Source organism: Eublepharis macularius, chromosome 1, assembly GCF_028583425.1.
Source record: "Eublepharis macularius isolate TG4126 chromosome 1, MPM_Emac_v1.0, whole genome shotgun sequence".
Lineage (NCBI taxonomy): Eukaryota > Metazoa > Chordata > Lepidosauria > Squamata > Eublepharidae > Eublepharis > Eublepharis macularius.
Window position 1 is genome coordinate 76,282,217 of NC_072790.1, and position 144,179 is coordinate 76,426,395.

General features: G+C 41.6%; 1 protein-coding gene across 1 annotated transcript; it reads left to right on the forward strand.

Moving 5' to 3' along the window:
• The first annotated feature begins 35,220 nt into the window (after positions 1 to 35,220).
• MEI4 (meiotic double-stranded break formation protein 4) lies at positions 35,221 to 117,350 on the forward strand. The gene is made up of 5 exons (XM_054971374.1): positions 35,221 to 35,311; positions 37,238 to 37,483; positions 39,784 to 40,340; positions 71,214 to 71,345; positions 117,072 to 117,350. Exons 1-5 carry the CDS (start codon positions 35,221 to 35,223, stop codon positions 117,348 to 117,350), a joined length of 1,305 nt encoding a protein of 434 aa, XP_054827349.1.
• The last annotated feature ends 26,829 nt before the right edge of the window (positions 117,351 to 144,179 follow it).

The following is a 144,179-nucleotide window of genomic DNA, read 5'->3' on the forward strand; positions in this document are numbered from 1 at the left end:
CTTTATAAAATAATAATAATGTAAAATTATTAATGATAAAAAATAAGTAATTTAAATTACAGAAATGACCATACCACAATGACAGGAAAGCAGCCTCAATCAGGAAATAAGGCAGAGTATCAGACAATATTTTTTAGAACATTTAACTTATATCTTAGTCTTGCTAGTCTTTTCTGCTAATTTTTTAAACAGAGTTATGCAAGTCAAACAACAGAGTTGATTAGGGTTGTCAACTCCAGGTTGGGAAATTCCTGAAAATTTGGGGGTGGAGCCTGGGGAAGGCAGGGTTTGGGGAAGGAAGGGACCTCAGCAAGGTATAATGCCATGCAGTCCACTCTCCAAAGCAACCATTTTCTCCAAGGGAACTAAACTCTGTAATGTGGAGATCAGTTTTAATTCTAGCAGATCTCCTGGCCCTGCCCAGAGGCTGACAATCTTAGAGCTGACAGGATAATGTTAACCTCAAAGGACACTTATACTTGAAATGAAATCTATTTGTCTTCATTATTATCTTTGCAATTAATTTGTTCTGTGCAAAGAATAAATGAAGCATTTTTTAAAACTTAGTTAAGTGTTCAGAATTTTTTATAATAAAGGCAATCATTCAAGTTCTGAAACCATTAGACTAAAAAATAAGCTAGAATAAATTGACAGACATTCATGCATTTGTTACTCACAGGGGTCTGCTAAGAGCACAAACTTTAGGTACAACCCAGACACAGTAAATTATTTTAATATCATGTTTATTCCAATAGGAGAGTCAATCAGACTGAAGAAATATTGAATTATGGCTAGGATGCTGCCAAGTGCCCTAATAGATCAGACCTGTGTTTTACCTAGTCTGTTATCTTGTTTCACACAGTAGCCAATCAGCTGCCACCAAGAGTCAATGCACAGGGCATATTTGCTAAAACCTTCCCTTGATATTGCTTCCCAGCAGTAGCATTCAGAAATAAACTACCTCTGGATGTAGGCATTCCCTTTAGTCCTCATGGCTAGTAGTCAAGTGTGGACCATCCATGCACCTGCCAGTAAAATAAAAATAGCAGAAATTGCTGTTCCCCCAAAAGAGACTCTCCACAGTCCAGTACTTGGTGGTGCAGCCCTATGCAGAGTCACTTCAGTCCACTGATTTCAACGAGCACAGATTGGAGTAACTCTGCATAGGATTGCAGTACTGGTATGCAGAAAATTAGGAACATATTCATTACATTTATTTCTAAGCGTACTGCTGGAAGCATAGTGCAAAAGCAAAAATAAAAAGTACTATTAAATATTAATAAGTCAGCATATTAAAAAGTTATATAGCATGGAGAGCTAATTAACTTCATTGCAAATTGATATGCCTGCAAGTCATTCAGTATGAAACATACGGTGTTTACATTTTCTATAAAGTTAATATGACAATATCAATCAAAACTGTTTGCCAAAGCTGATTCCTCATGGTTGCAACATCAAGAAAGAGCTAGAGCAATTACTGAAGGTAACAAGAAAAATCTTATGCTTTTGAAGTCAGACACTGCACAAATGTGCAATGAGTATAAGATTCTTTAATGACACTAACATCACAGTCTGATGGTTGAAACAAAAGATAGAAATGGTTGTGTGCCAAATCTATTGCAACAGTTTTACTATTGCATTTATTCAATAATGCAAGTGCCTAACTGCATAACCCAAATTGTATTCGCAGCCTATGAGCAGACAATGAGTTGACAAATCTGTATCGCATACTCAGTCAATAATGCACAGACAATTCAGTTCTTCTTTACCACCTCCCCCCTGCTCCTTTTACATTTCCATGAAGCCATCTGGAGATGTGAGGCTTAGTGCCACCTATATCAGATGACACGTTTCCTTAGGAACCAACCTCATTAGAAATGAGGTTGTTGGGGACCAAGGGTTGCAACTTGTCCCCAAACTCTGGAGCTTCTTCCCTTTGAGAGTTATGTCATCTTACAGTCTGAGTACCGGTATCTTTTCAGAGGGGCTCTCCCAAGTCCTGAAGGAGGAATCAACAGAAGTCAATGCAACCTTATCTAAGAATACCAGCCCTTTTTTAAAAAAACCAGAGAAGTACTGCCTGCCTACAGACCTTCTGGACTAAGTAGGGGAAAGGCTTCAAGCTAAACCAGTTGATTGTGATATGGTGCCTGTTGGCATTAATGAATATACCTGATGTTATTTTGTGTGAAAAGAATGAAACCGTTGTTGTTTTAATTTTATGACTGCATATTTGGTTTCAATTGTTAAAATACTTAAAGTCAGGGCTTTTTTTCAGCAGGAACGCGGTGGAACGGAGTTCCGGCACCGCTTCAAAATGGTCACATGGCCGGTGGACCTGCCCCTGATCTCCAGACAGAGGGGAGTTTAGCTTGCCCTCCACGCTGCTGAGTGGCTGAGAGACGCGGAGGGCAATCTAAACTCCCCTCTGTCTGGAGATCAGGGGGCGGGGCCACCGGCCATGTGACCATTTTCACCAAGGGCAATTTAAACTTTAAAAAACTACCCCCTTTTCCAGCCGACCCAAAGTGACATCATTGTGTGGTCTTGAGTTCCACCACCTCTTTTCCCAGAAAAAAGCCCTGCTTAAAGTATTTCAGATAAAGTATACTTTCTTTTACATAAAATACATCTTTATCTGAACCAATTCATGCCTTTGGGGTGAAGGATCAATCAGGGGGTTATAAGGCCAGATGGGGACATTGGTGAAGGGTCTCACAAAGTCAAGTTTGCGAGGGGAGGAAGAAATCCCTGAAATATGATTTTACAGGTTCTCTAGTTCTACTAGAATTAATAGTGCACAATTACAGAAATCACTATGGCTTAAAAGAACATAGTTTCTTGGGAATTTTAAAGGCAATTTCCAGGCTGTGTCACTGTACTGGTGAAAGTAGTAAGATATGCATTATCATCTGCTTCCAGGGAATAAATATTAATAAAATTCTAAATTAAAAAGTTTGCTAGTGTCATAAAGCTGCTGTTGTAGCACACTTGAAGGCTATATCCCTGAAACAGAACAGAGATGCAATGGGGCTTAGATCGGTTCTCTTCACAACTTTTGCTCTTATTAACCTCAAGAATATTTTCAGATTTGGTTATTTTAGTGATATAATTCATGTTTTACAACTTATGTTTTGTGTGTCTGTGTGTGATTATAATGGCCTTTGGCTATGTGGTAAAAGCTTTTGTGCCTTTGTACTAGTCCTCTTCATCTCAGCTGAAGTTATGCCTTGAAAAGAATCATCTGCTTCTAAGGCAAGTACACCAGGTGAAGCCTACAGCCAATACTACAAACTTATCATGCTAGTCGCTCTTGTTCCACTGTGGTCTCTTATGCTCTCTACTCTGCTTAAAACAAAAATCAGAGGCACCTCCAAACTACTCAATGGAATAACATAGGTGGAAAGCCACAAATGAAGGAAAAGACAAAAATAATCATTAACCAAATACCATCAATATAATAACCTGTGAGCATATAAATCAATTAACACAATAATAATCATGTAAACCACTGTCAAAAACCAATTAACAACCCTACAACCAAACAGACAATTCTAAGCCGTTATATGGTTAATGCTGCTCTTAAGAAAGTTCACCAGCATTTAAAGTCCAAAAGGTGCCAAAGAATCACAACGCAGGAAGACATCCAACAGGTAAGTTGTTCACAGTGAAAGGCAAGTAAATGTAAGTCCTCTATACTCAGTGATCTTTTATCCTCCTCGTTTCTCTTTTTCTTATAGGTGGCGGTACTAATGAAGCCGGGACACCCAAAGGACACTGTCTGCTCACCTGACATTCAGGGCTGGCAAGAAACCTGATGTTTTGTCAAAACCTCTTCAGGGGCAGTTAAAGAATCCACCAACAGTGTACATACATGCAGTACAAACTCATTCAGCACCAAAGAATCAATGAGTCAAGAATGGTGTTATCATGCTAGGCGCTCTTGTTCCACTGTGGTCTCCTATGCTCTATATACTCTCCTTAGGCAGTTCTTCCAAACTCTGTCTTCCTTGTTCCTTAAGTTTTGTAACTTCTTAATAAATTTCAGCTTAAGACACTACCTATACATACTTGTTTTATCTAGCTGCTAATAATATTTGTAGAGTAATACTTGTAGAGTATATTGTTGCCAACTTCCAGATCGCCCAGAATAACAGATCTCCAGACTACAGAGATCAATTCCTCTGGAGAAAATAGCTTCTTTAGAGGCTGGATTCTATGGCATTACACCCCCCTGAAGTCCCTCCCATGTCCACGCCGCACCTCCAAGCCTCCAGTAATCTCCCAATCCAAAACTGGGAACCCTAGTAAAATGCAACCCTATACATCTCAAATAGATAATCACTGGAAGTGGGGAGCAGCAAGGCACAATATGATTGTATGGAATGTCACCTGACAAAACTTTCTGGGAAAGTTCTTCAAGTAATTAAAAGACAGCAAGTATCTTATGCTAGGGAATCCAGTTATGTTATCTGAGTATCTAAAATGTAAAAACTCTTAACTGGAAAAACATGGAAAATAATATAGTTTCTGTAATAAACGGACATGTAAAAACAGAAAACTGAGTAACTGGAAACCTTTTCTGCATTTGTAAAGGAAGGGGAAATATAATTGGAAGCAGTAGAGTTTTCATCTCCATAGTAGAACAGTGTGTGTATATTCTTGTTGATGGACTGCATTGTGCATGTATTTAAAAAATAACAAAGCATAATTAAGTAAAAACCAAAGTTAAGCACTAAATCCCTGGATATCTGTTATATGGTATACTACTGAATCAGTGACAAAACATGTGTAACACAATTTAAGTTTTAAAAAATTACTTAGTAGCTCAATGAGTTGGATCCAATCAATTTTTCTACAGGTTAGAAAGAAAGGAGAGGTCTGTTATGATCCACCAACCCAAATGCTTTGCTGGGGATCATGGAATCTGCAAACACAAAAGCCACACAGGACGAAGGCTACAGTAGGGTCAGGAACTGAGTGAGACTGAATGAAAATTTGGCTGGATCCAACTCGAGTATCTATTGGAAATAATGCATGCTAAATCTTTAAAAGAAGCTGCACTGAATTAAAAAAAAACCCTTTGAACTAATCATATGTTTCAATCAAGTCCAATAACAATGAACATAATACAGATACCTAAAGTGAAAAGTATATTATCAAATCCTTAACATATCAAAATTTTAATAAAGACTGCAGGGAATGTTACACAAATGGATAACAGCTCAAGGAGCCTTGTTCAAACTGCTGTTAATGAAATAATCTCTCTACTGTGGAGTCTGCATAATTTAACTTTGAATTGCTTTAGCATCTGTATTATATCATGTTTGTGGCAGTAAAACCTCTGCTTGGCTGAAATGGAGTGATGACTTGGAATGTTCAAATGCTCTCTGCACAAAAAAGAGTTTGCAAACTATCTTTTCTGATGGAAGGGGAAGTAGCCAGCGTGTCAGTAATTAAAACGTTACATATGGGATGGCTGAGGACTAGAAAGAGGTCCTGATTAAGGAGCTAAAAAAAACAACAGCCAGAGAGATAAAGAAGTTGAAAGAAAGATGTGGAGCAAGGACTGAGAAAGAAGAACTTGACAGAAGAGAGTATGAGAATGAGAATTTCATCAACAGGAAAGCTATTGGAAATAGGAAAGAAGGTATTGCGAGACTGATGTAGTGTAGCAGCTAGGACTTTGGTGAGACTCAGATTCAAATCTCTGCTCAGCCACAAAGCTCACCCAGTGATCTTGGGTAGTTGTTTTCTCACAATCTAGTTTAACTAATTGGGTTATTGGGAGAATAAAACAGGGGTCCCCAATATCGTTCCCTGGTGCTGCCTACCAATACCTTTTTTGATGCCTACCAAGTGTCTTTAGAAAGTAGGTGTGACGGGGCCAGGTGGGGTTATTCCCAGCAAAGCTTCTGATTGATCACTGGAGATGTTATTGGTTGTGCAGTTTTTAAAAACAGCCATTTTGTGCCTACACCAACTACATTGTGTAGAGTTCCAAAGGTACCCCAAAAGGTGGGGGACCCCTGGAATACTGTAAGAGGGAACTCATACGTAAGCTGCTTTGAGCTATCTGGAAGAAGGGTAGAATACAAATATGTTACGGCAAATCTAAAATGAGCAGAAAGCATATGTTATTGTGCCCTGCTCAAGGCTGAGGAAGTAGTACCAGCAGTACTCCATCATAGATCTCAGAGAAAGAAGGTTAGCTCAGACTCTTAGGGATTCTCCTGCACACTAAGGAGGACTCCTTGATGTGTCTCAACTGCTTCTTTCTGATGTGGTGTTCCATGCTTTGCCTCATCTGAGTCTCTGGCTTCTTTGCCTGATAAGAAGTCTACTATGGTCCATAACATACTGAGGGCTTGAGAGGAGTATCGGGAAGTAACAGGAAGATTAATCAATACAAACAGCAGCTAAAGCAAGTGTAGCAAAAAGTCCTGAAAAGTAGAAAAGTAAGGAAATTGTGGGGGGTAGAAACATAGGATTGAAGAAATTAGAAACCAAGTACAACCAGTCAAAACAGGTGGCGATGTCAAGGCAAGAAGGTTTTGTTTACTAGGTACAGATCCTTACAAGTGAATGTGTTAATTATGGCTTGCAATTGAGAGAAACATATAAGAACAAAACTGATATAGTATTATAATTTTTTCTGTTTTTTCTTTAAAAAATCAATGTTTTTTTTCCTTTTAAACTTGAGGCTCAAATATGGAAATCTGCAAGTGTATTTAGTTCATTACTGTAATACCATGCATATTGTTCATGAGCCACTTCATACATTCATTTATGTGTTCATTTTCATGTGGTAATGGTGTTTGCATAAATGTGCTTCCATTTGTTGACTCTGCCATTAAGGTTGCATAGATCTCTTTAATCTGATGGAGAGAAGGAATGAAGAGTCAGGAGAGGATGAAGAGTTAAGACAGGCTGGAAATAAGAAGCAGCAATAGACAAGAGAAGTGGAGGAAACAGCATAATACAACCCATGGGAAAAGGGGGGGGCATTTAAACCAACCATTCAGAGAACTCGATTCATGTGGGACTCTAATCATGGTGTAACGTGAATGTGTAAAGAGACTCTAAGTTGCACTGAAACCAATGGGATTTACTTCTTAGTAGAATTTGTGGAAGAAGTGGTATGTCTCTGTTCTTTCCAACTAAAGAGAAAAAATGGAATACCATCCTTTTACATTCTTTTCTTATCATGACTACAAAAAATATTAGCAATCAGCAAGAAAAGGCTTATAAGGATTTGCTGGTCTTGAAGAGCCTGGAATTTTTGTGGTGACCTTCTTGCACTATGGAAAATATAAGCTATGTAATGCCAAACTTTGTTAGGAGGAAATTGGCAAGATCTGAAAATGTGTGTAGGTGGCTTATCAGCAGCTTAACTGAAATACTTTATCTCATTGTGAGGAATAATGGAGATTATTGTTTCAAGTTGCTAACTTGCTCATTATGCAAAGAGATTTTTTTTTAGCTTCTCTGAATTCATTTCTCATGAATCTCACTAAATGAGAGAATATGGGTAAAACGGTAGCCTTGAAATGTGACATATTGTATGCCTTTTTAAAAGAGCCAGATTGAACAGTCTCTTAGCCTGCAAGGAGGCATCTCATCAAATGAATTACTGTGGATATGATTATCATAGTTGCATTCTAATTAAATGAGCATTAATATCCAAGCGAGAAGACATTAGTTTTTTTTAAAAGTAAGTTTTCAGGTAAACTCCAGGGGCTAGTTATAGATTAGTTGTGGAAAAGTGTTATAATTACTTCACAGATCCAGAGGAGTTAGCCGTGTTAGTCTGTAGTAGCAAAATCAAAGAGTCCAGTAGCACCTTTAAGACTAACCAATTTTATTGTAGCATAAGCTTTCGAGAATCATGTTCTCTTCTGTATTTGACCAGTTCAGATCATGCATCTGATGAAGAGAACTTGATTCTCGAAAGCTTATGCTACAATAAAATTACTTTACAAAATTTCTTCACGAGTCAGACCTTAAGCGCTGTTCATCTACATGTCTCTTCCAACCTTCCTTGCGCTAGGTAACATTTTGTTCTAATTATTCTTTATTTAATTTTAAAGTTACAGAGGATCAAAAAAAAGTTCCAGTAACAAATTCGTGTACAAGACATCATATCATCAATGCATGAATATAGAAAGCCACTACACAGACATTTAATACCTCTTGTTCCTTCAATCTTCCCTTTTAAGCTCTGCAATCAGTTATTTTATTTCGGTGCTTTTTTATCCACATTCTATTTTTTATTTCATTTCTTATAATTCTTTCTTTTACATATATATTTTTTTTAATTGTATTTTATTCAACGTTTTCAATAATTTTTTTAAAACAACAAGAACCAGTTAACAACATAGTATATTACATACAACAATCAGAAAAGTACACCTCCTGTTACATGGTTCAATACTCAATATTCAATTATTTGAGTGGCTTTGTGTAACAAAAATATATAGGAAAAGCTGTTAAACAAATTTTTTCCAGGTTTGGTTACTGCTTAGTGGTGATCCTATTAATGTGCCAACTGGTATCATAAATATGCTAGGGAATAGTAGAGGTCATGTTTCTTGCTTACATTTGTCATATTTTCATCTTTTGTTAAGTAATCTAGAATTGGGGACCATTGCTCCAGAAGGTGGGATTTATAGTTTTGGTTTTCCCTTTGGGCAAGTTGATCCGAAAGTTTTTCCATTATAAAATGGTCCCAAATTCGGGCTTGCCAATTAGAAATTGTCGGTGTGGATTTTTGTTTCCAATTAGAAGCTATAATTAGTTTTGCAATCGCTAATAATGTGAGCATTAGATTTATTCTGCTTTTTGGAATCCTTGGATCTTTCCAGTGGCTCAATAAAATTACTTCATATGTTCTAGGTATTACATATCCAAAAATAAACTCTATTTCCTTAATTACTTTATCCCAGAATGCTTTTACAGATCTGCACTCCCACCAGCAGTGGAGAAAGGTCCCCAGCTCGCCACATTTCTTCCAACATTTAGGAGAAATAGCATGGTTTACATGATTGAGTTTGACTGGCGTCAGATACCAGTGAGAGTATATTTTTACAGTCTGCATCTTGATATTTATAATTCTAGAAGTATAGATGTGAGATTTCCAGATTTCCTTCCAGTTGTCATTGGAAGGATCTATGTTACATTCTTTTTGCCATATTCTTTGATAGGACAGCAATTTGTTTCCCTGCTTTACATTAATAAGGATATGGTAAATTTTAGAAATTAGCCCATTTTGTTTGTCTGTATCATTTCTTAACAATTGTTCAAATTCTGTGAGGGGTTTTTTTAGAGCTTTTTTAATGTCTTTATCTTCTGTGAGATGTTTGATTTGTAAATATTCAAACCATAGAATATGTGTTTGGGTGCCCAGCTCCAGTTTCGCTTTTTCCTGCATTAGGCCTTTTGATGTCACATCAATAAGTCTGGATTTGCCATTTTGCCTCCACCACTTAAAAGAGTTAGAACTTAATGCCGGACAAAACCAATTTTGCCCAGTGAAGGGAGAAATAATAGATATATCTGGTAAGAGTTTGCCTCTAAGCTTGTCCCATATTTTGATATCGCTATTTAAAAAATGATTTTGTGGTATGTTTGTAGTATTCCTAGTGTCTTTATTCCAAATGCTTTCTGGTACAGATATTCCCTCCTTGTTGTTTAGTTCAATATCTTTCCAGTCCATGACTACTGATTTATTCAATAGCAGTAATATGTTTCTAAGGTGAGCGGCCTCATAATAAGCTCTAAAGTCTGGTACATCAAGCCCTCCTCTCTTTGAGGTTCTTTTCATCGTTTCATAAGATATTCTTGGTTTTTTGTTATCCCAAATGAATTTGCTTATTTTAGCTTGCCACTCTTTAAATGCTCGCTCAGGGATTGTTAGTGGCAACGCTCTAAATAAGAATAGTAATTTGGGGAAAAGAAATGACCTAATTAAATTTATTCTTTCTATTAATGAAAGTTGTACTTTATTCCAATCAGAAAATAGTGCGGAAAGGGATTGAGTAATTTCTCTATATTTCTTTTACATATATTAAGTATAAATCACATTTCCAATCCCTTAAATTTTCACCAGAATAGTTAATCCCTTAATCAGTCCAGGAGTAGACGGTAAGATAGAAAAACAAAATAAAAAAGAGGAGACAGAAAATATAAACGGAAGAATTAATGCACCTTACTATATATCATTATAACAATACATTTTATACCAATCTACCCTCATTCTTTCATCAGTTTATACAAGCCATCTAATCTTATATACTGAAGTGAGGCTAGAAAAAGAAAACCAAATAAATATATAAAAAACTTTGGCTTAAACAGTAATTTATAGTCTAGAGAAGATAGCTAAAATCTAGGAATAGTAGAAGCACTCCAAAGATCCAGTTATCGCATTATCTCAAGTCTTTTAAAAGTAAATATACAGTATCTAACATGTTATAAAACATCTAGGTTTAAAATAAGTATGCATTTACATATCATTAAGCATAGGGAGGAGATTTAAATCATAATCTATATTACTCCTTCTTTCTCTCTTTCAAAAGACAATAATAAAACCAGAAGGCTCTAAGAATCTATCCATCCCCCTCCCTGTTATCCCTTCAGAGCACACAGTATAACATGTTAGAGAAAAAGATAGACATAAAAGATTAAGTCTATGCAATTGGACCATAATTTCAGTTTAATTCTGATTTCTTCTTCTTTCTTCCAGTAGAACGGTGGATCATTTTCTCTTTCACGCTAGCTAGCCAATAAGAGCTTTTCTTATTTTCTAGTCAGTTCTGGAGGGGGTCAGTAAAAATATTGCTGTTTCTCTGTTCACTTCTCTTCCTGAAGATACATTGCACAGTTTTTCCATCGTCCAGAAGCAGCACGCTAAGTTTTCTCATCATAGCTCTGGTTGGTTGGCCCTCCCCTCTCTTCTCTATGACTTGCATTTTCAGAAAGGGGTATTGGAATGTTCCTGCATCTTGCAAAGTAACTTTTTTTTCATTCCACTCTAATTTCCTTTCAACTAGCTCTGTCCCTTTAGAATTTTTTTTTGCATCATTATTTTTCACAATGCCTTTATTCACCTCCACTCCAAGGATCTGATCTGCTTTGCTTAACAATTTAGCCATCCAATAGACAATTACTTGTAAGCTGGACAATATTTCCTCCGAAAAAGCCATTTCAGAGTTGCTTGTAGATATTTTGGTAAAACTCTCTTCAAAGTGGTGAAAAGCTTCGCTTAAAGTATTTATGGTTTCGAAAATGTATTTGCTTTCCAGCCTTGCTGGGAGAATTTTCTTTACAATCACTCCTTCATCTGTTTCCCTCCTCCCAGAACTCGTAAGGGTGGCCGCTTTGCCAGAGGTTAATAAATCACCTCCCTCTAGGTAGCATTTTGAAGTGCAGAATGAAGAATTGGGTTAGGTAACACTGATGTTAATTTTTCATGAAGAACATACTGTAGTAACAGCAACACCAGAAAATCTCAGATGCCACAAGTAAAAAGGCCCTTCCATGTCACCTAGCTGATTATCACACACAGCCAGTCTAGTGGTTAGATTATTGGAACAGGATGTTGGAGATCCAGGTTCAAATCTCCACTCTGCCATGAAAACTCTCTGGAAGCCTTGGGCTCATCTCACTCTCACCATAGCCTACCTCACAGGGCTGATGTGAAGATAAATTGGAGAAGAAAATGATATAAGACACTTTTGATCCCAATTGTAGAGAAAGATAGGGTATAAATGAAGTAAGTAGATAAACAAAATAAAGCTGCAGTTTCCAATATTAAAAACAACACAAATATAACATTTTCTGTGCTACAGGAACTTCCAGAAACCTCGATCTGGCACTGAAATACAGGCAAGATCTTGCAATACTCTGTTAAAATCTTTATGAAAACTTTCCTCTTGGTTTACAAGAAGTGGTAGCTCATATGATTAATATTTTAGTGGACTACTGTTATTTGTGTAATATATATAATCTACCACTACTTAAGTAATAGGATAAGGCTTTAAACCATATATCTGGTGCTGCCATGGATCTTAAGTTGCAACTTATTCAGCAAAAAATTATGTTTAGGGTATAGAAACTACAGCGTCTTTTTAGTAAAGGTTTAAGCACAGTGTCTAACTGTTGGTGGTATAATTCACAAAATGCATCTCTTAAGCATATGCTTTGGATAACGTTTGGTCATTCAGCCCTTTTGGGAGAAAGTCATTAGTCATATTAATTTTGTGTTAGAAGATGCATTTATTTTTTAGGATGTTAATGTACTATTAAACTACTTGCTTGTCTCTTGAAATCTTACCAATGGTCAATAGAAATGGACCCTCTGTGCTGTTACAGCAGCTAAAAGACTTATAATTCAATACTGGAAAGACAAATGCTCACTTCTGGCAAATCATTAAATTGCAGACCTTATAAACTTATCAACATTTGAACTTATCACATATAGAAGGCAATTTCATATGGACTTATTTTTAAATATTTGGAAATATTTTATAACTACCTATGTATAGATTTGTCAATAGTGCTGGTTACAAAAACCCTGTTTTCTTTTTTTCTTCTGTTTGCTTAAAAAAATTTTTTTGTCTATTTTGCGCTAATAAAATAATATTTTTTTAAAAAAACAACAACAGTGTACATATGTTGAAAGTGGTTAAAAGTCACAGGATTGCCAAGTTGCTTGAGACTCAGACCTTAAAACTCATGGAGTAGAGTCTAGGTACTCAACGATGGAGCCTGTTAGACACAAGATGATTGGTTACGTTCCTTCAAATTGACCTGCAGTGTTATACTTTACAGAGTCCTGAAATGGGTCTGGAAAAAAAGCATAGGGTGTAAGTTAGGCCCAGCAAGGAAAAGCCATGAAACCATATCTGGCCACTTAAGGAATGCCAGTTGCCCACCCAACCCTAGTAACCAACCCAGAAGTTATATGAAGGTTAACAGCAACTAGGCCCCTGGGGCTGGCCTACAGTCCACTTTAGGAGTTGATGGCCCATAACCCTCCTTCCTTTCCTCAAAGAAGCTCTCACATAAATCTAGTTATCGACTAGGGATTTAAGGCCTATGGACACCAACTGTCCATCTAGTCCATACTCAAGAATGGCAAGTCTAACATTCATTTCAAAAGTACTTTTATGTTCCTACTAATGACTCCTGAACGGAAGGCACCATGGAAAGAAGCCTGGAATTCAAATATGCAAGATATGCACTATATTAATGACTTAAAGCACTGACCTTATTTAAGCTTGGCCTTTTGCTAAAACGGCAGGTGTCTTTAATTCCTCCACTAGGAACCGCTTCCCAGGAATGGCATCCCTTTGGGCATGCTACAACAAAGGTTAACAGAACTGAAACGTGAGACTAACACTATATAGCTTTTGCACTTGCATAATGGAGAATCTGAAGAAGCGGATATTAGGAAAATGTGAGTGGGTCCCAAACTATTTAAGTATATTAAACATATTTTAGCCCTGACACGGATAGCCCAGGAGAGCCTGATTCAGTCAGATCTCAGAAGCTAAACAGGGTCAGCCTTGGTTAATAATTGGATGGAAGACCTCCAGTGAAGACCGGGGTTGCAGAGGCAGGTAATGGCAAACCACCTCTGTTAGTCTCTTGCCATGAAAACCTCACCAGGGGTTGCCATAAGTCAGCTATGACTTGAGGGCAGGACTTCATTTTTCAATCATATTTTAGCCAATGAAAAAAACAATTTTCTCTCCCATACTTCTAAAAGTCACATCTTGGCAGATTAGATTTTTTTTCTATCCAACATTCTAGGAGTTGGTGGTGGGGCCTCTGGTAGCTGCCTCTGCCATCCCTACCTGGCCAGGGTGCCCCACAAGTTTGCCCTCACCACTGGGGTGCTGGTGCAGGCCCAGCATTGAGTGCCCTGGGCATATGCCACACCCAGGCTGAGCTGCTGTGTGTGCTCGGTCTGCTAGATGCTTTCCTGCTCAATGGAACAGAGGTCGTTTTTTTTTTAACTAAATGAGTCAGAGCTATCTTCTTAAGCTATATACAGGAGGTCAGTGGGCAAGGCTGCCATAATGGTTGCTGGCTCTTGAGAGCGCTCGCCCTCCCTTGCTATCCAGAGTGCAATTTTCTGTGAGTCAGACCCATTGTATATCCCTGTGTGGGCTTCCAAGTAGATGTGCTTTTTGTTGCTTCCTTTGTGTGTTTGACTCCGTTACTGTGTGCCTGTGCCCTTAAGAGGTGTTCCTACTAGGGAAGCTGGTTAGCTGTTCCATTGGCATTGTGCCCCACCTTAAACAACGGGTACTGACTCTCATATTTTCTCAGCTCTTTTTAACTGGAGATCAGATGAGTGGAGAAGTCTAGTCTTATCTGAATTATTCTGAAAAGTTGCCAGAAAAATATTTCATTATTCTCTTAGCATTCTGGATCAACATATCAATTTAGAATTGCAAACTGAGATCAAACGGGTGTTTGTGTGTTTGAACTGTATTTCTGTCACCATGATAAACATAATAAAGTGCTGGCAATTACAATTTCATTATAATCTGTTGAACAGTATTTAAAAGGCAGCAGTAATTTCAAAAAGCAAAATAATATATTGAGCGAGATAGCAGCAAGCCTGCCTTACTCCTTTTTAATGTAAAAATTATGGAATTAATCAACAGTGATGTAAGCGTATAGAACGGGCAGCCTACACTTACTCCCTGTTTGGAAATGTCCAGTTTCTTCCAGCTTGCTTCTCTAAATCCTCTACCTCCCCATCACCATGTCAACTAGAGAGAGCTCCATTAATTTGTGGGCTGTTGCTTGGTCATGAACGCCCCCCCCCCCCCGTACTTTTTCTACTGACTGCCCTGAAAAAAAGTATGTGTGTGTCTTGTCCTGTGATGCGTGGCTTTCCTCCAACACACCAAGGGAGAAGATGTTTCTTGCTATTAGAGTCCAGTGTGCATTCTTCATATGCTCTGCCAGTAGTCTGTGATAAAGGACAGCATCAGTCTTCATTACAGTCTATCCATGCAGTGCCTTGTTGCAAATCCTGCATATTAGTGAATTAACACGTCAGCTTGAGGAATAAAAAACAGCACATTGGAATTCCGCTTAATATTATCTGACTTTCCTTGTTATAAAAAACCCTACATATTATACATATATAATAAGCATATATATGCTTATTTAAATATGTGTAAGAACTTTTCAAAAGTTTTTGCTGGTTATTTGAATAATTTTTAAAAATCATCTCTACAGTGGAGTGACAATTTTGTGAAGCTGAATGGTTCGTTCTGGAACAATTACCTCCCCAAATGCCTCATCAGTCTATATCCAATCATGTTTCCCTCGGTTTTCAAAGTTAACTCACCTCTATCGCCTGCTTCCTGATTCATCATAGAACCAGTTCAGAGTGAAATGGAAAAGCAAAATAGTAAATTTTCCATTCTGTAACTCAAAAGCATCTATCATTTTGTAGCTAAAAGGTCCTCTTTGTCTCTTGAAGAATAAAATGCAAAGTGCTGGCATAAAAATGTGTTCCAAGTTGAGTGTCCTACCCTTTTATCCTCTGGTAAATTGCCCACAGAGAAAATGTTTAGTTTCCTTGCAGACACTCTGAGATAAGCCTTATCAGTATGAACTTAATTATATTAACCGATATTAATGACAAAACTCCAATTTGTTTTAATGCTATTGGATCATTGCCCACTATGACAAAGTGGTCTGTGAAACTGCAATAAAACACGGAAATAGCATAATCAGTTATTTTTCTAATGAAATGTTTAGTAACACATGATAGAAACTTAAGAGATTAAAGCATACATTGGTTAATAAGAACCTATTAATAGGTCAATTTGAGATTTTTTAAAAGGTTGCATATTGTAGTTACATGATACTATCTATTTGGTATCACATAAACCAGAGTTTAAACAATAATTGTGGGCTCTTCTGCCATTATAATCACTGAGTATGGGAACTATACATCATTACATATCTCTTGCTTGACTGGCAGGGGGCTTTGCCCATTCTTTGCTATTCCCTAAAATACTTCTGGGAAAATAATCAGAATGAAAAAAACCTTTCCAGAATCCGTTAAAGATCATACTAGACAAGCTGAAGATTTAGAACCCACGTACTCTAATTCTGAAGAAATCTTATTTTCCTGTGTGCGCTTTCCTATTCAATGCAAAGTAACTGAAAAAGGTAGTGAACATACTAATGAAAAAGTAAGCAGAAACAGGTAGTTCTATTGTCTTACCTCATATGCAAAAACATAGCTTTCCTTAATCTCTTGGCAGCCTACTGCAGTGTTACAATACACTTCTGTAAACAGAGCAGCACTCACGGAATAAACATAAACATTGTGTTGTTGCTTTTTAAAATGCAAATAGAATTTTGAAATACAGTACCAGAACTCAACTCTTCAAAGTTTTACAGAATTATCAATAAGGGTGGGGTACAACTTCTGAAAACCGCTTTTTAGTTATTCATTAGATTAAGACTTAAAAGAAGCAGTCTTACAAACCTGACTTGCTTGTATGCCCTTAACTCAGCCTTGTAACTTTTCTTTTACTCAATGAGGTCACAAGGTAAGAGTATTACAGTGCAATCCTATGGAGAGTTACTCCAGTCTAAGCCCATTGAAGTCAATGGGCTTAGACTGGAGTAACTCTCCATAGGATTGCACTGAAAGCTTCATACACCTTAGCCTCTTCTCTACTCCTCCTTTTCGTGCAGAGGGAAAAACTGCCTTCCTTCTCAGGTAGTTATGCTTAATTAACTGCTTTATTTAATAATCAGGAGTCAACCAGGAGGTATTACTCCTTCAACTGAAGAAAAGGGGGAAGCCGTCAGTACCATTTCTTCCAATAGAGAGGGGTGTGATGATAATTTGCAAAAATCAGCTGTTCCCCCCCTTTTTTTTCTTCATAGAGAAAATGCGTATCCTTACTAGAATTTTTCCAACTTCTTTATCGATTCCATAAAACATGAAAAGTAGGACCCCCTCCATTTTTTTTGTTTGGAAGAGGCAGTTTGGAATGAATAGTACCCAAATGAAATTGGGTTAAAGCCACGTTTGTATGGTGGCTTTATGTTTTTCTAACGCGTCCTTTAAATAAAATAAATAGCAAATACTGCAGTTAGAAAGGGGTCTGGTCAATTGTTCTAGTTTTCTACTTTTTTTTAAAAAAAAGTTTATTTCCCATCAGTAGTTAGAAGATCTAAAGTCCACTCTAATATATCAGGAATGCAATACCGTCGTCTAGTTACTCGTGAGTAAAGATGCTGGTGAACGCTTTCCCGCTTCCACCAACGTGGCATTTTCTCTTTTCCCATTCTCACCATCTTCATTTTAAGTTCCCTTCTTTGATCAGTTCCAAGTAACCCAGAGAAATTATAGGCTTTTTTAAAAAATTAACCCTTGCGATGTATTTTACTTTTGTGGGAGACAACACACATCGCATCTACGGTTTTAAGTGCCAGAATTTTGATTGGTGCAGTGCTGTAGCTAGTCAGTGACCCCAGCGGTCGCTGCCAGTTAAACCACTGGTTAAAACGATGAATTGTCAACTAGGATTTGCTTGTGCCACGCGGAGAATGACGGCGTTCTTAAATTAAACCGATGCCTGAGCTCTGGAAGGTGAGCAACCCCCTCGCATATATACGTCTTTGGTTTTGGACATGCCGTATAAAGAGCCCTTGGCGTCTCGTGGATTATTTAAGCCTGGCCGGCCCGGAAGCCATTTCATTGTCACTTCACCACCTGTGAGCTTTCTGAACTGTCTCTGGAGGCCCTGCAGAGGGCAGCGGTTACCTTACTAGGTTGCCCTGTATTAAGGCCGCCTCAGAATCCACCGTGGGTGGAGAATGGAATGGAGGGCGTCGAATCTCCCTTCTGTGGGCAGCTTGTAGGTAAGACTGTATGTTGAAGAGCGGTCAAAAGGCTCAAGAAATTCTGTTTCCGTCTTAATATGCCAGGTAGTATTTGGGAAACAGTCTGCAGGTGCCTAGCTTTCTATACCTATCCCATGAAGTTAGAGATCTGGGAAAGATATTTTCCTCAGATAAAGAACACTCAACAGAAACATTCTGCCTTCTGTGGGATGGCTGTATATTTAGAGATTACCATTTTGTATGAGTTTTCTTCTCTGGGTGATCTGCATATCAGTTGCTGGTGTTTTTTTTAAAACCCTCTGAATATAAATTATTGCAGCAACTTTGCTGAGCAGCATGTGGGAATGGGTGTTCTGTCCATTAAATAGCTGATGTTGAAGGAATAATATGTGACTACCTTTGTTTATTGAAGGTATAAACTTTTGAGTTACACCACAGTTACTAGGAAGATACTTGTTGACAATATGTAGACTAAGGGTAAGAAACTGGTGCCAAATCTGTAAGCATTTTGTGGAATATCTTTTAACAGGAAACATGTAACTCCATAGTGTACCCCTTGGTATTCAGCTGTTGTCAGGGGTGGGGGGGGGAGACACAGAACAGCTGTTACTGCAGAAAAAATACAGATACTGCAAGGTTCTGAAGATTATTATGGAATTAAATTTTTAGGTGTTTCTGGGCTCTTAATCAGGGACAAGGAATTTCCCCCCAGAGTTTCTTCTAACTGCAATTCCTGTTGCTCTCTCTGTTGATTTGTGCAGAGAAAATGGAGTGGCCTGTACGTATGAATAATCAGTGGGCATATGGTGTGTTTGTGACTTTTTGTCACACTTAAGACCTGTTGTCCAAATGGTCCAAATATGGACAAGTATGGTTTCCCTACTATGCTTTCCTCTAGCTTTGTTTCAGGTATCCTTAATTTCTCCTGCCACCTCTCTGCTTCCTTTCATTTTGTTCCATCTCATTTCCCACTTCTGCTTCTGTGCCTTGGTGACTGTACATAGCCATCATTTAGCATGTGTTTACCTTACATTCGCCAATAGAGACATGGGTTAATATTATGATTGATGATGAAACCAAGATGTGCAGAACATTGCCAGATATTTTTTTATACAGCCTTCTGTGCTATGCTCTGTGAAAAGCCATCAGGCAGATACTGATTCATATATTGCCTTTTAGACTTACACAATCTGAATTTTGAAAGGCTGATAATCAGGGCAGAGCCCTCATTCACATTACAGAAATTAAATGTGAATCTCTGGGCAAAGCCTTTGTAGAATTGATCACAGTTCAAATGAAGAACCACCCTAGTGTTGTGGCTAGAGTGTTGGACTAGGATCAGGGGAACCCAGTTTGAATCCCAACTCTACCATAGAACTTTAGGTGACTTTGGACCAGTCGCTGCCTCTCACCCTAATTTACCGCTCTGGATTGTGGCTATGAGGATAAAATAGAGGAGAGAGAATAATGTTTCAGGTTTGTGGAGAAAAATGGAGTATAAATATCTAAATAATCTAGATGCAGAGGAGTTAGCCGTGTTAGTCTGTGGTAGCAAAATCAAAAAGAGTCCAGTAGCACCTTTAAGACTAACCAATTTTATTGTAGCATAAGCTTTCGAGAATCAAGTTCTCTTCGTCAGATGCATGGTACAGAAACTGGTCAAATATAAAAGAGGAGGGGGGAGGGGGGAGGAGAGAGAAGATGCAATTAGGGGGGGGGAGAGGGAGGATGCATGCAGCTTGTCATTCCACTACACTGTATTTCTGGTTTAGAGTTTCCCACTATATGATGCTTCACATCAGCGTGGCTGTGAAGTTGTCTGTTTTGTCACTGTAAATTAGCGTGCTATCTTTTAGGATAATCTTTGTTTAATTTTTTTAACCTAATAATGATAATGTGTGCTACAGTAAGCCCACAGGAGAACATAGAAAAGGAAGTATCTGATGTAAAGAAAACAAGAGGGGAGCTGCTTGTTGGGAAAATACATATTCATAATTTAAAGTTTTTTTGTTTTAATGTTAAATTTATGTTTATATTGAGCTTCTTCTGATGGGAATCAAATTGGGGCTGGGGAGGATCCTTTTCTTTCTATAAGAGTCTGCTCTTTATGCCACTATCAGTTTTAAGCCAGTTTGGTGTAGTGGTTAAGAGTGGCAGAACGCAAATCTGGAGAACCAGATCTGATTCTCCGCTCCTGCACTTGAAGCCAGCCGGGTGGCTTTAGGTCAGTCACAGCTCTTTCAGAGCTCTCTCAGCCTCATTCACCTCACAGGATGATTGTCGTCAGGATAATAATAACACACTTTGTAAACCACTGTGAGTAGGCGTTAAGTTGTCCTGAAGGGTGGTATATAAATTGAATGTTGTTGTAATTAAATAGAAAAATTGTGTACTGTTCAGTGATTTTAGACAAATGAGAGATTTTCTAAGACCATGGTGACAAGCCTGGATTAGAATTGTATTTTTTATCTTTTGATTTTGTATTTTTGAAGTATTAGGTATACAGCCTTTTAGTGTCTTGTCTTGTCAATATTTAATGGTAATACTCTAATCCTGGCTGTTGCTTCTTTTAGACCTGGGGAACCTAAGGTAGTGCTGCTGCTGCCACCATATTAGGCAGAAAGGGATGGGGATGGCATGTGTGTTTTTGTGGCTTTGACATGCCACATGCTGCCTGGCTTCTTCCTCCTGTAACCTTAAAAAGCCTCTTTAGTGTCCTCACCAGACAGTTGGGGGGGGGGTGGCAGGCTGTCAGCTGTGTCTGTCTTTGTTTAACTCATCAGTGTAAGTCCCTCCCTACAAACACAAGAGGGCTCCACCCCTTAAGCTAGGCCCTTCATGCCAGTACATTTGTTCACTGGATAGGGACCTGTCCTGAGTCCCTTATTGGATACCAAAGATCCTATTGATGAGGACTGTCAATCTTTCTTCTTTGTGAGGGAGCAGGAAAGGGAAGAAGAAGCTGATTGATCAAAGTCTCACTCAGAGGTAAAATGTCACTATGTGACAAAGATTGACCAAGGTCCAATGGATGTGTGTAGTGTCTCTTTAAAGCCTCAATTTCTCCCAAATTCAGAATCAGCCCAGTATAATAAACTGAATACCGCTTTTTAATGTTTTTTAAAGACATGCTAATTTCCCTTGGAATATTTGACCCTGCCTTTTAAAGAGAAGAAGGAAGCCCTCCCCCCCTTTTTTTAGTAAGAAGGGAAACCCAGAAGAGGAGAATTCATACAGACTAGTGTGTCTCTCACAATAAAACTTTGCAGCAAAGGCAGTATGAAATAAAAAGCTTCTCTTTTAACGTGAAGGGGAAAATATTGTCTGATAGCCTTTTCCCTGGCTCTGAGAAATTGAGAAGAAAGGTTGCAGAGGGTAACTCCCTCATAATTGTTGTTGAAAATAGTATGTCCTTAAGGAAAAAGGCTTTAGCTGTACTTCCTTGTCCAAAGATAATTAGATCATCTTTAATCTGCAATGGTTTGTGCACTGGTTTGAGTGTGAATCTTATTGAAGATAGTAGGATTTACTTCTGATTAAATATCAATAGGATTATGCCAATAGTGGTAGCATGAAGGCAGTTTATACATGCTCTCAATTTTGTCACCAGAACTTCTGAAAAATATTGGCTCCTGAAAGTCTTTTTTCTGGAACCAACAAGTCTTAATCTGGTTTGGGCTGGTTATATGTATTTAATTGCTTGTTGAGAAGGGAAATTCCTTCAACTTCTACACATCAAAAGAGAGAGCCTTGCTTTTTGTTGTTGCATAACATTAAAAAATAAGTTAATAAGCTAGGGTCTTTGGTGACTTCTGGCTCAAACAGATCTGTGGTACTCTTGCCTTTCTTTGTCTCATAAACTTTACTCTTCAGATTAGTGGGTTTTAGGAAAGGTGGGGGGGGGCGGGGGGAGTGTTGTGTAGCAGGATTTCTCTCCTGAACTGGATATTCTTCTTGTTGCAAATGCAGTAAGAAGGCAAAGGAGAGGTTGTGTTAGGTTAGCACCTGCAGAGGGGTCAATTAGTTAAGTCTTAAGGAACTGTACTGCAGTGCTTAAATGTTTTTAGTATCTTTGCAGAGGAGGAGGATGGGGACAGAAACAGAATTAGTAGGATGTGGCTCCACCTAGCATTTCTTGCCCTGCCTTCTGTCTGCCAGCCCCAGTGCCAGGGTAGTTATTATGTCTGTGTTTAGATCCATAACACTTATATGGTGGAGGATTTGTTTAGATTTGTAGAGTGTGATTTGTGTGTTAGAAACTGAGGATCTTGTGTACTTTGAGCTTGCGGGTGTGTCTGTGCAACAAATCCATCCTGATTGTTGAGCTACCCTACTGATGTTGTCCTTTATTATACACATAGATTGGTTTTATGAAAGTGTTACTTAGCATTATAGTTACTGCATGGTTCCTTTCTCTGTTTGAAACATGTCCTATTACTGCTGTATGTTGTATGCTATTTTAATTATACGTGAAGGGTCAATCTTTTGGTAACTGTATAGGACCAGAAGATAGCACTAGATGTAAACAATTTGTTATCTTCATCTGCAGCTTTAATTTACAAGACAATTATGATGAAATAATTTTACAAAAGTAGATTAACAGTGCAATCCTAACCCCCCAGGCTGTGTTGCCAAGTAGGCCCCCTCCCCTGCTTTGAAGCCTGCTATGAACTGTGTTAAAGTTTCCTGCACTGCTGTTTTACTGCTACACCCAAAGACTGCTTTGCACGTGTGTGTTCTGATACACGTGTCAGTTTCCTGCCTGCGTGTCAATTACCCTGCTGCTGCAATAGACTGTGTAGTTTACTGACTCCATGTTTGGGTAACTGCACAAAAGGACTCTCTTTCTGGGCAGCCCTGCCCTGACCTGTATCTGGACTTCCCAGTGTGTGTTTGGACTCTGTTACAAGTGTTCCCCGTGCCTGCTTTGCCATCTGCCACGGACCGTGCCTGTTCCCTGCTTTGGACTGTGTTTTAAAGTGTTGTTCCCGCTGCCTCCATGGAAGCCTGCCTCACATGGGCCCAAGCCGCTGCTAGCAGCCGGGCGCCAGCCGGGGAAACCTCCAGCGAGCCTGGCTAGGCGCTCCCTGGTCAGTTCCCGCCTGGAGCCTCCCGCGGGCCGGTCGCCAAGCTTGCCCTCGCTACCGGGCAGCCTGCTATCCAGCCCCAGCTATGCCCAGCCGGCATCCATGTTCTCAGGCAGCCAGAAGACCCTGGGAAGAAGACTGCTTTGAGAAGCCATTTCGGCGAAGCGGGCACACCACGTCCGCAGCGAGAGCCCCTCGCCCCGCTCTGCATATCTTAGGAGCCGCCCCGGAGAAGGAACTAAGTGCCGACCATCCCAAGCACTTAGAGAATGCATCTCAAAGAAACCTCCGCATTCCAAAGCTGATGACATCAGGACAAGCCCTGTCCGCTGGAACATCCTTTCAGCCCACTTGGATTTCCCCCTCCCTCTTTTGTCCCCTCTTCCTGAGGTGTCACTTATCACAATCTGATTACCAAAGTGGCCCATCCAAGCCATTCAGTAGCCCATTAGACCCTTTGTTTTAATCTGTGAGAACCACCAAGTACAGCACCAGCCCCAGGGTACGTTTTGGGGTATTTAAGCTGGTCTCTCAGATCACTCGGTGCTCAGGCCATCCCTATCCAGACTTCCTTGCTGTCCATCTGTGGTCCCAGTGCTGGCATTGGGCCACCTCGCTGTTGTGTCTCTGCTTCGCTTCAGGATAAGTGAGTATTCCCCCTATCATCGTTGGGAACCAGCTAATGCGAACGTCTCTGTATTTCCTACTCTGTATTTCTTAGACCTTGTATGTTCTTTGTATGATTGTGCAAGCTAGGCTTACGCTACACTCAATACACGTGTTTGGACCCTACTCCTTGTCTGCCTCTTTTTCACTAGAGTGTCTGGGATCGGGACCTCCGTAAACATAGGTTATGATCCTCGCTTAATATTAATAGTTACAGACTGCTACAGCTAATTCCCCATTATAAATAAAGAGCAGTTCTGGTAACAGCTGTGCCGTCGCTCATGCGCCGGTGTAAATGGGGCAACGCTGGACGGCACCCTAATTACTTTCGCAGGATAGTCCCGCCAGCACCCGAGCGTGGCAAGGCAAAATGCAGCAGCCCCTGGGAGGTCCTGCCCACTGTTCCCCTGACAACTCCGCTCACACCAGCCAATGGCCACACCCCTCCCCTCACATCCAGGCAAGAGAACAGCAGCTGCGCAGCCAATGGGGAGGCCGTGATCCCCCCGCTGCTGCTGCTGCCACCAATAGGCCCCCGTCAGAGGCCAGGCATCCCTGCCAGGGAGGGGGCAGAGGTGACAGTGAAGGTCCAGATCGAACACCCCCCCTCGCCTGTCCAGCCCCCATTTCTGATGAGGGCCAGGCTGGTAGCCGCAGCTCAGTGCGCCTTCACATACCCACTTCCACTGCCACCACCAAAAGAAAATGTCCCCCCCCCTGAAAAGTAGGGCCAGACAGTAGGGAGCTGATCTCTGTTGCCTGGAGAGCAGTTGTACTTCTGGGAGATCTCCAGCTACCACCTGGAGACCCAGGAAAGAAACAGTAGCTGTGACCAACTAACTAAGGCAAATTGAAAAACAAATCCAAAGAAATAATGAAAAAGTTACTTTATAAGAAAGTTAATAGAATATAAAATAAACTCTAAGTGGTCAAAAGCTGGCACAAATTGCTAACAAGTGCCCTGTGGGAGTGAAATACAGCTGCAATATGCAAAATCAATACTTACGCACCCCACAAAGTCACCTTGAGTAACCACAGAGTAAATGGACAGAAATTTACTGTAGCTATACAAGCTTACAAATCAAAATACATATACAGCATTTTGCATGGCAAACACCAAGTGACTAACCAATAAATATTTGAACATACAATCAGGTTTGACCACAAATGTTCAGTAGCTATACAAGCTTATATATCAAAATTCATATACAGCATTTTGCATGGCAAAAAGCCAGTGACTGACCAATAAATAAATTTGAAAATACAATCAGGTGTAACCGCAGCGGGTTAGCTAGCAAGGAATCCCGTTTCAGGATTCTTCCTGGCAGTTACAGCTGTAATAAATAATACACATTTAGAACCTCAAGGAAAGTCACAGTCAAGATTCATGCATGCTGGCAGCTTGCTCAATGGCAAAGGTGGGGCCGCCAATGAGTGACAGTAATGCCCATTGGGAACCACGTGGGAGGCTGTTTGAAAACGAGGGGAATGATACGCGCGCTCAGACTTGCTGCCACGCAACGGGAACACAACACTGCATCTCTACAAAGCGAGAGCGGGAGCCGGACCTTGACAGCCATGTCCCAGTACTGGGGAGATGCCCCCCTAGAGTGAACTGAGAGACCCTCCCCATGCCAAGGGTCTCTCAAGGGTCCCTTCCTCCGCAAACACACACTCCCACTCCCTGGCAGCAGCTTTCCACTTGCACCCCGTCTTCCTGGCTTATCAGATGCCAGCCGCTCAGCCTATCAGAGAATGAAAGTCCTTGGTGCCTCTCCCCTCCCTGCAGACATTTATGGGCCACGGTTCAGTTCCCACCCCTCTGCCTGATGTTACATTGGGGGGAGGAAGGGGGCGGGGAGGCTGAACGGGGTCTGCTTGATACATTTGTGGGGATGTGCGAGTGGAAATGTGTGATGGGGGTGTTGGGGGAGGGGCTAAGGTCAAAGTCAGGCATTCAAACACAGAAGTTTGTTGTTTTTCAATTCATTTTATTAAACTGGAAAAAGCGTCCTTGTTTCTAGGCTGGAAAGGGAGCCAAGGTGATTCGCACAGCCCTCCTTCTTGCTCCCAGGGATGAGGCTGAGATACGGACTGCGGTGAGATATTGCTTCCTGGGCTGGATCCGCATGTCACTCGCAGAGGATTGGGAGAGCGGGACGGGGAGGAGCGGACATGCTCGGGACGTGCCTGCAAGAAAAAGACACATGTGGGCTTTGCCTTGGTCCACGGCTGAGGCAAACCCCACACTCCAACATCTGAGAAGATGCACATAGTAGAGAGCGGCAGCAGCAGCAACCAGCTGATGCGAGACCGTCTGGCGAGGATGCACTCTGCCTTGGGGTGCTTTTACCTTTAAGGGAGGAAACGAGCTGGTAGTTACAAACACCTGGTCAAGAGTAGTTTTCAGGGCAACTGCCTCTGGGGTGGGCAGGGGCGGCCACCATTGCCCCCTCCCCTGCCGAGCCTCACCTGAAGAGGCTAGTGGTCAGATGGGTTCAGGGGATGGGGCGGTTAGCACTAATCAGCGGGACGGGTTTGCCATTGCCCCATCTCCTCCTTACCTGTCAGCGCTCCCTCGCTCCTTACCGAGTTGGAACTTCAGAGTTCGGACACCTACAAGGAAACAGGAGTGGCTGTTGTTAGTTAGCCAGACATTCTGGACTTTGCCCTTCTTCCCTTCAGTGAGTGCACAGTTCTCCCACTTTTCTCACAAAGTCCCCAAAGTGTACTCAGTTCCTGCCACTGTGAGTACCCTCTCCCCTGCCTCGTGTTCAAAGTGGCCACGGCACACAGCAAACGGGCAGAGCTTCCCGCCAAGTGCTCACTTAGTGAAGAGTGTGGACGGCGCTGGCTCTATGCCGCTTCTCCACCTCCGCCTGGCTGCCTCTTGCTTGCGATGGCGCCAGCCCGCCAGCGGTGCAGCGCCTTGTACCACCGCCGATAGAAGGCCATTTACACGCACGTAAGAGCCAGTTGCGTCATCGCAAGCCTTAGTTCGGTTCCTATTCACTTTCCCCGCCCCCGTTAGGATTGCATGCCCATGTTGTTTGTCAGATTTTCCATTATTTGCCATCTAAACAGCCACACAAGAAATGGATTGTTTATTATTGTAGCCTTTATTATAGCTATTAGTGGCACTTTGGCTGTTGCAGAAGATTGCACCCCTGAATCTTCTCCTTCTTACTCCTTGATATTGTATTGTATATTAAACCGCATGACATAATTAATTGCCCCACGCCCACAATTGATATCCACTAGAGTAACATGAGGGAAACGGGAATTCAGAATGAATTTCTCTTGTTTGCTTTAGCCTGTAAGCTGTTACCAGGGGAGAAAAGAGGAGGCAGTACTGAACTTCTGGTTTTAGTGGTAGCCATGCATCAACTGTAATATGTTGTTTCAGCTTAAGTGTTTGCCAGTGGAGATATGTAGCCTTTGTATTTTGGCATAATTGTATTTTTCACACTAGTTTCTTTAGGAGTAAAATGGTCAAAAATCACATGATAAACTTGAAAGTCTGTTGTTTTCACTTGCAAGAAACTCAACCTTTTTGTGTGGACGAAATAACGTTTTATAATGCACTTAAAATACTGATGAGAAATTGGAGGTGACTGCCAAGTTCTCTTCTGAGAACTGACAAAGAGAACTGTGGTTCTCGAAAGCTTATGCTACAGTAAAGTTGGTTAGTCTTAAAGGTGCTACTGGACTCTTTACTATTTTGCTACTACAGACTAGCACAGCTAACTCCTCAAGTTCTTTTCAGTATGTGGTCATGTCTTGCTTGTTGACTAGCATGATCCCAATTCTTTAAACATGATTTAAAGAATATGATTTCCATATTTTAAATGGATAGAAAGCAATTAAGCTGATTATTTTGCAGTGTCCTCTTTTTGGGGTAGGTATTAGAAAAGAAAAAACAGATAAAGAAACAATTAGTTGATGCATTTCTGTTGTATCTACATATTACACACCAACCATTTCTTGTGGAAAATATCCATGGGGATCAAATTAGTGTTTACTCTGCTCTCCTGGGAGGAGCTCTTAAGGTAGTGTGGGAATATCTACTTATTTTACATGTTACTGGTAATCTGGCAGAGGGAGGTAGGGAAAATGAAGAATCCTGGCCCAAAAAGGGTTTCTTTCAGTAATCAGCCAAATTTGGAGTGAAGGGAGATAGATAGAAAGTGCTGTTTCACCTTGGAGACATGTTGGTTTGGTACATTTGATGAAATAGGTGTTGTTAAGCTTCTGTTTTAATTAAATTTACACCCCATCCCATAAAGTACAGAAATAATACATTTGAAATATTAAGTACTCCCCCACTTCCTCATTGTGAGAAGTTCCAGGGCTAGCTTCTTATTGGGTGGGAGGGCACTGGAGTGGTGTTGTCCTTGTAATAATATTTGTTTTATTTATAAATATACACACACAGGATGCTGGTGGAAAGCAAGTACAGGTAGCCCAATTGATAATTATGCACTAGGTTCCCAAATAGCACAAATGTACTACAATGCCTCATCTCGAAACTCTTGTTTCTGGTTGTCCCCAGAATGAAACTCTTGACTTATCTTGGAGTGCTACACACCCAATGGCAGAATGTGTCATTAAAAGAGCCTCGTAATTTAGTGTGCTAATGAGGTGTATAGCAGCTATCCTAGGTGATATCCTCTTCATTGGTAACACAGCCAAGCGGACAGCTATATAAGAATGAGCTTTTTAAAATACAAAATGGCAATATGTGTTGTCTTAATGTGAGTGTATCATATGATATATGTACACCTGACAGCTCCCATGCCATGGCTCATCTGGTCAGTGGGCAGAGACCTACTGCTGCTTTTGTTTTGACCGAAGTGCAGGCTCCCTTGACACGTAGCAGGGAGCTGTGCACCCAAGGCTGAAGTTGCATTCTGTTCAGTCACCTTATCTGTGTTTAGCCTGAACTGTCTAAGGAGGATGAGCCACAGAGTAGGGGCCTCGGGTAGCTATACAGTCCTGTGCCTTTATGTCATTTCTCCAATATGATTGGCTGATTAATCTGGCCTGGTTGCTGGGCAAAAGAGGAAATAAGCTGTACCGCAGCGAATGGTCTTTATTCTTCTGTTTCACCTGGATATGGGGTCTGCTTGATCCATCTGTGACTTGTGGTATGCCATCCTGGCTGCTGTGTTCTACAATTGGGAGTCAAGGGTCTGGAGGCGCAACTCTGGGTCTCAGTGCCTTGGATTTTATGGGTGCTTCTTACCTTCCTACAGATTCTTTGTGCCTGATATGTTAAAGATTAGGAGTTTTTAGCTTTCTTATTTTTCTGTATTCTTTATGCACACATTACTAGCTGTAATTTTGATCACTGCATAATAAAAGCTATTGTAATCTGTATTGTGATTCTCTGTTTCATGGCTTCAATCTGAAGACAGTACCTTGGCCAGTTTGCCTTCCACTACTATTTGACTGGAATTCAATTTAGGCTGTACCCAGGTAGACTCTGGATTAGCCTGAGAGCCAAGCTACAAGTGACGCCTTACACAGGTTGAACACTTGTCAGCTTCCCTCAAGTTTTGATGGGAAATGTAGGCATCCTGGTCTTGCAGCTGACATGATCTTTGATTCTTCAAGCAGGTAGGTGTCTTGACAGAGTCTAAACTCCAGACACTATTGCTCTCAGCTCCACTGATGCACTCAGACCCCTTCACCATGGTAACGTATGCATCCTAATTCTTCTGAATTCCAAACTTTCATTTTAAAAAAAAATAATTCTCTTATCCTCTTTGTTGCAGAGATACACCTTTCACCTTGTATCTCTGGAACATGTCGCTGCAGACTTAGTTTTTTAAAAAAAATAACATAATGCTATTTCAATATTTCAATATGTCAATTGCTGATTAAAAATGAAAAAAACCCTTTAATGTGGGGAGAGGAGATGACCACCACAGGAGACTGAGACAGAGAAAATACAGGAAACCCCACCACATGTAAGCCCCGTTGCTGCTGTGGTTGCTGATACAGCAAAGCTTCAAAGGTTCTTTCATTGGGGGTGGGTGGGTTTCCATGCATTTTCCCTGTCTCAGTCTCCTGAGAGCCAAGCTACAAGTGACGCCTTACACAGGTTGGACACTTGTCAGCTTACCTCAAGTTTTGATGGGAAATTTAGGCATCCTGGTTTTACAGCTTGGCTCTCCATTTTAGCTGCAAGAACAGGATGCCCACATTTCCCATCAAAACTTGAGGGAAGCTGACAAGTGTCCAACCTGTGTACGGCGTCACTTGTAGCTTGGCTCTGAGATTTTGTTCCCCAGAAACCTCTGCAACTAAACATTGCATTGTTCCAGAGACTTTAATACTTGTTACCTGGCAGCTTTCTGTTCATCTAGCATTTCGCCTTGTTCAAGTGAAATCACTCTTATAAATGCTGTGGTCTTTGAAATTCTGATCTTCATGGGGTTTGTTGATTTAAGGAAATGTCATTTACTCTGAACTAGTGTCCCAGTCTGTAAATAAAGGCTGTTAGCTTTTGATCTGTTTTCTGTATCTGATAAGATTTCTTGGGCAAATTACATTGTTTGGTTTAACCAGCCTTTTGTTTCAAGTGCAATTCTTCCCCCATTTACTCATCTCAACACTCTGCTTCAAATAATCTATCTACTTCAATTTACTTTTCAATTTACTTTAGATATACTTTATGTTTGTGGGCTAGTATAAAGCTCAGAGTTCTGTGTTCCAAGGTCTGTTGCATCCATGTATATAACATTTCATAGAAAAAATGAAGGCAAACATTTAACTCTCTCCTTTTGAAAATAAGATATCACAACTTGAAGTCCCCCCCTCCATTATTGCTCATTGCTGAGGGTTTGCTCTTTGTGATATTCATTTACTCTGTAAAGACAGTATGTGTTCTTATAAAGATACATTAGAAAAAAATCTGATTGCCTTACAATATTCTTGTGCACTTACTTTAAATACTTCTAAGCCACCATTCCACCCAATTCAGGCGATGATGTGGAAGCATGGCCTTGCAGCCGCAGAGCACTTCTGGGGAATGCCATTTTAAAGTCTGCGGAGAACCAATTTGGCTTGAGACCATAGTGTGTGTGTAGGGGGGGGCGCTAATCTCCCCCTCCCATACCAATTTCCTTAGCTGAAACAGTTGCAGGGGAAGTTATTTGCCCCATTTTGGAGCTGCACATGTACAGGCACAACTTGTTAAAATGTATTAAAGAATGGGCAATCACACTATTTGCATTCATCCATCTCAAAGCACCATCTCTCATGCAAACTGCCTCTTTCTTTTTCCTCAACTAATCTATACATAAGAGATTTTCCAGATTGCTGTGTGTTAGTGTAACGAATGTTGAGATCCTCTCTCAGGGTTGTGCTTCTGTTCGAAGGATGTTACATTTTTGCCATACTAGTTAGTGCAGGTTCCTGTGACTTGAATGCTGATGTAATTCAGATTTCTCCATATTCTTCCAATGCATGAGCCGTTCTGTGAATCTTGAATAAGCGGTACATTTAATAATGATTTGCAAGTTGTGTATTTAGATGCCCCCCAAGAAAGTGTAATTGTCCTGAGGTCGCTCAGCTAGATTGGTGATGTGAACCTGGTTTTAGCAATGTTATACCCTTTTGAACCATTGACCAAGGGCCAGATTAGATGATACATTTGTCATTTGAACCCCAAATGCAGCAATACATGCCATTGAGGAACTAACATTCTCAAGCATGCCAGAACCCGATTTGGTTTGGGAGCATAGCATGAAGAGAAGAGGAGCTTCAGCCTTCCATCCCTTTTTCTCAAGCCAAAAATGGCCAGCGAGGGGCAGTTTGCTGTGGGGTTGTGTACTAAATGCAGCATGTGGTGATCCACAGCAGGGTAAAAGACTTCACCAGCCCATTTTAGCATAGAAAACAGCACAGAAGGAAAGGGTGAAGCCCCCTCCCCATAGCGCACTTCCAAGCCAAATCAGGCCCCACTGTGTTTAATGTTATTTCCCTGACTGTATTTCTGACTGCAATTCATGTCAAGCATAGCATCTAGTTTGTCCCTTAAATGGACTTTAAGTGGTGTAACTCTGCCTAGGAGGGGACTACTTAGGAGTCTTCTATTTCAGCCATTATGCTACATTGGCTCTCTTTTAACTATTTATATGGAGTGTATACTGCATTGCTGTCTTTTCATTGGTACTTGCAAAAATGGTTTCTTACACATAAGCATGCACTCTCTAGTTGTCTAGATGAGCACTATGAACAAAGTTAGAAAGCCACAAGCTTTACATTCTTTTGAGCAGGCCAGTGAAGTTCTTTGATCCTAAGAGAGTACGTGTAGTTGCATAGAATTTCAATGCAATGTTTCCATGCAGGATTGGCATGTGATTGCTCTGTATGTTGCAACATTAAGTCTTTAACTGCTTGAATAGTGCGACAATAGACTGAAATATATTGCAGGAAGGCAGTAAATGAAAACTGACACCTATTTCATTTTCCTTCTAAACAACATTGAATGGTAGGGGAAACGAATGAATCTCATCTCTTGTTTTCTAAATTCCTTTTCTGAAATGCTACATGCATGAGAAGCTGTGTGTGGACTGTTTGCCACTGAGGGGTAGCAAAAATTCTGAACAGAAGTTTCAGAACAGCGGAAAAGCTGCAGAGTTGTCACTTCATAAAAATTCCCAAATATTTTTTCCAACAGGAATGCACAAATATATACTTGTCCTGTGTTGTTTTTTTCAGTATCCTTGGTGAGATGTGCCTTTGGCTTAAGTTTTAGAGCGCAATCTTAAGCAGTTCTACTCAGCATCCATCTACTCAACGGGGTTTACTCCTAGGAATGTGTTCTTAGGATTGCACTGTTAGTCTTCTGCAGAAACTAAGCTTAAGGAAATGTAACTTGCATTTATGGCTATTCTTTTCATGTCATCCTTGCTCTAGCATTTCTTCCCTTTCTTCTGTTGTTTTTTCCCTGTCAAAGTTTAGTTCATAAATTCATCAGTAACCTGTCTTTCCTTTTAGTCTTGTTACTTTCTGAAGTACCATGTATTTCAGTGATGCCCAAAAGGCTACTAGGACTCACTGATACTGTATTTTATTGTATGTAAGACCTGCAAAATTAAGGAGGGAAAGAAGTTCAGTCCTTGAGGAGAACCTGAGCAAGTCTGTGCTGCAGTTCAATACTACTGCCAACAAAACACAACATATAGCATCAGGCTGGCATATAACAGTTAAAAGCAAAGGGTTGGATCCCAATTATCAAAAGTGGACTGAAGCTCCTAGAATGGGATTTTCCTCTCTCCAGTCAGCCTTCTAAGTCCACTCTATTCTTCTTCTTTGAATCTGTTACCCCAAAAGCTGAGGGTACACATGCACACTCTTTTAGAAATGCACTTAACAATGTAGGTAGATTGAAAGAGCAATATAGAGTATTTGAGAAATGATCGAGCTACGAGTAATTAAGTGGCTTATAGAATCACATGAGCATCTGGGGAATAAACAACACCTAGTCAATCAGATGAGTCCTAGTGGAAGCTGTCCCAGGTATGCTAGATGCATCTTCTCTCAAGTTAGTCCAAAGATGGAACTCACTCCTGGTGGTGTTATTAGCATCCAGTTTACCCAGAAAAGGAGATGGAATAGGTAGGAGGGTGTTTGAGGTTTATCCGTGAGTGCAACTTCAAGAGCTTCTAGCCTATCCTAATTAAACATTTATTTAGGATAAATTTAGAGTTTAGCAGATAAAGCTTTTTTACCTTTTCTTTACACCATTGCTCAGCCTCATGCTTGTGCAGACCATGTTTACTCTTTTTTTTACTTTTGCTTGTTAAACATATCTTGAACACTGAAGCCTGATCCCTGTAAATACACCACTCCTATTTGATCTTGCTTTCCAAAGAGTGGTAAAGGGTGAGCTTACCATCCTTAAAGCGCAAATGTACAATAGATCATCTCTGTGTTAGCTAGAACAAGTGAAACTGGGAAGAGCTTTAAATGGCATTGCAGCGCAGAGTGCTAAATGTACAATTAGGTTTCCCAGTTGCCCACCAGTGGTAGGCAGTCTCATGGGGGTATACTCCAAGGTTGCAACCCCCCCCCCCCTCACGATTGATAAAATGCACACTGGGAGGGTGCATTGACATCACTTCCCGAACTGTTGGCACTGACTGTTGATGTGCTCTTGTGCTTTGCTAGGGCCAATTTTGGCCCCAAACGGGCTGAATTTACCCTGTATGAAATGCAGGAGCATGCCTGTGGCCGGCGTGATAGTATCATTTCCTGGAAGTGACATAATTGCACAAGAGCCAGGAGTGTGTGTAAGGAAAAGACTCCCCGAAGGCGCAAGGTAAGTGCCGGGTCCCCACCTCCCACCAGAGGAACCTGGCAACCCTATTTACAAATCTATCAAGCAGGAGGTACTCTTACTGATTTGTTGGTGGCAGTTGGTGGGAAAGAGTAATTGGTATCCCACCAACAAGAGTGTAAAGGAAAAGCTTAAATTTGCTAAATATCTTTAAAATATTATGCATTGATTGGAGATACATGCTTTCAAATCACATCTGATAGTGTGACTTGTTACATAGTCATTGCGAAGTACACGTGGATTAGGGAATATTACTACTACTGATTCAAATCTACTGAGAAGAAATGTAGTGCATTCTTACTGCACTATACTCCTTCGGTCAGCAGTATTGTATCTTATACTTTTTTTCTCATTATAAGTGGTTCTTCAGTTTGTCTGATGTGCCATGAACAATGACTTTATGGAATTGTATTTCAAGGAGAGTGTGGGTTGTGGCATAAGGGGCTGAGCTAAAAGTTAGCAGCACTTCAGAGTTATGAGCAGTTTCTATTCTTGAAGGTTCACAGTTCCTATTGTGTTCATCTTTAATGTGGAGAGAAATAAGACTTTAAGAGGAGTTTTTGGGAATATTATAGATGATGAGTAAGTTCTAAGTGAAGTTTCTATTCTTAGTCTTGTGTTTTGCAACATGCTTAGACAAAATATTATGTAGTAAATTGATATTCCATTTCTTGATACTTGATATCTACGTACTTGATACTTGATATCTACATACGTGAGAGCTGGAAAATATTTTTAAATGAAAATCTTGAATTGCCAGATTTCCAAAGCAGCCTGAAGGCTAATCAGATAAACATTAGGAAAATGTCCAAATCTGTGGATATATAAATATAGCAATTGGAGCCATGAACAGGCAACACAGATCTTTCTACACACCTAAGCCCCAGGTTTACAAAAAAGTCTGAAATCTAAAATAATTAATTAAAAATAAATGGGGAGGGGGGCTAAAACTCCCCAAAATAATAGCGGCAGCACCTGTACCTTTAAGAAATGGAGGCCCTCTGCTATCTTAGTGGCCATTGTGGGAGTCACTAGGCAACCACAATAATGTTATTAGCCTTGGTTTCTGTCAGTAAAAGATAGCAGGGAAGGCTATTTTGGTATCTCAGTCCACCCCTCCCCTCCCTTCTTCCTATCTTGCTCCCCTCCCTCCTACCCTGGAGGGAAGATTCCTCAGGGTCAGGCTCAGCAGCAATCACAGGCAACTTGATACCATGCAATATGGGCAACTCCTCCTGGTGTGGCAGTGACTACGACTTGATGCCACACAATTTATCTGTGACCAGTAGCAGCCTCCATGCAACTTGGCTGGGTAGAGCAGTGGCCACTACACTACTCTTCTGAGCAACTTGCTACTGCAAATCTTTTGCAACCTGGGGGGACCTGAGAGCCAGTGTGATGTAGTAGAGTATTAGCCTAAGATATGGGAGACCCAGATTCAAATCCCTACTCTGCCATTGAAGCTTAGTAGGTGATCTTGGACCAACCGCTTTCTCTCAACTAACCTATCTCACAGAGTTGTGGATGATAAAATGGAGGGGATAATGATGTAAACAGCTTTGGGTTCTCATTGGTAGGGAAAGGTTGGGTATAAAGGATGTCAATAAATGATACAGCTGAAGACTGGAGGAGGGCTGATTAAAGAAAGGTTGGTTGATGACTGGGAAGGAGAAAAGGAAGCAGGGGACGAGCATAGAATATAGGTGTTGACAGAGGGAGGGAAAGAGAGAATAGTGTGGGGAAGGGGATACAGGGAGAAATGAAAGTGACCCCCACATGTAGGATAGTTACCCTATTTGTCTTTAAGCAAAGGATTTGGGTTATTTGTTCATATAAAGCATTTTTCCCTAAAAGCTATTCTGTGAATTGAAATGTTTGATGCTAAAGCTACCCTATTTTAGTACAATTCAGAAGACTGCAAAATCTTTTCCATTGCTAATTTGAGTTGATGTGTGAGTTCAAGTTCATCATATGAACAGATCGAGGCTTTGACTTCAGAATCGAATGTTAAGTCTTCTTCCTCACTTTGGATGTTCCTCAGTCTGGATCTCAGAAAAGCTTTAGACGTATTCTTGCTGTCCCTCATCTCAATGGGTCCCCCCTTGTCATTCACCCAGGTGTTTTATCACAATTAGATGGGCATGATCCCAAAAAAATTAACAATCCAGCTGATCGTGGATCGGCACTGGCGACGATCCCGAATTAACGATCCACACCGATCATCTCCTGTTCCCGAACCGTGGATCGTGGATGCCACAGCGGGGCACGCTGGTATTCCCAGCTATGTGGGAAGGTGGGTTGTGGCGGCGGCCGACTCTCTCAGTCTCTTTCTCTCTCTCCAAAGGCTAGCAAGTAGCAAGCAAGAGCTTTGTCCCACTCCACTGCTCGCAGAAAGTGAAACCCAGCCTGGGAGCCCATGACATGGGTCCCATTCAGCAACACAGGAGGTCTGTGTTTGGCCGTCAGAGCTGCCTATCAGGGTTTGCAGGGATGAGATTGGAGTGCTCATGGCTACAGAACACCCCCTTCCCCCTCCCTCCCCTGGGTGTCTTCTCCCAACTGGTGGCTGTTTTGCTGCTCCGTGGTTGGAAGGAAGCCCTGCTGATCAAGGAAAGCTGGGCTTCCATTCAGGTTTCCAGGGCAACAGAAGGAGGGCAAACAGAGCTCAGGCATTCCCCTGGCTCCGTTGCCAGGAGAATAGATTGCTGGTGCCTGAGTGTCTAGATCCCCGATCTGAGCCTGATCGCCCCGATCCAGGCCCCTCCTGATCGCTGGGTCGTTGGCCGTGAATGATCACGATCCGCCGGTTCGCGATCGCCATTATCGTGGGTTTTTTCCGATCGTAATGCAGATTGTGCCCATCTCTAATCACAATGCTTTACTATCATGGCAGTGTTTCACTGAATTCAGTAGCACTTTAATTTTTGAAGACAAAAATATATATCCATAACTTTACAGCAGCTCAGCTCCTCTCTTCCTAGCATATGTTATTAGAGACTCCTACAATTCTTGCTGTGGCTTTCAAACTGTCAGGCTACATATTGTTTTTGACATGGTATTGGTATTACTGGTAAATATTTCATTCTCTTACTGTGGGGGGTTGTATCTTTTGATTGATCTAAGGCCTCAGCAGGGTTAGGAAAACTGATCTTCCTCTGGGAAAAAAATAAATAAAACTCACCAATACTTTTTATTAGGGAAAATATCTGTAATCTGATTTTTCTTTTGGTTCTGACAGAAATAAAAGAGAGAGAGGATGTGACATGGTACTTGAAAATCTCACAGTTGGCACTGGCTTTAGCTATTATCCGCTCAAAGCCTCCAGATAAAAGTAGCAAAGAATATACAGAGCACCTGGCCAAGATTGTATCTAGATCGGATTCCAAGTGGAAGTCAAAAGTTGAAGCACTGGAAGCTGAAGTTCTTCGTTTAAGACAGCAGCTCCATCTGAGCAAACTTTTTTCAGGATTTTGTTTAGAAAACAGTAAGTTTCCGAAACCTCATTTGAATGAACTCCAGATATTGTGTAATGTTTACACCTCTATTTAAAATAAATAGATTGAAGTCAGTCCTCCTGCGAACAGAGCAAACTCAGAGAAGCAATCTTTACTGCCTGCTGCTTCCTCCTGCAGATACTTGTACCTCTATTAAAGTCACTGCTGAGGAGCAGAGGACTGTCCAGAACAGCATGCTGTGCAACACAGCTGGACTCCACAACAATCTCTCCCCCCCCCCCCACCAGTGGCTCAGTAGGGTCCATTGATTCTCAGCAGCAGAAACTGAAGAGGGGAGACTAAGGCAGTAGAAATTGCTTTTTGCAAATGTCCCATTTACAGGAGCACAGGATCCAGTCTTTAAATACCAGCTGTCTATATATCGGTGTCTTATTACCCCCTGTTATATCTGCTGTTTAGAAACGTGTGTCAATTGATGAGGATATGTGCTTCACCAGCACAGAAAGATGCAGGATGAACTTTTCAAACCTGTCTGCCTCCCATTATCCTGAATGGAAGTGTGGTGGCATCCTGTATGTCTTTTCTCCAGAATGTCACACTTATTACTGGTTGAGCTAATCTGGACATTCCTTTTTTTAGGCACTAAACTTGTATCTTTGCTCAGTGCATCATAGTGAAGAAAATGTGAATATAAAGGTCATGTTCTAACACAATATGATGTTAAAAATCTTTACTTATATACAGTTGCATCATTTACTGAGATGTTTCTGAAACCATGAAGTAACTGAAGCACGCAGCCTGTAAAATCAATCACATCTGCTTTGAAATGTAATCTGATGCTGTCGCCTTCCATTATCTTTTCCATTGGACCCTGTTGCTTGAAAATTCCTTTTTGCGTGGCTGTTCAGTTATTAATTCAGTTACATCAAGGTAAAGAGAGGAAAGTCTTTTTTTTTATTGCCATTATTACTCTCATACTAAACATTGTTGCCAGGCTTATTTTTTGTACTTTTTAATGTTGAGAGATTTTTCTATGGTTATCTGATGAAATACCTACTCTCAAAAATATCCAGGCGTAATACTTAAATTCTTTTTATCAGATTTTTTACTGTGCATTTACATAAACCATTTTATGTAACTATTTTAAAATGGCAACTCTGTTATTTAGCAAACTTCATATTACAGCTCCATGTAACGAGTAGCATAAAAAGACACCATCCAAAATATTGACTCTTGTAAATGGATTCCTGTGCAAAGCAACACCTCCTTTGTGACAGTCACTCTTCCTGGTTCCATGGCAGCTCAAAGAAAACAGATCATTTGATATTTTCATTTCTACACTGCCTGATGCAAGAGGCTTCTCTAGCAAGGGTTCAGGGATAGAGTTCACAGTTCTCCAGTCATGCCCCAAGCCATGTGTTACCCAGTTCAGAGAAGCCTTAGTGCTACTCTCCCTCAAACTTTCCGAACAGTTGGCTTGCTCACAACTCAGCTTCTTCTGCTTACTTCTTCCTAACTAACTTGCTAGTGATACCTACATGTTTTAGGAGAATCTTTCATTTTGGTTGACTGGGAAGCATGTCTCTCTTTAATGAGTTGAAAGAAAGTCTAATTAAAAAGGAATAACATTCAGTGTATTAGTTTGATGGCCTGGTGTGATAGCCTATTCTCACTTAGACAGGAAAGAGAGATTTCTTCTAGTAAAACTTAACATACATGCCACTAGCATATATACTACTTGTTAGACTCGGGAAAGATCGTCAGGAAACCACCTAGGATGTGATACACAATGGAAATTCAGTATTCACATATTAGTAAACTGATTTCTGACAAACATAGCTTTTTGTGATTAGCTTTACCATGAAGTTTGAATACAAGCATCTTCCCGCCCCCCCCCCCCCACCGTTGCAACTTGCCCTGTGGGGCAGGGGGAATACACAGTTATCTCTATGTTTTCCCTAAAAAAAGCAGATAACAGTTTTATGTAGGAAGGAAGAGTCCATAGACTCCATAGCATGTTCCTTTTCCATCCGGAGCAAGGGCGTGTGCTCTTGTGAAGGAACAGAGGCAGATGGGAAAGGGTGATGGTGCTGTCAGTTTTCCTGTGCAGAGCGAAGGTCTGTGCATGTGCCACCACCTCTTTCACCGAAGAAAGAAAAGAGAGAAGCTGCTGCAGTGGCTTTAAAGGGGAGGATAAGAAAGTGATTACAGTAGCATTGGAGGAGGGTCAAAGAGCTACTTTTAATTTTTGACGAGTGGTCACTTCTGGTTGGCCTTCTGTCAACTCCTCTAATCAGTACACCACATTCAATTTGTTCTTGTGTTTCAGGGAATTCAGCTATCATAGCTGAGACTGCGCTGTCTACCAATACAGAAGATTGTGCAGACCATTGTGAAGATTCTGGATGTGATGTCTCAAGTAACTGTATTGCTGACACACAAGAGAACTGTCTTACGTCCACCCAAAGTGATTGCGGTAGCAACAGTTCTACATCTGTTATTCTGTCAAGTGCACATCCAATATTGACACCTTGTCATGCCTTTAAGACAGATTCTTTGGTTGCTCATATGCAGTTCCTACAACGTTTCATTGAACTAAGAAAACTGACAGAAGCTGGAGGCCCGAGAACAGATTTGAAAAAAATTGGAAGTGATTGCTCCAAAATATCAGATTCTCTCTCTCAATTAGTCGATGGCTTGGTTATTTCATATAGTCTTCCTGAACTCCCTTTTTCAATTTTTCTGAAGCAGACAATTTTGGTCATCACCAAGTTATTAAATGATGCTGATTTATCTAGTCAGATTCTGGGAAAGTGTTTCAGAAAGCTGGAAGACTCTATCAAAAGACTTGTAGCAATTGTTTTAAACAACAGTAATCTCAATCGAGTAAGTAAAATGCTATCTACAAACTCAGTATTGGTGAAATTGCAGTATGAAGTTGAGATTGCACAAATGATACTCATTTTGATTATATTTCAAAATGATCTTGATCGCATAAGAGTGAGCATTATACATCACTTGAAAATAACAAGAACTGCCTCCTAATCCTTTGCATGAAGGGCAAGATGTGGAGGCTTCTGATCAGGTAAGTGGGCTGTGTGCTATGCTACCAGAACCCATGCCCAGGCAGAATCTCTTCTTTTTTGTGTCATACCTAATTAGATGTGTGGTTGGGCCTCAGGCTATGGCACAGTATTTAAATTACTCCTCTTGTACTTATTAGCTGCCCAGGTGCAGAGGGGCCTCATGTACAGGAAGATTCTTCTTAGATTGTGCAGAAGTTCTGCCTGGAAGCTGGCTGCAGCTTGATAGGGAGGACCATTGCATGCTGTGTGCATGTATGTGGTGTCCATTATTGGGAGGAAAGTTTTCAGCTTGGAAAACTGCAGTTCTGGAGTTGGAACAAGGTTGGCTTTATAGGAACTTTGCATAAGAACTCTTGGTTCTTACGCATGTTGTAAACTGGCCTCTCTGTCTCCCATCATCTCCCTTCCTCTGCCATCTTCCACTCTCACACTTGGCCAAGACAGATTGCATTTCTTGCTGGGAGTTGGGGTGTGTGGTCTTGTTACTGGGCTGAGTCAAATGGGTCCAGCATGCAGTTCCTGATCTCATAGACATGATCATAATAGAGGAGTGTTAATTCCAGGGTGTAGTACTCTAGATGGCTTTGGCTTTCTTCTTACTCATGCAGTGAATTTCAAGAGACTTTAATATTTTGAAATACTTTCCTCATGTAAAAGACTAGAAGAATGTTGTGGCAATCTATAAGATGTTCCTGCATGGGGTACACTTACTTAATATGTTTTTTCCAAGCTTTCATTTCAGTAGAAAAAGACAAATTGTTTTAGAAGTGCCTGTTACTGTTTCTAATCTGTTTGTATTTCATCCCAGCACCTGTGTGCTTGGCATTAATAGAATATTTAAGTGTTTACTTAGTAGCTTTGCTTTCTGTAAAACCAGTTAAGTGGATATTCCTAAGGTTGTTTTTGGTAAAAACAGAGGAGGACACTATAGAGCATAACTGTTAGTGGTCAGATTTGCCCTCATGCTATTAAGAAGGTTTTTGAATATGACTATATTTGTATGTGTTTTAAACAGAGAAATGCTACCTAAGCCAGGCAGAAAAACAGAAGCCAGATCCCAGCTAGCAGATGGAAAATTGCTGGCATGTAAAGTGTCCGGCAAGACCAGCTCACGCCACGGGGATGTGCAAAGATCCTAAGACAATAGGAGTTCCTGAATTAATCACCTTAACACGCTCTACCAATCTTCCCTTATCCACTCTCTAATTCTCATGCAAGTCAGGACTCTTAATAGACTTACCACCCATCCATCATGGGTTGTCAGTCATCTCTGAGAATTTTAGTTTTGCCCAGGAAGACTTTATCAAACCTTCCCAGTTTATTATGTCACCCCGGAGACAGTTCACCAGTTTATTGTCTCACCTCAGAGGTAGCCTTCCCGTTCTTTGTCCAACTCCAGAAATACCCATTAAGTTATTGTTTGGGGAGCAGAATCTTGCCTCAGGGTACATTCCACAGTATAATTGGACTACCTCTCCGCCATAGTTGTGTGCATGCCCTCAGATCCAGCATCCATCCTCGGACCTCTGTTCAAGCTCTTCCTGATTGGAGATCTCACTAAGTTTCACTACCTCTCCTTGCACGCTATTTCCCCCAACTCGCAAGAAGACCTCCCCTTTGGGTATCATAACAACAACTCCTTCTCCCCAAAGGACATAAATGTACTACTTTATAGCTTATTTCTTGTTTCTCCCCTCATTCATGTGATCTCAAGATCATACTGAATATTCATAGAAGAAGCTGTTCTCCAGTGTGTGTGGAATTAAGGGTGTTATGGCATGATGCAGTTTTTCTTTGCTTCCAGTATTTTCTGTGGAGCAGAAATAAGAGAAGAAGCTATTCTCCTTTCCCGTCTCTTAACTCTCATTTGGCGACAGGTGTGTGTGTGTCACTTAATTCCTTAATAATATATCGGACATAATATTTTTGGCACGTCTTGATGAACTTCTGGCCTGCTGTTTCTTTGTGGCACAGCTCAGTCTGTTTTGTGTAGGTTGCTCTACAGGAGGGCCTTGTGATAGGATACCTAACTTTTTTTACTATACTCGGGACCAAATTATAAACCATGCTGTGTGTTTTGAAGGAAAAACTCTGTATAGAACAAGTTTTATTAATAAATTTTGTTCTGGGAAGCTTAGGAGAAGACAGAATCAAGCGCCAGTACTTATGGTATAGAAGAACACTTCTCAGTGCTAAAATGCTCTGAAATATAGGTGCCAAAATCATGCCAATTATTTGAAGATATTTCGTATGGGTACTATTCTCAACTAGATAGGGGCTGTGCTGATAAGACCAGTCTGTGTCACATTTAAACTCTTCAGAACTTCTTTATTTTCAGTAATCTTTTTATCACCTAATCTTAAGTTCAGAAAGTCACTAATGGCCACAGAAGTTGAGAGAAAAATGGTTTGCCTAAGGCCATCAGTTAATTTGTGACTGAGACTTGATTGGGGGCTTTTGAACTCACAGTCTCAACCAATGCCACCTTTATACAAATTCTTCAGCGTAACTGAAGGTGAGGGTAGTTAATTGTTAAGACAAACTTCCACTGGAGTCTTTTTTTGTTTTGTTTTGGTTAGTGGACTAGATTGGCAAATGTGAAGAGTAGTAATAATAACATACAATTTATATACCACTCTTTAGAAGAACTTAACACCCACTCAGAGCAGTTTACGAAGTGTGTTGTTATTATCCTCATGACAATCACCCTATGAGGTGGGTGGAGCTGAGCGAGCTCTGAGAAGCTGTGACTGATCCAAGGTCACCCAGCTGGGTTCAAGCAGACGAGTGGGGAAGCGGAGGAGTGGGGAATCAAATCCGGTTCTCCAGATTAGAGTCCTGCCGATCTTAACCACTACACTAACCATGATACAATCAGATGGAAGGGCAGTGGCTTGGTAGTGGAGGGGTTCCTTTTTTGCCTTTGAGAAGGCTGTTGAAAAAAATAATAATATTATTATTATATAATATATAATCATTGTCTTCATTTATATTCTCACGGAGATTCAAGACTAATCATAAGGTATAAAAAAACCAAATTCAGACAGCACAGATTTTAATAAACAAAACAATGCAGTGGGCTAGGGTTGAAGAGTTGGAAAACAATGCAAGCAAATAATAAAAAAAAACCAAGGGAACAAAATGGGCTGCAACAAGTGGAGTATTATTTGTAGTTAATGTGCAGCTCCTATTCATTTAAGTGGGGATGTTGTAGGAACACTGCTCCAGGAGTTGTTGTCTTGGTTTGTTTATTTGCACTAATAACTTCTAGCAGTATGAATGTGGAATTGATCCAAACTAATGTAATATTTCCTTGTGTTTTAAATAGTCCTGGTGATACTAACTTACACCTCAGCTGCTGCAAGAACTTCCCTGTACAGGGACAGATAGTATTTGAAATTAGATTAATGTGTCTGTCCTGTACTTTTCAAGTTTAAATATACTGAACTTCTATTACGTTAAATTAATTGAGTCCCATGAGGATTTATGACTGAAATCCAGGCAATTCTGATCAGCTTTAAGAGTATCACAGAAGATGACAGGGTAACAGTTGGATCTTTAAAACATCCAACATTTATTCATCCATTATCTAGAAATGCACAGAGGGAGAGGTTTCAATCAGACATTGCAAACACACCTTGGTTTATGGTTGTTGTGGATTTTCCGGGCTGTATAGCTGTGGTTATACAGCCTGGAAAACCCACAACAACCATTGTTCTCTGGCCGTGAAAGCCTTCGACAATATATCGAACACCTTGGTGTAGTTATTTAAATAAACATAAGTGTTAGTGGTCAAACCCTCCCTCACACTAAAGGGAAGTTTATGAATATGGCAATATTCATAATATATAAACCTCTTCATGTGCCTTGAGCACAAGACTTGCTGGTTCCCAACCTTGCTGGAATGGAAAATTACTGAAACATGAGTCATGAGGTGAGACTGATTAGCAGCCCCACACCCCGGAGATGTAAAAAAGTTTAAGAGAAAAGAGGTCTTCTGGGAGTTCCTGCGTTTATCTCATCCGCACCCTTCCAATCTTCCCCCTTCCTCCTCACTAATCAAGGCTTCTCAGGGATCTTATAGCTTTTCCTATCCAACAGTCTTGTGTCATCAATCATCATTTTCATCTATAGTTCTGCCTAAATATGTACACGAAAGCTTTTCCCAATTTATTGTCTCACCGTCAAAGTGCTATTGTTTTGGAGCAGAAGACACAATCCTGCCCCAGGGTACATTCCTAAGTATAATTGAACTGCCCTGCCATGTGCTCAGTGTGTGTTCTGGGGCTTCTTTCTCCCCCCTCCTTGAGACATTGGCCATCTTTGCTGCTGCTTCCACGGACTTTCTTCTCTCCCAGGACTGGTAAACATCGCCCTTCCTCAAATCTCTCTCACTCTTCCTCACTGATTTCCTAGTTAGCCTTGCCTGTGTGCTGTGTGTATTCTGTGTGCAATTCCTTTTACTGTTCCTTTAATAAAAACCATTCCTGTTGAACACCCACCTGTTTATTAGAGTTCTCTAAGGGAATGATCCTGGTATACATTGGTGGAGATGGTGCTAGTTACCCTCTCTTGCTGTGTCTCCTTGAAAGCTAATTCCCCCAACTCACAACTAGACCTGCCATTTAGAGTAACAAAGGTGGTCTTTGGGCTTACATACTTCTGCCCTGCATGGAGCATGGAAACTGAAGACATCTTTATTCAGAACAAAGTGGCATTTTGATGACATCCAAATTGGGCAAAACAAGAATTTTTGCTTTCTTCTTTTGTCTGCAAATCTGAATTCTAAATCTCAGAATTCTAAATCCCAGTTTAATCCTGATTTTTAAGACAGGCTTCACGACAAACTCTTATTTATTTACAACAAACTGCAGTTTGTACCCAACAAGGGCTCCTTCAGTCTTTATGCTGCAAGTGACAGGAGAAGGGAGGGGAGAGAAACTTCTTGGCTCATTTTTGTCATGAACTGATTGAGATTTGTTCATAATGCTCAAATGCTGCTGTTGTGCACATCCTACTGATTGTGTTAAATGAATGAGTTTTCTATCCTCCTGTCTACTGCTGGAGATAACACTACTGCTCAGTGATTTTTACCTTTATCTAAAAGGAGTTCCTGGCATATTAGAGAGCTTATAATATGCCTTGACTGATGACTAGTCTATTTTAATCTTTTACTTCCTTTCTATTTGAGTAGTTTTTCCAGTGCTCATCCTTGAAATTAAGGAAGTTAAATTGCTTATAGTGAAAGTCATGTTGCCCATGTAAAGTTGCATGTTCAGACTCGAGCCTCGTCCATTTGTTCCTAGGATGGACAGATGTAATAGACACTTGTTGGGAGTCTGAAGGGCTTTTTTGTTTGTTTTAAAAAAAATCTGTGTTGTGTACAATGGCGTAACTAGGATTTATTCTCTGTATCATAATGTGACAAGAGAAATCCAACAGTAATCAATAATTCCAAGAAAAATGGGATTGAAAATATTGTATAAGCTATCAGTTATGTGTAAACTACTGAGTACTAGACAGTTTTGGAACAAGTGTGCCAGTGGATACTACTGACATAAAATTTCTTGACTGGCATAATAAATTTCTTGGCCGGCATAAAATTTCTTGGCTAGCTATGCTCAATTAACGGTATGTACTCCAGTGTAGATATGAATCCAAATGCAACAACAAAGATTGTTACACATCTTAAATATATTTAATAACTTGTTTCAGAAGAGTAACATCAGAATATCCTATATGAGATACACAAATTAAAAAATCAAGTCTTTTCAGTGCCACAAATGTCCCACATAGACGAATCATTTCAAACATAAAGGTGGCATTGCAAGACCGACACTGTTGTTTAAAACACTCCTAAGTCGTGGTAATGTTTCCCCCCCCCTCATTTCTAGTTTTTAAAATTGGAGCTTTCTCCAAGGATTCTGTGAATTTTGTGATGAACGTGCTCAACATCCAAATATACGGTGTTCAGCTGAGCACAAGTGAGCCAGTCACCCAGTTTGTTCAGCTCCCAACAAACAATTCTAACAGCTGTAAATAAAAACTCCCAAACTTCTTGCTGAGTCTTTGCCTTCAGGGACCTAACAAGAAGTTTGGAGGTAGAGATCAAAAGCTGACAATCCGCTGATATCCTCTGAGCTTCTCTGCCTGTTCTCTGACCTAGCACCCATTCCATCAAGGGTGGAACATACGGGAACGCTTGAGGTGGGGAGAACTGGAACGATCAGCTTCTTTTCCCCTTCGCCCCAAATTGTTTGCTTTCAGTGATCTTGTTCTTGAAGCCCAAGCAGTTACAGGTGTGAGGAGAAGTGGGTTTGCTTCGCCCTTCCCCCATGCCAGCTGTTACCTTGAGCTACAAACAATAGGAGCCAAATACCCTTTCTGTCCATTTCTGGGTGAAGGGAAAAATACAATCACTTATTTTATCTCCAAACTGACAGAATGGCTGCAGAGAATATGAATTATCTAGTCCCATTCTATATTGCCCAAATACTCAATTTGGAATTGGGGAGTGGAAGGCAGATCACTCCTCCATCTTTCCACCTGTAATAGGGCTTAGGCTGCAGATAATAGAAGTAGATCACTTTGCATCGCCTAGCAGTTGAGTTCTGATGGCTGCAAGTAGCTTGTTCCTGCGGATAGACTCAAGCAGCTTGCAAGCAGCTTGTTGATCAGCTAGCCACCTGATTACAGCTGACAAACAGGGAGCTCCATTAGCAACCCCCTCAGCTGATTCCCACACCAATTTTGCTGGTGTGTGGTTGGAGGAATATGGAATACCCCATTGGGGTGGCAGTCCCTGACTTCAGAGACCTCATAGCTGAGTTATTTGTTTATGTATTTCCTTAATTTATAACCCACTATTATTTTGGGGCAGTGAGGTAGATCCAACCATCCTATAAGGAGCCTTACTCAAGCCTAAGGATTCTTCCCCAACTTAAGTGGCTTTTCTGTTGGAGCCTTTGCTTAGTGGAGTGATAGGAAAGGGGTAAGATCCACCTTGGTTTTTATGGGAATTGCCTTGAGTGATAGAAAAGTAGTCTCTTAATGAATGAAGCAAATAAGTAAAACAAACAATACATCTCAGAAGAAAAGTGAAGGATTAATGAACAGACAAGTCTGTTTTCATTGCTTCAGACCTCATAGTGCCTTAAGAATGATTCTGCCATGACTATCAAATCCTGGGTACTTTGTTGTTTCAGATAGATTGCCCAGGTGAAAATGGGGGGGGGGGAGGAATTGTGTTGGGGAACTATACAGAACTAAACAGGTCTTTCCAACAACTTCCTAATTACAGTTTCTACGAGATCTTCCAGGCATCATTATAAGCCATGGTTTAAATCTCGCAAGCCCTGGTGGGCACTATATTAGGCCATGTGTTGACTGTTTTTGTATTGAAACAGATTTTATGAATTGGAGCAGGGAATGGTTTTTAATAGATAAGTGACAGTCCCAAAACTGTTCAAAACCTTTTGAGAGTCAGAGAGCTTTAACTGATACAGCAACATGTAGCTGATGTGACTTATCTTGCTAGGGCTCATTACTGTGTGAGACCAAGCTCATTAGAGAACCACTTCTATGATCTTGCTCTTCTACAGTCCATGTTTTTCCTATTTGAAATGGGGATCTTAAAGGTTTTAATTGTAGGCTATGTCCCAGAAATTTTCTGTGAATAACAGTTAAAAACATGGTTCTAAAACAGCCAGTTAAAATTGAATTCAAACCGATGATGATGGAAAAGTGCTGAAAAAAATTCCCGTCTTGCTAATGCAATCCAGTCCATATGGAAAGCTCTTCCACTCTTTCTAGAAACTTATCGTCTGGTGGACCACTAGTGGAACAGACACTAGTGTCTTTGCCTTAGTTGCTGGATGCATTTCGTTGCTCTTTTTGCTTGATTTTAAAACAGCAATTGACCAAGGAAGGGATACTTATTTTGTTGCAAGCCTGCCCAACATAAGGCTTGCAAGCGAGTTTCATCTCTTTCTCCCTATGTTTTCTCCAGGGGAATTCTACAGCTTTTGTTTCTTGCCCTATCTTCAGTGCAAGTTGTACAGTCCTAGCAAAATACTTTGATTTTCTTCTCTACCCTGTTCTTCCTCTGAGATTCTCTGAGCGAGTGTCAGATGCCCAGAAATGGTAGAAAAAAATTCTAGGAACCTTACTGAGAACTGGAGTTGCATATACTAAACAGGGGACAGGGTAAGAGAGATGATGGAGCATATAGAAAAGGGTAGCATTTCTGACTTAATCTGACCCACTGGAGCTTTGTCTTTGAGAGCTGTTTGTATGCAGAGGTTAGAAGATGCTGCTGCTTATCTCCATGTGATGGAAAGGTTCACTGCCTCTTTCTGTAGATTAAGCTGCTATTTAAAAGGCTTAAATAGCGAGCCAGGCTTTTTTTCTGGTCGATTGGCAGACTTAAGAAAGAGGGTGAAGAAAGAGAAAACACATGCTGATAAGAATGTGGAGTAATGGAACAATTGATGTAGAAGAGATGTGGCTGGATAGAGAGCATGCACACACAGACTATGTCAAGAAAAAGATGAACAGGTAATATAGACAGGGAGTTAAAATATCTGTGGGTGGGGGGAAAGGGGAAATAACAGCATGGGAGTGCATTAAAAGAACACAAGGGAGTGTAATGGGATGAAGAAGGAAATGGGGGAAGAATAGCAGGGTGCAGAAAAGAATAACAGAGCTGGGAACTTGATGCTGGCGTAAAGAATGAAGAAAGGGCATGGAGGGCACAGGGAATAAAAGATGGGAAAATTTAAGAGGTAGTAGTGTCAAGAGACGCATGAGGTGAAGGGACTGCAGATGCAGTGAGAACAGAGCACGTACAATTTAATACAGACAAGAGGCTGTTTGGTGTAGTCGTAAAGAGCGTGGGACACAGATTTGATCAAAATCAGAAGATCAAATATGCAAGATAAAATCACAATCAATTAACCCAGCTTTTTAATAAAACACCTGCTCACCATATAAAAACCATATAACATCTGATGGAGGTGGAGGTGCAGCTTAACCATGCGTGGTTGCTCATATATGGGGGTAAATGATCAATACCCCCTGCAGACATAGAGGAGACAGGGAGAGAGGCTCATTTGGTAGAAACCCTGATGGCCTCAACCATACGCCTGGCGGAACATCTCCATCTTACAGGCCTGCCTGAAGGAGACCAGATCTTGGCAGGCCTGGGTGTCCTCAGACAGAGTTCCACCAGGTCAGGGCCAGGACCGAAAAGGCCCTGGCCCTGGTTGAGGCCAATCAAGCCTCCCTGGGGCCAGGGACCACCAGTAGGTGCTTTTCAGCTGATCTCAGCACCGGGGAGTATATGCGAAGAGATGGTCCCTCAGGTATGCTGGTCCCAGTCCGTTTAGGGCTTCATACCAAAACCTTGAACCTGATCCAGAACTCCACAGGAAGCCAGTGTAGCTGCTGCAGAACTGGAGTTACATGTGTCCTGCAAGGCACACCCATCAGGACACGGGCAGCAGCATTCTAGACCCGCTGTAATTTCTGAGTCAGACTCAAGGGAAGCCATGCATAGATCAAGTTACAGTAATCCCATCTGGAGATGACCGTTGCATGGATCACTGTTTCCAGGTCATGGGTCAAGAGTAGAGATGGGCACGAACAGGGAAAGAAATGAACACTATGTTCGTTGTTTGTTGCCATCCACGAACAGGGATTCACGAACATCGACGGACATGACATGTTCACGAACATGTTCATAGTTGGAGGTTCGTGGGAGCCAGAACAGCCCCCTTGGGACTTAGCTGAACTTGAGCCGGGGAAAGGAGGGTCCATGGGTCTCAATTAGCTCATGTTATTTTCTCTTCACAGTGGCAAAAACTGTCTAATTGAGCTAATTGAGGAGTTACAAACTGACCTTCCCAATGTCCAATACCCACCAAATTTGCAGGGGAAATAGTCCTCACTGTCCTCTGAAGACCCCCCAAGTTTCAGAGAGATTGCACTCCGAGAAAGTCATGATCCATGGGTCTCCCCCTTTCATGTCATTTTCTCTTCAGTGGCAAAAAGGGGGACTGTCTGCTGGAAGCTACTTTGAGGGGTTACAAACTGACCTTCCCAATGTCCAATACTCACCAAATTTGCAGGGGACATAGCCCTCACTGTCCTCTGAAGACCCCCCAAGTTTCAGAGAGATTGGACCCTGGGAACGCCATAAGCCATGTGTTCCTCCCTTTCCTGTCATTTTCTTTTCACAGTGGAAAAAATTGGACTGTCTGCTCAAAGCTACTTTGAGGGGTTACAAGCCAGAAGGAAAGCCAGAAGGAGTTCAGACAGAGTTCAGACAGTCCATGCCTATGTTGCCAGGGGAACTGATTGAAAGTCGCCAGACTGTCTGGCTTTACGAACGGCTGACAAACGCCACGAAGAGGGCTTGGAACAAACACGTTTGCTGGGAACAGGGCCTCACGTACAGCTTGCTTGCAAACAGCGGATTGGGCTGTTCGTGGCTTTTTTTTGTTGCTCTTATTGCTATTCGTGTCTATCTCTAGTCGAGAGATAAGGAGCAAGCTGCCTGGTCTGCCAAAGATGGAAAAAAGCAGACCAGGCAACTGCCGCGACCTGGTCCTCCATTGATAAAGAGAAGTCCAGCATCACGCCAAGACTTCTGACTGGCGAAACGGTCACAAGTGGTGCACCATCGAAGGCCGGAAGCTGGATCCCCCCCTTCCAACGTCCCATGACCTAAGTACAGGACCTCCGTCTTCATGGGATTTAACTTCAGTCTGCTCTGCTTCACCCAACCAGACATGGCATCCAAAGCTTTAATCAGGGCTTCTGGAGCCAAGCCAGGCCAGCCGTCCAACAACAGATACAACTGGCTGTCATCAGCATACTGGTGACAACCCAGTCCAAAACTCTGTGCCAGCTGGGCAAGGGGGCACATATGCAGATTGAAAAACAATGGGGAGAGAATCGCCCCCTGGGGTACGCCACATACCAATGGTTGGCGTGCAGACACCCTCTCCCCTAGCACCACCCTCTGTACCCAACCGTGGAGAAAAGAGACAAGCCACTTTAAGGCAGTCCCTTGTATCCCCACATCGGCAAGGCAGTGGGTCAACAATTCATAATCAACCGTGTTGAATGCTGTCGAAAGTTCCAATAACACCAGTAGCACCAACCTGCCTTGATCCAGATGTCTATGGAGATATTGTCGAAGGCTTTCACGGCCGGAGAACGATGGTTGTTGTGGGTTTTCCGGGCTGTATTGCCGTGGTCTTGGCATTGTAGTTCCTGACGTTTCGCCAGCAGCTGTGCCTGGCATCTTCAGAGGTGTAGCGCCAAAAGACAGAGATCTCTCAGTGTCACAGTGACACTGAGAGATCTCTGTCTGTTGGTGCTACACCTCTGCAGATGCCAGCCACAGCTGCTGGCGAAATGTCAGGAACTACAATGCCAAGACCACGGCAATACAGCCCGGAAAACCCACAACAACCATCTATGGAGATAATCTGTGAGGGCGACCAACACTGTCTCAGTCTTATGGCCCGGGTGGAATCCAGACTGGAATGGGTCCAGTACCGATGCATCTTCGAAGAAAGCCTGCAGCTGCTCCACTGCTGCCCATTTAATCACCTTACCCAGAAACAGGAGGTTCGAGACTGGGCTGTAACTGGATGGATCGGTGGAGTCCAAAGTTGGTTTTTTCAGCAGAGGCTTCATCACGGCTTCCTTTAACACCCCGGGAAAAATCCCAGAGCTCAAAGATAAGTTGATAATGGCCTCCAGTGAAACCGTCAGCCCATCCATGCTGGCTTTCACCAGCCACAAAAGGCAAGGGTCCAAGGAGCACGTAGTGGGCCTCACCTGCTGCAGGATCCTGTCAACATCCTTCTGGGAGACCAGACTGAATGGATCTAAGATTGGCCCAGAGGATGGCCAAGGGGTCTCCAGTTCCCTTACTGTATCAACCGTGGCAGGCAGGTCGCGGCAGAGAGACAAGACTTTATCTGCAAAAAAGCTCCCAAAAGCCTTACAGCTAATAACCAAATTATCAATTTGGCGGTCTCCCTCTGAGAGGGAGACCAGGACCAAACTACTTGAAACAGTTTTGCCAGGAATGAGCTTGCAGACGCTATGGAAGTGATGTAGTATTCCTTCTTTGCCACCTTCACAGCCACCTCATAGGCTTTCATAAACGCTGTATAAGAAAATCTTGTTTCTTCATCACGGCTTTGCCACCACCCTCACTCAAGCTGTCTCAGCTCCCGCTTCATCCATCATAGCTCCTCCATATACCAAGGAGCTAGTCTGGTGTGGGGGCAGAGAGGGTGACAAGGAATGATTGCGTCAATGGCTTCAGAGAAACGGCCATGCCAGTCCTCTACCAGCTCATCTAACGATCTGCCAGGGGACATTGGATCCGCAGAGCATTCTGGAACCCAGTTGGATCCATTAGTCTCCATGGGCGAGCATAAATTCACTCACCGCCTATGCAAGGGGGAGCTGGTATTCCCAGACGAGCCTTCAGGACAGAGTGATCTGACCACGGTGCTGCTTTTATAGCATCAAGGCCCACATGAATCCCCATTCCAAAGATCAAATCCAGCGTGTGGCCCGCATTATGCGTGGGGGAAAGTCCTAGGACTTGGGAAAGTCCTAGTGCTGTCATGGAAGACACTAGGTCTGCAGCTTGTGAGAAGGCAGCATCATCGACATGGAGGTTGAAGTCACCCAGGACCAACAACCTAGGGTGCTCCAAGGCCCATCCCACCACCGCCTCCAATAAGCTCGGCAGGGTAGCTGCTGGTGCGCTAGGTGGTGAGTACACCACACAAATAGCCAAACTTTCCTCAGCTTCCCATGTCAATCCAACACAATCAATGCCAGTGATCTTTGGTGCGGGGAGTGGCCTGAAGGAGAGAGACTCTTGAATGAGAATAGCCACCCCACCCCAAACATCTGTCTGGGACTGATGAAGGACTGAGAAACCTGGGGGGGGGGCAGCTCTTTCAAGGCAATTGTTTCAGCATCCCTCACCCAGGTCTCAGTTATGCACACCAGGTCCACATTTTTTACCGCAAAGAAATCCTACAGCATTTTGGTCTTGTTATTAATGGACCTGGCATTACACAACAGCAGTGCCGGAGGGAGGTGATTCATTTTCCTAGCCCCACAACCAGCATGCCTTGGAATGGGATGCAGGTTGGAAGGACATCGAGCCCTACCACATCTCCGTGGCCTTCCATTCCTGGCCTGCATCCCACCGCCATACCTTCCCCGCCCCCAGAGCACTGGGATCCCCAACTTCCCTCCGGTCTCCTCCCTCACAACCCCTTCACAACCTCCACCCCATATCATTCCCCACAATAATACAACACAACTGACCCAGCTGCCCTTAGTTAATCTCAATATAAAATTTCAATTCAATCATAACACAGCCCCCACTCCCTCAATAATCGGGAGCACCTCCGCTCATTTAAGGGGCCATACATTGGCCCAATTCCAGCCTCAAAAGGCTAGGTCTGCCCCAATATAATTCAGTTGACCCCAGAAAATCCCAAAGAGCTTCACCAGCTGCAGCCACCATACAACCTCGCAGCCCCTCCACCAATTCCAGGAGTAACCCCCTAAGTCCAGCTTTGGGCCACTTAACACAGCAAAGCAGTTCAATTCTGAGTTCAACTTAACAGCCCACTGAAGCCCAGCAATTTTGGTGGGCTTCAGACCACCCAGTTGCCTTCAGGTCACACGCGAGGTCATCCAACTTCCCAGGTAAGGGGTAGACCCAACAGCCTCACAGGGCTTCCAATAGTCTTTCAGGCCACCTTGCTGTTTCCAGGCCAGGCCAAGATCTTCCAGCATCCCAAGTAGGAAGCAGACAAGGTACGAGAAAAGCACCCTGCCCATCACATAAATCCAGCGCTGGCTCTGATTGTTTGCCCCAGCCCTTTCTCCTACCACCTTCAGCTCTGGTGGTTCGGATGACATAGTGCCTTCCGTTCCACTCCAGCTCTAACTCCTTGACTTGCTGGCTCCACTGCCCTCTTCATTTTTAGCCCAGCACTCAGCTCAGTTCAGCTGAGTGGCACAGCTTAACTTCAGAGCATTAATTACTCAGCGTTGGGCACGACTTGGTTGCTTGCGTTCAGGCTCGGCCACCTGGGCTCCGCCCAGCTCCACTCAGCCCCCCAGCTCCCCTCAACTGTTCAGTCGGCTCCGTTCATCTCAGCTTGGCCCCTCGCCACCCCTTCACTGTCGGGATCAGCTCTTCGGAGCTTGTTGGCTCCACTCGTACGGGGCTCGGCTCCCTCGCCGCCCACTCAGTCAGGCTCTGATTTTCAAGACTTGTCTTTCCGGGGCTCATCAGGCTCAGCTCCTCAGGGCTTGTTGGGGCTCAGCAGTCAGCCTGCCTTCAATTTAACACAGAGCAGATGTTGCCTTCTTATAGTCCTCACAGAGCAGATGTTGCCTTCTTATAGTCCTCACTTATAGTCCTCACACAGCATCCAAATAAAGTCTCCTCTGCTTTTGCTGCCTCGCTTGGTCTCGCCCAGCCACCAGCTGTTTCTCAAGTTAGTTTCTCCCTCCTCTCCAACTCTGGCGGTTCCACAAAGCAAACAAAGCAGAGGTAGTAAAAATGCAATGGTGCAGCTTACCAGGTTAAAATTTCTTAAGTTGCAGGCGACCAGTGGCAGGAAAAGGTTGTTTAAAAGTCGTTTTAAAGCTGGCTAAAAATAAAAATTCAAAGAGAGAGCAGCAAAGACTTGCAAGCCTGCTCCCGCTTGTGCCGCCATTCATCTCTGTCTCCACATGCAGAAATGATCTTCTACTACTGTGCACAGACAAAGAAAAGGGTGTTGTTAACAGAAAATGGTTTGCAAATTATTTTCCGTGGTTAATGTAAGGATATTTATTCATTTATAGCACAACTTTCCCCCTGAAATTGAAGGAAGGAAAGGAAGGAAGGAAGGAAGGAAGGAAGGAATACACACCAAAAACAATATAGGAAATAATACACACCAAAACAAAAATATTCTTCTGTATCAATAATAATGTTAAAGGGGCTTTCATAGTGATTTGAGTGACACATCCTGATTTTGTTACCTGAATGCTAATCTATTGGATGCTGTAGAGGTCAGACACAGCCCTGTGACTTGAACTTAGGAGGCAGTAGGGGGTCTAGGCGTTCCCTCGAATATTGGTGTAATGTACTCTTGCCGGTTTATCAGAAAGCAGAACAGTCTTGACTTGGAATAACTGAAGTATCCTAGGCCAAAAGCATGAATGAGCGGGTCCACATTGTAAAGACCTTGACAGGGAAAGTTGATTTAAAAAAAAATTATATGATGACAAATTTTTAAATTCCAGTCACAAAGGTGGATTCCAAGACTTCAAGCCTGAGTATCTAGGGGAAAATCTTTATTTCAATATTTTGTCCCCATCCCACCCCAAAACAACTTACAGTAAGAATATACCATAAGAGATACATAAAAACCATACTATATTAGACAGGAAGAACAGATCCAGTACAAAATATTACCATTTAGATACAAACACCAATCTCCAGAAAAATTCCATCTGTTATAATTAGCCTCTACTATAAAAAAATTCTTCTCACTAACATAGTAATACAGTAAAAACTGACAGAGACGATACCCTCCTCACTTCTTCCAGGACATCATTCTAGAGCAATGGGCTGCTACTGAGAAGTCTGTTGCTGGTCTTACTGTTCTCATCCCTTCAGTGACAGCTGCCATTTCTTCGGTTTGGCTGTGTTCAACTGCAATCAGATTGTCCACATCTAGATATAACTGGGCCAGTGACTTACCATAGAGGAAGGAATCAGTCAGAAGAATTGCATACTTTTGTCCTCCATGACATAGTTCAGTAATTTTGGGTACGTGTTAACCATAACTTAGGCTAACTAGGTTCCTTGTGTAACTATATTTTGTAACTAGCTTCAAAAATGGATTTCTTGGCTACAGTTTAAGTGAGAAGGGAGAACTGCCTCTGTGGAAGGGTAGATGGTAGTTCAGTGATCCTTACATTAACTGTGGTTAAGATACAGGGTTTTTTTTACATCTGATTAATTCCTCCTGGAAAAACTACCACAACTGCAAATAAATATGAGAGGTGTAGGTTGTCACAGCATTGTACTCGTCAGGGGCTGCTAAAAGAAATGGAGATTTGTATGGTCCATTCCATTAAAAGGTAACAAAGTGCTGCAGCTCAATTGTTATCAGGAGCAAGCAGGAACATGAACATCGCTCCCATCCTACAGTCACTCCACTGGCTACTCATCATTCACCATGCTCAGTTCACGGTATTAGTTATCACATACAAAGTTCTTCATGGCTTTGGTCTGGCATACCTATAGGACCGCCTCCCTCCCTATGTTCCTCCACAGCAGCTTTGCTCATCTGAGCAGGGTCTCCTGCAGGTACCAGGCTGCACACGGGTGAAATCAGCAGCAGCCCGTACAAGGGCTTTCTCTGTGGTGGCCCCTTTCCTGTGGAATGACCTGCCTGAGGAAGCCAGAAGAGCCCCCGCTCTCCTGGCTTTCCATAAACGATCCAAAACCAAACTATTCAAAAAGGCTTTTTACTCAAATGGGAGGGCTGTATTGTAGGGATGGGGTCTCGCATGCTTCACTAATAAGTTGGGGATCATAGACTTCATCACTATTTTGCCTTATATATTATCTGCTGCTTTAAATATGTACTCCTATGTACAACCAGCGCTCCATGTTGTCTAATGTTAGTCCTAGAATTGATTGTTTTGCTCCAGTATTTCTTCTACTCTGTCTTGGATCCTTGCTAATGCTATGTCTTTTAAACTTGTATCTGTTTACCTTATGGTATTGTATTGAAATGTACTTGATACTGATTGTATTAACCTCATACTGTGTAATCCGCCTTGAGTCTCAGTGAGAAAGGCGGACTATAAATGACGTAAATAAATAAATAAATTGGACACTACAAATAAAGTCCACAAAATTTTTAAGAGCATAATGGGGGGCTTCAGTTTTTCCTCAAACAAAGTTCTAATTGCATAAGTTTTAACTGAATTAAACATACTGTACTTCGGATTGTCAGATGGGGTCCAGACAAATACTGGACCCCAGGGAGAGGTGGGGGAGGGAACTTACTCTTGGAATGGCATGATGACATCACTGCAGGAAGTGACATCATGCTGTCCCCTACTTCTCGATGCTACTCCTGGGTAGAGCTGTGCAGCAACAGGAGGCTGCCTGAGCTACTCGCGGCTCTCCTGAACCGTGCCACACAGCTGCCGAGATCATCCAGTGACCAAACTGCTAGCTGCTCTCCTGGGCCATGCCACACAGTCAGAGAAGAGACAGGAGGGGGAAAGGTGAGGAGAGCCAGGTGTCCAGGCTGGGGAGAATGTTTCCCTGGACAGCTCCCCCAAATACTAGACTGTCCAGGTGAAAACCAGACATCTGGCAACCCTAACTGTACCAAGGAACTTGATGTACCCAGTCTGTGCAGAGACTGCACCAATATTTTTCTTCATAGCTGCCATCTTAAATAGTTTAGCAGTGATCAACACTAGTGACACAGCGGTGGGGTAATGACAGAAACAAATACCACACTCGCATGTTAATATGTATGAAGGCCCTGTGGCTCATCCTTTCTCTTGTGTGTCATGTTTTGGAGCTGGAGTCACTGGATTAATTTATCTACAGTTGTACACCAAGTGTGATGAAGAACAGGACTATGCATATTTTAATTTTAATGTAATTTAATGTAGCAAGGTACTGGCAGCTGGCAGCATTAATAAAAACAGTAAATAAGATTGGTTGTTGTGGGTTTTCCGGGCTGTATTGCCGTGGTCTTGGCATTGTAGTTCCTGACGTTTCGCCAGCAGCTGTGGCTGGCATCTTCAGAGGTGTAGCACCAAAAGACAGAGATCTCTCAGTGTCACAGTGTGGAAAAGATGTAGGTCATTTGTATCTACTCAGGAGGGGTGGGGTTGAGCTGAGTCATCCTATAAGAGTTTCCCAGGGTGTGGAATGCTAATGGCGGGAGGCTTCACTGTATCCTACAATGCCAAGACCACGGCAATACAGCCCGGAAAACCCACAACAACCATCGTTCTCCGGCCGTGAAAGCCTTCGACAATACAGTAAATAAGATTCTCTCGGCAATCATGAGTTGTAGATATGCAGTGTCATCTTAAGTAGAGTTACACTCTTCCAAGTCCATTGAAGACAATGGGCTTGGAAGAGTATAACTCTACTTAAGATGGCACTGATAGCCTTCTTGAGAGGGAAAACAGAATCTATGTCTGGGATTAAATGTATTATAAATATCTGATGAACAGGCATGATTCCTTTAAAAAAGAAAATAAAAGAAGAGTGCTGAAAAGTAGAAGATTCAAGAAGAAAATTAAAATAATTAGTATCAGTTGCCAAAGACAATTTAAAAAATAAAGGTTCCATGAGCACATAGAGTTGCACCTGTGAGTAGCAGAAATATGAGCTCTGTTGGCATTCTCTGCAGCTGCCTGCAAAAGAGTTGCTATTAGGTTAATACTTTTCAATTTCAGCGCACGCATATTAAGAGAAACCTCTTAATGCATTTACAGAAAACTAATTTTAAACTAAATTATTCATTGTAAAAAAAATACCCTATCCTATTCCAGTTGCAAATATGTACAGCAATCTAATAATCTATCTTTGCAGCTTTAAAAATTTTTATCTAACATTTGATTTATTAAACACGCATCATTATATCTACCCCAAGTGTTAACAGTTTGTTTCTTCTTTTTCTTAAACCTATTATTTTGATACTTTTATGCCCATATTGTAAGAGAAAAATTTCATTAAGTGTTGTGTTAAAAAGCTCATTAAATGAATATAAGCTTGCAAAAACAATGTATTTTAACATCCAAGAACACTGCCATCAAAAAAAATGTGGTAATTGATACATATTATTACCTTAGTGAAACAGGTTACCATTAGGTTATGTCCAGGCGGTCTGCCTCTGAAGGAGATAGATTATGTTACTCATTCTTCTCGGTTGGCTCTTTTTCTGTTAAATAATCATTTATATTCATTTTTGTTTAATTAAATGGAATGTGGAAAGATTCCTTTAACTTATACATTCTTTAGTTTCAGCAGTGGGAATGATTTACTTGCAAATGTTACTACGAGAGATGGGCACGGTCGGCATTACGATAGGAAAATACCCCCCGATAATGGCATTCGCGCCATCGGGACCCGGATGATCGGTGCCGTCCACAGCAACCGATCCAGGGGTCGGGGGGCGTGCTTGTTCGGGGATTGATTGGATTGATCGGTATCTGATGGTGATCCAGACACTCTGGCGCCAGGAATCAATTCCCCTGGCAATGGAGCCAGGGGAATGCCTGAGCTGTGTTTCCCCTCCTTCTGTTGCCCTGGAAACACGAATGGAGGCCCAGCTTTCCTTGATCAGCAGGGCTTCCTTCCACAGAGCAGCAGCGCACACACACCAGTTGGAAGAAGACAGCCAGGGGAGGGAGGGGGAAGGAGGTGTTCTGTAGCCATGGGCACTCCATTTTTTGCTTCTTAAAAAACGGGGCTTTGTAGGAGGGATGGCTGTTTTTCTGTCTGTCACTCTCTGTTTTTAACATGCTTTTAAAACACTGTATTTTGTGGGAAAACCTCATTCACAGTTCTGTGTGTGTGTTTAAAAGGGAGTGGGTAAAAGTTGGATCCAGATGATTTTAAACGGATCCACATGAATATGATTTTTATATTGAAACAAAACAAAAAGGCTGTCGTATTATAGATCATGTCCTAGTCTACAGACAGCAACAAAACAATCCACTAATCCGTGGCGGTGCCACAGCGCAAAAATACGGTTCAAAAGCACGGATCTGCATGGATCCTCTAGGTTTTTACATGGGACCACCCAAAATCCACCATACAATCCCAGACCATGCCCATTGCCACAAAAGGGGCAAAAAAAAAACCAGTTATCCACCGCTTCGTGGCACTCCCAGTGTGCAAAAACATGGTCTAAAAGCATGGCTCCTCATGGATCCTCGTAATTTTTATGTAGGGCCACCCAAAATCAACCATACAATACCAGATCATGTCCATTGCCGCAAATGGGACCAAAAAAAATCATTCATCCACCACTTTGTGGCAGCGCCACGGCGCAAAAACATGGTTCAAAACCATGGATCCTCTTGATTTTTACATGGGGGCCACCCAAAATCCACCATACAAAACCAGATCATGTCCATATCCACAAATGAGACCAAAAAAATAATTCACCCACCGTTTTGTGGCAGCGCCACGGCGCAAAAACATGATTCAAAAGCATGGATCCTCTTGATTTTTACATGGGGCCAGGGCTTTTTTTCAGGGGGAACACGGGGGAACGGAGTTCAGGAACCTCTTGAAAATGGTCACATGGCTGGTGGCCCCGCCCCCTGATTTCCAGATGGAGGGCAATCTAAACTCCCCTCTGTCTGGAGATCAGGGGGTGGGGCCACCAGCCATGTGACCATTTTCTCCAAGGGCAACCCACTGAGTTCCACCACCTCTTTTCCCAGAAAAAAAGCCATGCATGAGGCCACCCAAAATCCACCATACAAAACCAGATCATGTCCATATCCACAAATGGGACCAAAAAAATCATTCATCCACCACTTTGTGGCAGCACCACGGCACAAAAACATGGTTCAAAAGCATGGATCCTCATGGATCCTCTTGATTTTTACATGGGGCCACCCAATATCCAGTATACTGTCCCAGATCATGTCCAATGCCACAAACAGAACCAAAAGATATAAAATATGACAGCCTTTTTGTTTTGTTTCAATGTAAAAATCATATGAACTCATGAGGATCCATGTCTCAGATTCAAGTTTTTTCACCATGGCAGCGCCAAATATTTTTGGATCTGTGTTTTTTATATTTCAGTCTGTGGACCTAGCTGTGATATGTGATTTGATGTTTCTTTTGTGTTTTTCCTATTTAAAAAACCATAGGATCTGCGAGGATCTGTGTGGATCCTGGTTTTACTTTCTTCCTGTTTAAAATATGCTTTTGGAAGACTGGCTGCTTGCTTTTAAAATCAGGTGGGGAGGAATGGAGGATTCTGATTTTTTTAAAAGCTGGCTGAAACATGTTGATGGGGTGTCTCTCTCTCTATTTGGAGAGGCAGGGACGGGTTAAAAACTTTCCCCCCCTCTGCTCTAAGTGTGTGTGTGTGTGTGTGTGTGTGAAAACGTCCCCTCCCTGAGGGGAGGCGGCTCGTCACTGGGTTAAAAACTCCCCCCCCTCTGCTCTGTGTGTGTGTGAGAAAACGTCCCCTCCCTGAGGGGAGGCGCCTCGTTGCTGGGTTAAAAACTTCCCCCCTCTGCTCTAAGTGTGTGTGTGGGGGGCGCCCCTCCGCTTTGGCCTCCCCGATCCCGGATCGGAAACGGGACTTAATCGGTGTGGATCGGTGATCTGTGGTCGTCGCTGGCGCAGATCCACGATCAGCTTGATCGGTATTTTTTTTTGGATTGTGCCTACCTCTAGTTACTACATACTATACTGTCAAAGACAGAAGATAATTTAAGGAGAGAGACATTATTTATCATGTTTTTATTCTACTTAAATACTAACACAGTTTCAGCAGCTGGAGTTCTCTGTTGTCAGTGCAGGGCAAATAACTCCATTTGTAGCTATGATACAGAATCCTCAAATGGTGTGATGAATTCTTCTGTTTTTGCTGGTATTCAGTTGTAGGGCCCTTGGGAAACTTTGCTCAGCATTTTCTGTGAAGAGGCTGAACTTTGGGGGGAATTTTCTTAGCTCTTTCTAAAGCATTTGCGGCATCATAACATTTAGTTAAAAACTGAATGATCTCTCCCTTTTCTTAAGTCAGTTAGATCAGAAGATAACTTTCTCACAGTGTCATGAGTAGGTGATGTGGTTAGTGAAGATTCCTTTGCCACAGAACCGTGATGTCAGTTGGGGAAAAAATGGTTGGGTTTTTAGTTGATTGCCGGAGGCTGACTTGGACAAGCCAGGATTGGTTTTCAATTCTTTACTGACTTTAAGGAAAGGGATGTTAGAATTGTTATAGATACAGTGTTTATATTTTGTTATGTCCTTTTAATGACTACCTTAACTTGGTTGTTGGGGGTTTTCCGGGCTGTATTGCCGTGGTCTTGGCATTGTAGTTCCTGACGTTTCGCCAGCAGCTGTGGCTGGCATCTTCAGAGGTGTAGCACCAAGAGACAGAGATCTCTCAGTGAGATCTCTGTCTTTTGGTGCTACACCTCTGAAGATGCCAGCCACAGCTGCTGGCGAAACGTCAGGAACTACAATGCCAAGACCACGGCAATACAGCCCGGAAAACCCCCAACAACCATCGTTCTCCGGCCGTGAAAGCCTTCGACAATACCTTAACTTGCATTATATTAAATCCCTATATTCTTTTTTGTCCTCATTTCTGTGTGAGGTTTCTCTCACCTGGTTGTTCAGGTATGCCATGGGGTGCAACATTTATATAGAGAGGGAGAGCCTGGGGAAGTGGGGATTTTTCTGGTACAAATAACAGGGAGGAAGGAAATCTCAAACTTCCCCCATAAAGAAAAAACCTGAGTGGTGGCAGATAGCTTGTCTCCATCCCTGGAGCATGACAAAGTGGCAGGAGCAGGGCTGGTGCCAGAGGTTTTGGCGCCCGCGGCGGCGTGTATGTGCGCGCCCGCCACGGCCTGCGTGATGACGTCATCGCAGACGTCATCACGTGCCGCAGTGGGGCTGGGCGGCGCACGGAGGACTGCCGAGTGCAGAAGCTGCGAGCTGCTGGTGGAGCAGCGTGCGGAGGCTGCTCTGTGCGCCGCCCCAGCAGCAGCTCACGGCTTCTGCGCTCGGCTGGGGCGGAGGAGCGCGCAGCGGAGCTGGTGTGGCTGGCTGCAGCTGCTGCTGCAGCCATCCAGCCAGCTCCATGCCACCACCGCCGCCGTGCGCCCCAGCTGGGCGCAGAAGCCGCGAGCCGCTGCTCGAGCGGCGCACGGAGGCTGCGCCCAGCTGAGGTGAGTGGCGGCGGCAGCGGCAGCAACGGGCTGGCTGCAGCAGTAGCTGCAGCCCAGTCATGCCAGCTTTGCTGCGCGTGCCTCCGCCCCCAGCGCCCCTCCAGTGGCCGCGCGCCCGAGGCCGCCGCCTACCTGGCCTCCATGGGCGCGCCGGCCCTGGGCAGGAGGAGCATTAAAGGATGCAAGGACAGACCCTACCCCCACTAGGAGCAACTCCTCTGAGAGGCAGTGCCATGCGCCAGGCTACACACTCAGAGTAAGGTTGTTACAGGTGGAATGGATTGCTGTGTCCAGTCAGTAACCAGTTTGCATATTGTTTCGCATAAATGTAGCAAATACATTGATGATAGAACTTGCCCACCATCAACCAGCTATTTCACCAGCTAAGTCTTCTTGGATTGCTGTCCTGAAATACATAGCTCTGAATTCTCAAACTTGTTACTTTGTTTACCACTCTGAGTGGGGCACTAATCTGTCTAGTTGAGTGGTATTATAAACACACTGTTGCTATTATTCAATCCATTGAAATTATGTGATCAGCATATGAGATTCATTTCAAAACAAAAGAAAAGCATACCTGTAGGACTGCCTCTCCCATTATGTCCCCGCAGGGACTTGTGCTCTGTGGATAAGCAGCTACTGGTGATCCCCAGTCCGAGGGACATTCATTTGGCCTTGACAATGGCCAGAGTCTTTTCGTCTCTGTCTCTGTCTCTGTCCTGGTGGAACACATTCCCGATGGAAATTCAGGCCCTGCAGGATTTGTTGTGGTTCCTCAAGGCCTGTAAGACGGAGATGTTTCGCCAGGCTTTTGGTTGAGTGTCAGTGATCTGTCCTCCCTTCTGGCCGCCAAACCCCATCCCCTACTGTCTTGAGTACTGTATCATAGCTGTACCTGTAGCTTTTTACAATAGTCTTTGTATCTATTATTGGATTTTGGATTGTTGTGATTGTTCTTTTGTATTTTATCGTGTTTTAACTTTGTATTTTGTATTTATTGTTGTGAACTGCTGAGTCCGTTTGTGGGGAGGGCGGGATACAAATATGTGTACTGTTTTTAATTTGGATTTTATTTTATCTTGATAATATGAGGGTTTTAATTATTGTTACTGTGAGTTTAATACAGGCCTCTGAGGAAAGAAAGAGGGGGGCTGAATGGGTAAATGGAGTCTGTTATGATTGGTTGGTAGCTGTACCCCAGGAGGTAGGATGAACTGCAGTTTTTAGTCAGGTGAGAGAAGAGGTTTTCAGTCAGTCAGTCTTTGATTGTCTCAGAGAAAGGATTCTTGCTAAATCAGGCAATCTATGTGGAAGCCTGAAAGGAACTACTTTCTGTCAAATTCAGTGAATCTGTGCGGAGATCTGAGAAATTCTGTCTAAGTCATGCAAACTGTGTGCGCGTGCTTGGGTCAGTCTGTGTATATCCGAGAGAGAGATTAATATATCTAAGTCACACAAGCAGTGTGGAAAGACCTGAGTGAGTCTATGTCTGTGTGGGTGAGAAGAGAGTTTAGTCTGTTAGTGAAAACCTGTGAGGAAAAATTAGACTCTGTGACTGAGTCTGTGAATATTCCTTTAAGAAAATATAATTATTTTTAAAACTACCAAAGGCAAACATTATAAAAAAGAAAATCATTACAGAATGTCTCTGATTTTCGTCATGTTTGAGTCTTCTGAACATACATAATGAGGAAAATATTGATTGTGTTAGGAGCTAAGAGTTAAGAAAGGAGTATGGGGATAATATTTAATTTTTTAGGCACCAGCGTAATTGAACACCCTCCTCCCATCTATTTGAACAACTTGTTCAGTTGCAATTTTGTTTTCTGAAAGGTATGATTCCTAGGAATTTAGTACAAATAGTCTTCAGAACCACATATGCTACCCATGTCAAACTTTAAATACCTGTATTCTGTGATTGCGCGCACACACATTTTGTTTCTACACCTGGTTGGTTCATGTCTGTCTTTCTGTGCACCCTTGTCTGGTCTGTGTTTGGTTATTTCCTTCTTTGTATGAAAGGATAAAGGAGTGAAAGCTCTTCTCATTTGATTTCATTTGACTGATAACCTTTTTTAATTCCACAAGCTCATGTTTTAATATCTGTCTAGCATGGAACTGTTCCTTGTAATGATGAGTGACAGCATAAATAACTACATTTCTAAGAGGAAAAAATGCTCAGTAGAGTGAACAGGGAAATCTTTGTGTATAAGCCATCTAGGAAAATGGAAAGATTACAGAAATTATTTACTTATGTCTTTCAAACTTTCTTATATTAAACCCCCTGATATACATTTAATGGTTTTCTGCTGGCTCTGCTTATAAGTAGTTGCAGTACTAGACCAGGGAAACCTTGACTATATTTTTCACCCAGCCATGAAGCTTACTATGTGACCTTGGGTCAATCACACATCTCAACCTACCTTACTTCACAGAGTGGTGGTTCTGCTTCAGTGGGATAAACTTATGATTATCATCCTCATCTTCTTAGAGTATGGGTAGCCCATAAGCATCATAAGCAATTAATAGACTAGGGCAGAGATGTGTAACCCCCAGATTCCCGAGGACCAGGTTCAATTTCCAGGATAATGTTCAGAAATTCAAAATGTAAATCCAGTTTATTTAAATATAACAGAACACAACTGTGAAAACATTCCCAAAGCTATCAGTACTAGTTCACTAACCAGTGTCCCCAGGGCAGAGTTCTATTCACAATCCACTTTGTAGAGGGCAAAGACATTATTGTGGGTTTGGCCAGAGGCTATGCTTGGAAATATTCAAAAGGCAGCAGGAACTCTTTTTATGAAAATGCTGGATGATTCCTTGAGCTTGTTTGTTGCCCTCAAAGCAGTTCCCCTTTACTCCTGGCAAGACAAAGTGGGGCAGCTCTGTAGTAGGGTATTGATCTCAGACAGTCAGTGAAGAGTTCAGCTGTCAGAAATTCTTGTTCTTTCTACTTCCCAGCTTCTTCAGCTAACTCCTCAAGCATGGGGAGGCAGATGGACCATATGCTCCCTCCCACACTGACAGGAGACCGGCAGGGAGGCTAATTAGATGGATCCAGTGCTGGCCTTAACCATATGCCTGGCGGAACATCTCTGTCTTACAGGCCCGCCGAAAAGATACAAGATCTTGGTGGGCCTGAGTGTCTTCCAACAGAGAGTTCCACCAGGTTGGGGCCAGGATAGAAAATGCCCTGGCCCTGGTCAAGGCCAGCTGAGCCTCCCTGAGGCCAGGGACCACCAGTAGATGTTTACTTGCATATCTAAGAGCTCTCTGAGGTACATATGGGGAGAGGCAGTCGCTCAGGTATGCTGGTCCCAGTCCGTTTAGGGCTTTATAGGTCAGAACCAGAACCTTGATCCTGATCTGGAATTCCACAGGGAGCCAATGCAGCTGCTGCAGAGTTGGAGTCACATGTGCCCTGAAAGAAATTCCTGTCAGGACACAAGCAGCAGCATTTTGGACCCGCTGCAGTTTCCAGGTCAGGCCCAAGGGAAGCCCTGCATAGAGTAAATTACAGTAATCTAATCTGGAGGTGACTATTTCATGGATCACTGTTGTTAGGTCATGGGACAAACTTTGTCTCTCAGAGAGCGCTACCTTCAGCACTCCTCTCTCTACCTGCCAGTCTTTTCAGGTAGTCTAGTCCTGCTATATACCACCTGTCATATTCATGGTGGCCCTTTCAAACACATGTCCCATGAGCCTTTGCTAAACATGCAGGTTAATACAAACCTATGTACACATTAGTTATCTGCTAGTCTGGTCTGGCCTAAGGTCTGTTTAAGTATCTACAGTCCACTAATCAGACCTAGGCTCTATATCCCAAATGCTTCTTTCAGTCCAGGCTTAGAGCGGAACTACAAGTGACAAAAGGCACAGGTTGGACACTTGTCAGCTTCCCTCAAGTTTTGATGGGAAATGTAGGCAACTTGGTGGAATGTTGGACAAGTGACAGTTGAAAAGTCCATTGGACAGCAGTCAGAGAGCCAAGCTGCAAGACTAGGATGCCTACATTTCCCATCAAAACTTGAGGGAAGCTGACAAGTGTCCAACCTGTGCCTTTTGTCACTTGTAGTTCCGCTCTCAGAGATGTATAGTACTGTGGGTGTCTCTAGAAGATCATGAACTCTTATCAGTATGTTTTGACAGGAAACAAGATGATGTGGTCTTGGTAGCAAACTAAGATTTGTCACAAGCTGTATAGGCCTGTCATGAAAAGTGGCGTTAAAATGCGGGGGGCGGGGGGGAGACTACCAGGTTTCCATCAGTTTTTTAAAAATGTGTGCGTGCGCAGGGGAATACTGCACTCAAATTTACTCAGAATGCTTCATTTTAACTGCCATTTCTGCCATTTGATGTAATAGAATTAGTTTTGATCTAAGCACAGTCACTTCTTTGACCTTCCATACATTTTTAAAAGGTGCTCAATGGAGTGAATTTAAATCTCTTAACATAATGGGACTAGATTGGCTTTGTAGAATTAGGAATGTGCCATTCTGGATAGGAGAATATATTCAGTAGTCTGTTACTCTTTGCTATTTTAACTTACTGATGAAAAAAAGTGGTGAATCATTGACTGGGGGCTATTCTCAATCTTTTTGAACTGTCCTTAGATTTCTCTTCATGCTTCATTTCATCCTTTGGCTATGCTTTGATAGTCTTCCCACTCCACCACCTCCTTGCCCTCTTCCATCAGTGATTTTTTTCTTCTGTAACTTCATTTGCTTGTGAAAATTCTGCCCTGACTTACCATTAGAGAACTTTGCTTCTGCTATCTCTCTGGCATGTTGTCAAATAGTAGTCTTTGTGGAATTTATAATAATATCACTTGAAAAACTATAATATATAAAGGCTTGCTTTGATTTTATGCTTCAGTGATCTACAACACGTGGATGAAAACATCAAGTTATGCTTAAGTGCTGAAGATAATGAAAAATTTATAGGTGGGTTTGGGGGGCATGACTGTCTGGGCTGTTTACAGAATCCTAAGAAGGGGATTGAAAGTATGTGTGTGCATGCAACAAACTTGCCCACGACAGAACTGAAACTTCTATCCCTTGAGAAGGTGCATGATGGCTAGGGGACGGTTCAGGGCAGACCCAATCTTTTGCGCAAAATGACTGAAGCCAAGCAGTTTCATAGTTCTTGGTTCACTTCCGATTCTTTACTTCCTTGCAATAAAAAGAACAGCTGTACATGCTTCCTGCATCTGGTGTAATTCTCTCTTCCCGAAGTATACTTGGGAGAAAGATCCTGCCTCATGCTTTCAGTATCACTCTAGCCATCTAATCATAACCATGTTTACTTGGAGGCAATTTCAGTGGGACTGAGGATGAGCACTTTCCTATCCTCTAGCCTTATGATGCTTGCTTTAGGATTTTTTTGGCAACATTTTGCCTATAAATGAACATTTGAATATGTATTTTATTTTGCTGTTCAATGTTACATTCATATATTTTTGACAGAATGACTGCTACATTCATACAGTGTTTAAAAAAAATTGTATTTTTCCTTTTACCTGGCTTCTTCCCTGACAGCCAGGTGGAAAATAGGGACAGGCTCCTTCTGACATGGCAAGTAGGTCCCATTTCTGTGACACACAAACTGAAGATGAGCGATGTAAAGGGCACTGAGTAGGTGATGAACTCATAATTCAGAGGTCAGCTGCACAGATGAGATCCGGATTATGTCACAATACTGAATAGCTGTGATCATATGCTAGAACCTGAAGCTAATGTGGGTGGACATTTTGTGGCTATAGAATGGCAGAGCAACTCTGAGCAGGAGAGGCAAAAGTGGATTATTGCATTTTGTCACACAGCAGATATGGCTGGTCAGAGAAATTTTCAGCACATTAATATATGTTCCAAAATCATGAGGGAGCTTCAGTATTAGTTTTCTATTCTGTATTTATTATTTTGTTGTCAAGACACATATTTGTACACCAGAGGGTAATCAAACAAGACTGTATTACGTAATATATGCTAAGGATTTTGTGTAATGGAACTCTGAAATGTTGGCCTTATAAGATGCAGTTAATTAATGCAAAGTCTGTCTACCAACTGATTTGCAACACTTTAAAACTGTGGGACTTTGTCTCGTTGAGAAGCCATAAATTTGTTCCTCAAAATTAAGTAGCAGGTTTTAGCTATTACAGCAGACCTTAACTCAATTCTAAGTGTGCAGACTGTCCTCATCACCCACTAGAACCATGTAAGTTTCTGCCACAGCTATACTGGGAGGTGCAGGAAAGCAGCAGTCAGTATTGATACAGTTTATAAAGAGCAGCTCTGTAAGAATCAGTTTAGTAGTTAGAGGTTATCCATTTGAATGTTCAGAACTTACTCAAAGTATACTAAGCTTGTTTTTCTTAGCATCTTAGGAGTTAGTTCGTATAGTCTGAAAAAATATTTGAAAGTATAAAATTCATGGAGATCAGAAGAACCTGATGGTGCTACTAAAGTACTACTAACATAAAGCTTATTTTTTTAAAAAAATCATTGTTCAGCACAAACTGATATGTTCAACTGTAATTATGCATTCTTCTAGCATGGGAAGTATATGGTCATTCTGAGACTGAGTAAAGATTTCCAGGAAGTGATGTCATTGCACCAGCAGCAGGCATGGTCCGGTGCTTTGTGCAGGGCCAATTCAGCCCATTGGAGGCCATAATTGACCCCTGCGAAGCATGGGAGCATACCTGCTGCCGGGTGCGATAACATCACTTAAGGAAGTGACATAGTCGTGCCCAGTAGGAGCACTGTGTGCTTGCCCAGGAGGTTACTTGCTTCCTGGGCCTGTTCCCTGTGCCTTTTCTCCCTTATGGCCAGGTAAGTGGTGGTGGAGGTTGGGAGTGGGGGATCTACTGCCCCCAGCGGGGGAATGGGATCCCTAGTGAGACTTGAAACTCTACTAATGAATCCCATGATTACCACTCCAGAATACCTGCAGGGGGCAGCAGGTCTGACAGTTAGATAGCAGGATGGGATCCTTCTGTCCTTGGTATTCTTAAGCTACTTCCTGCTTCTTCCCTGAAGTCCCTCTCTCCCAGTTTAGTAAGGTAGTTAGTATCTATTCTGTTTTCTATCAAAGTTGTGGTTCCTGAATAAACTCTCTTCATTCACTCCTTAATCAGACTCAAGATCATTCCTAAAATAGATTTCAGTTCAACAGGACAAAATGTCTGCTCTTCGAGGGTGGACTCTATGGAATTATACCCCCTGAGGTCCCTCTGCTACCCAAACCCATCCCTTCCCAGTCCCCACCCTAAATTTCACAACCTGGAGTTGACAACATAGAAATGTCTTAAATAAGTAAATCAATAAAACAGTGAGTTGCCATAATGTCAAAACAGATTTTCATGTGCAGACTATTTTGTTGGATTGAATGGAATCGCACGCTGTGGTTTGCCATAAGATAAAGTAACTTGCTTGCAAACACTAAGCCTATTGATGTCTTACCAAACATGATTTGTTGTTACATCTGAATCTACTGTGTCCGAATGCCAAGAGACCGCTCTTGTTCAGCCTCTACTTGTGCATCTGCAGTGGGTGCTCCAAATATTTCAATAAATTTTTAGAGGTTTTTGTTCTGTTCAGACGTCAACAAGTTGAACCTTACGAATATTTTTATTCAGTTTCAGGTGCAAGATTCAATATCCCATGCCCTTGTGTCGCTAGGTAAATGCAGCACATTAAGGAACTCTACTATATCCTTGCTTTTCAGAGAAGTCAGTCGATTTGCTGAGGAGTTGCAGCATATGAACAAGGTAGTATTGTGTGAGAGATTTCATGCTGTCATGAAGTTTAAATGTTAAAGAATTCACCTTGACACCTGAAAACTATCATTGTTGAAGTATAACATTACTAAAACCTTCAGTGTATGTTGGCTTTCACTTGTAATTTCAAAGTGTGTTCAAATGTTCTATAGCCCTTGATGCTCCCTTCCTTCCCTCTTTTGTGCATGCTTGCCCACATGTGGGATTACCCTGTGTTACCAAACATGGTTGGCTGCCTTTACGGATGGTAGAATGCTGAACTTCACATTTGCACAAAGGCTGTATACTTACATTGCTGTGCATAGGACATAAACTGAGCCATGTGTTGTGTTCATTTAAAAAAATGGAAAACTGTGAATGTAGAATTCAAGAAACTGAAATCTTTTGTACTGGATTTTAGCTTGTTTTAAAATAGCCACTCATGTAGAAAACACCATATTGGTTTTTAAAGGTGGCAAGTTTTAGGGGAATGTCACTGAAAGTTTAGGAGCTTTGCTTCCACCATTAAATTTATCTATTTAAAAACATGTATTCAAGTAGTTCTCAGGGTTTTTCTAGGCATCTTATATACTAATAGCCAAGTGGCACAGATCTGAGGATACTTAAATCCAGAGGCTGGAGCCATGAATGGGCAAGACAGATCTTACTACACACCTGAAAAATGCCCCAGGTTTGCAGAAAAAAATCTGAAATCTTAAAAGGAAAACAATGTTTTTTTTAAAAAAGAAACCAAAATGATAAAAAGAGCTCCTATAGCTTTACCCAGATGCCCTCAGTGGCAGTTGCTAGGCTACCATTAGCCAGTATTCCAGGCTTAGTTTCTGTCAGGAAAAGACAGGGGGAGGGGGCAGAGTCCGGGGATGTTTGAGCCTCTGAGAGAGGACTCATTAGGGCTAGACCTATCATCCATTGGAGAGAAAGGCAGTATATAAATGAAGTAAATTAATAAATATAGATGAAGATAGGGGAGGCAAATAAAAGGTAAGTTATTTAGTGGGTTTGAAGGAGAGAAGGATGCAGGGAAAGGTGAGCTTATGGAGGAGGGAAAGAGAAAATAGTGTTTAGGGGAGGGGGGATACAGGGAAAAGTGAAGTACCTGTCCCCCATAAGTCCTTGTAGGTTTCCCACCATTCAACTGGACCATAGGGGAGAGGCTGCCGGGGGGAGGTGAAGAGGGAGGGTAGACAAAGGTAGGTGGGAAGGAGAGAAGGAAGCAGGAAAAGGAGGAGAGGCTGTGGAGGACAGGAAGAGAAAGAGGACATGGTGGGTGGAGGGAAAATGAGTCACCCTGCAAGTCCTTGGGGGTCCCCCACTTGTACCTTACAATTTGTATGTAATTTACTTCCATCATATTTGTGATTTAGGTGTAATAATTATAATAACATTATAATCATAATAACATTTATGCAGCAGATGTTCTTGTCTTGAAACTTCACTTTAAGCACTTGCAAGGGGAAGTGATTTTACAGTTTCTTAAATGTAGTCAAAATGTTTAAAATATTGGTTTTTAATCTCAATGGAGGGAAGATTAAAATTTGATATTACAAATTGGATCATGCAAAAAAGGAAACAGGTGGGAAGGTGTTTAACAGTGCAATCCTATACAGAATTACACCAGTATGAATCAACAGATTTCAGTGGGTTCAAGACTAGAGCAACACTTGCAAAAGAGTAAAAGCCTTCCTTTTACATTCATGTTGCAATACTTGAACCATATCTAAAAGCTAAAGTAAGTAAAATATGGATGACTGTTATGCTGCACAAAGAAATTTCTCCCGTGTAGATGTTGTTTTCACAATATTGTGAGAACTGCAATAAGTGCATTTTGTATTCTCTTGAATACTTTGTGTCCATGCCTTCTTGTTCTCTCAGTCTGCTTTGTGTACCTATTGCTCATAACTTGTAACAATGGGTAACCTTTTTCCACTTGTGCATTACAACTTTGTATTTATGTTTGTCTTTATCCCTGAATTGCATTTTATTGTATTGATGAAAAATAGAAATGAAGTGGAATCAATGTGTATTCTACCATAATAATACCTTGCCTGTTGAGGAATTTATATAGGTAGAATTTCATTTTGGTTTTTGGCTTTCACATAAAGCAAAGACAGAAACAAGTTTCTTATTTGAAATACTGTACAAGTCTCAGAAGTCATTTGAACCTTGCTGGCCAAAAACTAGTTTGTCTGCAGGTGACGTCTACAGATTGCAAGAAAAAACTACAAAATAATGTTACTTACTAGCTAGCATAGGAAGATGATAAATTGTTCTTACAGCTTCATTGTTCATATAAAGACATGGCTTCACACCACCCCAGGAAAAAAAAGAGGGATTAGAAACAGTCCTGTGCAGCCAGGAAATGGATGCTTTCTTTTATGCTTTCATAAACGGAAAAACTGAGGATAACACTCAGTCATAAAGCTCAGATACTTTCCTCTAACAACAAAAGAAGCAATGGGGGGTATTGAAGAAAAGATTGAAGAGAGTGGGATGAATAGAAGATTTATCTCTATTTATTAATAATTATAGAATGATATGTTGTAGGGATGTTACTTTCTGTTCCAGAGTGTAAAGGTTTTCCCACACGTCCATTGCATTTTATCTTATGTAGGGTACACCTTCAAGTCTCTTTCTAGCATGATATCCCATCGGCTGGCAGCATGCAAAGGGTAAAGAAAAGCTGTACTGTTCTTTAATACTTCTTGCATACAGACTGGTTAATCTTAGCAGTGTAGTATAGCAGAGGAAGAGCGAAGAAAAGCACCTTTTCAATTTTATCCCACTTTGGAGGACTTGCTGCTTAGCTGAAACTGATAGGGCATTTGAGTGTTTACCTCTCCTACTGAGCTCAGCCCCAGTTCTTTACACTTCTACTTGTTCATACCTTCTTGATAACTTCAGTGCAACACTGGGTGGGTTGTTCATTTTGAGTGTGTCCCCCCCACACACACACACCGTAGCATATACTAGCAAATTATCAGTTATTCAGTCCTCTGCTGATAATTCAACATGCCCAAGACTCCCCTTGCCATAATTTAGGAATGCAAGAAGCCCATTGTCTGATTTAGGTGCTATGAGTTAGTTAATGCATGTTTCATGTATTCATTCCCCAGCACTTCCAGAAGACAAGGACACTGTCCTCTTCTGCTGTTCAGTGTGGTGAGTGGCATTATCTCATTTTGTGAGCATGGTGCTATCAAAACAATGTTTCTCTAAGAAACTCTGTTTTTATCTATGGTTCAGCCGGATTAAAGAAATGCTCTTCACTGGAGAAGGCATGCCTCCGCCCTCCAATCTCGTTGACTCCTGCAACTCCTCCCTTTACTCTCTCAGCCACTCACAGGTTTGCTGCCTTGGTGGCAGAGTCACCAGATCTGGCCCTTTCCCCCTGCTCGCACTGCTTCAGCCTGTGCTTGGCTTGGCTAACTGTCCACACTTTGGCGCCTCAGTTGCAGGGTTGATGACAGTGTCCATTCCCAGCCTCCCAGTGGCCAGTGCTTTCCCGTCACTTTGGTAGCAGCAAGTCATTCACCTGCCTTGCCTGTCCCTCTGATCCATTGCCAGTACTGCAGAGATGAAGTGTGTGCTTCTGTCCTGATGGAGGAGGTAGGGATCACCCAAGGATCATGAAAAAAACTTACCTCCGTATAAATAGTTCCAATTTTCAGATATAAATATCTGCATAAAGAGACCAATTGCAAATTAGATATATAGTTAAATGCAGCTTGAAGAACTTTTGATGTGCTTCATGTTGAATTGACTAATTTGCAAACAGGAACTTTTAGGGAGGCTATCAATGCACATTGCCCATGTAGGAGTTTTGCACAGATAGAGCTGTCCAACGGAACAGAAGTTAGGGTGGTAAGGAACAGTGTTTACGGAGGCTGTTAGAAGTCCCCCACTTAAGAAATAATCTTTAGGTGAAGGACTTTTAGCCAACTATAGGCTTGCTTCAAATCTGCTATTTGTAGAGAAAGTAATTTGTTGTATGGTGGCAAAGCAACTTTTGGATGCCTCATTTCCCCTTAATACTTCTCCATAATTGGCCCTGGCTATGACACAGATATGGCTTGTGTTGCTCTGGTGCAGGATCTCAGATTGTTAACTGACAAGGATAATAACTCCCTTTTAATATCTATCAGCTGATTTTGACTCGGTGGATGACACGGTTCTGCTAAAAAGTCTCTATATGTTTAAAGTATGGAGTGGATATTAGGGCTTCAGTGGTTTAGGTCCTTTTCTATCAGATTGAGTTCAGAAAGTTATTATTGCAGTCCAAGTAAGGTTCCAGTGTGAGGTAGTTTGATATTTTATATAAGAGTATTAGATTGTTTGAAGCTCTGTGGTTGGGCAGCCATCAGTCTACTCATGGCACACAGCTGTATATCTTTTTTTAAATAAAAAGAACTGTCTCCCTATTAGGGCAGTGATTTGAAGCTGTGGTGTGGGAGAATACCTGATTGAGGGAGAAGAAGCATATTTATTTATTCATTTAAAACATTACTATACTGTTTTTTGACCCAACTCAGGGCCCCAAGGTGGAGAACATTAAAACATGTCAAAATTTAAAAAGAGCATTTAAAAAGATGAAGTCTTGGAGAGAATTGCACTGTCCACATTGGATGTAATAGGTCTTTCATTAACAGACTCATTTAACAGTTTAGGGGTCCTGTTAAATCCAGCCCTGCTATTAGGGAGTTGTGTGAAGGGATAACTACATATAGGGTACACATTAAAAAAAAGTATATTTCTGATTTGGGTATTAGACATCCTTTAAATATTAGTATTCCCAATATTTTGTTTAGTATTCTAAATTGTTTTTTTTTTTAAAGAAATCCAAGTATATTCAGCTTCGTTATTCCCTATGGGGGAATCTTTCTGGGAGCTGAAGGAGCTGTTTTTCTACACTAAATTTGTAGGGAACCTGCTTTTCTACTACAGACTGCCCCTCCCCAACTTTCTGATCAATGGGTCCAATTCTGTGGTTCCCTGAACATAGTGTCCAACTACTCTCCATTATATCTCATGGGGAGAAGGGAATGCAAGACCTTCTGCAGGGCACAGATGCCTTAGCCAAACACACCAGTGGCTACAAGCATCCTGGGAAACAGAGCCAACAAAGCCCAACAGAATCAGTGTCAAACAAGGAATCCCAAAAGAACCAATGCCAAAGAAGTTTCCCAGCAGAACCAACTGAAGCAAGGGAACAAGCCCAACCATTGTCACTCACAAAGCAAGGCAGAAACCAGGGCAAATGTTGTAACATAACAGAACCAACATCAAACCAGCTGAACCAACCCAGAACAAGTATAGTTGCCAGACTTGGCAATGGCAAGCAACGCACTCACACAGTAAGTTAGTATTATCAGTGTCCTTACAAGGAAGGCCTTGTATCAAGGACAGATATGTAGTAGCAGGCTGCAGACCCTTGTGTCTTGACTATGGAAAAGGGCTGTTCATCTAGAGCAATCATCTTGTCAGTGAGGTGAATGACCTATGTCTTCTGTAGTCCTCCCGCCACTCCCACGAAGCACCTCCATCAGACATGCTTGGCATCCCTTCCCTACTGGAGACCTGTGGAGGGCAGTGATGCGGGGTTGTGGAATGACGCCCTCTTGCTTTGCTGGTAGTAGTTGTGATGGTACTTCTTCAATGGTTCCTGAGGCTGGTAATCAAGAGATCAGCCAGGTCTTTCCCTCAGCTGATCCTGGCTTTACACAGTGACTGTGCATTGCAGCAATCATACATCCTCTGTGAATCCAGATGGCAGAGGTATAGGGGCACTCATGCTGACTATAACCTGCAGGCACCCCCAGCATGGTGCTTGGGTCAGACACACTGTCTCGGGGGCGGGGGGGGGGAGGAGAAAGAGATGTCAAAGGAGAAAGAGTTGAGATGGCAGCACCCTGTGTCTCACTTTCATCTCTTTCTCTTGCTCCACCTTCAACCTCTCCTTGGAAAGCCTGATATTGTATTCTGGAAGAACCAGAGAAAGGGGTTTGCCAAGTTTCTTCTCCAATTCCTCCAGCATCCTGTGGGTCTATTAGGTGAACTCAGGAGCAGAAAGACTTTCATCCCCCAGGCTCACCCCAAAAGACATCAGGCTGCTGCTTCTGCTGCTGCTGAGTGACTGCAGCTGGAGAAGGGGCAGCCTCAGCAGCAGATCCCTGCCCAGTGCCAGTACTTGCAGGCACCTCTGCACGCAGCACTCCAGCAGCGGCTTTAATGAAGGAGGAGGAGCCAGACATGTGGGACAGGCCTCTGCACAGGTGGAGGGAAAACCACAGTCCTCCTCTCTCCTCCACCCTGTTGCTCTTCTGCCTTGCCTTTCCCCTGGGTATTGCTGGATTCCTCTGCTATCACTTGTTCTGTTTTCCGAAAGTCTTACTACTTTAATACAGTAAGTTAGCTGAGCTGCACTACACTGGCTAACAACACTAGCAGTTTTTTCACCCTCTCCCCCATTACTTTGGTTTGTAAAAGAAACAACAACTGGCCTTGAAACAAAAGGTTTTTTTAAAACAGATTCTGTCTTTCTATTCTAAAAGCTGGTTAGTTGTTTTGTGGCTGCAGCCTGGAGATGGAAATATGAACTCATTTAAAAAGGCTTATTTAGTTAATATTATGATTTATGACTACACTAACAGCAAAACCCAGAAGATGAAAAGGTCAGCCTAAAACATTATTTTTCTGAACCAACTGACCTGAGTTCATTGAAGTCCAAAGTGAGGTCAGCACTGCAGCCTACTTAATTTTAAAACAACGATACTGGGCCTATTCTTAGTTACCTTACAAATGCCTATGGCAAAACTCTGTGTCCTAAGTTGAGAATTATTTTGCGATTTTTAAAATCCCTCATCTGTAGAGGTAGCCGCAGACTGGAAAAACCCCACGGACCATCGGACCATGGTCAGTCGCATTTCACAGACCACGGACCATGAACTTTTCACAGACCCACCCCATTCACGGACCGGTTCATTGATCCATGGTCCATCACTTCTGGGGGCCCTAGAACCATCCCTTTCATACTCAAAGATGCCAAACTCACGGGGAGGCTTCAGTGGGGTCTCCTCCAGCCACCCTCCAAGTTTGGCCAAGATTGCATTTCAGAGGTCCAAGTTACAGACCCCCAAAGTGGCTGCCTCCAGGAAACTTACAGTAGATACTAGTAGTCACAAATGCCAGCACCATTTGCAGCACCAAAAAGTTGCAGTGAAGCAAAATCAAACAGAAAAGGGTGGGGGAAGAGCCCCCTCACTCACCACACAGACACCTTCCCAGCCATTGCCTAGGGAATTAATTCTTGCTCCTTGCTCGCATAGAGAAGGATGGGAGCTCTCTGGTTGGCAGCCAGAACTGCATATCAAGTTTTTAAGGGCTAGGATTGGTGTGTTCCCAGGACTGCAGAAGGTCTGCAAACGTCCATTCAATTGCCTAGGGAATTGATAGATCAGCGCCAGGATGTCTAAACTCACGGACTGGCCCAAACGGACCAAAGTTCATGAAAAACGTGAGTCCCATGAGCTGCATGTTCGCAAACCACAAACCATGCTGGACCATGTCAAATGTTTTTAAACGTTGATTGTTTTTATATTGTATAAATTAAAATTTTAATGTGTTTTTAACTTGTTGTAATCTGCCCTGAGCTCTTCTTGGGGAGGGTGGAATAGAAATGCAAAGTAAATTTAAAAATAAAATAAAATTTAGGTGTGTTTTGCGGACTGTGCCCACCTCTACTCGTCTGTTTTAAACCTTATTGAAACCTAACAAGAAAGAACAATTCAATTTATTAGAACCAACAAGAGCATTACAAAACTCTTCTAAACCAACAAGCAAGCAACACAGCAAGCAAACACTCCCCCATTCAATAACTCTTTAAAAAGTAAAGTGCAGCAAATAATCCAATAGAAAACCACAAATCAAACCTTTCAAACTATTACAACAAAACCAAAGAAAATGTAATGAGAATAAATAAAACCAAAGACACTCACTTGCAAATACATACCAGGGCAACAAAAACTTAGAACATAGAAGAAAACCAAAACACCATAATACAAATAATAAACCAGTCTACCCATACTCCACAACAAAAGTTCATCTACGGTCTTCCTGTGCAGTCCCACATGGGACTGCGCACGCGCAGGCCTGCCGATACCGGAGATTTTTATAGCTCAAAACCACTAGGGGGCACTCCCGCCTCTCAGCGCGCATGCGCGGCCGCTTTCCCGCCGAAACGGCTCCTAAGAGGCGGAGCGCCCCACACATACCCTCAGTTTCTCTTTCGCCGCCGATCATTGAGGTTTATAGCTTTCTTCGTTCGCAATGTCTGAGATGGCCCTGTTCAAACGTTGTGAGACCTGCAATCGCAAGATGACAAGGTCGGATGGTCACTCTGTGTGTTTATACTGCCTTGGGGAAACGCACAACACTCAAGCGTGCAAACATTGCCGCGCGTTTACCTCTAAGGCCAGGGCGGAGCGGGCGGATCGATTGCATGCCTCCCTCTGGCAGCGCGCGATGTCTGTCGAAGATCCCCCACCGAAATCTTCATCTGCTCCGTCTGCACCGTCTCGTCCTCCTTCGGAGGCTCCGGGTTCCAGGACTCCTCGTTCTCAACCGTCCCCCAGCCGGTCGGAGTCGAGATCCGGGAGGGTCGCCCCGGTTCGGAGTTCGTCGGAACCGATCGTCTCGGTTCCGAGACCTTCTGGAAGTCGACCTCCTTCGACCTCTTCGGCTGCTCGGGCTTCCCCGGTTCATGGAGTCCGTAGAAGTTCGACCCCTTCGGTTCTGAGGTCTACCCCTCCGGCTCCTTCGGCCCCTTCAGATCCGGCTACTTCGGACCCGATTGTAAGATCGAAGGCGGGCTCCGGTCCTGAGAAGAAAAAGAAAAAGCATAAGCGCTCCGACAAACACGATAAGGCAGTTTTGGAGAGCCTGATTACTACTACCGCGTCGGTTCCGATCGACCCCACCACTGCCCAGATGGAGAAGGATGCTGCAGCGGCTGGTCGTCCGTTATCTAAGCCTCCTCCAGACCGGGAGACTCAGGAGGAGGATGTCATACTTCTTGAGAAACCCCCTACACCATCGGGTCGGCCTCGATCGGCTTCTTATGAATCGGGCTCGGTTCATTCGGTTAGGAGTCGGCGGAGTCGGTCTACCCGTCACTCTGACCATCGGGGCTCACCTCGGTCCTATCGGAGCCGATCTAGGGATAGTCGGTGTCGGGACGAACCTGTTCCTCACTATTTTAGTAGAGAGAGCTCGTACTGTTCTGACCGGCTTTACAGAGGTGCTTCCTTGTCTCCTTCATTTCGTGTCGGTTCCGATACTGGCTATGATCCGTCCCGTCACCCATCGGAGGTGATGTCTCCTCGGATCCGGGCCCGCTATACTGATTCTCCTTTGTCGGAGTCACCTGAAAGAGAGATTGGACCATCTGATGAGGCTTCGCCTACCGATGATTTTCGGGCCTATAATGAACTGCTCCAGAGAATGGCTAAAGCCTTGGACCTTGAAGTGACTTCCACTGAGTCTAAGTTCACCGATAAGATATTACAACATATCTATTCTGGATCGACACCTTCAATTGCCTTTCCCCTTATTGAAGGTTTTGCTGACCTTTGGAAGAAGCTGCAGTCTCGTCCTGCATCTGCTACGGCCACCAATCGTAAAGTTGAGAGCCTTTATAGGACCAAGGACGATGCTCATCCATTCCTAGCGGTCCATCCTCCTCCGTCTTCACTTGTCACGGAGGAGATGCAAGCTCGGCCTCGCCAAGGTTCTATGTCAACTCCGTCTGATAAGGACAGCAGAAAGATTGATGCCATCGGCAGGAAGTTGTACACTTCGGCGACGTTTGGCATCAAGGTGGCAAATTATACCGCGATGATGGCGGCATACCAACTCTTCTTATGGAAGAAAGTGGCATCTTTTCTTCCAAAGGTTCCCGAAGATCAACTCACCTTACTTCGGGTTATACAAGAGGAAGCTGTCCGCTTATCCCGCCACCAGATTAATGCTGGTAGGAGTATGGCGGATACTTCAGCCAGGTCGCTTCTGTCGTCTGTTGTTTTGCGCAGATATGCCTGGCTTCGCACAACTGCCCTTCTTGTGGAGACGAGAAACAGGGTTGAGGACTTACCTTTCGAGGGCACCACCCTGTTTTCGGAAAAGACTGACAAATTCCTCTCTAAGAAGAGGACCGACCGTCTGACAGCCCGTTCGTATGGGGTTCTGCACCAAACTTCGCAGCAGTCTTCTCGTCCCTACTATCGTTCCTTTCAGCGTGGCAGACAACACCGCTACCAGCCCTATCAAGGGTATGCTTATCAGCCTCGCAGGAGCTACCAGAGCCCGCAAACCGCCTTCCCTAGACGGAGGCAGGGCCAACGTCCCAAGCCTGGCTCTCAACAGCATCAGGCTAAGGACCAGGACCAATTGCATAAGCAATTCTGACTATCACAGGGACCTGACCCCACGTTTGGGGACAGGCTTAGTGCTTTCTTGAATGCATGGTCTTCAATTTGTTCTGACGTTTGGGTTTTGTCTATTATCCAGTTTGGTTATAAAGTTGAGTTTATTGGTTTACCATATTTACGTCTCCCTGTGTTTTCTTCTGACTCTCCTCGTTCTGAGATTTTGGGGGAGCTTACAGCCCTCCTGCAGAAAGGGGCTATAGAGAAGGTTCCAGTTGCCTCTGCTGGTTTGGGATTCTATTCCAACCTGATCCTCGTAGAAAAGAAGGATGGTGGGCTACGGCCTATCCTGGATCTCAGGGGCTTGAACAAATTTATACGAGTCCGTAAATTTAAGATGGTTACTTTACAACTGGTGTTGACCTTGTTGCCCCCGCAATCTTGGTTTGCGGTCCTGGATTTGAAGGACGCATACTTTCATATTTCTATTTTCCCTGAACACAGAAAATTTTTACGTTTTGTCTATGGCCACCGAGTCTTTCAGTACAATGTCTTGCCCTTTGGACTGGCCACTGCTCCTAGGGTATTTACTAAATGCATAGCAGTGGTGGTGGCCCACTTACGCCTCCAGGGCTGCCAAATTTTTCCGTATTTGGATGATTGGCTATTGGTTGGTGACTCTGCACAGGCCGTGTCTGACCAAGTGTCTCTCACGTTGGACTTATGTCTGCGTTTGGGGCTTTTTGTTAATCAGAAGAAATCGAAATTGACCCCTGTGCGCTCCATCCAGTTTATAGGTGTGGTTTTAGATGGTGTTAAGAACGCAGGTTTTTTGCCTGTGGATCGTGCGTCTAAGATCAAAAGGCTTATTTTGACCCTTAAGAGGTGTCGTTTTCAATCTGTTCGTTTTATTCAGACGCTGCTAGGTTGTATGGCCTCTACTACCGCGGTGGTTCCATTGGCCAGATTATTTATGCGGCCTCTTCAGTTATGGTTCACTTCGGTGTTTTCACCAGGCCGTGATTCTCAGAACATGAGACTATCAGTTCCCAGGGGGGTGGTGTCCTCTCTGGAATGGTGGTTGGATGATACTAATCTCTTTAAAGGGGTGGAGTTTGGTTTTCATCGAACTCATGTGTCGGTTACTTCGGATGCTTCCTTGTTCGGTTGGGGAGCACACTGTGCAGGGTCTTATGCCCATGGGTTATGGTCTGAGTCTGAATGTAATGAACATATTAATGTTCTTGAATTGAGGGCAGTTTTGTATGCGCTAATCTCCTTCTCAGATGTCGTGCGGAACAGGTCCGTCCAAGTCCTGACAGACAACACGACGGCGATGTTTTGTATCAACAAGCAAGGTGGCACGGCGTCTGTAGCCCTCTGCACAGAGGCGGTGAGGCTCTGGAAGTGGGCCATAGATCACGCAGTGTGGCTGCACGCAGTTCACATCCCGGGGGTGGAGAACACCATGGCGGACCACCTAAGCAGACTCCACAGAGAGAACCACGAATGGTCCCTCCGAGACGAATATCTCGCCCCTATCTTTTCGGAGTGGGGGAATCCGGAACTGGACCTGTTTGCGACAGTACAAAATCGCAAGTCTCTAGCTTACTGTTCCAGAGGAGGAGTAGGCCCAGGATCAAGTGGGGACGCGTTTCAGTTAAACTGGTCGGGTCCCCTGTGTTATGCCTTTCCTCCGTTCCCGCTTCTGGTACGGGTCCTCAGCAAGATCCGGAGGGACGGGGCGTCAGTCATCCTGGTGGCCCCTTATTGGCCGAGACAGCCCTGGTTCCACTCCCTCCTGAGTCTTCAGACTCAGTCAATTTGTCTCCCGGTGGTTCCCGACCTCCTGACCTGCGGGGGGGGGGGGGGTTCTTCACCACGACATCGGGAGACTCAGACTGACTGCTTGGTTGATCAAACCGGAAGTACCTTCTCCGAGGCTGTGACTAATGTTCTGTTAAATGCTAGACGCTTGTCTACCAGGCAGTCTTATGCCCTTAAGTGGGATAAATTCTCTGTGTGGTGTAGGCATAGGGAGTTGGACCCTTTTCAGTCATCCCTTTCTGACGTTTTGGAATTTTTGTGGGAGGTTAAACAGAAGGGTTTGGCCAACTCTTCGGTTAAGATTTATCTGGCAGCTGTTTCTGCCTTTCACCCTCCAATTGACAGGAAATCTGTTTTTTCCCACTATTCTGCTAAATTGTTTTTGCGAGGGTTGAATAATTTGTTTCCCCCTGTTCGGGCCCTGGTTCCACAGTGGTCGTTGCCCTTGGTCCTGACTCGTTTAATGTCCAAGCCGTTTGAACCCTTGGCTTCCTGTCCACTCCGCTTTTTGTCCATGAAGGTGGCCTTTCTTGTTGCAGCTACTTCGGCCAGGAGGGTGGGGGAGTTGGCTGCGTTATCTTGCGAGCCCCCTTACTTAAAATTTCATCCTGAGAAGGTTGTTCTTCGTACGAAGGTTGAGTTTTTACCTAAAGTGGTGTCACTTTTTCATTTGTCTCAAGAGCTAGTTCTGCCAGTTTTCTTCCCAGCCCCAGTTTCAGAGGCGGAGAAGGCCCTTCATTCCCTGGATGTCCGCAGGGCTGTTCTATTCTATTTGGATAGGGTGAAGCCGTTTAGGCTTGATTCTAATTTATTTGTTTGCTTTGCGGGACAGAAAAAGGGTAGACGGGCCTCGTCTCAGTCTATTTCTAGATGGGTGGTCCAGACTATAATGACGTGTTATACTGTTGCTAACTTACCTTGTCCTTTGGAAGTGCATGCCCATTCCACCAGGTCCCAGGCGTCGGCGGCGGCTCTCCTCCGGGGTGTTCCACTCCACGACATCTGCAGAGTGGCGACGTGGGCCTCGGCGGATACTTTTGTGAAGCATTACGCGCTGGACATCCTAGATAGGAAAGAGACAGCGGTGGGCACAGCAGTTCTGCACTCCATCTTTGAGTGATGCTTTGGCGTCACCTCCACCCAGGTATTTAGCTTTGTAATCTTCCCATGTGGGACTGCACAGGAAGACCGTAGATGAAAAACAGGTTTTACTTACCATAACTGTTGTTCATCTAGGTCTTCCGTGCAGGCACACATGCCCTCCCTCCTTCCCCGCTGACTCTCTTGGTACTTACCTTGCAGGGGGCGGCGAAAGAGGAACTGAGGGTATGTGTGGGGCGCTCCGCCTCTTAGGAGCCGTTTCGGCGGGAAAGCGGCCGCGCATGCACGCTGAGAGGCGGGAGCGCCCCCTAGTGGTTTTGAGCTATAAAAATCTCCGGTATCGGCAGGCCTGCGCGTGCGCAGTCCCATGTGTGCCTGCACGGAAGACCTAGATGAACAACAGTTATGGTAAGTAAAACCTGTTTTTCCTTCCCAAAGTATAGTCCCTTCCCTACCCTACCATTACTCAGCATGCCACCCCCATCCCCAAACCAGGTAAATTTTAAAACTTTTAGAACAACGAAGTTGGAAATCTCAAACCAAGTCCTCAATCTGATGACCTCCTGCACGTCTCCTCCAGGCAGGCAAGTGCAGAGCAGATAGCAGGCAGCAGAATCTAATCAGAGGAGCAGCAGAGGCACACTCCAGCAACCTCAGACTGTAATGGAGTCCTGCTGAAGCTCAGGCCTGCATTTATACCCTATTGTCAGAAAGAATTTGAAAAAGGCAACCCCATGAGAGAATAACTGTGATCGCCAGACTCTAAGATTTCTAAGATTTCCTATTTGCCAGTGAAAGTTGCTTCAGTCTCCCTTCTGTTGCACTCCCCCTCCTTCCTGTAGCTTCGAGAATAGTGTGTGTGTGTGTGTGCAAGGGGGAGAACAAGCCAGTGATCTTTAAAATGCCAGTGCTGCCATTCCCAATTGAACCCCAATAATTTCAGGTTCATTTGGGAATGGCAATAATGGTAAACCCAATATTTATTTATTTATTTATTCAATTTATATACCGCCCATCCCCAGGGGCTCTGGGCGGTGAACAATTAAAATCGATAAAAACAAAAACTAAAATCAATATACAAATAATAAAACAAATTAACAAGGTGCAGTGGTGGGGAGAACCTTCCCCACCCCAAAGGTGGGAGGCCGACATGGCACCGCCCCCTTCAATCACCAAACGCCTGGTGGAACAGCTCTGTCTTACAGGCCCGGCGGAACGATAATATGTCCCGCTGGGCCCGGGTTTCCATTGACAGAGCGTTCCACCAGGCTGGGGCCAGGACTGAAAAGGCCCTGGCCCTGGTTGAAGCGAGGCGGGCTTCCTTAGGGCCGGGGACCACAAGTAAATATTTATTCGCTGATCGGAGCGATCTCCGGGGAACGTACAGGGAGAGGCGGTCCCGAAGATATGCCGGTCCCAACCCACTCAGGGCTTTAAAGGTAAGAACCAGCACTTTGAACCTGATTCGGAATTCAACCAGAAGCCGGTGCAGCTGGCGCAGGACAGGTGTGATGTGTGACTGGTAAGGTATACCAGTCAGGACCCGGATTTTATTTAGGACTCCCAAATATATCTCTAAAACACTGATAAAGTCTTTATTTAATATATATTTTGGCCAAGGTATACTGAACTGCACCTTTTAACATACACACATTCCTAATTCCCTCCCTGGGTCCACACAATTGCACATTATATTATGGGAAAATTCCCAAGCATATGACCTGATTTGGATTGGGACTAGAGATGGACATGAACAGCTATACAAACAAAAAAAAGCCACAAACAACCCAATCTGCTGTTCGTGAACAAGCGGTTCGTGAGGTCCCATTCTAAAGAACAGGTGGTCGTTGCAGACCTCGTTCGTTGCTGTCCGTCAAGCCAAATAGTCTGGCACCTGCAGTCAATTATCTTGGCAACTTAGGCAGGAATTGTCTGAACTCTGTCTGAACTCCTGCTGTTGCCCTGGTTTTTTTTCTGTTCGTGCCCATCTCTAATTGGGACCACATGTGTGTAGCAGGTGCTTAAGCTTTTATGATAGTTGTACTAAATTAACATACAATTTTTTCATCTACATTCTATTGCACATTCAAAAAGACAATTGAATTAACTTTGTCAGACTTTTTTGGAGGTTATTTAAAAGAAGTTTCTAAGATGAGTTTCATGAATAAATTTACTAGCAGTTATTTTTGTCGCTCTAAAATGCAAGACTAGTTGTTTTGAAGACTTTAATGTTACAATATATTAATCATTCTGAAATGTTAGGAATTATATTACAGGATGCCTGCTGATGTTGCAGTTGCTGTGTTTTTTACACAGAACTTTAAACATGCACTTTAATAAATACTAAATATTACTATTTGCAATTGATGGGCTTTTTTGGAATATAACTATTTAAAGATAAATGAGAAACATCATCTTAAACTTCTGTCCTTTAAAACCACTATTTTATAACAAACATGCGCTATTAAGCAAATACTATATTTAGACTTGCTGTGTTCATAATTAAAACAAATAGTTTATAATGTATGAATTAACTGTATTTCAATTTGGGTTTTGGTACTAAAAATAACATAATTTTAACAGCAATGAAGTGAACTGGTAGCTGAAAACATTAAGAAATCTGTAGAAGAAATAGAAAGGACAGATCAAATGGAATAATAGTCAATGCACCTGTAATATTGATTTTAAAATCTTAGTTTTGGAATACATTAAGCGTTTCATCTTTTTCTATGTGCTTATTTGTGCTTAATATTAGTACATGTAGAACTAAGTGAAATAAAAAATAATCTTTAATAACTTGATTTTGCATCTTTACAGTGGAGAGTGCTCTCTGGGAACATCTCCTGCATAAGATCTATCATTTTAGATGGGTAGCCGTGTTGGTCTGCAGCAGAACAGCAGGATTTAAGTCCAGTGGCACCTTAGAGACCAATAAGATTTTCAGGGTGAAAGCTTTTGAGAGTCAGTATCTGTGTCTGAAGAAGGGAGCTCTGACTCGCGAAAGCTTACACTCTGAAAATCTTATTAGTCTCTAAGGTGCCACTGGACTCAAATCCTCCTGTATAAGATCCAGTGAAGGGAATAGAAACTCATTCCCAATCACTGCAACTCTTGCTCCTGTTGTCTGGTATAGACTACTTTAATCAACTTTTGCATTTAAAGTCTTAAGCCAAAGTTTAGAATACGCTGAAGACTAGACATGGGCACAAAATGGAAAAAAAAACGAAATGAGAGTTTCATGTTTTGTCGCTATCCACAAATCGCCAATTATAAAATGTCATGAAATTGACATGTTTGCCGAAACGATTTGTTAGTTTCAACAAAGACAAGCAAATAAAAAAGGGGGAGGCTCAGCCTAGGCCCCAGAGCCAGGCTAAGGCCTGAGACTAGGCTGGGGTGGGGTAGAGGAAAAAAGGCACCCTCACCCAAAGACCTTCCCACAGCAAGGCCAAGAGCTGGAAATAAGAGGCTTCTTTCAGTCTCTTTAAAGCAGCAGCAGCCAAAAGCAAAGTCCCAAATCCTTCCACACACTCTCCCACTCCAATCCCAGCAACAGGTCCTCCTCCCTCTCCTTCTATCTACTGGGACTGAAACATGAGGCAGAGAGAGGTTCCTTTTATAAAAAACGCTGACAGAGTAGAACAAGAGGTCTGTGGTTGGCCGACAGACCTGCCTAACAGGATTTGGAGGGGTGAGATTGGTGTGCCCATGGCTACAGAAGGCCCACCTCCTTGGTTGCCTAGGGGATTGACCCCACCCTCCAGCTCCTGGCAGTATAGGGCAGAATGGAAGCTCTCCAGATGGCTAGGAGAGCTGCCAATCAAGGGTAAGTGGGCTATGATTGAGGTTTCCAATGGCAACAAAAGGTCTAGACCCATTGTTGCCTAGGGAATCAATGGATTGGCGCCAGCCTGTCTGCAATTACGAATAGTTCACGAAGCTAAAGAAACAGGGCAAAAAGTCGTGAATTTCATGATAATTTCATGATAACCGCAGTCCCACAAATGCTGCTTTGCAACACACAAAAGGGCCCGTTTCGTGACAAAATTTGCTTCGTATTTCGATTCATGCCCGTGTCTACTGAATACCAGTGAAAAATGGCAATCAGAACAAAGTATAACAGGAAAGCGAAGTAATATTCCTATATGTGCTTATGGCATGATTTCTGTCAATGTTTTAGTGCCTTTTATGCAATTAAAAGAAGTGATTGTATTGTGTTTGAATATAAAATTTGACCCTGGCTGAAGGGTCTATACAGAATTTAAAGTTGTAGCTCTATGTTACTGTTTACAAGTAATAGTTGTAAAAAGACCTGAATGAGCTGTTTCAGAACAATTATGCTTTCGTGGTAGACAGAATTAAAATTGATTTAGAATGCTGGGGAAACAAACTGTCCTGTTTGAGAAAGGCCTAAACAATCAAAACTAATGTGCCCAGATTTTATTTGTTCAGTTGTATACCCACCTTCTAAAACTACACTTAATTATGGTTGCTAGCTCCAGGTTGAGAAATTGCCAAAGATTTGGATGTGGAGCATGGGGAGGGTGGGGTTTGGGTAAGGGAGGAGCCTCAGCAATCTATAATGCCATAGAGTCTACCTTACAAAGCAGTTGTTTTGTCCAGGGGAACTGATCTCGTCACCTGGAAATCAGTTGTAATTCTAGGAGATTGCCAGGCCCCACCTGGAGGCTGGCAACCTTATTCAGCTGGCAGAAATTACTACATAATTATATTTGGGAAGGGTTAATTCTTTAAAACTACAGAAGAAATGGCAGTGCTCCAAAAACACCAAATCTTGAGTTAGGATATGAGGTGTTGTAGTTAACATATTCTGAGTCTCCCTGTGGAAAAATAGTCAGTTGATTAATTGGTCATTTGTCAGGCATGATTCAAATATAGTATGGATTATCATCTCCTCTTGTAGCTGGAGTACATTATATATAAAATTATTCCCTCTTAGTTAATATGAACTAAAGATAACAATATATGCTGGTTTTAGAATCAGGATATTGGGACAAGGTCATAAACACAATTTTATGTAATAATAGAGTCTGGAAAAAATCTGTTTTATTGGGTATACTACCAGCTTAAATATTAAGTGACAAACTGTTTACAATTATTTTGTTAATTGCAGCTAAAATACTGTTTTCTAGGTTATGTCCCAAGAACCTAGATTAAAAGAACACATGAGAAAAAAATTACAGATTTCAGAAACAGATAGACTTACATATATAAGATACGCAGGTTCTAATGTTTGACCTGCCTTTATGATCTCAGACATGGATGAAATTAATAAAAAATTGAAACATCCATTCTCAGTCATGAATTTAATATTTTGTAAAATTTTAGATTACACTTTGTGATAATAGAAAGAGTTGATTGTGAACCAGTCTGCAATTTTATCTCACAGCCACTTGTATATTACTTTTAAAAGTGTATGTAAAGGGGAAAAAATTATTTGTCTTTCCTTTGCTGTCAGCCTCTAAAGAATTCCATGACACCTTCACAGAAAAGTTACATAGAACTGATGTGCTAATTAGACTACATTTTATTTCTTTAATCTTTATGCAAGCCAATTTATCTCTGTTAACATTGAGGATGTAGTCTTAATTCTGTTTTTCACTGGTTAATGATTCACTGAACAGGCAAGAAAAACATACTATGTTCATAGTGGGGGTTTTATACAATCTTATTTATTCTTCAGTTTTTGAATGATGCTATTGACTAAGAAGTATTGTTAGCAGATACAGAGTGGCATTGTAGCTCAGTGGTAGTACACATGCTTTATATGCGGCTAGTCCCATGACTCAACCCTGACAGTCATATATGTGATATTCTAAGCAACACCATGCATACTTATTGGCTTGCTAGGCTCATATATGGACTGTTGTTAAGACTTCTTACTAAAAAGGTTAAATGTCTTTATTTTAAAAAACTGTGCAGTTAAGTGAAATTTAAAAATAAAAATGTAGTGGGGAAGGAGAAGTACTGTACAGCCCTGGACTTCTAATTCTGTTGCTTAGTTTGCTGAGATGCTTAATTCACCTTGGCTCCTTACATCCCTTACCGCCCTGTTCCTCAGAATATGATGCTTCATTTGGGCACCCTCACAAACTCTTAACCTGAATCTATCTCCCCTCACCCTTTTCCTCAGCTCCTACTGTGGCCAGTTTAGATGAACTTTATAAGTGAAGTAAGTAGCTATGGCACAGTCCCAGATGGCTCAGCTAATACAGAATGAATGCCTCAGCAGGTGTTGACAAGATTCAACTATGTGTGCTTTAGGTTAATAAAATGGATTAAGGATAACATGGACACCTTTGAGAATATAGAAGTTTGTCAGAGACTCTAAGGAGTATTTTCCCCCACCCCCTTCTAATGTTTAAATATATATATTAAAATAATGGGTTGTTCCTAATGTTCTGGATTACTCTGGTCAGACCTGATTCAGATATAGACATGCACTTAAGAAACATATAGGGGGCTTTCCTATATCAAAACACTTAACTCCTGTCAAGAGTTTCACCACAAACAACATTTTGTTTGTTACTTGTATAGTAAACAAGTAATACTATTCCAGAATTCTAAGCCTTTATTAATTAAAAAAAGATTATTCAACATTCTTAATATTTGCTCAATCAACAGAAAATCATACCATCCATTACAACTACATAGCTCCTTAAAGGAAAGCAATTACTTGAGTCCAAAAAAGTATCTTAAACAAAAATATGCAGGTCGCAGGCAAGGAGCCACTTCTAGGAAGAGGCTCCTGATCAATTCTAGTCCTCATATTTATTTGTATATGTATTTATATTTAAACCATCTCCTAACAATAACTAACTGTCCTGCTTCAAAGGCCTCACATTCTTTGCTAACTGATTATCTTATAATGTCAAACACCAGATAAGGTTATTTATATTTGAAACATCTTAAAGTATATAAAAAGTGTTAGTTTATTCTTGCTGCATTTTATCTTAACAAAGACTATGAAAAATTAATTATTACAAGTTTCTCATATATATGAATATCTTTTGGCCCTCAACCAATACATCGATCCTTGAATAATTACTTCTGTGAAGTTAGACATTCTTGTCATTCTCAGAAGCACACTGCACCTGGGCCTCAACATGTATCTATTGATACGTGTTAGATGACTCTTCTAATCTACACAAGGCCTTACAACTGTTACCCTTCTGTTTCATGTCCTCTCCAAGGTTGTTCTATTCTAGGCCTCTAGACTCCCTGCGTGGCTTGTCTAATTATGTGTCCAGGGCTAGCCCTTTTTCTGTGTGCAAGCATGTCTGCTATGATTTTCTTGATCAAATACAGCAGTTATCCCCCTATAGTTCTAGCCATATCTGTAACACTAATACAGTGCAAAGTGGAGAAAAGTTCACAGAGAGGACTTCCTCACTTCCTGCTTCTTGCTGCAGCCTGCTGAACTCCTCCCTCAGAGCCAATCTACAAGTGACGAATTACACTTGCCTGGCAAGTGAACAGACTCACGTGTATTGCTCCCTGTTCACTTGCCATTGATCAAGTGGAGAGCAAGTGAATGGCAAGTGAACAGGGAGGAATACACGTGAGTCTGTTCACTTGCCAGGCAAGTGTAATTCGTCACTTGTAGCTTGGCTCTCAGTTTCTACTTCTGGAGGGCCAGGGGCATGAAAAACAGCACAGGGTGCAAAGTGATGGCCAATATTGGGAGGTGGGAATGTACAGAAACCCAATGGAAGCATCTTTCAACTCATGGAAAGCAGCATTTGTATTGAAACCAATAGCAATATTTATTAACTGCATATACCCTTACAAACCGGACATATAACTTATGATAACGTGTTAACATTATTCCAGTTACACTTTGGAATATTAGGGCAGAATGAGATGAGAGTATGTCTCCAAGACTGCTCTAGAGACACACTCCCATTTTTGTAGCAGTGAGTTCCACCATGGCATGGAAGAAGGAGGGGCTCATGCTCCCCCCCCATGCCATTTTCCTAGCCCAAGTGGCAAAGGGGGTGTTATTTGCCTCCATGTTCTCCAGAACCATTTCAGGTTGGAAAAATAGTACAGGGGGCAGGAGCCCTCCTCTCCCTGTGCTGCAGTGATTCCAACACAAATTAGGTCTTCTCAGTGCTGATAAAGGATCCCTGGTGAGAATTCAGTGTTACAGAATGGCAGCAGGTCATCTTATTTGGCCCTAAATATTCTGTTGTACCTGGTATTAAAGAATTGACCTGGAGCTTGGAAGAGGAAAACCTGGTGTACATTTGCATGCATGTAGCTTTGCTAGATATATCAAACTTTTGTAATATACTGTTAGGCACAATTATGCAAGTATAAATTCATGCCAAAAAATTCACGTTAAATGAACAGCTAATGCTGTTACACTTCTCGCAGTTAGCCTTTCATAACTGAGTTGCATGTTTAAGCCAGACCTTGCTTACATGACAATAGAAGTATCACATATTGAAATGTGTTTTCTACTTTGATAATGAATTGCACCATTCCTTATCACTTCCTGGCATTTTCATACTTTTAACAAGGATAAAATAAAGTCAGTCCCTATTTTATTAGCCAGTTTGGTGTAATGGTTAAGAGCACGGGACTCTAATCTGGTGAACCGGGTTTGATTCCCCACTCTTCCACTTGAAGCCAGCTAGGTGACCTTGGGTCAGTCACAGCTTCTCGGAGGTCTTTCAGCCCCACCCACTTCACGGGGTGTTTTGTTGTGGGGATAATAATAACATACTTTGTAAACCGCTCTGAGTGGGCGTTAAGTCATCCTGAAGGGCACTATATAAATTGAATGTCGTTGTTGTTGTTAGAGGTTGATTTATTGTGAGTGACTTTTTGTGAGTTTTTGTACACATTTTAAGCAGTCATTCAGCAAGAAATGTCGTAGGATGGGCTGCATTGATGTTTATAATATGATCGATGTCTCTTTCCTTCAATATGTGTGTTCTGTCATTCCAGTCTTCAGGTTAAAATAGGTCTTTATTATGCCCAACAAATAGAAGAATAATGTTAAATCAAGTTAGGTTAAACTGGGTTTCACTGTAAATGGTCTAATATTTGACTTAAAATGGTAAGTCATAAGAAATAAACAGTGAATAATAATAATGTCAGTGTATAATTCGAAAAGAGATTCTGACAGTTTCCATATTTCATCAATAGGTACTCGGCAATTTTCATATTAATTATGGCACAAAACTAATTTTTGTATGAAAAAAATGCTGCCCTTCATTTTGCTAGAATTAACTAACTCCCAGTATCTCTAACAGTGCAATCTTAAGCAGACTTATTCCACTCTACATCCATTGAAATCAATGGGTTTAGACTGATGTAACTCTGCCTAGGATTGCACTGTAAGACATCCTTATTAAACTGTTAAGACATTCTTTACTTTCTTTTCACATTCTGTAAGATAGCCATGGACCGCAACATGGATTCTGTAAAAACAATCTTTACAGAGCGTAAACTGTCAAGAATCAGAGCTCCCTTCTTCAGATACAAGTAGGAATGGAGACCCCTGAGGTACCCACGTAAAACTATCCCTAGATCATTTTTCTATTGCAGAAAAACCCATGATATGTTTATAAACCCAATTTATTACATTTGCTGGGGTAAAGTCCCCCAATGGTTGTTTTATGTTCCACTTTTATGTTTACAGAGAGCATTGTTTACAAGCTGACAATGACTTAAAACGACGAAATTGTTGAGCTACTTCTTTATGACTTCTGCCAAGTGAAGTCCAATCAGAGCAGAATTTTCTTCAGATTATTTATTAATGTAAAACTTCAGGTATTAAAATTAATTGCACTGGAAGAATGCTGCTGTTTCTGTGCAATATTGCAAGGCACTTTTTATTATAAACCTAATTTTCCCATAGTAGCCAGTAAACAGTTTTAACTGTTTATTTTTAAAGGAAGGCAAACAGAAATTTACTTTAATCCCCAAACTGCTGTGTTCTGCAGTTAGAGCTATGGAGCTAAGTAAAATATTTCCAACTACAAGGATTTAATGCATTTGGCACCTCAGTGCACCCTGTGTTTTTACTTTTGACGTTGTTCAATATGAAAAATATGCAAATATTTGTCTTTGAAAGTTACAATATCAGCTATGAAGCAATTAGTGGAGAAGCAGTGGAGGGAAGAGGTTTTATTTCCAATCGCAAGCCAGATCAATTCAGGTTTGAAATTACATTAGGGGAAAAAATCTTTTGAGTTTCCATCAATGTCCTTTTGAAGTAAAAGAAGTAATTGCTTGCATATTTCACTTGACAAAATGGTTCTCAAATTGAACTACACTGTTGGGTATAGCTGCATAGGCTGCTATACCTCTGAGGAATTGCAATCTATTTTTTTATTTTCCATGTATCTCAGATTTGGACTGCCGTCATTTCAACTTAGAATCTTAATACTCTGTTCAGAATTTGATTCTCCACGCTCACAAGGTTTATTCTCCAGAGAGTTTTGCTCTGCAGAATGTCTGCATAAACTAAATGAGAAAGCAGCACAGCTTGATTTAATTGACATCAAGTTAAATTTTTCCACCTCGCCCTTTGGGTCTCTGGTTATTTCTTTTTTTAAAAAGTTCCTTGTTTGAAATAGGCATCAGACTGTGAGGAATAGCTGTGCTGGTCTGTGTCCAGGATATAGATGTTCAATTAACAGGGAAAAAATCCAATTTTGCACACTTTGTCAAACTCTCATCCAAAAGACAGAAGAGAGATTTAAGGTGAAATTTTGTTCTTTGTGTTTTACCCTTTGTTTCCCCTCCAGGCCAGCAATGGAAGACTCAGGCAGGATCCTGTAGAAAAACTTGTAGTTTTGATTACATTGGCTTTATGCACCCCCACCCGCCCCAGTGTTAAATGGATAATATACTCACTAACATCCCCGTGTCAGAGAGGCAGCAATTGTCCATGGTTTTTTGATTCCCAAGGCAAAAATCATATCTGTACAAAAGGATTATATAGGAGCAATTCTGAGCATCTAGATGGGAACAGCAATTAAAATGATAACCAACTGTTCAGCACTTTGAATTGGAAACAGTGTATGCTTGTACTTGGATGCGAACTAGCTATTTGGAAAATCCTATTATTGCAAAAAATTACAATCTATTTTTGTGGATAAATGTGTTAAATGGGTAAGATTGGCAGCTGCCCATTGTCTCTTGTGGCTCCCACATTATGGAATAACCAACCTGAGAAGGTAAGGAAGGCTCCCACAATTCTATTATTTTGCAAGATGTGCATAACAGTAATGTTCAGAAGTGCATCTTTATGACAGGGTTAGAACTGTAGCAGACATGAACAGTTCAGGTGGGTGCCTTGATAGTACAATGAGATTGTACTCTATTGCAGTGATTATTTTATGTATTGTTCTGCTTCTGCATGGTCACCTACCATTGTAATTCCACTTTCTACATTGTTTATATTATACTTTGCTTTGGAGACCTGCCAACCTTAATAGAAATTGAGTTAGGCTTTTTATTCTGGCCTTTTTAGTTAGGATTTTTGGCGTCAGGGTAGGGTAGGAACCTTGTTTTAAGGAGTTAAACACCCTGTGAAGGGACTGTCCAAAATACAACTTTTCTGGTATAAGTTCTGAGGCCAGTTTTTCTAAAAGTTTATAAGAACAACCTAGTACTTGATTAGAAGTATGTCATCCTGTTGGCTGTGGTAAAGAAGTTGCAAATGAACCTTAAATGCTGAGAAGCCCCATCTAGGGGGACAGGCAATAATTTCCCACTCAGCATCTGTGATGTTAACTGGTTGAACCTAAGCCTCCCAGTGGGGAAAAAGCATAAACTTCGGGAAGTGGAGAGTGAGTCAGTTGTACATTTGTTTTTAATATTTATTCCACATGAAACTTTTAACTATTTCTTCAACATTTCCTGGCTATAAATATTTGGTGGTTGTTCTGTTCCAGCTGTATGCCATCTGTCCAGTCACTATACCTGTGGGAAAGGGGTTTCTAATCACCTCTTAATCAAGTATCACATTGTTAGGGACACAAATCAAAGTCCTTCAGTCAAAACAAAGCTACATGCTACCATCCAGTTAATAAGAGCGTGTGTCCTCCCTTTTTATTGATATCGTGGCAGCTGGTGTTTAACCAGAAGGAAAGGAAAGTCTGGAGTGTAGGGGTAATAGGATCGCATTCAGTCCAGGGAGGCTTTTCATCAGAGATCTCCCTTCTTCTTTCCCTGTCACATCAGGGCAATGCCCCCAAATAATATCAGTGGCAGCGCATAGTCATGCAGTCACAACATACTACAAAAATGGTGACAACCATTCACTGTCACAGAGAGAAAGTGAGAAAAGCAAACTATACATATGGTAAGCAAGTAAATAAATATGTGATGTCACTTTCCAGGGAACTGTAAATATTTGTGAAAATAATAATGAAGGTTTTCCTTGTAATGTTTAGCTTCATTCTTATTGAACGAGTGATCTCACTAGCACCTTTTCATGATGAATGTATACATCTAATGGTCTACTCTTTTCTTTTCATCTTCTCGTCATTTTCTAACCCCAGATTCTAAATGCACCTTTTTCAAATGATATCTTATTGACTTTAGGGGAAATTTATTTTTGTAAATGGATTAAGATTGTAGTCTAATTATCCCAGAAATTTTTATAATTTCTAAATTGTCAAAGCAGAGAAGATAATGCAATTTTTGGGGGAAAGAAAATCTGTTTCTGCATTTCCTTTTTATTTATTTTATTTATGTCATTTATAGTCTGCCTTTCTTACTGAGACTCAAGGTGGATTACACAGTGTGAGATTAGTACAGTAAATATCAGGAACATTTGCATAAACAAAGCCATAGGATAAATAGATATAAGATCGCAAAGACATAGCATTAGTAGGAATCCAATACAACATAGTGGTGAGGTCTATGGTTCCTAACTCATTTAGCGGATCATTTAAGATTCCCTTCCCTACAATACAGCCCTCCTATCTGAGTAAAAAGCCTTTTTGAATAATTCGGTTTTACATCGTTTGTGGAAAGCCAAAAGAGTGGGGGTTCTTCTGACCTCCTCAGGCAGGCCATTCCACAGGGTGGGGGCCACTACAGAGAAAGCCCATGTATGGGCTGCTGTCGATTTCAGTGATGTGCAGGGTGGCACCTGCTGGAGACCCTGTTCGGAAGAGCAAAACTCTCATGGAGAAGCATAGGGAGGGAAGCTGTCCCGTAGGTATGGTGGACCAAGGCTTGGAAGAACTTTGTAAGTGATAACCAATACCTTCATTTATTTATTTATTTATTTATTTATTTATTTATTTATTTATTTATTTATTTATTTATTGTCCACCTTTCTCACTGAGACTCAAGGCAGATTACACAGTATGAGATCAGTATCAAGTATCAGTATCAGTATCAGTATCAGTATCAGTATCAAGTACATTTCAATACAGCAATACAGCATCAAGGACATTTTCATAATCAGTGCCATAGGGTAAATAGATACAAGTTTAAAAGACATAGTGTTAGCAAGAATCCAATACAGAGTAGAAAAAATACTGAAACAGAACATAATCAATTCTAGGACTAGCATTAGACAATATAGCACAGGTAGTACATAGGAGTACATATTTAAAGCAATAGATAATATGTAAGACAATATAGTGATAAAGTCTATGGTCCTTAACTCATTAGAGAAGCATCTGAGACCCCATCCCTACAATACAGCCCTCCCATCTGAGTAAAAAGCCTTTTTTAATAGTTTGGTTTTACATCTTTTGTGGAAAGCCAGAAGAGTGGGGGCTTTCCTGACCTCCTCAGACAGGTCATTCCACAGGATAGGGGCCACTACAGAGACAGCCCGTGTATGGGCTGCTGTCGATTTCACCCGTGTGCAGCCTGGCACCTGGAGGAGACCCTGTTCAGATGAGCGAAGGTGCCGTGGAGGAACATAGGGAGGGAGGTGGTCCCATAGGTATACCGGACCAAAACTGTGAAGAACTTTGTATGTAATAACCAATACCTTGAACTGTGCATGGTAACTGATGGGTAGCCAGTGGAGTGACTATAAGATGGGAGTAATGTTCATGCTTCTGCTCGCTCCAGATAACAGTCGAGCTGCAGTGTTTTGCACTAATTGGAGCCTCCTAGTTAAGTTCAGAGGAGTTAGCCATGTTAGTCTGTAGTAGCAAAATCAAAAAGAGTCCAGTAGCACCTTTAAGACTAACCAATTTTATTATAGCATAAGCTTTCGAGAATCAAGTTCTCTTCATCAGATGCCTGATCAAAACTGGGCAGATACAGAAGAGGAGGGGGAAAGAGAGAGAAGGAAGGGGGCATAAATCACAAGAAGACAGAATGCAATTAGCATAGAGGCAATCAAAACATTCCTTTGCTTGGAAATGTAAACATCTCCTTTTGGTGTGCAGTCAGTTTGTAGCAGTGAAGGTATCCAATTCCTATGTAGTATAAGCCTTCGGTAACCACAGCTCTCCCTGCCAGTTGCATCTGACAAAGAGAACTGTGGTCCCCGAAAGCCCACACCAGGCGTCACTGGGCTCCCCCAGATCACACCTCTGTAAAGAGAATCTGTTACCTGTGGTAATGTGATAACCATTCATAGTCTCTATTCAGTCCCCGCTTGACAGAGTCAAATTTGCATATGAATTCCAATTCAGCAGCCTCCCGTTGGATTTTGTTTTTGAAAGGTTTCTGTTGAACCACAGCGACCTTTAAGTCTTTGGTGGAATGTCCTGGTAGATTGAAGTGTTCTCCCACTGGTTTTTGGACGTTTCCATTTCTAATGTCAGATTTGTGTCCATTTATTCTTTTGCGTAGAGGTTGGCTGGTTTGTCCAATGTACAGAGCAGAAGGACATTGTTGGCACATGAGGGCATATATCAGATTGGAGGATGAGCAGCTGTAAGAGCCAGAGACAGTGTAGTTGATGCCATTGGGTCCTGTAATTGTATTCCCTGGGTAGATATAGGGGCAGAGCTGGCATCTGGGTCTGTTGCAGGGCCTGGTACCTGTGCTGGTGACTCTGCTGGCTGATTCATGGTTGTGAGTGAGAAGTCGTTTAAGGTTGGGGGGCTGTCTGTAGGCAAGGAAAGGTCTTCCACCCAGGGCTTCTGAGAGAGAGGTATCATTTTCCAGGATGGGTTGTAGCTCACTGATGATACGTTGGATGGGTTTGAGCTGGGAGCTATAGGTTAAGTATTGTGTAACACTTCTAATCTGAGGCAAGCATTACAACCTGGGAATTCTTCTCAGGCTGAGATTTAACCAATATCAAAAAATCTCCTTCTCTATCTTTACTTTCCTCTCTCCTCCTATATGCCCCGTAGCATATCTAACTACAGCAGCAATAGCTGCTGTATTGAAGCAGAGAGCAAAAACACTTGGGATCCAAGCAACATCATCAATCTTTCCAGTTACAAGCTGAGCCCAGCAGAAGAATCAGTCCTCTCACGTGGACTATCCTTTTGCCCAGCCAGACCCACACAAACCATACAACTTTGTGGAGACCTGGAGGCCTATTTTAGACGCCTAAGACTGAAAGAATTCTTCAACTACTCTGCTGGACAAAACGACGAACAAAGCACTGAACAGACACCATCACAGCAGCCCCCACCCCCCCAACCCAGCAATACAAAACCATCGTTACAAAACTCCAGGAAAAAGAATTCCACATGGACACCCCCTGAGGGCAGTAACTCCTCATTGGACTTTTACATTGAATGCTTCCGTAGACGTGCTCAGGCTGAGATAATTGACAAACAACAACACCTAAAGCAGAACCTCAGCCGTGGAGAAAGAGAGGCCATAAACAGCCTCCAAAATAATTCTGGCATCGTAATCAAGGAAGCTGACAAAGGCGGAGCAGTTGTCATCATGGATAAACAAAATTATATACAAGAAGCAGAAAGACAACTCTCCAACACAACATTCTATAAAATACTACCTTCTGACCCCACTGAACAATACAAAAGGGAACTCAATAAAATATTAAAAACACTCCCCATGGACATACAAGAATGCATCCATACGGACACACCCCAGGAACCACGACCAGGAAGATTCTACCTACTACCCAAAATCCACAAAGCGGGTAACCCAGGACGCCCAATTGTTGCAGGAAAATGCACCATCACAGTAGGAGTCTCGGGATACATGGACTCTATCCTCAGGCCCTATGCCACCAGCACACCCAGCTATTTACGGGACACCACTGACTTCCTCAGGAAAATACAGTCCATTGACAACCTACCAGATGACACCATCCTAGCAACCATGGATGTGGAGGCCTTGTACACCAATATCCCACATGCAGATGGATTGCAAGCCATACGGAATATTATCCCGGACAAAACCACAGCAAACCTCGCCACTGAACTTTGTCACTTCGTACTCACTCACAATTACTTCGAATTTGGTGACAACTTATATCTACAGGTTAATGGCACAGCCATGGGCACACGCATGGCACCACAATATGCTAACATATTCATGGCGGACTTAGAGCAACGCTTCCTCAGCTCCCATCCACTGGAACCACTACTATACTTAAGATTCCTGGATGACATCTTCATCATTTGGACCCATGGGAAGGAAGCCCTTAAGAGATTTCATCAGGACTTCAATAACTTTCACCCTACTATCAACCTAAGCCTGGACCGCTCTACACAACAGGTACACTTCCTGGACACCACTGTACAACTACATAATGGACGAATAAATACCACCTTATACCGGAAACCAACAGACCGATACTCATATCTACATGCCTCCAGCTTCCACCCTAAACATACCACTCGGTCTATTGTCTACAGCCAAGCCTTACGTTACAACCGTATCTGCTCCAATGCTCTCGACCGAGACTCACACTTAAGAGATTTACAACAAGCATTTTTGGGACTACAGTACCCACCAAATGAAGTGAAGAAACAAATTAACAGGGCCAGACTAGTACCCAGAAACAGTCTACTCCAGGACAAACCTAAAGGAACTAACAACAGAACACCACTGGTTGTCACCTATAGCTCCCAGCTCAAACCCATCCAACGTATCATCAGTGAGCTACAACCCATCCTGGAAAATGATACCTCTCTCTCAGAAGCCCTGGGTGGAAGACCTTTCCTTGCCTACAGACAGCCCCCCAATCTTAAACGACTTCTCACTTACAATCATGAATCGGCCAGCAGAGTCACCAGGCCCTGCAACAGACCCAGATGCCAGCTCTGCCCCTATATCTACCCAGGGAATACAATTACAGGACCCAATGGCATCAACTACACTGTCTCTGGCTCTTACAGCTGCTCATCCTCCAATCTGATATATGCCCTCATGTGCCAACAATGTCCTTCTGCTCTGTACATTGGACAAACCAGCCAACCTCTACGCAAAAGAATAAATGGACACAAATCTGACATTAGAAATGGAAACGTCCAAAAACCAGTGGGAGAACACTTCAATCTACCAGGACATTCCACCAAAGACTTAAAGGTCGCTGTGGTTCAACAGAAACCTTTCAAAAACAAAATCCAACGGGAGGCTGCTGAATTGGAATTCATATGCAAATTTGACTCTGTCAAGCGGGGACTGAATAGAGACTATGAATGGTTATCACATTACCACAGGTAACAGATTCTCTTTACAGAGGTGTGATCTGGGGGAGCCCAGTGACGCCTGGTGTGGGCTTTCGGGGACCACAGTTCTCTTTGTCAGATGCAACTGGCAGGGAGAGCTGTGGTTACCGAAGGCTTATACTACATAGGAATTGGATACCTTCACTGCTACAAACTGACTGCACACCAAAAGGAGATGTTTACATTTCCAAGCAAAGGAATGTTTTGATTGCCTCTTTGCTAATTGCATTCTGTCTTCTTGTGATTTATGCCCCCTTCCTTCTCTCTCTTTCCCCCTCCTCTTCTGTATCTGCCCAGTTTTGATCAGGCATCTGATGAAGAGAACTTGATTCTCGAAAGCTTATGCTATAATAAAATTGGTTAGTCTTAAAGGTGCTACTGGACTCATTTTGATTTTCCTAGTTAAGTTAGATGAGAGACCTATGTATAGAGCATTATAATAGTCAAGCCTTGATGTTACCATAGCAGGGATCCAAGTGGCCAGGTCAGCCATGTCAAGATAAGAAGCCATCTTCCAGGCTAGAGTGAAGTTGTAGTAAGCATTTTTTTGCTGCTGCCTTAACTTGGATCCAGTATATAACCCCTAAGCCCTTAACTGAGTCTGCAAGGGCAAGACGAACTCCATCGAAAGTGGGGAGTACAGTGTCCTTTGAGATCTCTGGCTTCCCAAGAAGCATCACTTCAGTCTTGTCTGGGTTCAATTTCAATTTGTTGTTTTTCAACCATTTTACTATAGCTGTCAGGCAGCCATCTAAGATTTCTACTGCATTCTGTGGGGACCTGGATAGCGAGATATAGAGTTGGGTGTCATCTGCATATTGATGACATCTAACTCTATAGCTGTGAATGAGTTCTCCTAAAGGTTTTATGTAGAGGTTGAATAACATGGGAGATAAGATTGCGCCCTGCAGAACCCCACAAGATAGTTCCCATTCTGGAGATAGCTGATCTCCAACGGCAACCCTTTGAGTCTGCTCCAAGAGAAACGATTTAAACCAGTCCAGGGCACATTCTTTGATGACCACTTCAGTTTCTAAACACCTGAACAGGATGGCATAGCCTACTGTATCAAAGGCTGCAGATAGATCCAATAGAAGCAATAAGAAGGCATGAGCTTTGTCTATATTCAGATAGAGATCATCCACTAATGCTACTAGGGCTGTCTCTGTCCCATGCCCTGGTCTGAATCCTGACTGGAAAGGGTCCAGAGCACTAGAGTAATCCAAGACGATCTGGAGTTGGTCAGCTATTGCTCTGTCAATCGCTTTGCCCAGAAAGGGCAGATTAGAGATTGGCGATAATTGGCCATATCATTTTTGTATAGGGATGGTTTTTTAAGTAGCAGACGAATAACCACCTGTTTGAGCTGCTGGGGAAAACTGTCCTAAGTTAGCGATTGATTTACAATAGACCTCAGTGGTTCACTTATGTGGTCCTTACTTGGTGTTAACAGCCAGGATGGGCAAGGATTGAGCGCACAAGCAGTGGCTTTCATAGACATCAAGATCCTGTTAAGATCTGTCATTGTTATTGGTTCAAAGCAGTCCAAATGTAACCTAGATGGTGTATTAAACATTTCATCTGTCTCATTTGCATTTCAGCTAGCATCTAGATCAGAGCATATTAGTGCTGTTTTATCAGCGAAAACCTTAGCAAAGGCCTCACAGCTAATTGTCTGTTCTTGGGACTGTAAAGGTTCAGATTTAGGGGTTAGGTGGCGTCTGGATATCTTAAACAATTGAACTTGAACTGAGCACGGTAACTAATGGGTAACCTATGGAGTGATTGAAAGATGGGAGTGATGTTCATGCTCCAGCTTGCTCCTGATAACAGTCAAGCCATAGTGTTTTGCACCAATTGGAGTCTCCTAGTTAGTTTAGATGAGAGACCTATGTATACTACATTAAAATAGTCAAGTCTTGATGTTACCATAACATACCATAAGATCCAGGTGGCCAGGTTACTATCCTCATAAGCCATTTTCCTGAGCAATTGAAATTATTTTTACCAATGCTGTTATTCTCCATGAACTATCACATTGATGTCCAGTCCTTTCCATCCACCCCAGTCAATGTGCTGAGAAGAAGATGCCACTTGGCCACGCTATTGCCCTTTTACTACTGGACTTTGTGTTGCAGCAATGGCATAACATTCCATCACTAAAATGACTATGTGATGATACAACTTCAGCTGTCAGTAACAGATATTTGCAAAGGATGGATGGAGTAGTAATAAAGGGATGAATGGAAAATGTGGCTATTTGAATTCAAACTGTAAAGTCAATGACACTTCCAAAAAAACCTTATGATTTGAGTTACATGCTGGATTTTAGATATATACGTAATTCAAGATTTGCTCCCATCTTTGGAGATATAAAGATTTCTGAGCCAAGACTGGCTACCAGTGACTAGGGCAGGAACACACTGTCTGTGTCCCTATTGGATGTAGGAAGAAGGTAGGAGAAAGGATCATCCAATCCAGATCAACGTTGCAGTTACATGACAGTTGAACATGGCATCTATTGAGGAAATTGCTCTTGAGTGCTTTTGCGTAGATTCAGTCAAGAGATCCTAGACGGTAGTGAACTGCAAACTGCTTATTGTTCTCTGCCATCTCTGAACCCTCATCGCCTGGCTCTGTCTACTTTCAGTTCTCCCAGATGCAAATCTTTTAAACACATTTTACAGAATAGCGGGACAAAAAGCAAGTATAACTTGGCTCCAGCTTATTACTGGAAGAAACAGCAGTTTCAGTAGCTTTTATACTACCAAATAGATGGGGGTTCTGTAAGTTCAGGTAATTCTGAATTCTTGTAGCTGGTTTACTTCAAGTAGTGATACAATTGTGTATAAGTAAGACAACCAGTCACAATCTATCATCTAGTTGTTATCAAGTGTAAAGGAATCTGTCTTTAACATGTGTTTTCCTATATTCAGCAGATGAAATGGAAAAGTTCTAATAGTGTCTTAATTAGAAAGGTGCAAGGAGTAAGTTGATCTTAATTGTTGTCTTTCATGATGTCACAGTTCAAAATCGTCTAATAATAGGTGTCAAAAATAGTGGAGTTTTCCAAAACATACTAGTGTTCTCTGCATACTTTCTGACAATTCTCCATTCTGTTTTGGTAAAGAAATGTGGTTGTAATCCTAGACATAATTACTTGGACATAAGTAGACATGGGCACAAATAGGAAAAAAACCCTGAACACCCTGTTCGATGTTCGGTGCCATCCATGAACAATGAACAACAAACATGAACTGTTCCCGGACATGTTCGTTGTTTGTGGGGGCCACAACCGCCCCCAACCCACCCCATTTAGCCCCCTCCTCTCAAACCCACTTACCTGGCCTTTTAAAGATTCCTTTAAACTATCAGCTGGCAGGCGGCAGGGGGGGAATTCCCCCTGCCGACTGCCAGCTGATAGTTTAAAGGGCCGGGAGAGCAGTCGCACAGCCAGACTGCCTGCCCAGTGCGAGAGAGGTGGGGAGATTTTCCCCGTCCCTCTCGCACACAGGAGAATCTTCCCAATGTCCAATACCCACCAAATTTGCAGGGGATATCGTCATCACTGTCCTCTGGAGACACCCCGCCCCCAGTTTCAGAGAGATTGCACCCTGGAAAAGGCATGATCCATGGCTCTCCCCATTTAGTTCTCACTGTCCTCTGAAGACCCTCCCCCGCCAGTTTCAGAGAGATTGCACCCCGGAAAAGGCATGATCCATGGCTCTCCCCCTTTAGTCCTCACTGTCCTCTGAAGACCCCTCCCCAGTTTCAGAGGGATTGCATCCCATGAAAGGCATGATCCATGGCTCTCCCCCTTTAGTCCTCAGTGTCCTCTGAAGCCCCCCCCCCGAGTTTCAGAGAGATTGCACCCCGTGAAAGGCATGATCCATGGCTCTCCCCCTTTAGTCCTCACTGTCCTCTGAAGACCCCTCCCCAGTTTCAGAGGAATTGCATCCCATGAAAGGCATGATCCATGGCTCTCCCCCTGTAGTCCTCACTGTCCTCTGAAGGCCCCCCCCAGTTTCAGAGAGATTGCATCCCAGGAAAGGCATGATCCATGGCTCTCTCTTTAGTCCCCACTGTCCACTAAAGACCCCCCCCCCAGTTTCAGAGAGATTGCACCTCGAGAAAGGCATGATCCATGGCTCTCCCCCTTTAGTCCCCAGTGTCCTCTGAAGATTCCCCCAGTTTCAGAGAGATTGCACCCCAGGAAAGGCATGATCCATGTGCCCCCCCTTTACTGTCATTTTCTCTTCACAGTGGAAAAAAGGGGACTGCCTGTTCGAAGGCAGCTACTTTGAGGGATTACAAACTGACCTTCTCAATATCCAATACCCACCAAATTTTCAGGGGACATAGTCCTCATTGTCTTCCGAAGACCCCCCGAGTTTCAGAAAGATTGCACCCCAGAAAAGGCATGATGCATGGGTCATTCCCTTTGTTGTTATTTTCTGTTCACAGTGGCAAAAACGGGACTGTCTGGTGGAAGCTACCTTGAGGGGTGAAAGCCAGAAGTTGTTCAGACGGAGTTCAGTCCCTCCCTCTCCGGTTGCCAAGGGGATTGATTGCCTGTCTGGCTTGCTGAACGGCTGCCAAAGGCAACAAACGAGGCTTTTAACGACCACCTGTTCGTTTAGGATGGGGCCTCCTGAACAGCTTGCTCGCAAACAGCAGATTGGGGTGTTCATGGGTTTTTTCTGTTCGTAATGCTGTTTGTGCCCATGTCCTATTGGCATTAGTTTGACTCACATGGATAAATGTAGTTACCATTGAATGCATTGGAATTGCCCCCACTGTTTTCATTCAATGTTGTACCTGATGATCATATTATATTTTTGCTCTGTGAATGCCCTAACTATTGATTATATTGTATTCACATGCAGTATGTAATCCACCTTGGATCTCAGTGAGAAAGACAGATTATAAATAAACAACAAGAATAATTTATTGTTCGTTTTAATACTCCTTCCTCCAGTACCCCGTCTCATGGAACAGCCCAGTCTCTTAAGTAAACTTAATTTAAAGAAAATCTTCTACAGTTCCCTTTAATTTAAGGAACAAGTTATATAGCAAGCAATTTTATATTTCAGTTTTGAAAGACAGATTGTCAGATTGGACACTTTTAAGTATCTGATGCCATAAAATGCAAAAAATATTGGCGTATAAATTCTTGGTCCAGTAACCACAACAAAATTAAGTTGATTTTTGTGTCCTGCTTAGCTGTTCCTCTGTAAAGTGATATTTCAGCTACTCTCATTTTAGATGTCTTTTATAGAGGTCTTTAGAATTTGAATGTATGGACCTGGTATGGCCAATTTTTTTGTTATATAGCTTGTATTATAGTCTGAAAATAAGTCATTTCTTTTAAAAAGTGTGCTTAAAGTAGACAAAATGAAAAAAAAAGTGTATTTCTTCTGCTATTTTGCAAATCCTCCAGTCATCCAGAGTGGGTTATATTAGATATACAGACAGTAAGAGACCAGTTGTTTATCATACTTTCTCATGAACATACTTGCCAAGTGAACATACTTTGTTTAAACTCCCTTAATTATTTGTAAGGTGAGCGCACCTGATCAGATTTTCTCAACGTTCTCTGACGTTGTCTCTAACACAGTACCATGTTAAGCAGCTTTATCACTTGCACACGTGTTTGTTAAAGTTTGCAGCTGCTGCTGCTTAATTCAAAAATGAAATCATTTCATTTACTGAGTTTCTGGTCATTCAGGTCATTAAATTTACAGACTTCTGTGCAGCACTGAATCATTTGTTCTGCTCCATCTGTTAATTAACTGGCATTAGCTAGATTGTATTTCCCATCCTTTTTGCACCTTTACCATTTGTGGCATCTGCTGAGTAAAACTCATCACGGGATGAACTGTTCACAAGAAGTCACTGAAGTAATGCAGAGAAACTAAGAAGTAAATCTCAACTCAAAAAACCTCGAACTGATTTTTAATTTTTTTTTTGCCATGTGCCCTTTTAATAATCAGAGACAGTTGCTGATGGGTGGCAAGGAGGCAGCAAGAAACTTGCTGTGTAAAAAGAGGATCATGATCATGCAAACAGATACATCCGAACAACTCACTGAACTATCAATTCCCTCAGCGCTGGCATCAGCATTGGCTGAGGTGGGGCAGATGCCAAGGCCCACTCCTGATGTAAAATCATTGTTTTTCTTTTCCAAAACTTGCAAACATCACATCACAATAAAATGGACTTCCATTTTTTTTATGTTTTGGTAATGAATTTTTTTGAGAAAATGAAGCATCTGCTAAGTTCTTACCAAGGCCCCCAGGGACAATTTTCCCACTCTAATCATGTACATTCCCCCGCTCTTTGTTAACAGCAAATTAGTGGACATCAAGGTATTTAAAAAAAATGCATGTCCCAGACACAACAGTAAAAGGTAAGCATTGTGTTAAACACAATGACAGAATCAAGAAAGCAAAAGTTTGTGTGATTTTACCAGACTGGTAATAGAGAATGCCATCCAGTCATAGCTGATTTGTGACAACCTCTGGTGGGGTTTTCATGGCAAGAGATTAATAGAGGCGGTTTGCCATTGCTTGGCTCTGCAATCCTTCTCTTCGTTGGCTGTCTCCCATCCAATTATTTACCAAGGCCAGCCCTGTTAGCTTCTGAGACCTGACAAGATCAGGCTTGCCTAGGCTATCAGGTCATGGCTTTGCCAGAGTAAACAAATTGAAATGGAAAAAGGAATGGTTAAAGAAGAAAAGGTAGAGCCAAATGGGAGGGGCTAAAAGGAAGGGATGTGTTTAGAGGAGAAAGGGACTGAACCAAAGGAGAAGGGGGAACCGGCCCTGGACTCTATATTTGCGATGAGCAAACATGTGAGCTGGACCAAAAGACTTTCCAGCATAACTGTTTTAGCACTGTACCTTAACAAATGGGTTAACACTGCCCATTACCTTGATAAAGAAATCAGAGAAGGTACATGTGGACAACTGAATATACTTATATCAGAGGAAGAGACAACCCTGTGTCTGTGTAAAATTCAGATTAACCTTGTTTTCTGAGTCTTCTTTTTATTACTGATTTTGTTCTGATAATGATTCAGTCAGAATGTATATATTCTACAATATGAGCAGACATAACAGAATATAATGCAAGAGCACTGTTTGCTATATTATACATATAATAGAAGATCAAAGACACATGTACAGAGCTCTGTGTGAGTAGGGGCTGCCCCACTGATTCGCTTCATTACCTAATGTGATCAGCACATTGTTCCACTGTAGTTTACCTTTACAGTTACAAATTTGCTTAAATATCTGTTTACTTAAATAGCATTGACATCAGTAGAATTTCAGCATATATACTAGTAACACTACAATCTGATAGCCAAAGAATTAAGGTGGTGGTACGGAGCTAACCTGGTATTGAACTTTAGGGTAGTGGGTATATTATGAGCCATAGCAATAAGTTCTGTTCATTTTTGTCAGTTTTCCAGTAATGTTAACGGTAAGTCTTGGCTGTATTTCTCATTCAGTATTCTGAAAACATAGTAAACCTGTAACATATTGTGAAAGTTATCAGCTAATTAAATCCAGAGTATCTTTTACCTGAACAATAATACAACCATCTACATAATGGTTGTTCTCAATTGTTTTTTCAATATTTGTATCTGCTTAATTGGGCTCCTTAAAGGAACTTAGCAGATTAGTCTTCATGAAAGTGGTACAGCACTGCTTTGGCAATGTCTGATATAACCACAATGATTTTCTCTTTTCCCTCTCCCGCATTTCCCCACACATTTACTTTTAACACAGCAGACCTAGTACGCTCATTAAGGCTGCCGGGACTGGAGCCCTAGGTAGTCCATCACCAGTCCCTGAGCTGCTACTCTACAGCACGCTACATTATTAACTGCCCTTTCTTTCTGGACAGTTACAGCGGTAGCAGGATTGGTCCCTTCTTTCTCCTTTAATATTGTGCCATTGTTTCCTTTTACTCTCCCCTATACCAGACAGCAGGGGGGAAATGTGACCCAACATGAGGCTAATCCTGCTATCACTCCCATTGGTGCTACCTAGAGGGGGAAATGCAGGGTCATGACTATTGCTTGCTTGCCTTCCTGGATGGATGGATGAATAAAGGACAGTGCCACCTAGGAGAAGCCATTGCATGCTCACTTATATGGTGGTGTCAAGAGGAAGAAGGTGAAACAGAGTGAGTTTTTCACGCTCCTTTAAAGGGGACTGCCAGGACTGAAAAGTGGGAAAGAGTAGCAATTCAGTTTTCCTTGTCATTTCTACCACAGGAAATGGGAGACAGTCCCAGAAAGGGTCTTGATGTTGCAGGGGCTCTGGAGCAGCCTCCCAGTTCCTGCTTGGAGGGTGGGAGCTGTAGAGTATGACTTGTCCACCCTTCTCTTTGAAGCATAAAAAGATTTCAGAGGAGTTGAACTCTTCTCCCTCTTCCAGTAGAAAGCATGTGAGTGTGCACTTGATTTGGGGGGGGGGGGGGGGCACTAAAGATCATCTTGCTTAGGACTTCCAAAATCTGGAATCACAACCTTGGTGGTGTCACCAAACAGTATCATGCAGTTCACCATGGCAGCGTACCTTACACCACCACAATTGGCTATAAAAGGCCTGTTGACCCAATATGCATAAAAAGCCTTTGCATAAGAAGAGCTTGCTATGTGACAGCTGCTAAGTGGAAAAATTTAAAGCAACCTTCATGTGGTAGCCAACACAGGGTAAAACACTTGGAAGACAGCCACTGAGAATGTATTGGCGTTGTTTATTCCTTAGAGTTTATACCAATATACCAAAGTTATCTTGGCTGCCTTAGCTGATACTATTTTACAATATGTGTTGTTGTAAGTTTCAAGTGTGACTAGAAATCTGTGTGAAACGTTTACTAGATGCTTTCCATTATTTAATCTTGTCTTTATATCCTGCAGAGAATCTAAGTCAATCTTTTTATGAGATAACAGATCAAGCTATTCAGAATGTACCAACAAAATGTTTTTTTTTTTGAAAATTTTTTATTGGATTAGAAATCAATCAGTATTATGCTCATTACAATCCATTTCCTTTAAATATTCCAGTTCTAACCCCCTCCCTTTCCCCCCCTTTTGTTGACTTCCAACAGTTTTCCAACCCCTTATCCATTTTCCCCCTACTCATTTCATACTTATTTTATTCTAATAAACATATACTTTCACTCTCTTCTAAGCTTATCTATTATAATACCATGCTATCTCTGTTCCCTTTCCCACTTAACTTATCAACTAGACATTACATTCCTGGCATATACCCTTTAATAATAATAATCATTTATCTATTTTTTTGTATTCTATACTCTATCTTACACATTCTAGTCTCATCAATATGGGACAAACAATTTGTCTCACATTCTACATGACTTTAAGTACTTCTATAAACTTAATATACATTCAACATAAGTCAATCAATTTAACCTATACTCTATATGTTACTCTTTACTTCCTTCTACCTATCTTATGTTCATTATATTTTAATTATATAATTTCTCCATTATACAATTATCTGCCGGCAATGATCAATCAATTTGACCCATACACTACATATTTCTGAGTACTTCTATGACATCGAATGTACCAACAAAATGTTGATCATTAGTGAGCAAACATCACATTCAGTCAGTTTGTTTGCTAAGATTTCTACTTTGTGGCTTGACATTGGGGCGGGGGCTGAATCCACAAAAGCAGTTCTCTGGAGTGAAGAAATTTTACAAAATAAAATTGGTGATGTAAAAATATATATAAATTAAACTAGATAAACTCCTTTCAGCCCTGAAAAGTCTCCTTTACTGCACAAATATGGTATCAGATTTATGAATTAAACCTATCCATAGTGTTTATCATCTCAGAGAGTCATACACTCTGGTTGCTTTGAGATAACCACATAGTCAAGATAAAGACAAATTCTTTGACCTGATATTTTAGCGATGTCCCGTATAGTAAATTGTTCTCATAAGCAGAAACTTCATTGTGGTCTGAAGTATCAACTGTGCCAAAGGAGAGGGGGGAACCGGCCGTGGACTCTCTATTTGCGATGAGCAAACATGTGAGCTGGACCAAAAGGCTTTCCAGCATAACTGTTTAGCACTGTACCTTAACAGTTGGGTTAACACTGCCCATTACCTTGATAAAGAAATCAGAGAAGGTACATGTGGACAACTGAATATACTTATATCGGAGGAAGAGACAACCCTGTGTCTGTGTAAAATTCAGCTTAACTTTGTTTTCCGAGTCTTCTTTTTATTACTGATTTTTTTCTGATAATGATTCAGTCAGAATGTATATATTCTACAATATGAGCAGACATATAAGAGAATATAATGCAAGAGCACTGTTTGCTATATTATACATATAATAGAAGATCAAAGGCACATGTACAGAGTTCTGCAGAGTCTTTAGAGGAGTACCTTTGCAGGACATTAGCAAAGCTGCAACCTGATCATTAGTAGACACCTTGGTGGATGTTAACACCAAGAAAGATGCTGTGATAGGACAAACCATTATCTTCCAGTGAGAGCATCACCCCACCTCCTACAAATGTGTATTTACAGAAATAGCAGTGTGAAGTGTTAGAGCACAATGTACCACTATAGCAATGATAACATTTTAAAATGTTTCTTTACATAAAACTTGCTACAAGCCATAAAGTAACACATCAGGGTGTGTGTGTGTGTGGGGGGGTCCACATAGTCCTGTTTCTGTTGTACTAGTTTCCTATTTGCATGTGCTTGAAGGAAATTTCTAAAAGGGGATTTCCCGCATCTGCACTCTGAAGTGATACAACCCATTCTTGCATTTCTGTGTATACACACTGCCCTCTTGCTCTGCTGTATGTGCATTGTCAAGCCTAAACATATATGAATTACACACACATCACCCTCATTGCCCAGTTCATTCATCTGATAAAGAATGTGTTGTCCTACAAAATCTCATGCCACAGTTTGTTAGTCATTAACATGTCATAAGACTTTCTTTGCTCTTTTTTTCTTATGACAACTGCATAACCAGAAAATATAAAACTCAGAAAAATTCTGTTTTCTGATATAAATGGTAATGATGGTTACTGACAGATCCTTCCATATGTACTATTAAGTTATTTCAGAAATTGGAAAGTGAAGATGCCATATGTTTTGTTTCCCTATTTCTTGGCAACAAATGCAGGCGTTAATTTTGGAGGGGAAAAAACAACAGTTTTCTCAGAAAGAATGGGGTCGTTTTTAGCATCATATGAAGTAGACTTTAACAGAAATACTAGCATAGCTTGGCCGTTCGTTATATCTTCTGTGCCTAGACAAACGACACAACACAGAGACCTGTAAATACTGCCAAGCGTACACTCTGAGGAGACAGAGCTTCTAACTTGAAAGGGATGCTCTGGGAACAGGTGTTAAAAAGCACCACCAGCCCAGCAGCAAAGTCATATGCCCCAGCACAGTGCTTGGATTTGAACAGGTCTGACATCTGCAGGCCTGTTGTAGTTAAGCCCAGACCCATCAGTGCTGGGTCAGAGCCATGTCTGTTTCAAATACAGGGATCCATCGGAAACGGTATCTTGAGCCCTTCACCTACTCTAGCATGTTGGATCATGATTGGATCCACATCCAGGATGCTTGTCCAATGACAGGGGTTTGTTATGGAGCACTTCGAAGCCACCTACCTAGAAGGCCAGAGCTAAGACCAAGCATCTGAGAAAGCATAAGACTATGGACACACAACCTATGACTGTGGATCTGAATATCCTGAGTGATGACCTGGACGTAGAAGACGTGCCTTAGATGCCATCTATCTAATCGCTCTCTTCCTCCTCCTTGGAGGACAGGCCAGATCCAATCCTGTGCCATATGTAATCCAGTCATTGAAGTCAAAGGCACTCTACCAGGCAAGGGTCACTCTTGCTTTTCTTAGTACCCATACTATATCCTCCTCCTTATACACCTGACTGGGGGTGATGTCTGTTGTCCAATCCCTCACAGACCTTCGTCCTCCCCAACTGAGGAAGTCCGACCAATGTGGGGCTAAGCCTTGGGTCACAACAGTCTTTCTCTTTCCAGCCATTGGATTCAGAGGTTGAGATGGCCAAATCTGACTGCAGTGCAAGCATGCCATCAGAACCGCTCCCTGATCAGAATTTTGGAAACAATAAATAGATTTCATTGACTGAGAATTTTAAACTCTACACCAAACAAATGATGAGGATGACTATGTCCTTGGATATTGATGCATCCTCTTCAGAGCCCAAAGCCAAGGAAAAAATATTACAACATCTCTACTCGGTGACCTCCAATGACAGTGGCTTTCCCCAAGACTGAGGGCTTCGTGCAAGTCCTAAACTCACTCTGTGAGAAGCTGGCCTTACTACCAACCACCTCAAGGAAGCCAGAGGACCTGTATAAAACAAAGGAGGACAATTAAGCATTTCTACTTATTCCCTTCCATCCTCATTAATTGCAGAAGAGATGCAAGCCAAACTCATTGAACAACAGTTACAGGTAAGTGCAAGTGTGAGGTGTACCAACATAAAGTCCTACTGTTCGGCCCCATGGGTGTTCACAAAATGCATGGCAGTACTCACCTTAGAACGGCAGGGGGTTCCATTTACCCCTACTGTGGTTCCCTTAGCAAGGCTCCATATAAGAAGACTATCACTCTGATTCATTGGGGTGCATAACCCTCTAGTTCACTCACAAGCTAGAAAATACTCCATCCTTCAGGCTGTGCTTAAATCTTTAAGGCAGCAGTCTGAAAATGACCATTTATTTGCAGGGGTACCTTTTGGTACGTCATAATTTGACATCACAATCACTACTAACTCTGATCACTAGGACGCTGAGCAAAATAAAAGCAGAGGATACCAGGTGTATCTTAGTGACCACCCTCTGCTGTTAACACTAGCCAAGACTCAGTACACTCACTGTCCTCAGACTCCAGATCTGTTACATTGCAGTCATGCACGTCGTGTTGTACTCAGACTACAGCTTACACCCTGGCTTCTGTTGTCAAAGAGATGACCTCCTCTGACAGGGTGGTAGAGGTACTGTTAAATGCCCAGAAATCCTCTACCAGATAGTCATATGCATGAACATGGGGACATTTTAGGGTTTGGGCAGATTCACATAGGGTATCCCCTTCTACGTGCCCGATTTCTGTTATGATTATCTACTTAGCCTGCAAGACTCGTCTGGACTGTCAGTCTCCTCCATCAGGGTACATATGGCTGCAAGTGCTGCCTTCCACTATTTATGATAAAATGTTATTCTCTTATTACATGTCTAAACTTTTCCTCAAGCACTGATTAATACGTTCCTGCTAGTCACCCCTGTTATTCCACAGTGGCCCCTTTCCATAGCTTCAGTCAAGATGATATCTAAACCATTTGAACCAGTGGCTACTTGTTTGTTGCTTCTTCTATTGATGAAAATGGTGTTCTTAGCAGCAATCACATCTATAAGACTTGTTAGTGAAAAGGCTGCTTTAAGGATGGACCCCTGCCCTTTAAAAACATGCTGAGCATGTGGTTCTCAGAACAAGTTTGCAATTTCTCCCTAAAATAGTGTCCAAATTCCATACATCACAGGATATTGTACTTCCGGTTTTGTTTCCACACACTGATTCAGAAATAGAGAAAGCTCTTTACTCAGTGGATGTCAGAAGGACTATTTTATCTAGATCATATGAACTCCTTTCACAAAGACATTCAACTTTTTCTGTGCTACTCTGGGCCCAAGAACGATAAGGAAGCTTCAGCCCAAACCATTTCAAGATTAGTGGTGAAAACTATTAAACTCTGTTATCAGATAGCACGGGTACCTTGCCCTTTGGACATCCACTAGATCTCAGCTTCCTCTGCAGAGTCCTTAGAGGAGTACCTTTGCAGGACATCTGCAAAGCTGTAACCTGATCATTAGTAGACACCTTGGTGGATGTTAACATCAAGAAAGATGCTGTGGTAGGACAAACTACTATCTTCCAGTGAGAGCATCACCCCACCTCCTACAGTGAGTATTCTGCTAAACTCTCATGTGAGACTGCACAGAAGACTGGAAATGAAAACAGGGTTGCACTTACCTGTAACTGTGGTTCATTGAAACCTTCTGTACAGGAACATACCCTTCCTCTTGCCTTACTCTGAGCTCTCTCTGTAAGACATAGGTAATGGGCAGCATGGGAGAACTGAGGGAAGGTGTGCCGTGTGTGTGCTCCGGATGGAGGGGTGCCACATTTCATATATTTAAAGTTATACAATCCTCCAAGCAGCTGGCCTGCACAAGCACAGTCCCATCTGTGCCTGAACAGAAGGCTTCAATTAGTAACAGTTACAGGTAAGTGAGACCCTGTTTTTCTTTGCCATTTTCCCAGTGTGAAGTGCCCCACTCAGTTAATGTATGCCCTTGGAAGAAAACAATGGTTTTCTTATAGGAGCAAATTATAGCAAGGGAAAAATATTTTTGTCAAGGAAACTGAGAAAGCTCCAACATTAATGTCCCAGTCCATTCCCCTGCTCCATCAATGGCTATTGAAAAAAAAAGTTAAATGATGGGAGAAGATCATGGGATCTCATCTTGGCTCTCAGCTGTGAGTAATGAGAAATGAGAGAAGTATATAGGTATGTGCATATCTGAGCTGGTGAAATTTCTTCCCAGCCCTCTGAGTAGTTTAAGGCTTAATGTACTATTTATACTGATTATGTTCTCTTATCTATGTTTTTTCTTCTTAGGTTCAAGCAAAGTATGCTATTCAGTATGAAAATATTTTCTTTCTGTGTCAAGTTTTGGAACAGCTTCTTGAAAGGGGGACGGAACAAGAAAATGCTGCTTGTTCAGTCTGTGATGAAGAAGAGAAAAAGAAATTTTTGCAGAACCTTGATCAAGCTATTTTTCATCTTTCAGATGAGTTCCCCTTGTTCTGTATTTATTTATGGCGTCTAGGTACTCTGTTGAATGCAGCAGAAATACAAACAGGTGGTGAAAGAAATTGGCCTTCTTCAGAGCAATAAATTATTGCTAATAAATTAGAGCAGAAAGAAGGAGCCAAGCGGTGACTGAGCAGTGTTCACATGAAAAAGACGTATGCCATTGCAGTGAACACGAAATACTATTTCAATAGGGATTGTACAGTTTCCTCTTTGGGTATCAGAAATTGCTTGAAAAGGTATAAGCAAACAGTTTCATGGTGACCATTGTCAGGGGTGTGTTTGTGACAGGAACCTGAGTAAGTTGTTTTAAATATGGTATTTGAAATAAAATCTCTGGCATTAAAAATTAAAACTAATTAAAATACAGTGAAACAAGGTGCACAAAATCAAGATCTAAATTGTGAAAAGTTTTGAGCATTACCCTGACCCAGCAAACCATTTAAGTATGCAAGTTAGTTTTTAATATTCTTCTTGATTATTTTGAGTGTATCAGTTTTTCTCTGGAGTACCCAAACTTTTTTGGCAAAAAGATCTAAACAATTTGCAACTGGAAGGTGCTAAGTACTATATTAAATCTATGTTATTGTGACTGTTCAGTACCTAGATAGTTTGGCTTGCAGATCATATTTCTTGAGAGTTACCTAAGAAATGGCAATCCTGGGTGAGGAACTACCTGAATATGTCCACTTGAAACCTGTGGGACTCACAAATCACTCACAAAGTATCTATAAGGAACTATAGCTAAGGATCTCCCTCCTATCCACTTGAACCATGCTAATGACACTGCAAAAACAAATAACTTGGTACAATGTTGGTTTCTACCATGGTTGTCCTTTCCCCACCCCTTGGATTTGGCATTCTGCTGCATAGTGATAATTCTTATGGTGGGTTGGATCCAACTGTCCTCCAAGGTGTCCTCCTCCAACTTAAGGAGCTTTCCTCCAGTAGAAGAGCCACTTAAGTTGGAGCAAAGCTTCAGAATTTTCTCAGTGGCGTGGTGGTGGTAGGATAGGGGTAGTAGGTATCCTGTTATTTCAGTTGTCAATTTTGGGGTACAGCTGCTGCATAGGTTATCCAGTTAACAGGGGACAGATTCTGGGGGGGGGGGTGTTGGTCCAGGGCAAATGTTTTCACTAGAAGGAACTATGTCACATAAATATTCTTCACCTAAATGTTAACGAAGCAGTTTGGGAAGAAGCTACACTACTATGGTATTATATGACGTCATCATGAAACCTGCCATTCTGCAGTTCATTCAAAATGACTGGAATGTCCTCTTAGTGTATTGTTATTCTCTATTTGCTATGTCGGTGCTTAGTTAAAACTTACTTTTCAGAAAAGCATGTGTTGGTTGAAGGTGATTGGTGCTGGCTCTTTTTACCAATGTAGTTTTTGTGCATATCTTTCATGAAAAATGTTCTACATATTTTGCTCTATTTTCAATAGTTGGTTCTTTGTATTATGATTTATATTGTTTTATTTGAGTTGTATGCCACTGCAGTACCACTGGTTGGAAGAAAACTGCAGTTCATAATTTTGAAAATAAATTTAATTTTGTCAAATTTCATGCATCCTCCTTTACACCAGATGTGCTTTTAAATGGTTCTGCATATTGCGTGTATACAGGGATTCACCACTGTAAATTACTTTTCTTCTCTTTGTAGAAAAACCATCTCTTACCTGAACATCAGCTACTGAATTGCAGCACTTTTTTCACATATAGTGGAGCAGATTCTGTAATATTTATATCACCCCATTGATCGAAGAGATTTTTTCATATGATATTCCATGGTCAATACAATATCAACATCCATATATATATGTATGTTGGTATGCATGCAAAAATGAACCAAGCTTTTGAATAAGCCTTTCTTGTCTCATAATACATGATTTTGGTTGTAATTTTTATTGGTCTTAAATGCACAGAAATACTAGCCAGAAGTACTGCAGCTGCCAGTGCACCTTAATTTTTTAATCAATGGCCAATCTTACAAAAAGTATTACTGTTGTTAGAGGAGTATAATTGGAAAATTCCATGTAAAACATGGATTAATCATTCATAATGCTTTATGTTAAAATTCCTTTTTTGTTATGCATTATGAACAATGTTCAATGAATACTTTTTGCTTACGCATATGATAGGTATATAGATGACTGTTATTAATACCAAAGTAAATAATAATTGAATTATTTCAAAATGCTAATTCAAAGGGTGAAAACTGATAAATATATATAGACAATCATTCCTCTTCCAATTTAATTACAAGATAAAGAATTGTTCTCTAAAACACCTGCTGGTGGGCAAAGATGATTTCTCAGTGAATATTTTTCTATGAAGTACTCTATTTTTGGAGTAGTCTTTCTTAGAATGATACAATAAGTGAGCATAATTAATTATACTTTCTATATAAAGGCAATCTTTCATGGGTTCACCTTTTAATGCAAACCACATCTTTGAATAATTCTTGCTAGTCATCAAATTGCTGCTTTTAAAACTAAAGGCCTGTAGAATTCTGTAAGCTTTTAAGGGCATGGAATTCAAAGACTTCCTTAACTGCCGGTAGCAGCAAAGACTCAAGGAAAGAGAATTTTCTCCTTTTTGACCCAGAGAGAAATCCATTGCTTTGGTCATAATGTTAAAAAGGGTTTATACCTTACAACCACTGGGTAAAGGCCTCTTGAAAGCACAAAGGCAGGAAACCTACTCCATGCACCTTTTCTGAAACAAGTTGAGTTGTATACCATATGAAACACAGTCATCGTACAGAAAGTGTTGATGCCACTTAAGGTTGCATGACATGGCATGAGAATTCTCCAAGTGACAGCTGTGATCTATGTGGTAACTTTTTGGTACTTCACAGCTCAGATCTCAAGTCAGCTTCTGTGCATGAACGGTACGGTACAAACAGGCCTAAGCAATTTCATTACTCAAGTCTGATGAGAAGAAGTGGGATTAAAATCACCTCTGTTTGGATGGCAGCTTTCTGGAACCTACTGCGCGAGTACAGCTTTACCAGAATATCAGACAACAACAGACTTGTGTCTGCCTTTTTCAAAGCCCCACTGCTTGTCTTCCCCCTATTCCCCTCAATCCTGTTTGTACTAAGTGACAATAGTTAAGGTTTCGTACACATTTTAATGCAAAACTTTCTTTACTGTTTTTAAAAGACTATTACAAGCAATCTTTACTTAGAACATTTTGCCAGGTCAGACTGGTTCATCTGAAGTTTATTCTTTAGCTTGAGGGAATTATAAAAGCCTCCCAATTAGCTCTAATGGTTGGTTGTCCTCTAAAATCCTTTACAGAAGCATTTTTCTTTCTAAAAAATGCTGTTTATAGAGAATGTAATAGAGTCATTGGTATAGCAAAAGAAATATTCTAAAGCCTAAGTGGTTTTAATAGACCTATTAAAATGACAGTGTTAAAGCCCAGATTCTTAAGAAACTTGCTGAATTTATGATTGGATTTTTGCACTAATAAAGCACTCAGGTTAGGCTACACTCCTGAGTACAGTGGAATGGTTGCTGTGGAGTAAATCCAACTAAATGCAATGAAAACAGAAAAGGAAGAGGTACTAGAAATCATATTGCAAATTTGCAATAGTTATAGGAATATATCAAAGAATTTCAGAAGATGATTAGTTTGTGTTTCAAAATAGCAAAGCTTTTGACTGTGGCACATGAAAAGCTGTGGATGTTTTAAAAGAAATGGATATACCACAACAGCTGATTGTTTTGATGCATAACCTATACTCTGGACAAAAGGCTACTGTTAAGACAATATATGGAGCAGCAGAAAGGCTTCAGTAGGCAAAGATGTCAGACAAGGTTGTATATTATCTCCCTATCTGTTAAATCAATATGCATAATATAATAAGGAAAGCTGGGTTAGATTTAGATGAAAGTTGAATGAAAATTGGAGGAACACTTAACAATTTGAGATCTGCAGATGACACCATACTACTCACAGAAGATAGTAAAGGCCTGAAATGTCTACAGATGAAGATTAAAGAAAAAATACTTGGGTATTACTCTGTCAAATATGAATTGTATGTTATTCCAAAATAATTATATTAAGACTTGGAATGAAATTAAAATGGATATGTTAAGATGGGATAAGATTCAATTATCATTGTTGGGAAGAACAGCTACAGTTAAAATGAATGTTTACCTAGAATGTTATTCTTATTTCAGACAATTCCAGCATTGACAACTGAGGCACCATTTAAGCAATGGCAGAAGGACATACCGAGATTTATATGGCAAGGCAAAAAACCAAGGGTTAAATTTAAGGTTCTACAGGATACAAAGGAAAGAGGAGGTTTGGGTCTACCAGATTTGAGAGTATATTTTGCAGTCAACTGTTCGGTTTGGATGAAGGAATGGATAATGTTAAAAAACCTTGAAGGGCACAACTTAAAATTTGGGTGGCATGGGTATCTAAGATATGACAAAGTTAAGGCCAATGCAGAGTTTAATGATCATTATGTAAGGCATGCCATTTTGAGAGTATGGAATAAATACAAAACTTGTTTGCGCTCGAAAATACCTCTCTGGTTGTCATCGGAAGAAGCTCATTTTAGAAGGGAAATGGTGAGTCCACCTAAATGGTCAACTTATCATGATTTATTGGAATTTTATCAAGGCCAAGTTAAAATTAAGTCAAGAGAGGACTTAGCAGCAGAAGGGCACACTTGACAGTGGTTTCCCTATATGTAAATCTCAGAGAGATTTAAATTAGACAAGAGTCACTATGATTTTGAGCAAACTAAAACTGAATTTGAAATTGCCGTCTGTACAAATAATGAACATGTTATTTCTAAAATGTATACACTTTTGTTGAGGTTTGAGATGGAAGAAGAGCAAGTAAAAGAATGTATGATTAAATGGGCACAAAATTGTGGACATGACATATTAATGGAGCAATGGGGAAATATGTGGACAAGGGAGTTGAAATTTACATTAAGCTCTAGTATCAAACAAAATTTTTATAAGATGATGTATCGTTGGCATATGACTCCTGAAAAATTGGCTAGAATGTATAAGGGTGCTTCAAATGTATGTTGGAAATGTGCTAAACAAGAAGGGACATTTTTTCATATGTGGTGGACATGTAAGAAAGCAAAGAGTTTCTGGTTACAGACACAATTATCGATTCAGAAGATTTTGAAGATTAAAATCCAGTTGAAACCAGAGACTTTTTTGTTGGGAATAATGGACAGCCAGTTGGAAAGAAGCTTTGGAACGTTGTTTTTATATTTGATTACGGCGGCAAGAGTACTCTATGCACAAAAGTAGAAAACTCCAATATTACCTACAGTGGAGGAATAGTGGATAAACGTATTGGAGTTTACGTCAATGGCAAAACTCACTTCACTGATTAGGAAAAAGACATTGGTTATATTTTTGACTGAATGGAAACCGTTTATAGACTTTTTACATTATATGGATAATAAGGATTTGATGACATCTGGATTTATGGATTAAGAACCATGAATAATAGAAAAAAGAGGGCTTTTATGTTTAACTTAGAAAGTGAGATTCTGAAAATGATCTATATTTGTGGTGGAGAAAATTGGAACTCAATCTGTAGTTTAATTTAAGGGTTTCTTTTTCTTTTTTCTCACTTGTCTATGTATTGTTAGTGTGTCTTCTTTTTAGAATGTTTTTTATTCTTTATGTTCATTGTTTATAGTTTTTATGTTATTGTTTATAGTTTAAATAAAGAAAAATTATAATAGAAAAAAATAGATTAAAGGAAAAAATGCCAAAGCAGGATTGCACTGAATATCAAGAAGATAAAAGTAATAACTATTGAGGAAATATCCAATCTTAAGATTCACAAAGAAGAACTGTAATTAACATGATCTATTTCTTGGCTCAATCATCAACCAAAAGGGAGACTGCAATCAAGAGATCAGAAGGAGTCTGAGACTTAGAAGGGCAGTCATGGAGGAAATAGAAAAGATTCTTAAGTGCAAGGAAGAGTTTCTGGAGACCAAGATCAAGATAATTCACACAATGGTATTACACTATGGATGTGAAGACTGAACAAAGAAGAAAGCTGACAGGAAGAAAATGTATTCATTTGAAATGTCATGTTGGAGAAGAGTTTTAGCGATACCCTGGACCATCAAAAAGTCAAATAAGTGAGTTCTATATCAAGCCTTGATTCTCCCTAGAAGCAAAATGGCTAAACTGAGGCTATCATATTTTAATCACTTTATGAGAAGACAAGACTCACTGGAAAAGACAACAATGTTAGGAAAAGTTGAAGGCGGTAGGAAAAGAGGAAGACCCTATAAGGGAAGCAACAGCCTTCAATTTGAAAACTTCAAGCAAGGCTCTTGATAGGGAGTTTTGGAGGTTGTCAATTAATAGAGTTGCCATAAGTCAAAAGCTACTTGTGTTCCTAAGGCAGAACATGTTATTAATATCACAAGAAAAAAAAAGATCCCCCCTCCAAGTTATTGGCATTTGCTTACAGCTGCTGATCTGTGGGCTATTGTGAAATATCCTACTCAAAGAGTCCATAACAGAATTGTAAATGTAATTCATGGTTTCTGAAAAGCAAAACAACTCTAGATATATGAACATTTTTTAAAATATATATATGTTCTTGCCTTGTGGAGAGGTCTTCTGGAACTAGATAAATCTGAATTGTTTGGGGGGTCACCACCATATTAGTCGTAGATCCTACTTTCACAGTATTACACATCTCAGAGAAATTTCCTCTTTTTACAATTCATGCTAGCTTTTAGTTTTATGCTTACAGCTAATTAATTTAATTTTTATCATTAAGCTTGCTAAGCTAACAATAGAATAATTAACATAAAGGAGGTGCTGTCTAATTACCCAGCAGAATTACCCAGATAGCCCTTGAGTGTTTATTGCTAAAGGGGATAATTAGCCAAAAATTCCAAAAAGCTGCATAAATTACTTCTGATCTTAAAAAGTAAGATCAGTTGATCAAACTGAACATTTTGACAGCAAATGAACATTTTACATAGCCATAACCAAAACCCACTTCCCTTATCATCTGTGTTAAAAGAGAATAAAGTGACATTCAAATCAGATAAAATTAAAACAATAGAGAGAGTCAGTTTTCTTTTACAGCAGAGAGAAAGGAAGCCACATCAAGGACACCTGAACTCTTGGGTGGATCTGTGCAATGTTATTGATTTATTTAAAGCACTTTATTCCACAAAGTCTCCATGTTTGTTGGCCTTGCTCTTTCTCCTTCCCTCTGTGCTTTGATGCCAGATTTCATCGACCAGATGCACAGGGCCCAGAAATGTAATGCTATTTGTTTGTTTATAAGTTTATAAGCTCCAGATTTGATGTGAAAACCTTGTATTCCACAGTCAATAATCAATAGTATTTTAGTTAAAAACTTTATTTTAAAGTGAGCTAATAATTTGTGAAATGGTTATATAAGAGATTATTAGAGGTACACAGATTGCATTTGCATAGATAAAAGCAATGAAGAACAAATGAACATACATGACATTCTTATTCTACCTAAACTACAGTAAAGAATGCATTAAAAATTTTAAGTTTATTACTCCCAGGCCCCAGCACATTTGAAGAAAAAAGAAAATAGCCTCCTTGAAATCCAGATCTGAGATACCCATGCCATAGCATGCTGATAGCTTACATAGGAGTTGCTGAATTGCCTGATTCTCACCATCTAAAACATAATGTTCCTCTGAGCATACAAATGATACCTGCAGATGTAATCATTTGCAGTGCCATTTATGTTGGCAGATGACCAGCTGTCCATAAGAAACATTAACTAAACTATTTCCCGTTGGCTGAGTCTCTCATGCGTGCTGGGGCAGTGAGAAAAAATGCCTGATTGTAACTTTTCAGAGAGCTTCATAAGCAGATTCTGTGAACCACTGCAATTTTCAGCCCTACTTATGATAACCAAATAAATGAAACAAAACTGGGTTACAAAATTAGAAACAGTATAACACTACAGAGTATATAATCTATGAAGCATTGACAGCTACTTAAAATTTTACAAACATTAAGTATGGCTCTAATCTCAATGAGATTAGAGCCATACTTAATGTTTGTAAAAATTTTCTTCCTGAACAATGAGAGAACCAGTACAACAGTATGATGTATAGAATGAAAAAAGAAGTTAAAAGTACCTTAACGTTTCACGAACGTTAACTATGACAGTATTCATTTTATAAAAAGTTCCTCCTGAACAATTCTGTTCCGCACATCTGTGGAATAATTAAAAACACAGGATTCTTCCTAACTCATCAAGCAGGTTCCACCGGGTGCAACTCACAACAGAGAATACTCAAGTATGGGCAACTTGCAGAGTGGTACCTTCCAAAGGTTTTGCTCTGATGAGCTCAGCTGTCATAATGGAACATATTGGTAGAGCTAGTCCTACAGATATGGGGTCCAAGACTGAGAAGGGCTTTGCAGTGATGATCAGTACCTTGAACGGAACTGAACCCAGAAACACACCACTGGAATGACTGCAAAATAGAAGTAATATGTATACTTCACCAAGTTCCCAATAATCATCAAGCTGTGGCATTCTGTACCAGTTAGAGTTTCTGATTTTTGGAAACTCATTGAATCAATGCAGAAAACAAAACCTACAATGTTTATAAATATTTGATGTCAGTTAACAGATATGATATGTGTCATGTCTGTGCCCCATCCATGCCATTATTTGATGCTGACCTGTTATTCTGAACCATTGTTTAATGCTGTACCTTGATGTCATATTGCCAATGCCATAACTGTTTTGCTTTCACAGGTTTATTGAAGCTGCAGGTGTTTTATCTAACAGCTTTGGGAGCTCTCAGTACTTCTGACCTTGTACACTGCTCGCTCCCACGAATTACTGTTTCAACTTTAATCTGCTTTCTCAGTGTCTAGACTTGATAGTTAAAATATGTGAGAAGTTCTCAGGACGGGTTCGCACCAAAAGTTATGTTTTACTGATGGGAGGGGGGAAAGGAGCAATTGTGTTCTTTAAGAGGAATGGTTTCCCCACATGTTGCCATTCCTGTCAACCTGTTTTCACTGCTTAGTTGCTTACCTTGCTTCTGAGTAATTCTATGGACATATCTGTGGAAATGATCTGATTCCTGAATAAAACCTTTTAACCAAGAGCCTGGATTCTTGCTGTAATGGTACAGGGGTCTATCTGCCATAGCCTGTCATCCATAGCCTGACATTATGAAGATAGCCCAGCAATGGGAGATAGCCTTCAACTCTATATCTATTCCTTCCATGGATCTTAAGCTGCAACTTACTAGGCAAAAAATTACTTCTGGATATATTGGACACCACAGTACCTTTTTAGTAAAGGACTAAGTAAAGTTGGTGTTATAATATACCAGACGTGTCTTTTAAACATACGCTTTGGGCCTATCCAGTTATTTGATCTTTGGGGGATGGCATTGCTCCAATTAATTTTGTATTAGTATACTCGATTTTTGAGGATGCTTATGTACTTTTAAACTATTTGCTTGTCTCCTGGATCCTAACAAACGATCAATGAAAATAGACCCCTTATTCCCTTCCCATGTGGCTAAAAGATGCATATTACAGCACTGGAAAGACAAATGCCCACCTTCCATAATTCTATAAATAGACGACCTTACAATTTTATCAATATTTAAACATATGGCATATAGACGACAATTGCGTATGGACTTATTTTTAGATATTTGGAAACCATTTATAGATGCTTATCTGTAGACCTGCCACTATTATTGTCATATTTTAGCTCCTATTTTGTATTAGGTTTGTTTTAATTTTTTAAAAGAAATTCTGTGTTAACTTCAAGGGTAGAACCATACAGAATGTGTTAACAGTAATTTATCCTCAAGGTTCCTGTGGCAAGTATCCATGAGGCCAGCTCAGCTGGGTCAAACTGGTTTAAATGAACATAGAGGAAAGGATATTTTCTGCAGCTAAATTAATTTCTCTAGCAGTAATCCTGGATCTAGAGTAACCCCTAGACTTTTAACAGTGTCAGTGAGGGATAACTGAATCTGATCAAAAGTTTCAGGTCATCGCCATAACAGCAGAATCAGACCCTACCTTTATTTCATTAAATTACATTACTTGGAACACAAAAGCAAAGATCCTTCATTCCTTTTCAGAGCTTCTATGATCAAATGATCTTGAGCAATGACTAATAGAATAATAAATGAATGTATAAAGAAAAATTTGTTATACAGAAATTTAGCAACCAACAAGATTATATTTGGATCACTATCTAGTAGGGGTGGGCATGGACCAGGAAAACACCACAGACCACTAGCCCATGGTCCGTCAATTTTCATGGACCGCAAACTTTTCACGGGACAGCCCTGTTCATGGACTGATTTGTCAGTTCGTGGTCCGTCATTCTGGCAGCCCTGGCTCCACCTCTTCACACCCAGAAAGCCCAAACTCACAGAGAATCTTCAGCAGCCTCTCCAGCCAACCTCCAAGTTTGGTCAAGATTGCATTTCGGACATCCAAGTTACAGACCCCCAAAGCAGCTGCCCCCAGGAAACTTTCAGTAGATACTGAAATCGCAAATGCCAATTGACTTGCATTGGCTAGCAGCACCAAAAGTTGCAATGAGGCAAAATCCAACATAAAACGGTGGGGGAAGAGCCCCTTCACTCACCACACGGACACCTTCCCAGCCGTTGCCTAGGGAATTCATTCTTGCTCCTTGCTCACATACAGAAGAATGGGAGCTCTCTGGTTGGCAGGCAGAGCTGCCTATCAAGATTTTGAGGGTTAAGATTAGCGTTGCCATGGCTGCAGAACATCCACCCCTCTGTTGCCTAGAGAATTCTTTTTTCTTGTTTTCATAGAGCAGAATGGGAGTTGTCTGGTTGACCGGCAGACCTGCCTATCTACGCTTTGAGGGCTAAGATTGGTGTTGCCATGGCTGCAGAACATCCATACCTCCTTTGCTTAGGGAATTCATTCTTGCTCCTTGCTCCATAGAGCAGAATGGCAGCTCTCTGATTAGCAGGCAGAGTTGCCTATCAAGATTTTGAGGGCTAAGATTGGCTGCAAAATGTCCACCCCTCCCTTGCAGAATGAGATCTCTCTAGCTTTCAGGCAGAGCTGCCTATCAAGGTTTTGAGGGTTGGATGCAAAACATCCACTCCTCCATTACCTGGGGCATTCATTCTTGCTCCTTGCTCCATAGAACAGAATGGGAGCTCAGCAGGCAGAGTTGCCTATTTTTAAGGGCTGCAAAAGGTCTGTGGTTGTCCTCTCCATTGCCTAGAGAATTGATAGATTGGCACCAGGATGTCTGGACTCATGGACCAACAGACCAGCCCAAATGGACCAAAATTCATGAAAAAGGTGTCATGAAATTCATGAAAAAGGTGTGTTCGCGAACCACGAACCGGGGCCAGACTGTGCAAAATTTTGGTCCATTTTCCAGACCGTGCCCACTTCTACTGCCTAGCATCAGATAGGGATGAATCTCCCCCTGAAAATTAATTGGAGCACAAGTTAAAAGAGGTAAAATCCAACAATTCCTGAAAACAGTAAAAAGAGGACATTCCAATATTTCATGAGACAAAGTGTCAATGTTACTCTGACCACAAAAACAAAGGCGATCTGAGTATGGAATATGATAGAATTTGCCATTCACTACTTAAGAGGGGCTAGCATTCACTTGAGCTAGGACAAATGCCTGAGCATAATGAAAAGTTAAATTTCTCATGTAGGATGGTAAGGACCATGCAGGTAAGATACCAAGAAACTGGGCCGAGCAAATTCTACAAGCCCATAGAGTAATCAAGATTGATAAGACAACGTTAGGGGTAAGTCTCTGCCTTACCCGGCACAAGAATATCTTCAGTTGTGAGCCTTAACTGTCATAACCTGGCATCAACCATCTTCATCCAAGCAGAATAGTAAACATTGTGTTTAAGAAAAAACAGCAGATCTTCCATTTCTGTGGCAAAGACGGTCTTTATTCTTAACTAGAGCACTGAGCCATGTTCTAGCTTCCCGCAACTTTTGACCTAATTCAGCCCAGAGAGATACATTTAAGACGCATTGAGGCACATACTGTTATCTTACGTATAAGTTGGCAAAGGGGATGATCAAAAGATTCTGTAATCACTGAGATATCAGAATTTGCTACAGTCCATTTGGAGAGACTTAGTTTCTTCAGGCCAGTCTTCATTTGGGATATAAGGACTGAATCATCAGGACAGAGCAACAGTGGTAATGCCAGTCTGCAGGGTATGAAACTCTGAAAATGAAAGCTGCAACAGCAGATCATTTACATACAGGTTGAAAAGAAGTGGGGCAAGCAAACAACCTTGAAAGGCAAAGATCCAGATCTCCCTAGCACCAAAAATAACTTAGAACTTTTCCAAAATTGATATAGGTGCCTTTGGCTACAAAAACTTTCATTGCTCTCTTGCTATCAAGGGACTTCGCTTTAGTCAATACATGCCACAGCTCAATGAGGTAACTAAGACTCTCCCTGCGACAGCCCCTTCTTTCCTTAGTTGGAGGCCATCTAATGATTTTATATCTCCTCCTTGCTTTCCTGCCTCCACTCAAAGGATATGCCGGTTCATTCACGGGGAGTACCTTCTCCTTCCAGCCTGGAAAAAAAGAGTACAATTCAGACCCAGATCTTATGACTGAAGCTAGCATCTAACCCATCAGGTGCTAGGCATCCTTGTGCTCCAGCCCTGATGTGTACCCTGACTGTGGTACCTTGCCATGCTTGGCTTTGCCTTCTGATCTGCTTCGACTCCCAGTATTTGCGTAACAGCTTAAACCCCAGCTTTAGTAATAGTGCATAGCTTTGCAGCTTTACCATCCCATAATAAGATTTTTTAAAAGCACAAGTAAGTCTACTGGGGATGGGAAATTTAAAGTTATACAGGGCCTTGAAAAAATTGGGTTAACAGGCGTATTGGAGAAATGTAGGAACACATAATATGTGTATTATGTAATCTGCCTTGAGAGTCGGAGAAAGACTGAATAACAAATAAATTCAAGAGATGATCTTTAAGAATGAAAGAAACAGCAAGATAGGCAATGGGAAAGTTTGCTAAGCCAAAGAACAGTCACCTGATATAAAGGATGTGGATTCAAATGCTGTTGAATTGCCTGATGCAATCCAGTCCTATGCATTCTTACATGGAAGAAAGTATCATAGTATTCATTGGAATTCTGAGTCAAGTAAGATAGGATTGAAGCCAAATTATTAATGGATATACATTTTAGAGATGTTTTTGATCCAGACCTTTCTTCAAAAACTTTTGTTATATGATATTGTATATTCTAGAGCAGACATTTCCATTTTTTCCAACCAACGAAGTCTATCAAAACTGACCTTCTTAATAGCCAGAAATGAACTGACTCAAGAATAATCCTGAAGATTTTGTTTTGACATTTCTAATTCTTTGCTCAAAATAGGAAGAGAAATCTGTTTAAACAAATTTACACCATAGCATACAAGTCACTTAAGGCGATAATTGCATCAAACAGCATAAAGAAGTATGTGTCAGTCAAGTACATCACTGTAAGTGTTTTTGACACTTCTTGTTTATGCCCTTATAAGTTTCCAATACAGCTGGAAAAGATTGGAAGAGGTTACAAATACTCCAAGATGTACATCCTAATGGTTTTTCCTATACTTGGTTCTTTTGATTATTTTCTTTAAATGGGGAGAAAAGTGCTCTTTGTGAGTCTAATTCATAGTGCTCTTTCTGACACTAATATCCACCCCACCACAACTGATACGTCATCTAGTACTATATTACCATTTCTTTATATCTGCAAGACAAGAGTTTCATTGTACCTTTATTTATGAAAAATCCACTCAACACAGTCAAAAATGGTACTGTTGAAATGATAACAAATGTCTGATCACATAGTATTAGCATATTAACAAGAAGGTTTCACTTTGTTGACATGCTAATCTTCATTGTGAAGAAAGTTCTTTTTATGTGAAGGAACATTCAAACATGTCATCCTTCGCCTACAGTCTAAAATCCTGCAAGAGATGTACCACATGATTCTGCTCGTCATGTATCTCAGCTCTTCATTAATACGTTATACTATTAAGTAACTGCTGACTGTTCATAAACTATAGACTGTTGCATTGGGGAAGCTTCACAAAGCTGCATCACACAAGCTCAGGGATCTTACTGGTTCTTCCTTGGAGGCTCTGTGGCTTCCCTGGGCTTACCCACAGTTTCCTGGAGCCTTAAAACTCCCCCTTTGGCAGTGTTTGCTTAAGTCCTTCTTAACTGTGATTGATCTACAAGAGTTGGCTGAGAGGCATAGCTCAGACCTGGGGACAGCATGGAGGGAAGGAACTAGACTCCTTAGCACTTCCTTTCCTGGCTCCACCACATGCCAGCCATTGGGCCAGTGATGTTCTAAGCATCCTACCTCCTCACTGTGGTTTCATTATAGAGATTAGCAGGGGAAAGCCCTAGAACAGTCCTTCCCAACCTGGAAACTGGGGAGCTGGAGGGAGGGGCACAGAATGATTGCAAGGGGTCCAGGAATCCATATGCACACTAAGCATTGTCATTTTGATATTTTTTTTCATCATATATTTTCTCAATCAATGTATCCTAATAGTACTGCTACTGTCATGGGGAGGAGTCTGCAAAATTTTTGACGTTAAAAATAACTTGATATTTGAAAAGGTTGGCAACTACTGCCCTAGAGCATCTTCCTGTTGGTAGCCATTTTGTCTCCTAGCATCTGATCTTTAGGGGCAATCAGATTAAATTCCAGGTAACTGCCCCTCCTCAGCAGGAACATGGTAATCCTAGGTGGAGGTAAAGTTTGCCCAGCACTTCTGCTGTTGGGTAGGTCTTATTTATTTATATACTTCATTTATACCTTGTCTTTTTCTCCAATGGAGATCCAGAGCAGCTTTAGGCTAAGAGTGTATGACTGGCCTCAAGGTCTCCCATCATTGGTGAAGCAATAAAACTCACCAGTTAAAGCCAATTAGAGGACCTTACGATTGAGAAGTGTGATATAAATCTAATAAATAAATTTGCAGCAACTGTCACTACAGGTAAAGATTTTTTGTTTTTTTTCCCTCTATTTTGTGTGGCTAAGGAGTTACATGGGCCACTTTCCAGTTTCACCAAAATCCATACAGAAATTTTCTGAGCATGAAGAAAAAAATCCTTCTACTGCCTCTTTACGTGCATGTTAAAGAAGTGGCTGGTGTAGGTACTATATCAGTTTAAAGGAATGCTCCTAATCTGGGCATAAAGGTAAAGGTGTGCACCCTGTGCAAGCACCAAGTCATTACTGACCCGTGGGGGGACGTTGCATCACAACGTTTTCTTGGCAGACTTCTTGTTACGGGGTGGTTTGCCATTGCCTTCCCCAGTCATCTACACTTTACCCCCAGGAAACTGGGTACTCATTTTACCAACCTCGGAAGGATGGAAGGCTGAGTCAACCTTGAGCTGCCTACTTGAACCCAGCTTCCACCAGGATCGTCATGAGCAAATCTTGGGCTCCATTACTGCAGCTTACCACTCTGCGCCATGGGGCTCTTCTTGATCTGGGCAGTTAACCCACAGATAATGACTAAAAGAGATCTTCTGAAAGAGTGGTGAAGCTTCTTTAAAGACATTATTGAAATGCATCAGGAGTGGCAATTCTTATGAATAAATAAAGTAGTATGAAAACTGCTTGTCCAAATTCTTCTGCTTACGTGTGTGTGTGTGTGTGTGTGTGAGAGAGAGAGAGAGAGAGAGAGAGAAGGAAATGTCTGGATTGCAATGTTTATCTACTTTTGGAGACTTGAAGAAGAAAGAAGATGAGATATTGTTTGCAATTCCCACCGGCTTCTGTATGCGGAATGGATGCCTTAGGGGATTTGGCTGATAATGTAGCAAAATCCAAAAATCTTGGCTAGCAGTCTAAAAGGTCACAAGAAGTGCAGCATTCTACATACACATGGTATTTACTTCATACAATCAGAGCAGGCCAGTATCCTCATTAGCACCACAGCAAGAAGATCAACAGTTGGTCTATGCAATTGTTATTTTCCTGTCATATGTCAAACATCTCAAATTTAAGAAAGTTGTTTTTCAGCAGGAATGAAAGTGCTAACGAGACATCCCAGAGAGAAATACTGTGGTATTGCAGTTCAAAACATGGCACTTAAAACAAGATTTGTAGGAAAACAAGGTAGCATTCTACTAAGATGCAGTGCCAAGGTTGAAGAGAAGGGGGTAGGGGAAAACAAACCTCACAGAAATGATAAAAGAAGCGTGGGTAATGAATCATCAGCTTAGAACAAACGAAGCAGTCAGCTCCAGAGACACTGACAGTGTTCTAATGATATCAGAAACTAACTCTAATTTAAACAAATGCCTCAAGACACTTAGGCCATGAACCACAGAAAGGTGCAGTGCAATTCAATGCTGAGTTATTTCATTCGAAACTCATTGATTTCATGGGATAGAATAAACCCATGCAGGATTGCACTGTCAGTCATGCTTAAATCCCATTGGAATTAATAGAACAAGTGGCTGGCAACTGATGTTTCACTGAATTCAGTAGTCCTTAAGAGAGGCTGACTGTGTCTGGATTATGGCTTTACCCAGGTTTTACTGAACCCATAGAATGATTGAAGATTGTGGGCTTCATCATTACATTTGCAGAGTCATGGGTAGCATGGTCACTGAAACAAGCCCAAGTTTTTATTTTATTTTATCACACTTTAGTTCCATTAAGGTAAATGAAACTATGGGAGAAATATTAAACAGATTTATGCAGTAATAAGTTTTATTTTATTCAATGTAGCTTCCTCCCTTGAAGGTGTTTTTAGGATTACAGCAGAATCCTGATAAAATCACATTAAAACTTATGTTAGTAAAATTCTTTAAACTTTCTCCAGGAGGCTCAGTAACCTGCTTAATTCAGTAGATGATAGCAATATTATACAAATAACCAAGCTTTTAAAATTATTGTTATTATTTATAAGCATATGTGTGATAGAGTGATAGCTGACTTATGGCAACCCCTGGTGGGGTTTTCATGACAAGAGAATAACAGAGGTGGTTTGCCATAGTCTGCCTCTGCCTCTTCGTAGGAGGTCTCCCATCCAATTACTAACCAAGGCTGACTTTGCTTAGCTTCTGAGATCTGGCTCACCTGGACTATCCAGGCCAAGGTACTTTGAAGTATATAAGCACTCTGAAAAACCAGGAACAACCTCTCCTCCGCTTACATATAAAAACAGTGGTCTTTTCCCCAACATACACCTTTTAGGAGGAAAATGAAAACATTTTTGGTTAAGCATTCATTATGTATGAATACAAGTCTGGGAGTAGCCTCAATTCATATAGGACAGAATTTTGTTAGGCAATACATATTCGTATTGTTAATTATTCATAGCTGAAAAATGTTACAATCAATATGTAATAGTCTTTTTTTTAAGTAGCAATTTTAAGCAAGATAGTGATCCTGACCCGGAAAAAATGCAATCTGCAAAGATACAAATATACATCAAACTTAGTGGATGCATTTGATAATTCTGAGGATTTAGATCCGTATGTGGGTTGCTAGTTGTATGCAACACATTTTCTTGCCTACATTTACACAGGCCAGCCAGAAGGACTGGGATAATTCAGCCATTCCGGCCAGTGGCAACAGCCACTCAGGCCGGTGGCTGCTCTTTGCCTCCTTGGAAGGAGGAAAGCAGAAGGCACACCCTGGCATCTAGGGCTTAGCATTGGGGGCGGAGTCTGTAGCCTTAGCTGGCTTCTCCGCCCCATTGCCTTCAGTTGTGCCTCGTGCTTGGCCCACCCACCTCACCCTATTGCAGTGCAGGATTAGACGGTCGCCTTTTGAGGCCAGGTAGGATTTTTTCTCTCCTTGTCCCTGATTGGCACTTGGGAATGGAGTTTTTTTTTGCCTACCTTGCACTGTGAGAAGAGGAAGGTAATTGGCATGGAGGGACTGAGGTAATTCCCTGGTGGCAGGATTTAAGTTAGGGGGAAATTTGAGCGGGCCAATGAGCACCCTTGGCACCTCCCCATTGGTGGGGAATTGGGGTCTGTCAGGAGCAGCTGGCTGCCGTATGGCCCAGTTGCAAGGACAGACACCCTGGGTGGGGAACCCCTGGACAAGCCAGTCTCCCCCCGCTGCCGTAGGGCCGGGTGGGGGATCTTTACAGGGGTGAATCACTTCACCTGGCCAGGCCGGGTCCCAGCCATACCATGGATGGCTCGCACCCGGGGCAGCGGGTGTCTCACCCAGACAGGTCAGGGCGGGATCCAGGAGTGACACCAGGGCCTGACCTGTACCACTAGTTAGGCCCTTGCTGTAGTTTATGTTTAATTGTTGTAATTTTTATAAAGTGGCCCATTTTAGAACCCAAATACTGTGTCTGCCTTTCATTCCGACTGAGGGGGCAATTACAGTTCAAAGGAATTATATTGTTTAAAAATTCCCCTTCAACATGTGTGGCCAATCCTTGTTGATGTTCCACAATAAAAGTTTTGCATAAAAGTTTTGGATAGGCTAACTATTTGAACAGAGAAAAAATTGAGAGCCAGAATATAGGAAAATATGTCTTGCTTTATTAAAGATATAAAACACAGTTAAATCCCAATGGTAATTCATGTTACAGTCTGAACGTTTGAATGTGGTCGTTTTAATAAGATCTAGTAGACAGAATTTGTCTAGAGTTTTTACATATGGCTACATTTCTGATCATTTTCAGCATATTTCTTATGATTTCCAGAATAAGTGAGTCATTTGAGATCTAGTTTAACAGCTTAACATTCCCTTTTGTGGTGCTCATTACATTTCTCTGTGGTTTTTGTAAATGCAAAATACACAGGGTTCGAGCAAACGCCATATATGGTGGGCATTGTCTTCATACCATGAATGCTGATACAATCGGGTGGGTAAAATACTGCTGCAACGGCCTCATTAAGTGGGAGAGTAGCTGCTTGGCGCACAGAAGGTCCCTGGATCAATCCTTGATGTCTCCAGTGAAGAGAGGCTCCATGAATAGGGCTGGAAAAACTCTTCAAGGCAGGGGCAGTGTTTCAGTGGTACAGCATCTGCTTGGCATGCAAAAGGTCCCGGGTCCAATCCCTGGCATTTTCAGGTAAAAGGATCAGGTAGTGGTGATGTGAAAGACCTCTGCCCGAGACTCAGGAGACCCATTGCCAGTTGAAGCGGACAATCCTGATTTTGATGGACCAAGGGTCTGATTTAGTGTAAGGCAGCTTCTTGTGTTCATGCATGTGTTCACTACAGAGAGGCGTCACAATGTCATCCTGTAAAACTGTTGTGCAACAAATCAATGGAGGCAGTAGGGCCTTGAGCAAGCCATCAAGACAATTAACCTTGTTGTCATACTAAATTTTGGCTACCACAGAGCTACCTGCATTGACACAGCACTGTGTATTTGTTATGCAATAGTAACTTCCAATAATGGGATCAAACTTGATCAGTAGCATTCTAGGATTGTCCTCCTCTACTTTTTGGAAGTGGTCTGTCACTTAAGCAACTCACCCTGTTAAGTATATACAGCATCGCATCTCACATCATACTAAATCCTATCAGTTGTGTATTGTGAAACACTGTGTGCTTGACCTCCTGTTCCCATTTTGCAGTCATAAGTAGGCAGTAGAAATAGAACGCCAATCAAGCCTTTCTCAAGTCATGCGTACCTGCAGTATACCTTCAAAGCTATGCTTTGTTTCAGCAAAGGGAGGCTACTCGCTTGAGTCAATTGGATGTACAACACAGGGTTGAAAAGTTTTCAGTGTAAATACACTGGAGTTAGGTTTGAACTTAGGGTGAGAACTTTTAAGTCATCCCACATAATTCACATGTAAACCACATCAAATCCTAACATCAAGCAATTTCTTAAAATATATTAAGTGGCAGAAGCTGCTAACAGGTGCATTGATATAGTAAGCCGAATTTGCTATTCAAGATTTCTTCATAGCTGCAAAACTTGTATGAATGTAGTGGCCACCAATTTAAACCTGATTCCCAGTTTCACTATTGATGTCATTATGAATTGGTTCCACCACGGCACTTTCATCTGCCTCATATGAATGCTGGTGATTATTATGCCATTAAGTCCATTCATTCTCAATTGTTTCACCTAACAAGATAGTAAATATTACTTATCCAGTCCATGGAACACATTTATAGGAGATTCTGGTTTCATGCATCCAGTAAGGAAAAAAACATTGTGATGACTTTAAAGATCAGAAGTGAATGTTAGGATTGGGCCTTAGATGCCCTAATTTGGAGTTTAGCAGATGCTAAACAGTCATTTGTTGGTTTTATCTGAACATTTTAATGCTACCCTATAAGTGCTGTAGAATCTTAAAAAGACATTCATAATAGGCAGGGGTCATTTCGTAGAAAAAACTGGAGGAACTCATTAGCATATGCTATGCCCTTTGACAGCACCAGAAGTGTGTCATTAGCATAACTGATTTGCATATGTCACACCCCCTGCCATCACCTATCCTGGCTGTTTTGGACCCAATCCTGGCCATTCAGAGCTGAAAATGGGCCCAAAATAGCAAAAAGGGGATGAAAATGGCCAAAAAGGTGCCCAAAATGGTCAGGATCTGGCCGCTGCTGAGCGGGAGAGTGATCCACTACCCATCAGAGGCCTGATCTGGGCCGTTTCAGCCCCAATCCAGGCCGAAATGGGCCCAAAATGGCTGAGAGTCAGATGGGCAGGGCTACCTGTCATGTGACCTCTTTGGGGAACTGCCGGAACTGCATTCCTGCACATTCCCCCTCAAAATGAGCCCTGATAATAGGATTTAATTACCATTGATGTATTGCTAAGGAATTGTCAAGAGGTTGTGTTAGTGTTGTCCTTTCTAGTAACTTCTAGATGTTCACTCCCCATTCGGTTTCATTAACATAGCTGTCAACATGACAATTACTGAAAGCTTATTTTGTACTTGTAGTGCTTGTTAACTTTGAAGACTGTTCACAGTTTAAGAGCTCCCCATCTATCTAGGCAGTAAATATGAAACTCCTATTGATGTACTCCAGGCCTGTAGCTTCTAAATCATCCTAGGAGAGGAGGCAAAATCTGTGCTTGCCTTCCCAAATGTGTACATTTTGTTTAAAATGTATTTGTTCTATTAGGATCCAGTAAATGAGTCCCACATTCTACTTACTGTAACCTCAAAAGCAGCCATATGTGAGGATCCATGTTTTTGAGTCACCTCCATGACTTCTCACATCAGACTATATGCTGCCTACGATTGCAAGAGACACTCCGTGTTTGATATTAAATTGATAAATAGATCAGCCTTCTGGCAATTAAAGATACTGACTGACAAGGGAGGAGAGGGGGGCACTCCCTTGTCAATGGCTGTATTCTGTGGGTTCCTGATGGTTCATCACAACTGGGGCCATGATGAGCAAGGTTTGCAGGACAATAATGTGCCTCGTAGGGCCATCCAGGAATCTTCCTTACAATGCAGAGTTCCCTGGAAACCTAATCACAAGTAAAGGCAGGGTGATCAGCCCTCTCCTGGTTATTCTTAACAGACACTTCTCAGGTCTGCTACTTAGGCAATTCAATCATCCAGCCTAAGCCATTATTCCATCTCCCCTCTGTCTCACTGATCTTCCTGTGCCCGTTCTTCATTATGGCCACCTTTGGAATTGAATCAACTCACCTAAATCATCCTCTGCCTCTTCTATATGACCTATTTTGGACATTCTATGCCTTCTTTTGTTACAAAGGACCCAAAATGCCACCAATGAGATTTGTCCCCAGTAGTAAATGCCCAAGGAAAAATAGGATAAACGTAATATCCCAGCAAAGAAAAAATGTTCAATCTGACCCCCAAGATTGTTCCTCTTTTGCTAAAATCATTGGACAGAGAATCCTTCTTTTCACCCTTAGTAGTCCGCCTCTCTACTTTGGAGCTTCAGCACATTAAAACTTCCGGACTAGGCAACATTATTATACTTCATGTTCTGCTTCTTTAAGCCTCTCACACTTCCTTCTTCCCGAATCCAGTCCTTTCACTCAAAACACTATTCAAAGAGAATCTGCATCCTTTGTCCCCCCCCCCCACCCTCCCGGTTTCTGGGAACACTATATGCTCATAACAACACTGAGGGTGTTTTCTGACTTTCTGAACCAGCCTGTGGGAGGAATATCTAGCATAACTGGGACAGCTTCCACTAGGAGTCTTCTGATTTGCTTATTGTTGCTAGTTTCCTATATGCTAGTATGAGTTTTGCATGCCATCTAGTTATCTGCAATACAGTCATTCTCCATTTTTAATATTTTATATTGCACTTGCAATTTACCTGCATTGTCTCTGCTTTTCATTCTGTTAATTTGACGTGAAATAAAGATTAAAATGTATATTTTTCACTTGCTGTCTGCCATTCCAAGCTCTTCCCTGAGGTACCGGCCAACTTTGCCCTCAATTCAAGCACAGACAGAAGAAGTCTGAGAGTGCATATGTAACTAGAGTTTGCACATGAATTCTGAGTATTTCTGTTTCATGATGCTTGGCCCTTATCAAAGCCACAGAAAAATAATTGTGTTTGGTGAATGTGACAGGATATATGAATGTACTGTATAGTGTCTTGATGAGTCAAGGGCTGAGTTCTCCAAGTGATGGCCAGAATCCAAAATGCCATGTGATTAATTTTATATCCAAGGTTTGGGGCTTGTATTTCCAAACAGTAATCCCCCTGCACCCATGCTGCCTTGTTATATGCATGGAAATTGAGGTGCATTCCAGTGTGAGAATACAAGATGGTATGTTCAGGGTTAGGAATCAGGCAGGGAGGCAAAACAGGCAAGGCTGGAACACTCCAGGGATCAGCCATGGAGCTTCCCCTATTGTACATCCCAGCAGGATTAAAAAGGACAACAAAGACTGGTTGGGCACACTGGGCAAAGAGGCAAGACAGGCAGAGCGCTGGGAAAAAATGGCAAGCTTGACTCAACCATTGAGTCAGCCAGGTGAAATGGACGGTGCTGAAATAGCCACTCAGATCTTGCCTCCTTCAGCAAAATTTAAAACTTTTTTAAAGCTGATTTTAAAATACAACAGTGATGATGGGTGAAGGCTGGGGAAAACAGCATGCAAACACACACACACACACTGAATATTTTCCAACATTTGACAAATGAAACAACTGAACTCTGTTTATGAGGTTTGCCTGCAATTTGTGAACAAATTATGATTTAAGCAGACTGGGATCAGGTATTTATGATTCCAGTATCCCTTTAAATATTATAAAATGGTCAGCAGAGCACTATGGAAAGTGGATAACCTTTATGACTTTAACCAAACCAAGAAGAGCTAGAAACTAAGATTTATCTATCCTAGTGGACACTTAAACTTCAGAAGACTAAGCCGTTAAGGCCAACAATCCTTGCCTCAGGGCCATTCCCATATAAAAAGCTGAGGTACCTCAAATGGCTACAAACTCCGGCAGCATCTTTGCTCTTTACTGACATAATGAATAACCATTAATTGTCAGTCAATAGCTTGCCCTTTAGGAACAGAGAACACAAGATCAGCACATTCATGATCAGCGCTATTTGCCAGTGTGACAATCACTCCATATTCTGGAATCTCAGAGGTTTCACTTCAGTTAACTGACTGGACGTTCCTTCCTTCCTTCCTTCCTTCCTTCCTTCCTTCCTTCCTTCCTTCCTTCCTTCCTTCCTTCCTTCCTTCCTTCCTTCCTTCCTTCCTTCCTTCCTTCCTTCCTGTTTCTTGCCCAGTCTCCTCTTCCTCTGAGTTTAAATGAAAAACAAAGAAAAAAATTCAAGATTAGCCAATTACCATATTCTGCTTTGCAGCTAAAATGTTTCCCCGTTCTTGGGTCCCCCCACCCCATTTTGACCATCAGCCTTCAAACAGCAAAACTTCTTCGTAGGACTTATGTGGCCTATGTCCAGTTTTTGTATAGTGGGCTTGGATCTACAAAGCGCTGTATATTTATCTAAAACATTTTATCCACCATAGTTCCTCAAATTCAAGATGGCTAACAATGCAACACCAAGCTGCAAGGACACAAAGCCTAACCGTCTGTTAGGAAGTTTAAAAAGTGAACAAATACAGAAAATGAAAAAGAATGCAACCAAATCTGCTGAAACTGTTTACCTTTCAAAGTTCAGAGCTGCTATTGAATAGGAAGATGTTCTGTTAGATGCCAAATGGCTAACTGAAAGCAGAGGGACAAGCAGAAGGTAACGGCTACAGGACTGTAATTGGTGCATGGGTTCATATGGGGGAAGATGTGGGCTCTCAGCCACGAAGGGCTTTAAAGTTCTCAACTGGCACTTTTCATTGAACTCAGAAATAAACTGACAACCAGTGCAGCTTTACTAAAATAAGCTAGATATGTCCCTGTTGGTTAGTCCCTGACAATAATTCTGAACCGGCTGCAGTTTTTGAGTGGTCTCCAAGGGCGGTACAAATTGAATGTGTCACAGTAGTAATGCACTGTACAACACAGGAGGAAGGATATGCAATCTGAATATGTCAACATTTTATCCAGTTATTAAAAATCTGTATTGTTCTTGTCAGCTCTGTTGTGCTTTGAGTCTGGCAGCATCAAAATGAAGGACAGCAAGATGAGCGTCCAGGATTCTGAAAAGGAGGCCAGCCAAAGAAGCACACTTGTTTAGACTAATCATTAAGGGTGGTCTTAGACCTGGGCAACAGGAGCAGCTGCCTCAGTCCCCACACTTGTGGGAAGGGCAACTGCCAATGCCTTCCCAAAGAGGGGGGAAAGGAAGAAGAGCAGGCTCTTGCTGCCACTTGCCCCTGCCCTGTCTGGGGACTGGGCTGCTTGATCTCACCCAGTGTGCATAAAGTCCACCACTTGCTTGGCTCTGGTGAGGACGACTGGCAGTGGGGTGGCAGTTATTCTGAGCTCTCATCCTGGTCTTTTACACAGGGCCCCAGCATCTCTAAGACTACTCCTGCTAATCAGGCGAAGATGAAATTAACACACCCTCTGAGGAGTGATCTCTGCTGGCTCTGTCTTTTTAAACTAAGCTTTCTGGCTAACATTGAGTCTCCCTTCACTTGAGCAGTTCCGTGTAAGATTCTTGTGTAGAGAGAGACTCAGGCAAAAACCATTTTCCTTCCTTTTAATAAATTTTCCCTCTCTCCCAGAGGTTCTACTGCTTCTTATTGGCTGATGTCGCTGGGTTTTGCATACTCCCCCTGTAGACTGGGATTTGCTATGAGGCCTGGAGGGTGGAACTAGAGGCTGTCCATCACGCCTCCACTAAGTGGTTTCTCAACAGAAGGCTCACATTTCCAAATGCTTCTCTCTGCTTCTCTCATGCATCCATCAGCACTCCTGAAATTCTCAAGCACTAGAAAATCAAAATTACATTCTAAATGGAGAAATAATAACTGAGTGCATTATATTTTATGTCTGCCATATTTGATGTGTTGCATTGTAAATGTGGTACTGTATATGTGGTGCTTGCAACATTTAGAACTATAATACAGATATTACAAAGAGCAATAATTAGTGGTTTTGTGGCTGCTATGTGCATTGTTTTGGAATGTACTAAAATATAATAATAAGAGGGTTCAATTTTTCTGAAGCTGGCCATCAAGATTCCCTCTTCGCCCACATCAAAGTGATACATAAATAATATATTTCTGGAATTTAGTTTGGTTTCTTGATAAAGGTATTGGGCATTGAAATCTGCTGAACCATGAAGGTTGTGTGTTGTGAACAGAACCAGTAAAAGACTATTTACATTCTCACAGGAGAGAAAAGAGTAAACTTCAGAATATTAAACACTCTGAGTGATGCTTTGGGTTCAGAGTCTGCACAGGTCACTGCCCTGAGAGAAAAGTAAGGTCAACTAGGACAGCATAGTTAAAATGGCATGCTTTTAGGCTGCAGTCTGCAAACCAATTATTCTCAAGTTAATTTCAATAGGTGATAGAACCAAAAATGCATTGAATCTGTCTTAACTGGTTTCATGGAATAAGTTGTTAAGAAGCACTATATGGCAATTATTGGGTTGGTTTTATATTAGACATTAGTGATGCACAATGAAGTTTATATAACTGGCTTTATATCAGGGAAGGAAACTATTCTATGTTACAAGGCTGTTCCACAATAAAGCATAAGAAATGCCAGAACTTTTTGCTCTTATACTTTGAAGCATTCTGGGATGGGTTAGTGAGGGGGAGCTGTTAAGGCAGACACAAAGCTGATCAAAGGAGGTGTTTTTTCCTCCTTAGATTTGTACATTTCTCTTGCTCCAGGACACTCCCAATAAATATCATGATAATAGAAACCACTGTAAATTGAGCCCCATGGTAGTGACTTCTTTATTAGTATGTCTGTAAGCATATCTAATTCTGAACAATGGCCCTGGGATGCAGATTTTAAAAAATCCACACATTGGGGCCATGTATAGGCAGGGGAGATATTTCTGCAAGCATAAAGTCACTCTGGGTTTGTAGAAAAGTCTTGAATTGTTAAACAATAAGGGAGGGGGGAAAGAAAATTTTAAAAGTTTTAAAATTCTGAGATCTCGTGGGACATGCTTTCAGCAGCCGTATTGGCTTGGCTACTGGGCAACTCTGGTAATCTAAAATGGCTGCTGTGGCTTCACTTCAGTTCAGGAGGTGAATTAGGGAAAGAAGAAGTAGGCAGGCAGGAAAGACAGGGTAAGGAGGAAGATGGGGTGGGTGGGAGGAAAGAAAGAAAATATTACATACAGTGGGAATGGGGACTGCAGAGAGGCAATGAAGCATGAAAAACAAAATCTGTGAGGGGAAGGAAGGAAGGAAGGAAGGAAGGAAGGAAGGAAGGAAGGAAGGAAGGAAGGAAGGAAGGAAGGAAGGAAGAGGGAAAGTGGCAGATGGT

Coding starts and splice junctions, on each gene's coding strand:
- MEI4 (XM_054971374.1), top strand. CDS start 35,221: ATGGGCAACTCCTCCTGGTGTGGCAGTGACTACGACTTGATGCCACAC. Junction 35,312..37,237: donor CCTCCATGCAACTTGGCTGG/GTAGAGCAGTGG, acceptor TGGTTCTGACAG/AAATAAAAGAGAGAGAGGAT. Junction 40,341..71,213: donor ACAACAGTAATCTCAATCGA/GTAAGTAAAATG, acceptor ATTTTTATTCAG/TTTCAGGTGCAAGATTCAAT.